Source organism: Amblyomma mixtum, chromosome 2 (genome assembly GCF_055824585.1).
Source record: "Amblyomma mixtum isolate Tamu chromosome 2, ASM5582458v1, whole genome shotgun sequence".
NCBI lineage: Eukaryota > Metazoa > Arthropoda > Arachnida > Ixodida > Ixodidae > Amblyomma > Amblyomma mixtum.
The window spans coordinates 145,347,183-145,486,179 of NC_143013.1; the positions used below are offsets into that span (position 1 = coordinate 145,347,183).

The 138,997-nt window shown below is 47.0% G+C and overlaps 2 protein-coding genes across 2 annotated transcripts; one reads left to right on the top strand and one right to left on the bottom strand.

The window, feature by feature from the left end:
* Nucleotides 1-12,401: 12,401 nt before the first annotated feature.
* Nucleotides 12,402-112,050, top strand: LOC149361157 (acetylcholinesterase-like). Its single transcript, XM_089572596.1, has 15 exons — nucleotides 12,402-12,512; nucleotides 21,341-21,481; nucleotides 26,724-26,846; nucleotides 29,807-29,932; nucleotides 45,376-45,438; nucleotides 45,907-46,043; nucleotides 49,954-50,199; nucleotides 57,513-57,609; nucleotides 64,995-65,229; nucleotides 76,572-76,833; nucleotides 91,309-91,558; nucleotides 92,690-92,804; nucleotides 103,732-104,023; nucleotides 106,096-106,183; nucleotides 111,771-112,050. The coding sequence occupies exons 1-15, from the start codon at nucleotides 12,402-12,404 to the stop codon at nucleotides 111,942-111,944; spliced, it is 2,460 nt and encodes an 819-aa protein (XP_089428722.1). The 3' UTR covers nucleotides 111,945-112,050.
* Nucleotides 38,426-41,137, bottom strand: LOC149361158 (uncharacterized). The gene has a single exon (XM_089569458.1). It carries the CDS (start codon nucleotides 41,078-41,080, stop codon nucleotides 38,426-38,428), a length of 2,655 nt encoding a protein of 884 aa, XP_089425584.1. The 5' UTR covers nucleotides 41,081-41,137.
* Nucleotides 112,051-138,997: the final 26,947 nt, after the last annotated feature.

A 138,997-nucleotide genomic window follows, 5' to 3' on the forward strand; every position in this document is an offset into this window, starting at 1 on the left:
TACGTCCTGCTGGAGATTTTACCCAAAAGAAAGGACGATAATACTCTATTTGTTCTTAATGTATACTCTTCTCCAAAAGATAAGGGGGTGGGCTTGCCAGACCTTCTGATAAAGACGCAACGGGTAGCGGCTAGGTCTCAACTCATCGTGGTGGGAGATTTCAATGCGCCTCATCCGGAGTGGGGCTACATCCGAGCCAGCCCGAAGGGAAATAAGCTTTGGCAGGTTGCCCAGGACCTGCGATGGACGATCTTGAACAACCCGCTAGATCATACCAGGATATATAAGCAACAGCGTGAGCATAGACACCTCTCCAGACCTCACATTTGTGAATGGTATCAGGGATGCAAAGTGGGTAAACACGGGACAGCCACTGGGAAGTTGGTTGGTTGGTTTATGGGGTTTAACATCCCAAAGCGACTAAGGCTATGAGAGACGCCGTAGTGGAGGGCTCCGGAAATTTCGACCACCTGGGGTTCTTTAACGTGCACTGACATCGCACAGTACACGGGCCTCTAGAATTTCTCCTCCAAAGAAATTCCAGCCGCCGCGGCCGGGATCGAACCCGCGTCTTTTGGGTCAGCAGCCGAGCACCATAACCACTCAGCCACCGCGGCAGCGCCACTGGGAAGTGATCACTATATCCTTTCCACGATAGTTAGTGCTGCTAAGCACAAAGACACGGTGAAAGGGACTCGAGTGACGGACTGGGACCGATTTCGGAAATACAGGAATGACACAGTGAACGGGGAAATCGAGGACTTAGGAGCCTGGATTGACACACTCAAGCAGGCCGTGAAGAGTACCACAGAAGAGGTTCCGACGGAGGAGGAGGGCTTTACGGCTGAGTCTAGATTGTTGCACATGCGGGAAGCACATGCGAGTCTCCTTCGGAGGTGGAGGAAACAAAGGCATAATGGCGTCCTCCGTAGGAAGATGGCCAAGCTAGAACGAGAAACCGAAACCTACACATTGGAGTTGCAGTGCAAACAGTGGGGGCAGATTTGTGACCGGATGAATGGGCAATTCGGATGCAAAAAAACATGGCAGTTGTTGAGGCACCTTTTAGACCCAGCGGCAACCAAATCTGCGCAGAAGGGGCAAATGGCTAGGTTAGTGCATCGGTATCAAGGCACGATTGGGGAATTTATACATGAACTCCGAAGTCGTTACATAAACAGAGAGGCGGGCGGTTGCTTGCCGGATTTCTCGGGAGAGGAAAACCTTGAATTAGATACAGACTTTACGGTGGCGGAGGTGGAGTTTGCAATGGGCCAGCTTCGTACCACGTCAGCAGTGGGTCCAGACGGGGTTACTAATAAAATGCTGAGGAACCTGGATTTCAAGTCAGTGGGGGCACTCACGAATTTGATGAATAAATATTGGGCGGCCGGGGAGATTCCGCCAAAGTGGAAGCATGCTAGGATTACACTTATTCCTAAAGCAGGGAAGAAGCTCTGCATTGAGAATCTGCGTCCCATCTCGCTAACGTCGTGCTTGGCTAAATTGATGGAGCATGTAGTCCTGAACAGGCTTCAGGGTTATGTAGAGGGCAGTGAGTTGATACCTGAAACAGTGATTGGCTTCAGGGCTAATTTATCAACGCAGGACATCATGTTACAGCTCAAAAAAGACGTGGTTGATCCTGGGTACGGCACGGGCACCAAGGCTATCTTGGGGCTCGACCTCACTAAGGCCTTTGACAATGTTACCCATGAGGCAATACTGAGGAACCTATCGGACATAGGACCGGGGGGTAGAACCTTCCGGTACATCAGATCGTTTCTGGAGGGTAGGACTGCGGAGATTGTAGTCGGAGAAATGAAATCGGATCCCTTCCCATTGGGGGGCAGGGGGACACCGCAAGGGTCGGTATTATCGCCCTTCCTATTTATTCTCGCCTTGATCAAGGTACCACCCAGGCTGCAAGGGATATCGGTGCTTAAACATACATTTTATGCGGATGGCATTACTCTATGGGTAACAAGAGGCAGTGACGCACAATTGGGAGAAACTCTACAACAGGCGGTGGAGATTGTGGAGGAGCTAGCAGTGGTAGCAGGACTCTCGTGCTCTCAGCCCAAGTCCGAGCTTTTTGTGCTGAGGGATAAACCAAGAGGGATACATGCGAGGCACTATATGCCGCCACCACCTTTAGAGGTGAAAGTGGGGGGAGTACCGGTCGCTGAGGTCCAAACGATCAGGATCCTGGGTATGTATCTGCAGACTAACAGGAAGAATAGCGAGTCCTTGCAAAGGCTTAAAAATACGGTCAATGCTACCGTGCGGCTAATCAGGAGAATCGGCAATCGTAAGAGAGGTGTTAAGGAAAAAGACGTGTAAGCTAGTGCAGGCGTTTGTGCTGAGTAGAATAGTGTATGCGATGCCTTATTTGAAGTTGGACGCGGCGGAAAAAGGAAAGGTGGAGGCTATGATTAGGCAGGCGTATAAAGCGGCCCTTGGGTTGCCTCACAATGCGTCTACCGAAAGGCTGCTGGGATTAGGGGTGCACAACACTCTAGAAGAACTACGGGAGGCGCACTTGGTGATGCAGCTCGGTAGGCTTTCAAAAACAAAAGCAGGAAGGGACATATTGGAAAGGATCGGCATTGGAGTTGACGTTCCAGCCGGTGACACGAAAATTCAGATGAGGCGGGAAATGCACAAGGGCTTGTACATAAAACCTTTGCCCAAGAACATGCATCCAATACATCACGAGGACCGCAGGAAGGCAAGAGCCAAAGCTTTACATGCTAAGTACGGGAAGTACAACGGGGCAGTCTATGTAGACGTCGCCGAGTATAAGGACAAGGATGCATTTGCAATTGCGGTGGTGGACGGGCGGGGACGCTTGATCGCCTCTGGGTCAGTCAAAACCCGCTCCCCAGAAACGGCAGAGGAAGCGGCGATAGCACTAGCTATAACTAGTAGTAATGCTGACATGATCTTCAGCGATTCAAAAACAGCCATCCGAAATTTGGCGAGGGACAGAATATCTGTCACAGCGGCGCGATTGCTGAATCGGGCCACGAAGCGAGGGATTGCGGAGGCGGAAATTGTCTTGGTACCTGCACACTCTGGGAACCCTGGGAACGAGACGGCTCACATGAATGCTCGAGGTTTCGTCAGCCGAGGTGAGCCGGACGTCCCGGAAAGGTCCACGAGAGATGGGCTGGTATCCTTTCATGACATTACTAATCAGTTCAGACTTGAGCGGAGGATTTACCCACCCCCGGACAAGCAATTGGGGAAGGCGCAGGAATGCGTCTGGCGACGATTGCAGACTAGATGTTTCTTCAACCCATACGTGTTGAGCAAAATCTACCCGGACATTCAGCCGGAGTGCAAATGGTGTCACGAATTGGCAACATATGACCACATATTATGGAGCTGTAGCATAGCACCGCCACCGGCGGACATTATGCGTGATCCTACCCTCGAGCGGTGGGAGGCCGTGTTGGCCACCTCAGACCCGGTCGTCCAGACCAGGGCCGTGTAGTGGGCCACCCAGGTCGCCGTCAGCCATGGGTTGATGGCCATCTAACACGGAATCGTCCACACATGCTTTCTGACGAAAATAAAGTTTTTCCATCCATTCATTGACTAAGTTTTTGACAGTTCCGTAATACGGCCCCTGCAGGCATTGACAAGGTTGTGCCAGAAACGCGGCGCTCAAGCCATAGGCCATCGGCGTTCATTGTGCTCATTGGCGTTGGCATTGTCAACGTTTTACACATCAAATGTTTTAAGGAAAGGAAGGCGAGCGCGCGCGGCGACGCACGCCAGCTGTGCGTAGTGACGTCACTTGCTCCTCGAGCATGCGCAGTATGTTCGTGCAAGAGCATGCGAAACGGCGAGAATGTGAGCAATATAGCTCACGCAACAATATATGGCTACGCGCAGCTGTTGCTTTCGCAATCCTCCAGGTTTAACCAGAGCTAAACCACAGCCAATTTTTTATATCCGCGGGCCTAATTGGCGGCTATTTAGTCTGCGACTGAAACCATTTATTCATGGAAACCTAAAAACAAAAACAAAATAAAAGCGAAACGAAGCCGCCACGCATTGCCTGACTCCTCTTTTCGAGGTTGAGTTCGAAAAAAAACGCGTTAGCCGGGACGTTTAATTCGGTTACAGAGGTAAATTGGCCAAACAGGAAAATAAAGCGAACTTTCTAGGAACGCGTGGAGAATGTAGATGGAGTTTGCGCAGTGTAAAAAATATGCTTTAAGATTTGTTTTCAGTGCATATTTAAACACAAGAAGTAAACTACTGCTTGATATTAAAGGACACGCACGATAGGAGAGCTTGACCTGCCTCTCTTATGGCCATAGAGAGATATAAGGTAGTGGACGCTACCGCCCGCGCGCTTAACCACCGGGCATCGCCTCTCTCGCCGCCTGACCCGGCAACTGATTTTAATCCGGCTATTACTTTCCGGGAGATCTCTCTCCTGTATCAAAACGCTCACGGCCGATACCCACCCTCCTGTAAAGGCCTCAAGAAGGCAGAGGAGCGTTGGCTTCTTCGCCTCTACACCAACACGATACTGTGCCCGGCAGTGCTCAAACATTTCAATTCGGCTCTTTCGGGCGAGTGTCCACACTGTGGGGAAGTGTTTGCGGACACGTATCACATGGTGTGGGCATGCCCTGCCAATCCTGCTTTCCCACCCCACCCCCTCCCCACCTGAGAGGACTGGGAGGCTGCCCTGCTCGGCTGCTCAACTCTCCAGGACCAACGAGCCCTGGTGACAAGAGCCCGGGCCGCCGTGGAGGCCACAGGGGTCCCGGACTAGGGATCCCTCCTAGTGATTGTGAGGGCCGGGCCCTTCAGGCACGGTCCAAGCAATACCTCTCTTGTACATAGTATAAATAAATGTTTTACACCACCACCACCATATGGCCAAAGCGTACTCCTCACTGCTCCTTTTGCGCTCTCGACAGGACTGTATAGTGCTGCACCACACAAGTGGAAACAACCTATTAATAGCTATTAGTCTTTTAAAACAGAAAGGCAAGCTGCGATTTTAAATATAATCCTCTGCAACGGGAGAACAGACGCTCAAGGTGGCTGAAATTAACAAAAGATCAAGCTAACAGTGGTTGAGGGGGAACCTTAGTCCGTTAGTCAACGTTTCGAATTAGAGAGAAGTTCACTTTGTTTTCTGTTATCAAAGAACACCATCTTCCTGCTACCTCTTTACCGTGCATTTGTTCGTGTAATTTAACGAAAAAACTGCTGGAACACAGGCGAAACGTTGGCTGCAAAGGCGACATCTATATTTTTATTTACCATAAGACTCAGAACTGGACATTCATTGCATATGGAGGAATGTAACGAAGAAAGCAGCAACACTATAACAAAATGGTAGAGATACAGCACGCAGATATTAACAGTTAAACGCAAGAAGAATGAAAAAATTTTGCAAACAAAACAGGTCAGTGCAAAATGAAAGCTCCGGAATGGTTGACCACAGTATAAGCAACAGAATATAAACAAAGGTAACAGGAACCAGTAACGGCATTTCATCACTCACATAGGGAGCAAGTGCTATGGCAGACTTTCTGTTTTTAAAAATTTTGTAAGGATATTTGAAAAGAGGATAATTTAGAATGGCTGACGATTCCTGGTGGTAATATGCTCAGTTCATTTATTCTTAACACCAGGGGGTAGGTATTTTATAGCGCCAGGGAATACCTTGCCGACTTTATGCGCATTTTGCAAATTTTCAAATTTAACATGGAATTACCATATTAGCCATATTCTTGCAGCTGCTAACCGCTCTCTCGGTCTTCTAAAACGTAACCTTAAACAAGCGCCTTTTCACCTAAAAAAACTAGCATACGTTACCTTAATATGGCCTAAAATCGAATAAGCGTCGGCCATCTGGGACCCGGATCAAGCATACCTTATAGATGACTTGGAATCTTTGCAAAACCATGCCGTTAGATTCATCTTTTCTGATTATTCTCGTCATACTAGCGTCACCGCACTAAAGGCTCGCGCCGAACTTGATACGTTATCACATCGCCGCAAACTATCACGCTTGACCCTTTTCCATAAACTTTACCATCATGTTCTGCTCCATAACGATTTTTTCAATCACCTGAATCTTTTTTTCCACGTCGCGACCACCGGCTGAAGGTTAAACGCATATCATGCCACACTTCTTCTTTTGCTGACTCTTTCGTACCACGTACTATAGTCGACTGGAATAATCTACCATCACACATCGCTTCTGAAAGGGATCTTAACAAGCTTCACGACCTTCTAACCCAAATGTCTGTTTAGCTTTAATAATTGATTGTACCACTTGCTGCATTGAGCTGTTTTATTATTTTGTTTTGTTCCTGCGATTGTTATTGCCTCTAAAACGCTATCTGTTCTTTTTTCGTGTAAATTACAATGTATACTACAGGTTTTTGTTTGTTTCTTGTTTTGTTTTCTACATGTGCTTTTTGTATTTATGTTTTGCACCTTGGTGCTTGCTCATTCTTATTTTGCGTTGTGTGTCATTGCTCCCCCCTATGTAATACCCTCGATTGAGGGCCTTTAGGGGTTTATTGAATAAATAAATAAATAAATAATCAAGGCGAGCTGAGCTACTAGGCGCATGGACAATAACGTTCTTGCAGGATGTGTGAGCGCTATGGAAGTTATGGTATGACGTTTGAGAGAATGAAAACCGGGGAAATCTTCTAACTGTTACAAGAGGTGTCATATTTATTGTGTTTCAGTGGTGACACGTTTTCATCACATAAGGTGAGAGTATGAATCTCGCTTCTTTATTTTGGACTGTCTGGAAAGCATTTATGAGAGCTGCGTGCGAAGGGTGCCAAATAATAGAGGCGTATTCAACACATATGCTTTGTTTCTCATGACTTCTCTGTAAGCACGCCAGATAGTATTGCGCGACACAGATTCAGTGTTGTTATTATTTATTCCGTTCTATTTCGCGACGTTTCTGCTACAAGGGAATATCACGCATGTTTAGTTTTTCTTGCGTTAATTTTGATTGGCCCTGCTAAACACCACTCCGTTAAATTTGATAAGTCGGACTGAAGCGCTAAGGCATCCGTAAGGGTAATTATGTGCTTTTAAATTATGCATTCAGGTGCGAAAAAATGTCATGAGGAGTGATGTTATAGGTTATTTACAGATGCGTAAAAAATTAAGTGCTTTAGCAAACAACCCTGCAGGACACCGGACACTACGTTAGTGGGCTTTAAAATGTAGTTGTCATTTTAACTGAGTGGAAATGGTCTATTATAAAGTTTTCGATCCTTGTAGTTCTTATATCGTCCAGCCCAAGAGTACGGGTTCTTATATTGATTTTCTATGAGCAACACGATCAAAAGCTTTTGAAAAGTCCATAGAATTGGCATCTGTGTAGAGCGATATTTGCAGACAATGATGGTCTGTTATTAGTTCGAAACGTTTCACCTAGCATTGCCAATTATGTTTGAATCCATAATGGTTCTCGAGAAGTAAGCTAAAGAGGTCTAAATGGTCCATCTTATCGGAAACAAGACATAGTGTAGGAGTTTGCAACATGTTGAAGTAAGCAAAATGCACGTCTAGTTTTTTGGATCAGTACAGGAATAAGGTGTGCTACTTTCCAGACGCCCGGAATCAATATCAAATCCAGTAATTGCTGCAATACCAATGTGAACAAAACCGACGATTCGGGACTTCCTAATTTCAAAAGCTTGGTTTCAGTCTCTTCAGCAGCTGGGGCTTTCCTTAACGCTAACGCTACAGTCGCATTCAGCTTGGTCGCGGCGACGTGAGCGAAAAATCGCCAGAGAGGAACCTAGATGGGCCACCTAGTTTGCCCACTAAGGAGGGAGATGGGCCACCTGAGTCACGTGCCCTTGTGACGTAGTCATAACCTAGCCATCGTGGAAGATGACAGTTAAATAAACGACTGGTCGCGAAAGTGGGTTCGGGTAGAGCTACCTAGGTGCCACAAACCAATCCTGTGGCTGTCTTTTTAAGGGACACAGGCCGAGGCAGCGGCGCATAGCTTAAGAACTGCATAACTGCGCTAGGAGTGGTGTGAGGACACCTCGTGTTTTATGAATGTAAAGTACAGAATGACGATTCCGCACGTACGCGCATCATTAATCCATTAGCATTATCACGTCATACCCTTGGGGCAAAATATAAGTGTCTCCTCCAGTTTTTAATTCGAGCCGCCGCAGTGGCTCAGTGGTTATGGTGCTCGGCTGCTGACCCGAAAGATGCTGCTTCGATCCCGGCTGTGGCCGTCGAATTTCTATGGAGGCGAAATTCTAGAGGCCCGTGTACTGTGCGATGTCAGTGCACGTTAAAGAACCCCACGTGGTCGAAATTTCCGGAGCCATTCACTACGCCGTCTCTCATAGCCTGAGTCGCATTGGGACGTTGTTGTTGTTGTTCCCTTGGTGGCATGGGACATACCCACGACGGGGGATTGGCCAGGGTTCAGTGAGGAGAGCCCGAAGAAGTTAAATTGGTGCCAAGCTAATGGATTAACTTTGGTTGCCAACTAATGATTTAACTTTGGGAAAGAATTCAGAGGAATTAAAGATGGAAGTATAGATTAAAAAATGAAAAAAATGAATTGGAAAAATAAATGGGCGTAAAGATTACAGAACTGAATACAAGAAAATTTAACGAATGATTTTGTAATGCGGACATTTTGGATACCGTTAGCAAGGGAACCTACCGGTAGCAATTATGTAATTGTGGAGGAAAGTGCATAATTGATGCAATGCAAAACCTCTGCCGCCAGCACCGAAGGAGAGAAGAAGGGGAACCGACAAAGTCAGGCCCATTCGAGTTCGAGGAATTTCTAAATACGTCCTTCTCTGATGTGCAAGCCTCCGGCAGTAGAGTATAAAACGCTCCAATGTTTCCACCACTCCGCAAGTCGCACAAAGGTTGGAGGGACTGAAACCGCATCTGCATAAATAAAGATTTAAGCGGGGGATTCTGCATCGCATGAGTGTCATCGCTACCTCACACTGCCGAGATTTACATGCACGAACCTTTCATGGGTACGTGAGATGTTGGTAGTCCATGGTAGAGAGCAAGGGATCGTTGCACAGAGTGGTAAGATACTGAAAGCGCCGAAAGCGAGACATTCCGAAAATGATGAGATTAGGGGCGCTACAGGCGACCGGTGCATTGAAAGCTGATTTTGCAAAGAAGTCTGCTGCATCGTTTTGAAAAATACCGCAGTGACCTGGGATCCAAACAAAGCGCACTTCTTTCACCCATCCAGGAATGAAATACATTAATGAGCGGCTCAAGAGAACGTCCCGTTTGGACTCCAGCGCCAACAAAACAGAGAGGCAATCTGAGAGCAATATCACCTGGGCGCCATTGGGGGGAATGTTTAAAGCAGCCAGCCCAAGAGCCATAAACTCCGCTAGAAATATGGGAGTTTAATCCGGGACTCGAAGCGAGTAACTCCAAGAGAGATCCTCAGAAAAAATGCCAACGGCTGCCTTCTGGCCAGCCCCGGACGCATCTGTAGCAATCACACTGTGGTGGGGGAAAGTGTCAAAGTGTTCTGAGAGGAGACTCATTAGTGCCCTGGACGGCAGATGCTTTGCATTTGGTGGGAAAATATAATCAAAAGCAATATCCACAAGAGACGTTGCAAACCTACTCTGCGCACAAAACTGAGATCTAATCCAATGATCGATAAAAGGTTTTGAGTAAAAGCGACCTGAGGGAAGCGGAACCTTGGCCAATGATGACTAAAAAAGAGAGCCGGGTGGGAAACAAAAATGGGTGTAGCCACACCAGAAGCGGACTCAAATGCCCGAAAAAAAGTCCTGACAGTTAATAGCTGAAAACGACAGTTAACGTCGGGAATACGAGCCTCCAGCTACAGAACTGCGGTAGAAACTGACTGAGGGAGACCAAGGCAGAGGCGCAGTGCGCGCCTTTCTAACAGCATCAACGCACGAAGCTTGTATTTGGCGGACCCAGAAAAGAATATGCAGCCACATTCCAAAATGGGTGTGACATAGGCTTTGTAAAGGAGTAGGAGCGTGTCCCGGCGCATACCAATTTTTCTATTGCTTATTCAAAGTAGCCGACCGAGTGCACGCTCTCCTTTCTCAGCGTTATTCTTGATGTGGGGCCGCCAGTCCATAAACCAAAACCAAACTTCGTCTTTCTTTCCTTCATCGTGATATTCTTCCAAGCTCGTCTGGATGCCAACAAGTAAGGAACCGTGATTCTTCCCTTGGTGATAACTCGCAAGCGCGTTCCCTGCCGCTTAGAGTAGGCACTCAGATTTTATTGGAAAGAATAAAGCCAGCGGAAAGGACACAGACTTAGTAGAAGCAAACAGGACGACGCTCGTCCAGTGTATCTCCGTCGTCTTGTGTAGCTCTCCTGAGTCCGCGTCCTTTCCGCGGGTTTTATTTTTCCACTTATATATCAACTTGCCCTGCTCTACACTCTACTGAATCAAAAATATCTAGCTGTGCTTGTAAACGTAGCCTTTACTAAAGATCAATCTACATGTGAAATATACTTTCACTCAGTACCTAACTTCTAATTGAATTATTTTTTCTTGCAGTTTCGCTGTCGGTACTACTACTCGAAACACGGTTGGGGCGTCACAAAGCAGCAGCTCGCATGAGGCATACAAAAACTAAAGTATAACGGCTGTTTGTTCACTTGTCGCCATTCACCGCTTCTAGTTAGTAGTTAGGACACATAACAGGTCAGCAGGTATACAATAAATTACAAAAAAAATCATGAACAGCCGCTTCGGGGCTTTCGGTGCCAGTTATGCTAGTAATTGACAAGGGCAAATTTTCATTCGGTTCTAGCCTAATCCTCCGTCGGCTCAGGCCGATTACTTTATTTCATTTTGCTCGGACTTCAGCTTATCGCAAATTGTTAGCCTCCAAACACATAGAGCACAACGTACTTCACCGCTCCTCGACCTTATTCTAAAGCTACCACCCGATAGCCTGTCTACGGTGACGCAAGAGCCCCGGCTGAACGACCGTGATTTATCATATTTCGCGCTCACATTTACTAAACCAAAATACTCTTACGTTTGGATTTTGCGGATTTTATCGCGTTTAACGTCCCAAAGCGACTCAGGCTATGAAGGACGCTGTACTGGAGGGTTCTGGGACTTTCTTCCGCCTCGGGTTCGTTAACGTGCACTGACATCGCACAGTACACGGGCTTCTAGCGTTCTGCCGCCTTCGAAATGCGACTGCCTTGGCCTGGATCGAACCCGCGTATTTGGGTCAGCAGCTGAGCACCATAACCACTGAGACACCACATTTCCCAGAGAATAAAAAGAAGGTAACTACCACGCTGTGCTGTATAATTGTTTATCTGTACAATTCCTCTGTGGTGCTTGCTACAGCTGTATTGAACAGGAATCCGAAGCCTATTTCTCTTCTCTCCTCTAATCAACGACAGCAAAGTACGTGCTGCCCCCCCCCCCCCTTTTACCACAGTGTACACCTCATCTGTTTTCGTACCCCCATAAAATCCTTTTTAATACCCGAATGTTACTCCAACAGCTACCACTGCCAATCGAACTTGAGTATAGTAAGATGTGGCGTTAAACGTTACCAGGTTCAGCCTCGAATGGCGGCCTATCCAGAACCGGAGATTTTTAATACCCTTTTCAGCGTCACAGGCTTGACTACCACCTTAGTACGTCGCTACGCGGCCACTGGGGACTGAGGGTCTGGGGTTAATGATGCATTGATATCGGAGGAGGTTGCCAAATACTACACCAACGTGCCGAAACGCTGCTGTGGTGATAAGCATCATTCTGGATATTATAGATGTCAGTGACTCACCCAACTAACAGCCGCTGCATAAAATTTCTTTGCTGTAGTTGGATACAGGTAGCATTTTTTTCTGGGGGCTATCTGAGCGGAAAGTGTAAAATAGGAGAAGGTTTAGCACTGCTAAACGCGGAATATCGCCATTAGGGTCCTTACGTGCAAAACGCATTTGACCTTAATATTTATAGAGGTCAAATAAAGGTCGCCCACAACCCGATGGTCAGGTGGGCCGCCTGCCACAGAGTAGGCTTCAGGGACGTAAGCATTCCAGAAATAGGAAAACGCACCTAGTAGTGTTTTCCATAGTAAAAAAAAAATTATTGAACTGCTTCAAAATGTTGCCAAATCCAAATATGGCATCTACCAGAGAGGAAACAAAGAAGAAGCTCCGTTCGGCGAGAGGGACGACGAAGACGATCGCGATACCGAGCCCCGCCTTACTGACGGCAGCCTTCATTCACTCTCCGTATCAGCAAGGAAAAAACCAGCCATTGCGAAGCGAACTGCAGGTCGAATTGTCTGCCTGTTTTGCTCCCGCGGAGATCCAGGAGAGATCTCGTCTCTGGTTGAACCATGGAGCGCCCTGATCCCGATCCATACGGTTCTTATTCGAGCCACGCTTCGAGCAAGCCCAAGAAGAAGAAGTCCAAAAATCGGCGCCACAGTCAATCTTCCAATTCCGAGGTAAGCAGTAACAAAGATAAATCTCGCTTGCTTTCGTACAGCACGCCACCGGCACACACCGAATTTTGTGATGAACATGAGCCACGAATGAAAGTAGGGCAGAGTGTCTGAAGTCCGAGCATGATTTACGCTGTCTTATTCGACTTCTTGTAGGGATACCTTTTCACTACTTGGTGAAGAATGCGCATTCTGTTTAAATGTAAAGTCATTATTCACATTTAAACAGCAATGGCTGCAGTAGCAGACCAAATGATCGCTTTCGTTCCGTTTATGTAGTCTTAATGTTCGAAAGCGGCTCAGGCTATGTGGGACGTCGTAGTGAAAGGCACCGGAAATTTCGATCCCTTGGGGTTCTTTAAAGTGCACAGAGGTCGCACAGAACACAGGCATTTAGGATTTCGCCTCCATCGAAATGTGACCACCGCGACCAGGAACGGCCCGCGTCTTTCGGGTAAGCAGCTGAGCGCCGGAACCACTGAGCCACCGCGGTGGATTCCTCAGGAAATAGAAAAAATGAGCTAAAATAAATCTTGAAATAGGGCACTTCAGACCTGGCTGTTCATTTCCAGTGCCATAGCACTTCCATGAAAGTCAGAACACTTCGACTTCTTCGATGTCTGTTTCTAATAATGAGTGTTTATTTTTCCGTAGTTGCTGATAATCGATATAAGATAACTTCAATAGCGTACGGTAGTCCTTAAAAGCGGTATCGGAAATCTCAGGGAACAACTTTACTGATAAGTACGCTAAACGAAACTTTCTAAAACGCTAGCTCTAGGAGTGGTCTTTCAGTATTCAAGTGTGCCAGAAATAAAGGAGGTCTGATTAGCATTCAGCGCAAAAAGACGTGCTAGTAAAGGCTGAGTCAAAGTGAGCTCAATCGGGATTCCGGCTCACTACCTCTACACTATGCAGTGTGAAGAGCGTACGAACTGCGTGAAAGCGTCATGCACGATTTCTCGCACTTTTTGTGCGTGCCTTTCCCAACTTTTTCATATGAATTACTCTCCCTTATTTCCCCAAGTTTACTCCTCCATGGGGATCTTCTACAACGAGTTGTAGCCAGCGCTGTCGCATAAACTCACGTGTCCGAAAACAATACTTGAAACAGAGGCAAGGGATCACCCGCCATGCATTCTGCTAATATCCATACCTTGGCAGCCTAGCAGCCATCCACACTCATCCAACGGCTTCCAATACGGCAGGCCACATTGCGCCTGCCTGCGCTTTGGTAGGAAAAAATGGCTGCGGCTTAGCTCAGTTAACCCTGGTTACGCAAGCAAAAGTCACGTTTGCATAACCAGCGTGAATTCACGCTGCGGCCTATTGCTGCAATGCCGCATGTCCGCCACTACGTTGTCAGCGCTAACGCACGCTGCCCACATCTCTCTCTCACCACCGCCACGTACCTCGAAGCGCGATTGAGGCATCCACTGACCCAGGTAGCTAGTTATGCGCCCTTCCTTTCCTCTAAATCACGGAGTCTAGAAAGTGAACGCCGACGGCCTACAGCTTCAGTGCCGCATTTCTGCCGCAACGTTGTCAGTGCCAACGCATGCAGAGCTCATCTGTCACTAACGCCACCTAGCTTAATGCGCGGCCGATGTGTCCACTGTGCCAGGGGGCCAGTTATGCGCTATCCCTTTCCTTTCGAAGCTCCCGCTATTCATCGGTTTCGGCTGCCCGTTTAGCGCGTTTACACCCCCTATCGATTGCTAAATCCCTCGCATGGTTGGCAATGGCGACCGGATGATCAGCCTCCGCCTGTCAGTCGTCGGGCGGAGGCTGATCATCCGCGCCGGCTGATCAGCCGCGCAGGTACGCCACGTCATTACTTACGCATCTGCGCTCCTCTTGTTCACGGTGATTGGTGCAGACACGGTGAAATTGGCGCCGCTAGGCTTCTAAAGCTTTCACTTTAAAATATTCTTTGAGCTAAGATTACCGTATTAATCAGTGAAAGCTCTTATAGATTTCGTTTAGCCATTTAGCCCTGCGTTTGGCCGTGGCATCTACATCGTCGGCCGTCAGAAAACGCCTAGCCGTGCCCATGCGAGTCAGCGAAATCTGACCTGGCCAGCCGTCGCCCTTCTCAGTCTTCCCTCTCGCACTTGCCTTCTCCCTTCTCTGCCCTAAATGCACACGAGGGATTTCTCTCTTTCCAGAAGGCAAGCCTCGCAGCTGACCGCTATCTGCCACGGTTGGGAGGCGGCAGTTGAATTGAACATCACTAAATTCAATAAAAACCTAGATTCAATTCCAGCAATCAAATATACATAATTCACTAATAAAGGTCGTGCGGACAACGCTGTGCATTCCATGGTATAATAGAGGGCTGTATCCCTAACCCGAAGCTATGATAGTTTGCGCTGTAAAATAATTACATGAACAATCATGAAATCTGACGACAGAAAGCTGCACTTAAGAGAGAGAGAGAGAGACAGAACTATTATTGTTCCACTGCTGCGCTCGATGTCTATGACACTGCAGCACATCCGGGGCCCGCGTGGTAACGGTACTTGGCCGGTGAGGGTCCTTCGCGCACAGTGAGGCCTCCCATTCCTCCCAGGTGGAGAGCTCGAAGCCCGGCGGGGGAGGACCAGCCGTACACTCCATGAGCATGTGCGTTAGGGTAGCGCTGGGGTAGGAGCACAAGCGACAGGAAGAGCTGAAAGCACCTGGGTGGATGCGGGACAGTAGGTAGGGGGTGGGGAGTGTTCGGGTCTGCAGTTAACGCCACGGGATCTGGTGGTGGTTGGTAAGAGATGGTAGGAATTGGCGGTAGAGCTGGCGTTCGGCCCGAGAGGCCTGCGTCAGCTCGCTAACGCTAGGCATGCGCTCTCTCGAGTCGTCCATGCTCGAGTCCGCTGACACTCTGTTTATTAGTCCTCGGGCGTGGACACTGGCTGCATCGTTAACAGCGTTTCCCGAGTACGCAGGAACCAAGATCAGCTCCTCCTGTATTTGATATTACCTCTGATGACTACTGTAATGAATGATTTTACTGTAAGACGAGGCTTCAGACACGCGGCATAATTTTTCAAGGTGTTAAAGGTGGGCGGAGGTGGATGGCGTTTCTGGAAGGTGAAATGGGGTGGGGAGGCAAGTCGAGGGTTGTGGCATCTTTGGCTCCCATGATAAAGCGCCAGGGAGGTGCCTCGTGAGTGTCATATTTGGAGACAGCTGACTTTCCCATTGCGGCTTAGCAGTCGGTTTCCGCGTCGGTTGTTCCGCTGCTTCTTAAGCTTGTGGGAGAAATCCTTGTGAAGGGTTTAGTAGATGGGTTTTAGGTGGGTGGTGCTTCAGCGAGTACAGTTTGGTGATGAGAGGTGGATGGCTCTTTCGGCGGGAAAAGTTTGCTGGAGTGTTGATGGTTCTAGGGCTGCGGCGGGTCGGTGGACGAACAACCGCTAGCTTGCGGAGTGCGGTGGGGCACTGCCTGGTGGATGATGCATGTGGAGGCCTCACTCCCAGATGTACCACGTGGTCAAGGCAGATGTTTTCCCGAAATGCCACTTGTACTGCCGTCGCAGTAAAGGTTGAATATATTACAGTGACTTTGTAAGCTTACGCTTCTCCCTTCTTTTGCTCTGACAGTGGTTTAAAACGGAAATTTTGGGCATATCTTCATTAGTAATAAAAATGTTAGAGGGCACTGCAGAAACTGCATTGGAGTAATGCGAGAGCATTTTCGCCTTCACGCCGCTTCTAATTGATCCTCTTTGCCTCCAGTTGCTCCTCTTTGCCCCTATGTCAAATGTGGCGTCGCGTCTGACAATCAAATCACATAATTCACCTTAAAGCAGCGTTAACGCACGCTACTCTATAATTAATTCCCATTCAATTCCTAATTAATTCATTTAATTCAGACCTAATTCACTCAATTCAATATTTTGACACAATCATTCCACAATTAATTCATCTTAATCATCTAATAGAAAAGCGATTAATTTAATTCGCACATTATAACAAATGATTCGCAAGTGATTTACTCTAATTCAGCTTTAATTCATTCCTATCTATTTTTATGCATTATTAAGTCGCATTATACCCACGTTGATTCACCTTAATCTATAATTCACGTTAATTCACCGTAATGCTCCTTAATTCATCTTCATTTAGTACTGGCGTTTCGATAATTTGTTATTCTTGACTAGATTTCACCAGCCAGCACACGCTGCGCAAACGCAAACTGCTTTGGGAAAGCTCGAAGGCAGAAAGGGATAATAAACAAAAGGTGTATCTTGTTTACGATAAGTTGAAGATTGTCGGTAACCTGTTCGTTTGGGACGAAGTTAATAACACACGCGTCGCGCTTCCTTCTCGGAACGCCGTAGAGACATGACGGAATGCATCCACTGCGCCCAAAGAGTTACGGGTAGTGAACTTGAATGCACAGAGAACTCAAGCTGGTCAACTTTATTGGCCAGCTTGAGTTCCTCATTTTGGCCCATGATCCCCACATAATGATAATAACAGAAACTTGGTTGCATGACGGCATCACTGACAGTGTTATTGTCCCTGCGTCACATAAAACGTTCCGAAGAGACCGACCTACCCGTGGTGGGGGCGTAGCCGTCATAATAAAAAACTGTTTGAATGGCACTGTTCTTAACCAGATAGATGACCATGAGAGTTTATTTGTTAGGGCAAACTGCTGGGGTAGTTTATTCACAGTCTGCGCAGTGTACAGACCACCTCCCCCGATTTCTCCCCCGATTTCTTGGTTGAGCTGTATGATCATATGTCTTTGTTCAAAGATGACCGCCTTATTCTCGCTGGTGATTTCAACCTTCCTTTACTTGATTGGGCTAACCCTGATTATGTTTTTAATGATTCAACCAACCCTCTTTTGAATATTATGCTGATGTGTGATTTGGTGCAGACTGTCTCTGATTTCTCTAGAGAAGTGGGTAACGCTCGTTCAATTCTGGATTTGGTATTTGTCAGCGCTAGTTTATCTGAATACGGTGTGCATGTTGACACGGCTATCTCTGATCACAAAAGCGTTCATTTGCCTTTGCTGCTTGATGCCCAGAAAAGCCATTAGATAGCGAACAATAACACTGTAAAAAATTTTTCACGTGCCGATGATCTTGCGATCCCAGACAAACTCTGGGATTTATGTGATAACCTGCCTAGCGACGTCACAGCAATATGGACTACACTTAAGGACACTATTCACTTTTGCATTGAAAATTTTGTTCCCAACCAGCGTGTACGTAAAAATAAGCCTAATCCGTGGATTACTAGAGAAATCATTCATTTGCATCGCAAAATTAAACGCGCTAAACGAAGCGGTCATAAAACTACCTGTTTTCGCACGCTGAAAACTCAGCTAGCTTCTAAGCTTTCCGAAGCAAAAAAAAAAATACTTTTCGCAGGCACTGCCCAACTTCTTGAGAGAGCCCTGAGAAGTTTTGGCGTTACCTACGTGATTCTAAAGATGAGGTAAATCAGCTATCTATTGACGGCATGGTCTCTGAGATTCCTGGGGATATTGCAAATCATTTCAATAGTTTCTTTCATTCTGTCTTTGCCTCAAGTGATCCAGATTTGGAACTTCAGGTATCCGGATCTGATATATCAGGTGACTTTATAAGCTATGAAGGCGTACTAAACATGCTGCTAAACTTAAAAACGAAATCGGCAGTGGGGCCTTATGATATCCCTAATTAGTTTCTGCGTCGTTATTCCGAACCATTAGCCCACATTTTAACTCGCCTCTTCGAACTTTCATTAAAAGATTCCGTTGTCCCTGATGACTGGCGCTTAGCTCGCGTTGTTCCAATTTTTAAGAAAGGTGATCGTTTGAACGTTAACAATTATCGTCCCATATCGCTAACTTCAGGTACCTGCAAGCTTATGGAGCATGTTATATCTAAATATCTTATGTCATTTCTGGAAAAAAATAACATCCTGTCTCCCTTTCAACATGGTTTTAGAAGAGTTTATCTACGGTTACTCAGCTCGTCACAACAGTTAATGAATTCGCTTCATCGATTGACAATGCTGGACAGGTTGACGTCATTTTTTTAGATTTCAGCAAGGCGTTTGATCGCGTCATGCACAATAAGCTCATCTTTAAACTTCAGCATCTTGGTCTTCCAACAACATTTGTCGAATGGATTAAAACCTATCTTTCCAACAGAAAACAGTTCGTCGATGTTAAAAAATCTCATTCAGGTATTTTACCCGTTACCTCTGGTGTACCTCAAGGCAGCGTACTTGGGCCTCTTTTATTCCTTATATATATCAATGATTTGGTTAACTCCGTAAATACGTCCGAAGTCAGTATTAGACTATTCGCAGATGACTGCATTCTGTTTAAGAAAATTAGCAGCAGTACCGACCAAGAATGCCTGCAGTCAAATCTTAATAATGTCCTAGAGTGGTGCACCCTTTGGTCCATGAAAATAAATAGCGACAAATCGGTTCTTCTTCAGGTTACTAACAAGAAAGCGCCATACAGTTTTAATTACGCAATAAACAATCTTCCACTGCTACAGGTGAGCGAATACAAATATCTTGGAGTCACCATTACAAATCGCCTTTCATGGTCCAGCCACATTAATAACATTTGCTCGTCTGCTTCAAGGAACCTCGGCCTTCTAAGACACAAATTAAAACACGCTCCCTCTGAACTTAAACAACCTGCCTTCAACACACTAATTCGTCCGAAACTTGAGTATGCTTCCGTCGTATAGGATCCGCACTTAAAAAAGGATATAAAGAAACTTGAAATGATCCAAAGAAAAGCCGTCCGTTTCATATTTAACGCTTACCATAGCTCTATCTCGCCATCCGTTCTGATGTCTACGAAGAACATATCCACTCTAGAAAGAAGGAGAGCACTTGCAAGGCTTAAATTTCTGTACTCATTTTACTCTAGTCAATTTAATATTAATGCTGCTCCCTATATATCCCCCGTTCTACACGACAGACACGCAATAGCCACAACCATAACCTTACCCCGTACTTTGCACGCACAAATACGTTCAAAAACTCATTTTTTCCCCGAACAATCACAACATGGAACTCACTGCCAGCAAATGTCTTTTCGGCTCAGGATGCCGCTGCTTTTGAAAAGAGTGTCTTATTGTATGTGTAAACTTAACAATATCATTGCCCTCTGTTTGGTTTTCTTCTTTTATTGTTGCCGGAACGCTGGATTTGCGTAGTGTTTGTAATTATTTTTGCTTTTTGAATGTTGCCCCCCTGCTTGGTCTCTATGACTGCAGTATGTGTAAATAAATAAATAAAATAACTCGAAAGCCCCAATCGTTGCACCTCGGTATTCATTTAGGACATTCAAACTTCGCGACGCGATTTTGCTCCGCCCACTTTTCCGGTCATGTGGGCCAATCACGTGGTACATCGCATGGTGTGTCACGTGTCTCCGCACTTCCGGCGAATCGAATTTTGCTCCATTCCCGGCCCGACCGCGGCCACTTTTCGGTCATGTTTTTTGGCTCTAATTAATTAACTAACGATCCGATCGGCACCAAAATTTCTACACCGCCTGTCACAGAATCTTCCTCCAATTATAAGCACTTTTGAGACTATATCCCTTTATAGTTTCCCGCAATCGCTGCGCACACTGTTTTGATGAGAGAAAGCCGCCAAGATAGCCTAGCAATGCTTTCGCATTAATAAAAATTTGGCCGGCATTTATTACATTATGCTCCACTTTTTCTACTTGTCTTGGTTCTGCTCGCCACATGCGCTGAGTCCGTACCAACCGACCGCTGATACTTCAACGTCAGCGGAATGCTTCCGCGGTCGCTCTCTTCGCTCCCTGCGATTTTGTCCCATGGTAGACACACTCGGCTTTGATTCAGGCTCCATTCCAACCCGATGCGTGGAGCTGTCTTAGCGCGTCTGTACACAACCAAGCGTCCCAGCCAACTGACTCCGAGCCCGCCACCGCGCTTGGCCAATGTCACGTGACCGTCGCACTTTTCAACTCAGCAATGTCACGCAGTCTCATGACCTCACACCTCTGCTCAACCAATCAGCGAATTTTATGGCAGACGATGCCGAACGTCGACGGAGTTTTCTCTGATGAGGCTTGTAAAAATTTGGAATTATTTATAGCAGTAAAAAACGTATTTAAAAGTCGAGTTCAGGGCAGAAAATTCGAATACGTCGCCTGGCCAGGCTACACGCAGAACCCAGTGGTAGAACTGTGTAGACTGTGGTGGACCTTGGAGCTAGCAGTGCCGCGTACCGTCTTAGTAGAATGTCCGTCATTAGAATAGGCTCGAAAAGATTGTCCAGATGACGATAGGTGCAACTTCTTGTGAAATAATGAATTACTTAGGTAATCTTGGAAGGGCATCTCATTTTGCCCCGTGCACTGTCTCATTTCGCATGTGGGGCGGGAGCCTATGCGACATTTCAAAATCCTAAATTTGCTTACAATTTGCTGTGCTTCTATTAAGATGCACTTTCATATTTGGTGAGCATGATGCCAGCACTGTATGGAATTATTGGGCGATTGTTTTTTGTTTTAACTTTTGTTAAATAATTAAGACGATTTGCAAATTTGTGTCGCGTTTTGTCCCATTCTTCCTCTCTGATCCTAATAATTTTCGGTTTCTCTTACAGTTTTCTTTTCATAACTGGCGTTCTGTACTAAGTTTTCTAATAGCTTGAACGCAAGGCAACGTAAAATTGCAGCTGTTAAATGCGTAGAATTTACATTTACTTCATTACGCCTCTTCTTTCAGTTTATATAAGGATTCAACAAAGCAGCTTCTTTACCTATGACAGCAATTGTTTGCTGAAAACATGTGGAATTAAACGGTCAACTATACGTTTCTCAGGGGACTGGTCCAGAAGCAGCCGAGCGCTCACAGGAGGGCAGCCGGCCCGTGAAGGACCCTACGGCGGGCACTGCCGGCTCCCGCGAAGGCGGAGCCCACAAGCGGAAGCGAAGGAGGTCCTCCGCATCTCAGCGATCCGTGGTGCGGTGATTTCTATGTAGAGTGCACAGCAGCTGCATGCTTGTCAGTCAGCACTATCGACCACCACGCGCCATAAAGCCTAAATGTAATCAGGCTGTGTTCGCACAATATTCAATCTTTTTACCCTGCTCACGTAACTTTACAGGAGCTCGCTCGTACTAAAGAAAACTATACACTATTAGTGCGGCCCCACAAGTGTCGAGTTTAACCTTTGTCGGAATAAAAAAGTAATCGCGAACTGCTAACGAACTTACAAAACACTGACATGACCTTAGGCTTACAAAGAATTTGTGCGCTATTTAATCTCTCTCACTTTGCACGTAAGGAGATCCATGCATTAATTAGATGCACGAAAAAGACAAGCTCAGTTGCGGTTGCGATGGAACCGTTTTCGGCCAAGATGCCCAAAAAGAAAGGAGCCAATCATCTTCAGCTGACTAAATTTGGCAGTCATTACGGAGTACGCAAAAAAAAATAGGCGGTAGGATGGTTCGACAGCAAACCGGCAAGCTCTGTTAGGAAACGAAAGATTTCATTAAGAAACGCCAAAGCATGAAAAAATCACAACCCACCGACAGAATAGAAGTTGCATAGCTGTCAAACAAGATAGAAATTTGGGCGAGTTGGTAAGTATTCATCATTTTGCTCACAGTGCTACAAGAACGGGACACGAGACGAAAGAAAGCGCTTGTTTGTGTTAGAATTTTGTCTCGTGTCGCATTCTTGTTGCGCTAGGACCAACATGATGAAGAGCTGTCAAAGTTAATCAATAAGAGCTAGGCAACTGACGTCAGGAAGTTTACTAAACATAGTATCGAGCATGCTCTAAAGAACAGACGTAGCTTAAAAGTGGTGAATAGGAAACAAGGCATAGGTAAAAATCAGATGTATGCGTTGAGAGATAGAGGGCAATGTCATGAGGGACATGGATAAGATAGTTGAAGTAGCCGAAGAGCTCTACACAAATCTAATCAATAACCAATGCAATCAGGACATAAATGAGATAGCTACTGTCACATAGCAAGGGGACATCCCGCCTGTAACGAAAGAGGAAGTAAAGAAAGCCTTAGAAGCAATGCAAACTGCAAAAGCAGCTGGCGAGGATCATATAAAGGTAGATTGTGCTAGAAAAACTAGCCACCCTGTGTACGCAATGCCTTACGACCTCGGACGTACCAGAAACTTCTAGGAATGCTAACATAATCATAATTCATAAGAGACGTTAAGTACATGAAAAATTAGACCGATCAGCTTACTGCCCCTTGCCTATAACGTATTTGGACTTCAATCAGTCAAATGACCAGGCAGGCTTTCGTAAAGAATACCATGGCAGTCGACCATGTTCACACCAGCAATCAGGTGATGCAGAATATAACCAACCCTTATATTTAGCCTTCATAGATTACGAGAGAACATCTGACTCAGTTGAAATCTCAGTATTCATGCAGGCATAGCGGAAACAGGCTGTAGAAGAGCCTCATGTAAAAATACTAGAAGATATATAATGTTTCAATAAGGAAGGGTATCAGGCAGGGAGACGCAATCTCGGCAATGCTATTCAACGCCTCTTTACCGGAGGTATTGAGATACCTCGACGACGAACAGTTGGGGATAAGAGTTAATCGAAACTACCTAAGTAATCTGCGATTCGCTGATGACATTGCTTTGCTAAGTCACTCAGGAGATGAACTGCAAAACATGATCAATGAGATATTCAACACAGCAGAACGGTGGGTCTACAAATTCATATGCATAAAAATAGTTATGGAAGGAACACCAGTTTAAATTAGCTAACGAGGTGCTGAAAGTGGTAAGGGATTACACCTGCTTAGGGCAGGTAGTTACCACAGACCCGAATCCCGAGACCAAAATGACTAGAAGAACATAGGGGTGGAGCTCAATTGACCGGCTATCTTATATCATGAATAGGAGCTTACCAGTACTCCTCAAGAGAGAAGAGAGATACTATACAACAATTTCTGGAGCCCTTCACTACGGCGTCTCTCACAGCCTGAGTTGCTTTGGGACGTTAAACCCAAAATAAACTGAACTAAACTGAACTTTGTCTTACCGGTACTACTATATGCGGCAGAAACGTGACGGATAACGAAAACAGTTCAGCTTAAGTTAAGGACAACGCAGTGAGGTATGGAACGAAACATTATACGTATAGCGTCAAAACACAGGAAAAGGACACAGTGGGTATGAGAACAAACGTGCGTTAATGACATCCTTTGCGGAATCAAGAGAAAGAAATTTTTTTGGGAAGGATATGAAATGAGAACGCAAGATAACGATGGTCATTAAGGGTCCCGGACTGAATTCCAAGAGAACGCAAGCATAGCAAGGGGCGGAAGAAGGTTAGGTGAGAAGAAGAGGTTAAGAAGAAGGGTTGAAATGCGGGCCAGTTGGTACATTGTAAACTGAGAAAAAACTTCAGTTGTTAGTCCAGTCGTTGTGGTGTGTACTCTCTTCTTGTCCGTCGTCTTGTGTGACTGGTTTTTTCTGAGGTTAAGAAGTTTCCTGGGATGGGTGGCAGTAGCTGGCAATCGAAAGGGTGGTGGGGCAAATTTGTTAGAGGCCTTTGCCCTGCATTGCTCACAGCCGGGCTGATGAGGATGAAATTTAATAGCCATTTTGACTACGAAGTGAAGTGAACTGAAAACTGCGTTCAAATACGCACTGTGTTCAAATACGCACAAACGTGGATTCTCAAGGAGGATGGTCCTAGGTTTTGCCTACTCAAAGGAAGTCACTGGTGACACAAGAGCCGCTGCATCTCCGTGATGTCAGAGCCTGACAGTTGTCTATAGAGGGCATTCTATGATGGCACATCTTAGTCGGCGCAGTAGGTATTACCTCATCTTGAAGCGTCTATATGCAAAAAACCTTTATTTCAGGGAGTTAGTTTAATCAACCTTGCATAATTCCGTTATTAAGACGGTACAGACCAACAGGTGCCGGTTCAGCAGGGCCACCCAGCATCAAGTAGGAAAAATAAAAGCGCGCCGTCCTATTGAGTTATTGCTAACATTTAAGTGGCTATCATCAGCAGCATTAATACGCCCTATGCAGGCCAAAGGACTCCTATTCACCCTCTTCTCTGCCAGTTGCCGCCATCTTATCTGGCAATGTAGCCACTAGCGTACTAGAGTACTGCGAATGCAGTAGTAGTGTGGTAGCCATGTTCAAGATTCATCTCGTGGAGACATTTCAACATTTCTCACACGAAGGTCAGTTTGGAATACTACAGCACGTATCCAGGGCCGAAAAACAATAAAAATAAAAAAGAACGCGCTTACCGGAGCCGCACCACAGGTAACCCAATACGCAGAGCCGTCGACCTTAAAAATTGTTATTGCGTTCACTTTCGATGCATTGCTTCAAATCGTTCTGCGCACTTTCACATTGCAGCATTTTATTACGGTTCCCACATACCTGAGCATCATTTATTTTCAGTATTCAGAACTTGTGTTCAAACCTACACGCAGCGCATGATCGTGGTCGGCAAGGAAAACGTTCGTCAGGCAGTAAATGCGGTCAAGAATTTTCATAAGATTATAAGAATTGCTGTCGATTCGCAAACATGTTTGTAATTGTTGCTTTGGAACTGCAAAGCGAAGTTACTGGTATTTAAGAAGGTAAATTCTATTGTAGACTCCAGCAAAGTATATCGGAATACCGCCAAGAAAATACACAGATGAGGACCCATACTGTCGACACCAGGCGGAGGAGTTGCGTAACAAGGCAGATAAATGTAGACAAAACAAATGTCATTGTTAACTTCCACAACAACATGGAATTTTTTCTGTGTTGGCAAAGTGTGGTCTCTGAGGTTTTGAAATGATCAAGGATGAACACACAAAAGCTACTTGATCTCTTTGCAGTTTTATATGAGCGTCTTATGCGAAAACTGCACGGACAATATTTTTGCGCTGCTTACGGCCTGGTGGACTTTTTTTTGCCGCAATTATTGACGCTTGAAGTTGTTAACTCTTTTATTTTCCTGAGCAATTGGAAGGATCCTTATCTACGTAGTATTGGCATGCTGTGCTTCGCGAGACGTTTCCAAATGTTTGATGGAGCAATAGTTTCTCACGTGACTGGTAGAACGCGCGGTTATTTTCTGGAAACTGTCTGTGCAAATCTTTCTGATGTACGAGATTGTGAACAAAATATATAACCAGTGTCGCCAGAAAAGGGCACCACGAAGATTTTTCACGTACCCTTGACTATTGTTTTTTGTCGATTATTACACGCACTGTTTTAAATTTAACAAAATGCATTGAAACTTATTAAACGAATGCCTCTGCTACGTGCAGCAAAGACCTTTTTTTTAATTGAATATTGCGGTTCTGCCCGTAAACACATCCACGTTGAAAAAGGTCATTTTGTGCCCTGGGGTGTGAATACTCTTCGAATCAGCAAGTCAGAGGCTATGGAACCTACATATTAGGTCCCTGTCAGTGGTTCTCGTTTGGAACATTTTGCAGGGAATCAAAAAAAAAAGTTTTAAGTTTGCAGTCAGCGCCGCTTGGGGGGGTGGATGCGGAACAACGTGCTGTGTAAGTTGCCGGACGGCGTCTTTTGTCGTATGAAAGCGCGATATTTTGGAACTGCTTTCTTCAATGCAATGGCTCAAGTTCCTCTTTTGCGTTTGTGGCTCTTAAAAAAATGGAAACACAATTAACACATTGGTTAATGTGAACTGTGAGCGCAACTCTTCACGTATTTTCACGCCACTTGCCACAGCTGGCAGGTGCCGTGTTACGCTGCTAGCCGCCCTCCGGGATCTTCTCGTGGCAGCCACCTTTTGGTTGTCTATTCCTTCGCTGTCACCGTGGCAGGTGGCGTTTCACTCTGGTAATAGTTGACACGAATACACAAAGGTGGCATATTACGCCTACGGCAACGAGGCGGAATCCACCCAGGAAAGGGCGCATAAGAGCTGCTCTCTAAAATAGCAGCCAGCGGCAGAATTCAAATAAATATAAGAATATTTAACACCACTACTAATAAGTAACAAACACCTTGGGTGAGGTAGCTTGTGCCCCGGCAGTAGTAGCTAACACTAGGATGCCAGAATACGCTATCAAATTCCCATATCCCCTTTGTCTCAACCCGCAGAAGCGGAGCTGCGGTGACTCTCTACGCAGCAGCACACATCAGTGTATGTCCTGCGTCATAGTTCCTTTCCATATCTACATTTTCATTCCCTGGCCCATTTCTACACGGGGCCCAGGCATCGGATGAAGCGAGGTCATCGGCAGCGGCACTTGATGGTAACACGCAGCAGGGCACGGCTCAGCCATTGGACGCCCCTGGGCCGTCTACAACTGCGAAAGACTTGCCTGGGGACTCCAAGGTATGAACAATTTCGTTACGAGCTCGCAAATTGGGCAACTGGCATTCATACTTACGCGCTTCAACTTGTCGCTCATATCTCAGTAAGGTATGTTGACGGGCTAGTTGGTTTTGCATCTTGAAACTTGGGGGAAAAAAAACCCACCTAGGCGCAAATGATTTCACAAAAACACAAAAAGGCGCCTGTCCGTTGTCTCCTCGCGTTGTTTTTTTGTGTCCTTGTGAAATCATTTGCGCCTAGGTGGGTTCTTTCCCAAGTTTCAAGATGTCGCGCATATGCCTCACGCCAACAAAACTAGACTGGAAGCCGCCGCACCCTGAGTATTTGTATCTGTCACGCACACCACGGAGGAAGTTAAGTCTAGAGTAATTTTAGCCTCGAGAGCCCCGTGTCGGAGAAAATTTGGCGTCATCGTATTCGTTGGTGTCGACGTCGTTGCTCGTGAGCAAAAAATTAACGATAAATCCGTAGAGGAGCAACCCAGGGGGCAAGTGGGCCGCCTTTGTCACGTGACCTTGTGACATCATTACAACCTGCCCATCGGACTGTGAGTAAGCTACCCAACGCGGCAGGTGGCTGTTAAATTAATGTTTGGGCGTGAGACGTTCTCGGCAAGAGCAACCTGGATCTCACAAGCCCCACTGATGGTAACACCTATCACTGAAGGGCAGTGGCGCATCGTTTAACTGGTGCGCACCACTGCGCCAGGTGTGGCATGACGACTCCCATCGATCTATCAGTTTATCATAGAAAATGATTAATGTTTCATATATTGGCATTAAGCCAGTAACCCCCCATCCTACGCATGAGGCGCAGCTTAAGTGCTCACTAGTTTTTTTACGAAGGTTGAAGCCCTCCTCCGCGGTGTTATTTCCATCACGTGAATATGTGGTATCGCCTAGGCGCTAGGTGTTAAATGCATACTGAAGATGCTTGAAGCTTTCTTTTGAATGTTAGCAATACTCTTAATTTTACCATGTGATTTTGCAGCAAATGAAACCTCTTGTGTGGTCGTCATTTTCACAGCCCCGTCCATTGGCCCTGTTCTTACCACACATAAGTTTCTAATACGCGATGTTGTACACCGTACTGCCGCTCATAACGCATAGGACAGCTGCATATCTGGGTAAAAGGGCCTGAACAAAGGGTCGTTCAAAAGTCCCCACACTGTGTGCTTTCACGCATTATAGTCAGCCTTTTACGACACCCCCGAAGCCCAAAATCTTTATATAGAGTATAGGACAACTATCATTCCTACCTGTGATAACTTTGAGACCTTTATTGCTCTCATGAATGGGAGGATAAGCCGCTGAAAAGGAAACCCTGTGGCCTGGGAACTTCTGCCATCCCTGTACATGCCTTACAAAGTGTTTCAGAGATTTACATGCGAACTAAGGGAGGCTCCTCATCTGGGCTAGTTAGTGCCTTCCTGCCATCTGGTGTCCAACGAACTATGCTTGAAAATGGTTAGGTGGGGATGTGTGCAGAACATGAGCGGTTAGCCAGCAAATTCACTGTACACGCGTGGCTTTGGCAGCAGGCACAGTTGCATAAGTGCAAAACCATAGACACGGCTGGCGTAGCATTCCAAGAGAATTGCTTATTATGGAAGCAAATTTCTGCACGCAGGCAGAACAACTCGGCTGGGACTTTAGAAGCAACTTTACTAACTTCTCATGAGAAAATGAGGAAAGCTTTTGAAATAAGGCGCTTAAAACACGAGTAGTTTCAGACATTCTACACACTACCGTGCGTGCTCCCACTCGCGTTACTAAATGGTAAGACCGCGTGCCAGCAGTGGTGTACATATAGCGCGGCAAGTTTTGCAGCACATTCTATTACCCAAAATCTTCGTTCAATTTGATGCGTTCAAAGTGTTTTCTCGGATTAATTCCACTTCAAACGATACATACCAGAATACCTTCCAATACCTTTTCTCGTTCTCGAGCATATCCTGGCGTCCTACAAAGGAGTATGAGAATAATTGTCAGCACCACTCTGATCACCAGCAGAAAGCATGCTACCCTTTGACAACCAGATAATATATACTTTGTAATTAGGGCAGAGAAATGAGTAGTATAGAGAGAGCATTCTTGCTGCAACACCACGACTGTGTTCCGCGGTCTCAGTTGTTAAGTTGCAACTGACCCCAGTCAACCCCTATGTGCTTTATTTGTCTCTTCCATCGAATGTACTTTGAAGCGAAAGCCTCACTACGGTACGTAGAGCAGGATTCGCCGTACGACCAGTTTTCACCTTCAAATGACCTTGAACTTTTAAAGCAAAAGCAAAGGCGAATAACTGACCCCCTAAGACAGTGGACACCTTAGTCGCGCTTTAAGCTACGAAGCCGATGAAGAGCGGCATCTTCGCAAGCAAGGGAAAGGCGCATAACTGGCCCCCGGGGACAGTGGACACCTCAGTCGTGCTTTAAGCTACGTGGCAGTATTGACAGATGTGACATGGTGACAGATGTGCCCAGCGTAATTTGGCATTGACAACGTTGTGGCAGAAGCGCGGCATTGAAGCCATAGGCGTTCATTGTTATAGGCGTTGACGTTTTAGACTGCGGTGATTTTAACGAAAGGAAGTGCGCATAATTGGGCCTCTGGGTCAGTGGACGCCTGAATCACGCTTTTAGGTGTGTAGGGTGTTGAGAGAGAGATGTGGCCAGCTTGGGTTAGCGCTGAAAACGTTGTGGCAGACAGCGGCACTGCAGGAATAGGCCGCACCGTTCTTTGAGTGAGAAAACTCTCGCGATCAACCATTGACTGCCACCTGCCAGGGTGGCAGGGTGGGTGCGCTGCCTATACAGTGTCCGGAACGCACTCAGCGTTACAGACGGCAAGCTGCTTATAGTTGCCCGACACGCCATAGGTTTCGCTCTCCAACCAGGTTCAAGTTTCAGCAGTAGTTGAACCACAGCTATTTTTTTTTCTGTCTTCTGACCACGTTTGAAGCAGCCGGCGCAAGAGGTGGTGCCATGGACAGGGAAACACGGCACTGCCGCGAAGCCAGCTGCGGGCATGGGTACCGGTGCCGCTGGGGCCCCCTCAGCCATGAAAGACCCGCACGCAGACTCCAAGGTGAGCACTTTCTCTGTGCAACTTCGTAAAGGTGAGGAATGGTATTCACAATTCCAAATGCGAGAGCAACTATCACTTTGGAAAATGTGCTGGTCTTACTGAAAAGACCTTCAAATCGAAGTATGAGGCCACAAAGAAAGCGTGGCAGTGCCCATCATGCAGAAGTGCAGGAAGTAGCAATACATGTAGTAAAGAGAGTAGTGGCTCTGAAACAGATATCAAACTTGCGCTCTTCTCAATTAACCAAAAGTTAGAGCGGCTGATGCCCCTGGCAGAAAAAATTGAAAGCATGGAGGAGTCTCTTAGCTTCATATCTTCGAAGTTTGATGAATTTGAGCAAAAGGTCGGCCATCAAGGGGCTGATATCATGGACCTAAAGAAGAGGATATCGGAGCTTGAGAAAAAGGATGACTTAAATCAGGCAGCACAAGCTCAGTTTGAAAAGGAGATACACGATCTTGAATTCCGAAGCAGGCAGCTGAACTTGGAACTGCATGGCATACAAGAAGTGCAGGATGAGGATCTAACAGTCATATTGAATAACGTGGCTGATAAACTTCGAGTGCCTCGCTTGATGGAATCGGAGATAGCAACTGTTCATCGACTTCCCGCTAAACGTGATAAGACGCCAGGCATCATTGTGCGTTTTGCGAAGCAAGCTACAAGAGAAAACTGGTTGAAGAATAAGAAGAACTTAAAAGATAGCGACCCGCCCATTTTCATGCAAGAAAATTTAACACGCCGAAATAGAGAACTGCTTCAGGCAACTAAAGTCTGTGCCAAAGAAAAAGGCTATAAGTTCACTTGGTATGTCAATGGAAAGGTTTTCGTTAGGCGAAGTGAGGGAATGAGTGCCATTCATGTGAAGGGAAAGAGCAATTTGGATCGGCTATAGCACTCAGCATGGTATCTTTCGAGTTTCTTCTTGAAACATAATCGAAATGCAGCAGATGTATTATCTGCCGAGTGACTTGAACCGCACTGCTTCGTGTGTTGCGCTGACAACGCTTAACGCTATTCACCTGAACGCACGCTCTGTAAAAAACAAGATATTGTGCTTAGAGGAGTTCTTTGGCGAATTTTCATTTCCTTTTTCTTTGATCATGCTCAGTGAGACTTGGAGCACAGATGATTCCGACGTTTTCAGGATGAGCAATTACAAAACTTATTACTTGAACCGCTCCGGCCTCCGGGGGGGTGGAGTGGCTTTACTGGTGTCAGATGACATTGAATGCGACAAGTTGGACTCGTACAGTCTTATTACTGAAGATTTTGAAGTGCTATCAGCCTGTACTGGCAGGTTCGTGTTTTCGGTTTGCTATCGTCCACCGAAGGGAAATATGGTTAGGTTTCTGGAATTTTACGACTGTTTTCTTTCATTTATAACAGATAACAAATACACTCTAATAGCTGGAGGTGATTTTAATATCGATATGTTGAAGGATAACTCCTCTACTAGAGACTTTAACGCAGTCTTGGCCTCGAACGGATTTATTAATCTTATTAACGATCCAACAAGGGTAACACAAGAAAGTGAGTCACTTCTTGATCTGCTGATTACGAACTTTTCCCAACCGATAGCTGAGTCGGGCGTAATATCATGTGCGATCAGTGACCACCTTCCAGTGTTTGCATGCATAAATAAGACTAGACTGGTAAAGTACCGACAGGAGAAAGCGAAGTACCAAAGTATAACCAATGCTACCCTCAATTCATTTCACAGTTCACTAGAACAAGTTGAGTGGGATAGTATTGACGTTACCAGTGACGCAAATGAGGCTTACGATGAGTTCCTCCTAGTATTTAAACAGCTCTACCATTCCTCTTTCCCGCTAAAAGTGCGTGCAATAAAGCGTAAAACTCGCAAACCTTGGATATCTTCTGAGTTGCGCCAAGAAATTAAAACGAAAGACAAACTGTACAAAATCTTTTTAAACACACGTTCAACAGATGACCTAAGCATTTTTAAGAAATACAGAAATAGATTAACAAAAAAGCTACGTCTCGCTCGTGCGGAATACTTCGCGACATTTCTTGAAATTAAAAATGGTCGCCACGATCTGTTGTGGTCAAGGTTGAATTTCTTACTGAGGCGTGAGCAACCACAGGCTGCCCCGCGGGCTTTAAAGCTTGATAACAAAGATGTATCCGGCAGAGAGTTGGCAGATGCCTTCAACAACTTTTTTACCACCCTTGCCCATAACACCCCGTCAAGTGATTTCAACACCTATTTTAGCTCTTACAATAGGGACACAATATTTCTGAACCCAGTTACGACAGAGGAGGTTATATCAGTCGTACAAAGCCTAAATAACAGCCATAGCTGTGACATTGACGGTATTCAAGTGAGGCCTGTCAAGCATGTTATAAGAGTTATTGCCCCTGTTCTTGCAGATATATTTAACTTATGCTTTACTACGGGCACATTTCCTAAAAAAATGCAAATAGCCAAAGTAACGGTTTTGTATAAGAAAGGAGACCGCAATGATTTAGGAAATTATAGACCAGTATCGATACTCCCAATATTCTCGAAAGCTTTTGAAAAAGTTCTCTATACACGGTTGTCTGATTTTATTGATAAACATGACCTTTTGTCACCTAATCAATTTGGGTTTTGTAAAAATAATCTGCCGAGTTAGCACTACTCGAACAAAAGGAATATATACTAACACAGTTTGAAAATAAGGCCTTTGTTATTGGTGTCTTCGTGGACTTCTCGAAAGCATTCGATTAGTAAACCACAGTGTACTCCTGAAACACTTGGAGCGTTGTGGTATTCGTGGACTGGAAGCATAGACAATGTGACATCTGAACTAAAACTTGTTACTTCTGGCGTTCCCCAGGGTAGTATATTGGGACCATTACTTTTTAATATGTACCTAAATGATATCTCCAACATTAACTCCGCCGCAAAATTTATTATCTACGCTGACGACACTAGCATCTTTTTTACTGGAAATGATCTTGATCTCCTTGTTCGGGAATGCAATGACACCTTGAGTGAATTACAAAAGTGGTCCGAATCCAGATACATGCGTATAAATGAGAAGAAAACAAAAGCTGTCATATTTCATCCTAAAAACAAAGTACTTCCTTCCCCCATCGAGATTAAACTAAACTCGCGACGTATAGACATAGTTGAACAATTTAAATGCCTTGGAGTAGTTTTTTCTTCCAGCATGTCTTGGGAACACCACACGGACCATATTGTCACGAAACTGGCTCAAATAACCGGAGTCATAAGTCGGCTCAGATACGTCATTCCAAGAACAGTAAAGTTACTCCTCTACAATTCACTTTTCTACTCCTATTTAAACTACTGCCATCTAGTGTGGGGCACAGCTACGGTTAGCTGTCTTCAGCGTATCTACATTTTTCAGAAAAAGTTTCTTCGTCATGTTTACAATGTCCCCTGGGACTCGCCAAGCAAAGATCTCTTTCTACAAAGTGGTGTGCTAAAAATACACAACTTGTATAAATATCGCTTGAGTGTCCGGTTTAAACTCGAAACACGTAGAAATGTAAACCACATACGTAAACTTGCTGAACTACATACCCGAGATGCAAGCTACACAACAAGGCATGCGGAGACATGGATAGTCCCGACCCCACGGTTAAACTCGGGTAGAGAACGCCTGCAGTTCACTCTTCCGTCCCTGCTAAACGCGTATATATATAATAATTTTGACCTTTTCAGTTCGTCAAACAGATCTTTGCGTGCTTTGTATGCTAGCATGTAGGATTTTTGTTTTGTGTTTTTTTTTCTTCTTTCTCTTTTTTTTTTTTTCCTTTGCTGCCATTACCTGTGTCTACCCAATGTGAATATTGTGTCAATATTGTATAATGTTCTTTCGTTTTCTCTTGTATTGTATACTTGTTATCACGCTTTGCAACTGCCTTTTGTATTAAAAGCCTTGCTGTCAAGCTGCTGCCAAGCGAAAGGGGGCTGCGGCTTAGTCAAGCTGTTTCTCAGCTTTTTCTGCGCCTCCGCTGTCTGTATGTTTACAAGGCAGAAATAAAGAATTTGAATTCTCCAAGTGCGCTAGACGTCCAGGAAAGTTGAACCAATGAGTGGCGTACGCAATCTGAAATAATACAATTACAAGGTGCACCTACATCGTTGTCGAATGTTTTGTGTCACTTCTACTCATCTTCACTGAGCAGACCACCGATGGGGCGCCTGCATTGTCACCGGGAGCGTGTATGATGCAGCCATCTACGCAGGGTGAACAGGAGCCACCTTTCGCATGGTCAATCTACGCACATCAGAAGGCTCAGCGGCTTTCTATTTGAATATAATTCCTTTCTTAGTGGAGCGCTGGTTGTAAACTTTTCTTACCTGTGGAGAAAAGGGCGTTGTTCGATATAAGGTGTATAGTAAAGAAACGCAATCTCGGTTTATCTTGATTGTTGAAGTGGAAACGCACCGGAGATGCCAACGCATTTCTGCATTTTTTTCGCTATTGACTTCTATGGAGACAAAGGAAGGATGGAGAACGTAACATAAAAGCGCCCGGATGCAACCAGACTGATTGGTGTTGTCGGGCCAGAAGGCGACTGCATATTCTGAGGCGCGATGTGTGTAGGGTGATAAAAATTTAGCTTTACAGGTTTCTGAAAAACAGGCACTGAAAGGTACATTAGCCAGAGTTGATTAACAGGCAACTTAGTTCTTACCTTTTGAAGCCATAAGGAATTTCACTACAAACACGACACAACGAGCGACATACATACAGGACGAGTGCATACTAGCTAACGATTTATTCACAGGCTCTTACCGCCAAATAATAGAATAGTTGGCTCATGTGAATAATAATATTTCGCAACAGTTATGTACAGAGGATGTTTGGTACATTCGAATCGAGGCGAAAGCGCGGATTTCCGCTACGTAGAAGATGACGGTGCGCAGGCAGTCCCTGTCCTTGCTGGTTGCTGCTGTTCTTTGCTTGTCCTAGAGGTTCCGGCTTGTTCATCATTGTGTGCGTTGTGCGTTGTCCGTTGTGCGTTGGGGGGTATTGACCAAGGTCTACGTTAAGACGTAGTTCATGTGGACCTGAAGGTGCGCTTCGCTGAGATGTGTCGTTGACCTCCCCAGGTGGAGGGTTGGCAGCTTGGTTTGCCAGCTTGCCAGCCCAAAGCCTGGCATTTGAGTCCTTGCAAAAAATTGAATTGTGGAAATTGCCGTGGCTCTCAACCCAATCGGCGGGGGTGCGATCAAAATGAAAATCCCCATAACTAATTCAACAGGAGTTAAGATCTTTGGCAGCCCGCTATATGCATATCTCTGAAATTGAGGCATTGTCTGCAAGCCCTCAGACATCGCTTGTGTACCAGACTTGCTTCAGCGCAAAATTTTCAGCTCACTGCCATCGAAAGCATTCACTGGCCGAGTTAAACGGCTCGCATGTTGTTGCTGAGTCTGTAACAACAACTTTTACTGGCTTTTTCGGCCCTGATGAACTAAAAATTTGGTGAGTTGTATACCGTGTGGACCCTCTGCAACCGCGTCCTCTTCAATGCACCAACTTCTGTTGGTTCGGGCATAGCGACAAAACATGCAAATCGGAACCCGCTGCCATTTCTGTGGAGGTCATTCTGCTGATAACTGCACCTCAAACCAGCCTCACTGTTGCTTCTCCAGCAACAACCACTCAGCAGATGATGTCGATTGCGCGAAATGCAGTGAAGAGCGTAGCTTCTTAGAGATCATCAGAGAAGTGGTGCTCAAGAGCCGATGCTTACGCTCCTCTTAACAGGAAAAAAGATTCGTATGCTAGTCGCGTGCGCGCTTCTGTTGAGAAAATTGAGTCCAATTTGACTGCCTCAATTGGGAACACTGTAGAAAAAGACCTTAAAATGTGGCCGAACGAATGTTAAACACTTTTTCTGAGTGGTTTGCTCAGCTCGTTGCAATTTAGTCTATGTCACCATCAACATCCCTTCTGGCAGCAACGCCTGCATCCGTTCCAGCTTGTGCAGCTAGTGCTAGCCGCACAACATCACCTCCTGATGCTTCCCAGGTACCACCTAACGTCTCCGTTCCTAGCAGTGCATGTCGCGTCGCACCGACATCCGCACAAAAAATGTCGAAATGTCGTGCCGTACGGGTAAGCGCCATGATTCCTCGTCACCGTCTAAATCTCGTTCTCTCCAGATTAAAGCTAAAAAAGGACCGCCCAAACTTCTTCCCCAGGTTGATATACTAAGAGGTGGTTTCTGCCTCTTCAATTGGTCCATAATCATGGAAGGCATCAAAGTGTTACAATGAAATAGTTGCTCCGTACTGTCTGCTCTTGCAGATCTAGAACTACGTATCCACAAACATAACCCTAATGTCGTGCTTTTGGAAGGAACATGTTTATTACTGTATAATTGATTTTCAATGAGAAACTTCACTTTTCAGATCAGATAGAAGTGTTGGCAGGGGAGGTGGATTGCCAACTATGTTATCTAAGCATATATGTCATCAGGCATCTGTCTCTAAGAAAAGTCTTCTCCCTGACTGTCAGCATTTAGCGATCAAAATTTCATTTCCGCATTGTGCCGATATTACAAATCCTAATGTCTATTTTCCTTTAGGTGTACACAGGACAGACTGTTTAGACAGCTTGGTGGCTCGTGCAAGCAGTGTAGTCATTGCTGGAGATTTTAATTCCCACCATAGTAACTGGGGAAGTCGTAGTGATTCTTGCCGCCAGCTTCTCTGGTCGTGGCTATCTGCAAATGCTCTACGTTGCTGCAATTCCAGAGGAATAACCTTTATGCGAGGGGTGGCTCACTCATCCATTGACTTAACATTATCAGCAGATAGGCTAGAGGTGCCTGATTGGTCGACAGAGGATTCCGGTACATCTAGTGAACACTTTTATAATTTTTGTTATCTGGTTATCTTCGTTTAAAAATAGTTGTGTAATGCATAGATTTGTCAACCACAATATTTATAAAAATTTGATCTCTGCCTCATCTGCCTCTATAGCGAGTACAAGCCGGTATGACAAAGCTCAGCAGACGGTTTCATTTTGCAAAATGCAGTAGACCATTCAACATTCACTGTGCCCCCCGCAGCCTCTAATAAACAGCCATCTCTTTGGTTGGCAGAAGATTGTGAAAAGGCCTTTTGTCTCAGAAAACCGACCTGTAAGAGGCTATGCTACAACCAGAGTCCTCCTAATTGGTTAAATTACGAATTTTTCCAGGCATCTTTCAAAACAACAATGGCAAAAGCGACGGAGGAGTATAACCAAAATTTGAACTTATATCTTTCCAATACTCGAAATCGGAAGGCCCTGAGGAGATTTACAGAACGTAAGAAGAGTTCTCCGGTCCTTCACCTCACTTCTTAAACAGTGTTATCACCAAATCATCCTCAGGAAACCATGGAGCATGTTGCTCAGGGATTTACGTTACGTTTCCAGACGCAGAGAAACGTCCCTTAGTGCAATATCTCAACCTAGTCAGATTATACCGAGGTTTAAGCATCAGTGCTCCTCTCAGTGCTGGCAATGTTGAATCCTACAGCTCCAGGACAAGATGGTGTCGCTGTTGGTACGATTAAAATTTTAGACCAGAATTTTACAAGCTACCTCTTAGATATTGTCAATGCTTCGTTGAAAAATGCATGGATTCCAAGCATTTGAAAGATAGTGAAAATTATTTTATTGGTGAAAGACGCAGGGAAAGGATACGTCTTGATAATATTCGGCCAACTGCGCCAACTTCAGGTTTAATCAGATTAATAGAAAGAATAGTGCATAGTCGCCTCACAAGACCTGTTCAAGATGTTAACGGTCTCAGCTCAGCACAAATTGGTTTTAGTGGCGGAGGCTCCATATGGTCCGCGCATATGGATCTAGAGAGCATAATCCGGCTCTCGATAAGCAGAAGAGAAGTTTCAGCTTTGGTGACTCGATGTAGCAAAGATCTACGATAGTGTAGAACATACTACATTACTTAACAGTCTTGCTCAGTTACCTCCTCGCACCTACATTTATGCGTGGATATCTGAATTTCTGAAGGACAGATACTTTTACTGAACAGAGGAAACGCTATGTTCTAATACTTACTATCAGTCAAGTTTTGTGCCGCAAAGAACAGCACTATCACCGCTGGCATTCCTCTTCTACATCTCAAAAATCCTTCCACTTCTTCATTTTTCCCCAAAATTCAATTTGTTTTTTTTTTTACTTTAAATATCCTTATGTCGTTTTTCATCGACAAATTTTTTTCAAAATTCACACTTGTCGCTAATATTTTGTCATGATCGCCTATAGAAATTTCCTTTTTTAAGCCACTACACTTTGGCCAAACCCCCCATGTGGGTGTATGACATGTCTTAAGAGGAAGAAGTATTGCCGCGGGACAGAGCAGATGGAAGTTGATGAAGACGGTGGTGGTGGTAAAAACGTTTATTTCCTCTGAAAAGAGGGAGTTACATGGAGGTTGCTCTGGAGTCAGGCTTAGTGCCCTTCCCCTCACAAACACTCGGTGGAGTCCCTAGTACGGGACCCCAGTGGCTTCCGCTGCCGCCATAGCTCGTTCGACCATTGCCTTTTGGGCTTTCAGGTCGCAACAGGCGAGTAGGGTCGCCTCCCAGTCCTCCCGGGTGGGGTTTGGGTTTGGAGTAAAAGCAGGGTTGGAGGGGCACGCCCACACCATGTGGTAGAGGTCCGAGGACCTCTCCCCACAGTGCGGGCACTCCCCGGAGAAGGCAGGGTCAAAGTGCTTTAGCGAGGCCGGGCACATCATAGTGTTCGTGACAAGGCGGAGGAACAGGCGTTCTTCCGCTCTCGTTAATCCTTTACACGGGTGGGGGTACAGTTTATGTCTATCTTGGTATAACTGCGTTATTTCCCTGTAAGTGTAGGTGGGCGTGGCTTCCGCTAATTCTTCAGAGGAGGCGGGGGACGAGGTTGCCCGGTTAGAGAGCGCGCGGGCGGCTGCATCTGCTGCCTCGTTTCCTCCTAGCCCCGAGTGGGCCGGAGCCCAGACTATGAAGCGGTGGGATGGACCTCCTACGTACGAGCTGTTTTGCAGTAGCCGGTAGGCCAGGTACGGGACCCAGCCCTGTTGGACGTTCCGACACGCCCCTCGCGAGTCGGTTATGATTGTCTTGGAATCGGAGTGTGTTGCCGCTAATGCGATGGCGACTTCCTCTGCTTGAGTTACGTTTCGGGCTTTCAAGGTGAGCCCGTTAACCGTTTTGGACTCGTGGATCACCGCCGCCGTGTACCACCCGCCTTGGTGCGGGCCGGATGCGTCCACGTAGTATACCCCGGGTTTCCTTCCGTAGTGGTGAGCTAAGGCCTCTGCCCTGGCCCTGCGTCTACCCTCGTGGTCGTCCCTGGACATCTTAATTGGGAGTGGTCTTACGTGCAGGGCGTAACGCCACTCCTGAGGGAGTCTTACTCTCTCCTCGGTTAGAGTCGTGTGTTCTATGTGCAGACGGGCTAAAAGGCGGCGTCCCGACGGCGTCTGCGATAATCGCGTGTATTGACCTGTGAGGTGGGGTTTTCTAAGTTCATCGAAGGAGTTCGTCATACCCAGACCTTGGAGTCTCAGGTTAGATGTGGTTATCCGGAGGTCGAGGGCCTTCTTCGCCATTTTGCTTATTATCACCTCGATGATGTTCTGGTCGTGTTTGTTGAGGCGGAGATAGGGGGTCGAGTACAGGATTCTGCTTGTTACAAAGGCATTGGCCAGCCGCAAGGCGTCTTTGCTTCGCAATCCCCCTTTCTTGTTCGAGACTCTGCGGACCATTCGGCCCACCTGATCTCCCACCTTCTTTAGTTTGTCGAGCGTGGTCGTCGCCAGCCTACGCTGGTGGATAAAAAGACCTAGGACTCTAATTTCTTTTCTTTCAAGTATCGGTTTCGATCCAAGTCTCAATTCTATCTTGTTTGTGCATTTTTTGTTGGGGCGAATGTGCACGAATTCGGATTTTTGAGGGGAGCAATGAAGGCCACATCTTCTCGCGTACTCGTTCACCGCGGTGGCCGCCTCCTGCAGGCTGGCCTCCATTTCTCTGAGAGAGCCCTGCGTGGTCCAAATGGAGATGTCGTCCGCGTACAGCGCGTGCTGCACACCCGGGACTTTCTCCAGGTGGACCGGCAGGTTCTTCATTGCCAAGTTGAAAAGCAGGGGGGATAGCACCGCTCCCTGTGGCGTCCCTCTCGTGCCTAAAAGAAAGGGGCCGTGTTCCGCGTTCTGGATCCTCACGTAGGCCTGTCTGTCCGTGAGGAAGCGTTTTATGCACTCGAAAGCATTCTTGCCGCTTCCCGTCTCTGATAGGTGTGTGAGGATCGCCTTGTGTGTCACATTATCGAAGGCTCCCTTCAGATCTAGGGCCAGCACTATCTTATCCCCGTTCGGATGTTGGATCGGGTTTAGTACCTCCCTGCTGAGCTGCAGCAGGATGTCCTGAGCCGATTTATTTGGTCTGAAGCCGTACATCGAGTCGGCGAAGACTCGCTTGTTTTCTAGGTACTCAGATAGTCTATCTCTGACCATAGCTTCCATCAGTTTGCCCACGCACGAGGTGAAAGAAATAGGTCTGAGGTTATCCGTATCTATGGCCTTGCCCGCCTTTGGGATGAAAGTTATCAGCGCCGTCTTCCACTCCGTGGGAAGTGGAGCTGCGCCCATCCAAACCGAATTAAAGTGTTCTAGGAGGGATTCGTATGCGCGGTCCGGCAGATTGGCTAGGAGTTTTACCGAGATCCCGTCCCTTCCTGGCGCGGTCCCGCGTTTCATCCTCGCTAGAGCGGCCTTGAGTTCGTATATTTTGAAAGGTTCGTCCAGCTCAGCATTTTGGGCTCCACTGTATCTGTAAGCTTCTCCCCTTGGATCTTGGGTCGTGCTCAGGTACTGGTCCCGAAGCTTCAGTGCGAGCTGGGCCGTATTTCCTTGAAATGCATGTACCGCTCTCTGCAGGTGCTTCTGCGTCTCGGTGCGCGTCTGGTTTGGATCTATGAGCGCCCGGAAGAGGCGCCACGTGTTTTTGCTAGACATCTGCCTAGCGGCCGCGTTGCACCTATCTACCCAGTTCGCGTCCGCGAGTTGCGCCGCGTACTCCGCCGCTTCTTTAGTGATTGCAGCGATCCGAGCTCTTAGCTTTCGGTTATGCTTCTGTCTACGCCATCTTTTGACCATGCTGCGTCTGGCTGCCCAGAGGTGGAGGAGGTGGGTGTCCACGTCCGTCACCGCCTCTGAGAGCTTTACTTGCGGCTCCGTCGAACGCAGGTTGATCAGCAGCTGTTTTGTCCAGGCTTGATATCCCTGCTCCTGGATGGAGCTTACCTCGTATTCCTTTCTAAATTTCGTCCAGTCCGGCAACATAGTGTGCCCCGTAGGCCTGGTAAGGGGTTTCGTACGGATCGTTATGGTGATCAGGCAGTGGTCACTACCGAGAGTTTCCTCCGTATTCGTCCACTCCACTCGCCTCGCGTTTTTCGTGAAGGTTAAGTCGGGACACGTGTCCCTCTGCACCGAGTTCCCTATCCGCGTGGGGCACGCCGGGTCAGTGTGTAGGGTTAAACCTAACGCGGACGCCGCCTCCGCTAGCTTCCGTCCTCGTATGTCTTCTCGATGATAGCCCCATGAGGGACTCTGCGCGTTGAAATCTCCCATTACTAGTAGCGGGTCTCGTCCCGCTTCCCTGATAGCTCTGCTCAGGAGTGTGGAGAAGGTTACGTTTTTTGCTTTAGGTGGGCAGTACACGTTCAGGATGTGTAGCGGTGAATCCTCCTTCTTCAGTGGCAGAAGAGTCACCATCACGTGCGAAAAGCTGGTTTGTAATTCCAGATCTACCAAATTTGCAGTGAAATTTTTGTGCACAAAGATGCACGTTAGGGGGTCGAGTTGAAACGTTTTGTAGTTAGTGAGGCTCACGTTCCCGCCAGGTTCCTGTACGGCCACTACTGCCGGAATATGCTCGTACGTAGACAGGTGCATCCTAAGATCCGCTCTCTTAGTCCTCGATTTCAAGCCTCGACTATTCCACTGGGTTAAAGTTATGGGACTCTCTTTAGTTTGTCTCGCCATGTTGTATCTGGAGATTGTTATTCTGGAGGGGAAATTGCTCCTGGTGGTCTTCCTCCTCGTCCTCGCTCAGCACCCTACGCATCCTGTAGGCTCGGGGATTCTGGAGTCTCCTCGTGTTAGCGTATTTGCGAACCGTCATCGCTTTCGCTATCTGTTGTGAGACTATGGTAGGAATGGATTCCTGGACCCTTCTCATAATAGCTTCTAGTTTATTTTCAAGACTAGGTTCCGCGTCGCTTTCCATCGCCTCCTCTTGCTGAGGTGGCTGGGGTTTAGCTAGCGCACTTTCTAGTTTGCTCGTTAGCACCTCGATCTGCGCTTTTAGGGCTGCTATCTGGTTTCGTAACTCGGTTTCTACTGGGTTGGGTGTGGGTAGAGAGGAAGGTTTGGGAGGAGGAGGAGGAGAGGCGGTCCCACTCACCTGCTGCTTCCCGTTCTGGACTATGCTGGCCCAGGTCCTCTTTTGCTTGGGTTGATCGACTTCTATTCCCGCTTCCTCCCTTTTTCTTGTTTTTTTCCTCTTTTTCCTCTTTTTCTCCTGATTGCTGGGTTGTTGCTGCGCGTTCGTGCGGAATTTCGCCGTGCAGTCTCTTGACTTCCTGGCGTGTTCGCCGCTACACACCGCACATTTTGGTTTGCACACGTTAGGGGACCGCACCCCCTCCACAAACGGGGCCTGCGTTCCGCAGAGTCCGCAGTTTTCTTGTCTCGGTGTCGGGCAGGTATCTGGCCTATGTCCCACCGTGCCGCACAGGTTACACGCTGGTATGGTGCGGCGGTACGTTGCTACCGGTATCACTTGCGTGTTTTACGGTACAGCTCTGGGCCTGTACTTGCCTTCGAAGGTTATTCTGGCTTTGTTCGAAGTTCCGAACTTTCGGATCTCCAGGATGGTGCTCTTTCCGTGAAAGCTTTTCACCTTCCCTCGGAGGGTCTCGGTGGTTTCCAGATTGGCCACTGTGATGACTCCGTGAACCACGTTGTCTTCGCTCTGTTTTACGTGCCCGTGCAAACGGAGGTCTGCTCCTTCTTGCAGTTGTATCGCAAAGTCCCCGACCAGTTTGTCTGCCGCGTGGATGCTCGAGGTGCCCACGATGATCAGGTTTTGATCCGGGGATATTGTGAAGTAAAAGTTGTCCGCTTCGGCCTCCCCGACTCGCTGTCGTAGGGCTAGGCCTAGCTCACCGTGTTGTAAGTTCTTCAAGCTTGTCGCCGTTAATGGCTTGATGATTAGCACCAAATCGTCTGGCCTAAACCTGCAGATAAACTTGGGTTTCCATGCAGCTTTGACTTGCCTTGGGCCTCCGGCTGCGCGCTCATCGGATGCCTTGTCGGGTTGCGCATGGTGGCCTCCGTGGGCTGACGTGGCCTTCCCTTGCGCGCAGGCTTGGAGTTTCTGGGCTCTTTTTTCGAAAGCCCGGATCACATTAGCGTTGCAGGCTTGGTCCCGACTGGTCTGCGGCACAGTTGACCATGCCATGCCTTCCGGGTCGTAGTCGCGTTGCTGGTTTGCGCTTGCCATGTTGGCTTGGAGCGGCCTCCCCGCCGCCGCACGCCGGCGTTCAGCCGTGAACCTGCGTCGCGGCGCTATGGTGGATGGGAGGAAAAACGCCCAAAAAAAAAGTCAACAAATCGGCCCACCGGGTTGGGAGTGGTCTCCCTGCGTGCCGGCTGACTTGCTGGTCCTGTCAAGTCCAATATTGTCAGGATCCAACGCGTTGGTCCGCCGCCACGGTCGAAAATCGCCGGATGAAGACGGCGCTGTCCAATGCACAGCGCGAGAGTGTGGTGCAGTTTAGCACGAGGCGTGTTTGCTGCGGCGATAGCCTAGTCAGATCAAAATTCAAACAAATTGCACAGCGGCTCGTCTCGAGAGCCATTCCGGAGGCTCTAGATTCATGCTGGCTCACCACGACAGTGCCGTGTGTATGTACATAGTTTTGTTGATTATCTGTTTTGTTGAATGTTGTGTCAATGTCAGGCAATAAAGATAAAAAAAGCGGTGATAGCCTCGCTGAGTGACCGTTAAAGGAGATCTGTTTACGCAGACGCGAGTTCGACTCCCAGTCCTAGATATTAAATAAATTTCTTTCTCTTTTTCATGGTCTGACCTCTAACTTAGCTGAAGGCGGCGGTTGAATTTCTTTGGAGGAGAAATTCTAGAGGCCCGTGTACTGCGCGATGTCAGTGCACGTTAAAGAACCCCAGGTGGTCGAAATTTCCGGAGCCCTCCACTACGGCGTCCCTCATAGCCTTAGTCGCTTTGGGACGTTAAACCCCGTAGACCATAACTTAGCTCAAGGTCAAATTCACACCATTTTCGGCCATTTCACGTAATATGCCACTCGCTACGGGGTGCCCTCTACCTTTCTCATTTACACTGCATGTGCGTGGTAGGCACGAAGGATATCCATTGGAAGAGAGCGCAGCCGAAAGGGGCTTGATCTGCGAAAACCGGCTTGTCTGCTGGTATTGAAATTGAGGAGCCGCTGTCTTAAAAATGCGCATCACTGGCACCGTCTGAATAACAACTTCATTGCCCAGCATCTATACGCGGGATTCCGAGACATGTAACAACATGTCGGTTGCGCCGTGAATAAGCGAAGAGCAACATACAAAGAGTTCGGCGAATTCCTCAGGCTGTCGCCTGACGCAAAGGCTTCTGTACGGCTTACATGGAAGTAATAAAGAGCATATGGAATCAACGATGACAATACGGACAACGCATGCGTTGAGGTGCGAATGCGTTGGAGGTGATACGGATCCTAAACGACGTCTTGTCCGTCATGCGCGAGCAATACGCAAAGCAAATGGAGTCCATGCAGAAACAAGCGGAAAGCATATGGACTTCTGTATACTTAATGTATTACAGAGTCCGTCTTCTAATAATTTTGCATGTGTGGCTCACACAGAAGCCTTTCAGTAGAGATTGCTAGTGTTTCGAGGCAAGCTTTTCATCTAACCGTTACCAACCTGCCTAAATCGAGAGTCGGTGAGGTTTGAGAAGTGGAAGTCGCTGTGACGGAAAAGAGCTTTGAAACCTCGTTTTATAGTGTCGAAATCACTAGAATTTCCTGCGGCACAAATATGGAATTACGTTCATTCGGCTTTAAAAAATGACACAATTAGTGAATTGTGCGACTTCAAACATATAGTTCATACTAATTCTTAAAATGGCCCTTAGGCGCTGTGCGGCCAAATATGAAGTTAGCATTGGCTTTACATTGCTTGCCTTGAGCATCCTCGTCCTCGGGGTTCTATGTGTGCACTTTAACGAGTTATGTTCACAACGAACTTCCAATCAGGAGCATTGGGCACACTCAAGTAGGACTGCCGGTATACAACTGACAGAAGCGCCCAACAGTACTGAAGCTTATGCTTTGCGCTCTAATGCGTTCTTGCAGGTCTCCGATAAGAAAGTTACCGCTGGGCAGCCTCCACACGACATGAGTGCCAGGAAGGAGCAGGTAACAAAGACAGCATCTCGTGCTTCTTACTTTCGTCCTCACCGATTCTAAGGCCCCGGTATAAGACACCATCAGACTGCTGTCTGCAGAATAGGGCAATAAACCAGCCGAATAGTATTTCGGCACAGGAAACCGTTGGCGTTGCGGCTAAGACAATTCTGATTTGTATTGACTGGCAAAATTAGTTAACAAATCATATCCTACACTAATTAGATTACTTACTTGCAGCGGTATTACCATGGTACGTAAAACACACTGGCTGACCTTTGATCCTATGTTCTTTCGATTTCTTACTGTATCCAAAATTTCTTCTCTAGACAATATAAACGCAACCTTCAGCTACATTTTAAACTATCAGCATGTTGTTTAAATACAACCCGTTGTTAATGCTTCGCGGAAACCACCCACACAGTGGTGTACATGTATGCAATGCCTTCGAACAAATTCCGTCGTCTTTTTCTTCGGTAGGGCCCCGACGGCGGGGCCCCAGTAGCTCCCGACAAGATGACGCAACCTGGCGCTCTTCAGATCAGTAACGTCATGAAAGAAGTCGCCAAGGCAGCGCCGCTGCGGGCTGGCGCACCTGTCGCTGATGCGGATGTCGGGTGAGCATCGTTTTGCCGCAAAAGACACTCCTCCTGGTGGTGGTCCCCAGAAGAGACCTTTCCGGTGTCTTATAGCAGTCTGTTCTACCAAGCTGCTTCTCTTTATGTGCTCTTTAATGAGGCTTCAATCGGGAACACGTAATGCTGTCAGCGCTGCAAGGGAAAAGTGCTATGTGCTGTCCTCCACTATCAAAATCGATCACAGTGCTGTTGTGTTCAGTCTTGCAATGTTCCCTGTAGTACGTGGCAACTTTTCAGCGAAAATGCGGGTGTTACGAGGGTAACAACACCTACACTAGCGGTATTCCTTACGGAAATATGCATTCCAAACCTCACCATGAAAGTTAAGTTTGCTAAAATTTACCTAAATATCAGATCTGTGTAGCTATCAACGCTTGACCGAGTAGCGAAAGACAAAAGGGTAAGGAATACTAAATCTGAATGTTAATTTCCATAAAATCTCCAGCGTTAGAGCGCAGCTAACAGGGAAAAAGAAAACGACGCGGCGTATGCCCACGAAAATGACTCACCTAGCAAAAGTGTCCGCCCTATCGAGTTTTCAGCCGATGACTGCCTTTCCCGCTACCTGAGCACCGCGTAACCCAGTGCGAGACGGCGCGGGGCTACTATTCTACACAAGAGATTATATGCCCTACGTAAAGTATCTTTTCGGTTTTCCTAACATTAAAAGCACTGCAAACAACCGGCCGCCCATGTGCTGATATGTCTACGCTACTGGCGCTATCAGCATGTTGGCGGAAATTCCTACAGGCTTGGAAATCTAAGACGCCCGCAAAGTTCTGGCTGCCCGTATCACTCGACCAATTAAGACTTTTTCTTTAGTGCGTGTGTTGTGCGCTGACTGCATTGTGCACTGACATCCTTCAAGTAAGCTGTTCAAAGTAAAAGTCTCATAGGCTACCAGGATTCCGCGGGACATATTAAACAGCAGCGGGTAGCTTGGCAACATTCGCGCTCAAGAGAGATTGCCTCGCAGGTCTACTGCAATGCAACACAAAGCGTTCCTCGCCTCCCTACCCCCTTTCCCTGTGATTTCGGGCCCCCCGGCTCTATTGTTTCTGTCGTGCTTAGCGTTCGCTGATAGGGCATGCCGCTGAGCTCGGAAATGTAAAAGAACAAACTTGCCACGACAGCAACGTTGTCGACTTAGTGATGACAAATCCCGGGGGTGCTTGTTTTCAAATGACCGCGTGGAAGCTTGGCACAAAATGGATGGCTTAGCAGTCCGCTGAGTTTTCAGTGGCCACGCAAAGCTAACAGAGCATCGCAGCCAGTCAAAACGGTTAGGAACTGCCGCCCGCGTCGCCTTAACGCGAATTATTTCTGTGCTATCGCATTCAGACTGGACGGAAGAGAGTACGTTTGAGGAGGGTAAATTGAACGCGTATTCCACGTAGTTTGCTGGCGTACCTTCCCTTTAGGTATCAGCTGCTCACAAAATAAGACAAGATTCGCGTGCAAGACCGCACGCTATGTACATCCCCGCCAGGAGCAGTGTACACAGAAGAGGGCACGACCTAAGACCAAATACATTCCAGTATACAAGGCGAACTTACTCATTTGAGCCACGCGCCCTGCCCATTTAGAACCTGCCTGTCACACTATGTGGTTGCAGCCTGCATCTCTCGCAGTTACAATGAAAGGTGTTTGGAAAAAATGTAAATGTACGCACTCGCAAGTTTAATGTAAACACGAATAATTGCCTTTACTTTCGCAACGCTCTCTCTTATGTTGGTTTATGTTGAAATAACTCTTAAGTTTTGACTGTCATAGACAAAAGACGGCTGCAGTGGGCTTTTTGAGATTCGCGTCCACAAGGGTAGACATAGCGCATTAATTCTCAAAGGCTCCAAATGCCGTTTTCTTCACCCGATATGCTATTTTGGTGAGCAAGTACTCTACTACATGTCGTTAATAGCTCCAGATATCAAAAGTCATTCATCTGAAAGCAGGAATTTGGATGATTTTTAAGATCTGAAGAGTTGTTTTGTGTAGACAGCCAGGGGAGATTTTTTTGACGGTGACTTTTGCAGTAATAAAAGAGAGGGGACTTCAAGCGAGGGACATTATGAGCACTAAGATAGAAAAAGAGCGCAACATAGGAGGAGGATGAAGCTCTTACGCGAGGATTTCTGAAAGTGGACATCTGGTTCTTGTCTGTTTGGAAAGCTTTCTTAACTTCGCTACACCCGTCGTGAGCACAGGTGAAGTTGACACAGTTGAAAGGGGGAGTGGTGCGCTAAAAATCTCACGCCGGCTCTGGAAGTCTTAAAGTTACCTTCCAATGCCAAGTATGAGGGGCGTCGACACGCTAAGCATTTTATTCTTCTTATATTTTATCCGCATCGGCTGACTTCGGTTTTCATTAATTTGCGCTCTACAATAATTGGTTGCCATATCTCTTAATGAACAATCACTACTGCTGAAAAAAAAATTCTTTACATTTGCTCGCCTTTCAAATTGATATTATTGGTAGAGTAGTCGCTTGCAATAAAGCACCCCTAAAGAAGCGCTGCCGGTCAACCAGTGAAATCCCTCAGACGGTTTCAAAGAGGCCTCAGAGATGTCTTGTAGCCGACAAGCCAGTGCGCTATGGTGGGTTCACTCAGTCGCCCCACTGAAGTCTCCGAGCCAGAAAGAGTGCGAACGTGAAGGCTGCCCGTCAAACGGCGTTATTCAGTACAGGAAATGGGAAATCATTTTCTCTCTATTCTCGAAAAAGGAACAGTTATCTATTTCACAATTAGTGTTATAAAGAATGATTCTCTGCGCCGCATTCTGTTGTGAACAAACAGTGCATAACAATGAGTTGTAGAACAGAAATAAACGTTGCGCTGATTTTGTAAAAGCGGCAGCTTTGGGGCGTGATGTCCCCTATGTGGCCGCAACGAAAATGCGGGAAAACATAAATAACTTTCCATTAACAGACAATATCCAGTAATGGTAACTGAACAAAACATGACACCAAGGAGGTTACTTGCATAGTTTGACAGAACACAATGTAGCCCTCTGTTTTTTTTTTTCTGTAGAAATACAATGTGCTAAAGGTCTCAGAAGGAAACTCTAAAGAAAAGCGGCCGTGATGATTGTTTTGAAATGTGTATCAAATTATACCGTTTTTCGCTATATTTGAAACCCAGCATATTTTTACACACAACTAAAGCATGCCAAACTAGAAGCACGAAATTTCTCTCACGGTATTAGAACGAAACGATAAAAAGCGAGCAACTGTTCAGCCTCAAATTCTGAGTCCTTCTTCTCCCGTTACTGCTTTGAAATGCGCCCTGTATGGAACGCATGAGCTTTGAACATGATTGCAATTTTTTTCTGCAATATGCCGAGAGCCAAAACAGTTCTTTCCACTGACTGGCACAGAATAGTTTGCAGGAAAGAATTAAAAAATATATATTACGAGGGTTTCTGCGCTCATCCTAAGTTGCAATTTCGCTGAGTCGTAAAAAATATGCTTTCATACCGCTCGTGATATCCGATATTTTGCAAAAATTTCAGCGTTTCTCTCAAAACTGAGGTTAATTGCTTTCTGTAGACACACTTGGGCATCACTTATGACAATTTCATCGAAACCAAAAAATGTAATGGGATCCCGATGACAGCCGTTATATGCACGCACTCAGCTAATAAGATGAGAACGTTTCCTTCCTGGTGACTCCTGTGGGAAGAGCTGGCAACTCTGGCGATTTATCACACCTGCACAAAGTACAGTTACAGCAGTCGTAGCCACAGACAGGGCGTTTTCAGTGCAGCGCACTTATCTGCTTTCTACGCAATTAATTTCGTCCACACTGGTAAGGAGAATAGGCTGCCACCACAAGAAAACTACGATCTTCCCTGCCACTGTAATTCGTTACCCCTTGAAAAAAACATGCAGTGCAGCGGACGAGGAGAGCCGGCAGCGTCTGTTCGGCGCGGCAGCCCTCTCCGTGCTCGCGCTGAGCGCGATGGGCGCCGTGCTCGTGCTCATGTTCCTGCTGCAAGCGTGGGACAAGGAGGTGCGCCTGCACGTTCCCAGCCTGGGCGTCTTCCTGGGCACGCGTGGCTTCGTCGAGAACTCGCCCGTGTACATCTTCCGTGCCATCCCTTTCGCCCGCGGAACCAGCGGACACCAGCGCTTCTCGTGAGTGCACGCATGCGCCAGGAGGCACTAGAGGGAACCAGTACGAAGATGACACATGTGCAGTGTGTGGTAGATCTGTGAAAGCAATTGAGCACCTCATACTCAAATGTGATGGCATCCATCCGGATGTCGATGCAGGCACAGTCACTCTTCCTGAGGCCCTAGGGTTTAAAGATAACAATGGTCACGTAAATAAATCTGCAGTGTAAGTTAGCAAAAAGCGATTGGAGGATTGGTGGCTGAAAAGCAGAGACGTGACATAAGGTCAGAAGTGTAGGAAACCGTAGTGAAGGAAGATGGCGAATCTTAATGAGAGTTAACAGCACAGTTGGATAAAAATAATGTAAGAAAAGGGGAACATGGTGGCAATTGCCACCACCCCGTTTCAAAGGGGGCGCTCCTATCCATCTATCCATCCATCCATGCCCCGTCGGTGTTCCGTCTTTGCGTAGCGTAAAACGTAGAGAAAGTAGCAGCTGAACGCAAAGTAAATGTTCTGTTGTAGCCACAACAGCACCTTGCAGAGAAGAACGCCTGCCTATAAGGTAAAGCGACGTTGTACCCCAAACGAAAGCTGCAGGGAGCGTCTCACCTTTCGGATCATCTCGACCCTAAACACGCCCCCTCGCTAAATGTGGAACTTCCTTCCCCGAGTTTACCTGTCCCTAAGTGCAGTTCGAGCGCGATCTGCTCCTCTCGCGTGCCACTATGCTGAAAATTATTTTGAACTTCGTGTGCATCATATTAGATGAAGCAATACAATTTTGAATCTTTGATTCATCCGCCATAGGCGATACCTTTTCAGCTAAATTCTTTGTTTATCAGCAAAGAGAGCACGGCCTCATATTCGGGATAACCGTGTTTTGAATGAAAAAAAAATGGGAAACTACATCGGAAGCGGCAATCCATAGGTGTATGAAATCTGTTATGCAATGCATACACAGAAACGCCAGACGCAGGTCTTCTGCCAAACTTAATTTTAATGCTTTTAACTTTCGAAAGTTTTCAGAGAAATTACAGCTTTTTATTCGATGTTCCACAAAATTAAACAATTATCTTTATAATCTATCAGGCAATTAAGAAACTAAAGGCATATATAGAGCATATTTAAAAGCCGCCGCGGTGGCTCCGTGGTTATGATGCTCGGCTGCTGACCCAAAAGACGCGGGTTCGATCCCGGCCGCGGCGGCAGAATTTCTGTGGAGGAGAAATTCTAGAGGCCCCCGTGTACTGTGCGATGTCAGTGCACGTTAAAGAACCCCAGGTGGTCGAAATTTCCGCCCTCCACTACGGCGTCTCTCATAGCCTTAGTCGCTTTGGGACGTTAAACCCCATAAACCAAACCAAACCAAACCAGAGAATATTAAATACAACGCAATATATTATAACAAGCACTTTCTCTTGTTGTGCAACCAGAAGACAAGACAAAATGCAGATAAGCTGATGAAAAGTGATCTTCTTCTGCTTGATAAAGCGATCATCAATTTAAATGGTTCCGAACGCTATAAGTTTGCTGAAATTAGTGCTCATTCACAAAGAAGCCATTGACGCACTTGATGGCATTAAACAACGACACGTGTTTGCTGAAAGGCAGTCAGAAAAGACACTATTGATTTTCTAGCAAACTGGGTAATTGTGCCAAGAAGGTATGCAATACTACAGTGCACTCTGTTGGCTCAGAACTCATGTTCAGATCTGTACAAGGCAACTACGTCAAAAATTCGTCCTCTTTGGGAAAAGACAGCAATCCACCGCCTTACCTGTCCAGTACTTCCTGCAATAACGGCATAGACACGAATTAGATGTACGAACTAGCAGACATTCAGAGCAACGCCACTGCCAGTTATTGAAATAAAGTTAAGGCGCCGAGGACCTAATATAGATTTATACAGTTGAAGGAATAAGGACGCTAATGATGGAGGCAGCGGCGCAGTGGAAATGGATATCCCACCTACAAAGAAAGCGCAAAGAAATCCTTAGAAACAGAGCTAAGGGGATGGCAGCAGTAAGGGTGAGACAATGAACATCTATTTAAGAACGGTAGACAGATTGTGCTATAGAAACTTACCACCCTCTACGAGCAATCCCTCTTGAGCCCCGTGTACCGGAATTATCAAAAAACGCTTATATTATCTTCATTCATCAGAAAGGGGACGTGACTGACTTGAATAAGTACGGACCGATCAGGTAACTTCTCATCACCTACACGGTATTCACTACGATAATGGCTAATACAATCAGGTCAGTATTAGATTTCAATCGATTAAAGGACCAAGTTAGATTTTGGAAACGATACTCGACAATAAAACTTATTCACACTACCAATCATATGTTAAACAAATGCGCAGACTATAACCAGCTCTAAATATAGCCTTCAGATATTAACGAAAATGCCTTTGGTTCAGTCGTAATTCTAACAATCATGATGGCCTTACAATAAAAGGGTATGCAAGAGCCATATGTCAAATTACTGGAAGACGTCTTTAACTCGGAGCAGCCACCGTATTCCACGATAAAAAAACAATAAATCCCAATAAGAAAGGGTGTCAAGCAGGCAGGCACTATATCTCCAACACTATTCGTTGCCTGTTTACTAAAGGCATCTAGAGTTCAGGATTAGGAAGAGTTTGGGTAAGAGTTGATGAATATACCTGACTAATACGCGATTCGCTGGGGACATTCCCTTGCTTAAATAACTCGTCGAATGAGTTGGGAAAACAGTTAATGGGCAATACCTGATTAATGCGGGAGTCGCTGGTGACATTCCCTTGCTAAATTACTCGCGGAATGAATTGCAACGAAAGATAAGTGACCTAGATTGGTAAAGCAAAACGATGGGCCTAAAATGCATATGCAGAAAGCTAATAAATATTCTAGTCTTGGAAGGGAACAGCAGTTTGCGACAAATATCGAAGCGTTGGAAGTGGTATGTCTACTTAGGTAAAGTAGGTAGAACATATCCTCGTCATTATAATGGAATCGCAAGGAGTATAAGAATGCGATAAAATGCTTTTGGCAGGATCTCAGAGATCACGAATGGCAGTTTACGTAGTGTCCCTAGGGGAACTCATACATGCGACACAGTCTTCTATACTAACGAAAAGGGTTGAATCTTAACTGAGTACCGCACAGTGAGCTATTAAAAGCAAAATGACAGATATAACCTTAAGCGGGGTTCAGTCGCTGAGGTACTATAGTAGAGTTTATTTTCATAACCTTGTCGTTTGTTGCGCAATGTAAGAAACATGATCAGGAAGTTTTTGCCATCTTATTCTCTTTGTTTCCTTAAACCAAAGCGTAAAGCTTCGAAGGTAAATATCTGGCTGATGCGAGGGTATAGTCCGAAATTTATTATTTTCTGCAATTAGAGTCCATTGAAATACAATGAAATGTTAATAACCTCGTTTCGGCAAACAGTGACAAGAGGCTTTTGACAAAGCCATCCAAATGTTCAGTTCCTTTCCTAAGTGATATATGGTTGGGCCATCTGTACTGACTCAGATCTTTGAACTACCTTCGATTATGTTTGAGCAAGCAGGACTTATTTAATTGGGGCATCAAGCTGCGTTCTCCATTGCCTACATCGGGATACGCTGGGGCTTATGACGGTGTTTTGCGGACTAGAATATTCAAAATTCATGGTCACTTTGACGATCTAAAGTGCGCGAGGCGAAAGCCTTTCCAAGCAACTTTGGCCGCACGGCCGTAGGCACACACGAGGCGGCTATGGGGCGACTTGGATTGGCCAGTCATAACCAATAAGTCATGACTAGGCATGACTAACTAGTCATTATTGGTTAATGACTAACTATTCATGACTAGTTAGTCGTTAACCAATCATGAATAGTTAGTCATAAACCAATTAGTCATGACTAGAGACCGGATTTTAGGCAAATGCCTATTTTTTTCAACGCTTCGTAGGCGCACCATTTTTACATATGAGCACGAAATAGGTGTTGACAATATGTTTAATACTCTTTTTATAGTGCCTATAAATGCCTGTTTTGGGTGTCAGTGCCTATAAGTGCCTATTTCCCACGTCGGTGCCAAAAATGCCCTATTTTACAGAAAAGGGGCCTGAAATACGCTGAAATACGCGACGCATAAATTTGAGGCAATCAACCTGGAGATGGTCCTTGCCTGCTACTGCTTCCATTGCTTTAACAATGATTTCTAGATGGATGATGTTTATTTTACCATTGATCCTCGTGGATGTACGTAGGCCCGTGCAGAACTATGATTCTTTTCGGCATATTCCGCATCAAGCAGCACTGTGTGTAACATTTTCTAGCATCTCGTATTTATGGTTTCCAGACCCTTCTAATGGCAAGCCCCATTTGATAGTCGCGTGGCTCCAGGCACGTGAAGCTAAAACTATGAAACACTGCTTACACAAATGACAACAGATTTGTTAATGTTTAAGCATCGTCATGCCTGCAATAAATAAGTTCAATTCCTGTGTAAGCGAAGACTGAACTCATTTGTCAGATGCTTTGAATCGGCAATTTTTCTATCAATTTCTAAACACATCGCCTCCTGTTAAGGTGTTCATTGTTTCTACTTTTGTACGCGACAAGCGAATTGCTTGTTTCGAGGTATACCAAAGTGTTTTAAAGGGTTGGTGACCGTCCCTTTTGCTCTGCTGAAGTATGTGTATTGTACGAAAAGTTGCGCGACAGTCTTAAACAGAATGGCTTCTAATGTTCGCACCTTGCTTAAGGTCCCAAATTATTCCTGCTGTGCTTTTGTTTATCTTACGGCAGATATTGCGCGCTGAAGTTCGGAACTGTGTGCACTTTTGATAAAGTTTATAGAGCCTATTTTTCTCCGTTAGGTGCCTAAAACGCAATTTTAGCCGCCTATTTATGGCGCCAAAAATGTGCTTTTTAGTGCCTAAAAATCCGGCCTCTAGTCATGACTAAGTAGTCATATACCTGTCATCAACTACACTGTGTTTAAAAAATAAACACAGAAAAAAGGTGTGTTTATTTTTTAAAGACAGCCCACATCTTATGCCCAGCAGAGCAGTTTGAGCAGACCTTCTCGACTGCAGTGTGTAGCACTGGTTACGAAGGGTGATTTTTTTTACATTTAGAGGCGATTGTTATAAACCTGTCAGAGATATGTTGTTGCGATCGGTGAAGGTGAATCTTACAGCAAGGCGGATATTATCTGCTGATATGTATAAACCTTTCATTTTTATTTTATGGCGCTAGGTTATTTGCTAAACTAAAGGTCGTCAACCTTAAAGGAGGGTGAGGGGGGGTAGCTATTCCTAAATAATCTTAATCGTCAATGCGGTTCCAATATCGAATGCTAAGAACACACGTTTCAAAGCTCATTGGTTCGGCCTTCCCGCATTGCATATTAAAAAAAAACAAAAGGCGCGTCACAGAAATGCAATTCATTTCTTCTGCATTATAAACTACTCTAGCAGCGTCCGTATTTCATGCGTAAAAAATACGAGCACTGCAATTTTATAAATATGCAATGCAAAAATCGCAGTCTCAACGTGCTTTCAAACGGTTAATTTTATGCACGATATTTCGAACCATGTTGCCAAATTTAAAAAAAAAATGGAAAGGGGCCTCAATATCAATGTTAGCGGCTTTCAAATTCGCAGTATAATCTTGCCTGCCAAAATTTAAAATGCACAAGTTGATTACCTAATTTAAGTCAACAATAGTCCAATTATTGATCTATAGCAAGTACACAAGTCCGCTTTCTTAATCCAACGTCACAGACCGCACCGTTTATCTCTCACAGGTTCTAAATTTTTAAAATTTGGAGATTAGAAGATAAACTCTAGATAGTATTTTTTCAGGGCACAAAGTGGTCTTATTGGCCTAAAGAAAACTCTGTGCAGCCGTCGTTGATAGACAGGCGCTGAAATAGCAAAATTCTCTTTCCTCTGTTTCTTTTCCGGTCTAAACTCCGAATAGCACCAGTGCATATAAAGGAATGCGAAAAATCTGCTAGGGCAAGCATTAAGTTCGCTAACAACACTACGGCTACGTTCATTCGCCAGTCCGGACTGATATTTTATCAGTCCGGACTGGCGAATGAACGTAGCCGTAGTGTTGTTAGCGAATACAGTAAAGTCTTCTGCATATCACTGCGTCTGTACTAGAACTCGTGCCGGGAATTTTCATGCCCCATATATTTAAAACGATGACTGTGTTCTGAGAAGCTATTACCATATGGCAATGAGCTGGTGTAACGGTGAGATACGATTTTATTGGTTTCCACGTACCTACCTCCAAGAATAGAGAGGCGCATTTATAGGCGTGAGGTTACTTGCATTTATACAATTTACCCTGCTATTCTAAACTCATAAAGAAGATTTCGTAATGAATTCGTTAGTTCGCTAGTTTCGTTTTGTTCATTTCGTTAGTTTCTAATTGATCTATGGCGCGAGTATGGCCAGTGACGTTTTATGTACTGATGAATGCATCGGGTTAAGTTTTTAATTCTCTAAAAACACTGACTGGCATGTTCTTTTCAGAACAGCGAAAGCAAGAACTTTTCTGCAATAAATGCTTGGGCAATTGGTCCTTGACCCCACCTTGAGGAAACGACAATACCTTGTGACATGGGGTTCTATAGCCACAGATGCCCTTGCGCCGTAAATATTCATTACCATCATCATGCAACTGTGAAATTTGCCTCTGTCCAATGTCATTTAGAGTGTGCAGGTTTAATCATGACCCGTTTTCTCTATACGTGCAGCAAGTACAGAGAACTGTTTTATGGTGTATCCGAAGTTTAGCAGTTATAAATCAAAATGAAGGCATTTCACTTCCGTCCTTAGTTCTGCATGCCCAGTCTGTAGATTTAAATTGCGTGAAACTGAAACGAAGTAGCAAAGACGGCAATATTCAATAAATTCTTAAAAAACACCTTATAGTCAAGCTGATTAAAAAATTAGTCAAGGGTTCAGAATTTTCGCAACTGTGTACTGGGATAGTTTTTACCTCAGGAGTAGTGCGGTAATAGATATATGTATGGGTATAGTCATATGTCATTTCCCTATTTCCATGCACCTTGCTTTGGCGCTGGTTGTAGAAAGCGTGCAATTTCTTGAACGTTATGGGCATGCTACAATAAACAGGAGCGAAATAAGTGCTCTAATCGAAAATACGTAAAAGCGATTTATAGCTACAAGGTCACATTTACTATCTGGATTCTTATTTAACATTTTTGGTGTGCTTGAATAAATCTGCGAGCCAACTCTCCCCCAGATGTTTCACTCAAACTTACGATGTAATTTTTATTGATGCGCTCTCTTCCCCTCTTTTCCGCATGTATTGCAGAATAGCCACGGCGGCCACCAAGAATGGCGATGCCGAAACCGATGCGCGGATGTCCCAACCTGGCTGTATCCAGATGCCCTATGTGGCCAAAGGAAAGGTAAAATATATTGCGATGATTTCTGCAAACGGCAATTACTGTGCGAATAGACATTCTCCAATGCATAACTGGCTCGAGCAAAGAGAAATTAAAACTGCCACTGTCATCCCACACTATGGCGCCTAATAAACGCACATTAGATCCATTCAACCACGCGTGCCCAAGACAATGCGCGGTATGCATTTCCACTTCTTGCTGTTCCTTATTCAGACTCCTTCGCTATTCAAGCCCTGTTCCCCACTGAAGTCTTCTTCATCATTCTAGTCCTCTTAAAATTTCGCTGACTGCGTGGTTCAGCTGTCGACTTAGAGTGAGGCATTTTTCGCGCATTTTCTTCATTTTGTAAAAGGCATTAACCAAGCACTTCTTCACAGTTTTCTAATATGTGTCATCATAGACTGTGATCCCTTCAATGGAATAAGAGACGCCATTTTCTACTGGAGCACTACGAGCTTCCGCACTAGTTTGACAACCACTGGATGGAATTTGGCTGCTTTTGCTGGACATCAAAAAAAAAACTGGGCATATTAACAGCACTCTTAACGATATTACACTCTTAGGAAAAAGAGGCTGACGGGGGGCGAGAGGTTAGTCTTTTTGAGGACTAACTGACCTGCCAATGGCATTCGTTCTTTTCGGGATTAACTGCAAAGGGTGTAACTGTTGGTCCATTTGGAAAGGGGTGCAACAGTTAGTCCCCAGGAGCAGACGTTTAATGAAAAAATGCAAACGACGCGTGATTTCGACAGTAATTTATTTATTTATTTATTTAAACATACTGCAGTCATTGAAGACCAAGCAGGAGAGCAATACAGGTCATAAGTAAACGCAATTCAGCGCCACCATTAGCAAGCAATCACAAAAAAGCAACAAAAGCTATCATAAGCAATCAAAGGGTATGAAACACGCTGCATGCAGTGCAAACACAGAAAAAGAAGAAAAAAAGAAATGAATCAGCAACAGCGAAGAGTACCATCAACCCAGAGCTTTTCGGACACGTTCTTCGAAAACTTTTACATAATGCGCGGAAAAAATTTCTATTGGGAGTGCATTCCATTGGGAGACAGCGCGTGGAAAAAATGAGTTCTTAAACCTGTTAGTACGCGCAAAGGTTGGTTGCAGGTTGTAAAGATGGGAGTGCCGAGTCTGACGACCCTCACGTGGATGAATGAACAATCGCACGTTGATACCAAGTTGGTGATTGCAAAGCCGATACAGAAACCGCAGCCTGGAAATCTTTCTTCTGCTTTCTAAGGTCAAAATGTTGTTAGCACTCATTAGAGACAATGGTGAATCTAATCTGCGGTATGAATTGAATATGAAACGAACTGCCTTTCTCTGCACCATTTCTAGTTTATTTACGTCTTTTTTCAAGTGAGGGTCCCATACTGTACAGCCATACTCCAGCTGAGGTCGGATAAGGGTATTGTATGCAAGCAGCTTAACATTGGAAGGGGCCGACCTTAATGTGAAACGAAGAAACCCTAGTTTTCTAAGGACTGATGTACAGATTTTATTAATATGGCTGGTCCAGCTCAAGTTGTTAGTTATCGTAACACCTAAGTATTTACACTCGTTGACCTCAACTATTGGATATTCGCTGATTTTGTACAAAAACTGAGCCGGAGATTTCTTGTTTGTTACCTGAAGAAGGACAGATTTTTCTCTGTTTAATTCCATAGACCAAAGATTACACCACTGGTGCACGCTGCAATTTACAGCGGCATAGTTTCCGACATAACACGACATACATAACACGATAAAGGAAACAGAAATAAACAAACATGGAAACGCCAGTATTCGAACTGAGAACCTTTGGATTATGAGCCGAGCGCGGATATGACAAGACCACCCCAGCAGACGGTACAAGGCAGAAAATAAAAGCCTTATATGCGAAACACACACATTGTCGGTCTTTACCGCTCAAATTGTCATCAAACGTATTGCTGTTTAGGGCACAGTATAATGGTTTTGGGGTCATATGCTTTTGCAACAAGCTGCGGTAAGCTTTAATGCGCACTCACAATGGTCTAAATCGCGTTTTGGCCAAAAAAGAAGTGCTGAACCGTGCCCACTCCACAACTGTGGCTTAATGTGTGGCTGAATTACGGCCAGTACTCCACAACCACAGCAGTTGTTTTCTTTTCGCTCATTTTTTTTGCTTCCTTATAAGGTGCTCTTATTTCTTGCATTTGTCAGCTGCACATTGCAGCCTGTTAAAAACAACTATAGAAAGGGATGATTCACTCCGATTTTTGTTACTGGCGGGTAGCGGTGACAGGGAATTGACTGCTTGCCACTCACTGATTCGCGAAGTGTCGCCGATACTTACACAGCATCACATAAACTCCTAAACAAGCGGAAACGATATGAAACCACGTGTACTTGCTCAATCCTAACCTTTGCAACTCACGTTCGACACGTATTGAAGCTCGTAGTATTTGTTTATGCACTTGCACAGCTGCCAGCCGTTTCGGTGGCACGAAGCCTTTTTCTCACGCCAGAGGGTGTCCGCTTCGTCACAGGCGGCGGCGGTGCTCTCACTGGCTTTAGACGATGCCCTGCGCTTCAAAAATCAAGTACTATTGCAGTCGGGGTTTTCTTCGCGTGCTATTATGCGCGATTCGCCCCCCGTTAGTCTCTTTCTCAGCCGTTAGTCCGTTGAGTTTGCGCACGGCGCGCTTTTGTGGCAAGAAGAGTGTCGTGTGCAAATTTAGGGACTAACGAGCCGGTTTGAGGACTAAACCTGTCCTTACTCCCCCCTGGGCGGGTTTTTTTCGTAGAGTGTAGGGCGCTGGCAAAGTAAGGGATTTTAAATTTACTGAGTTCCTGCACATCAGTGAAGGGAACATAAGCGGAAACTGTACAGCAGGCTTTAATTCCTTGTTTCTACGAAACCTCACCTGGCGAAAAAAAGTCGCAAATGGAATGTAAAAAAACTGCAGCGGACACTTTACCTCCGCCTAATAGTGTTAATGGCGTAATGCCCGTATAAGCGGCATTGGTGAATCTCTTTTTAATTCATTAATTGCTGCGAGTCGTCATATCACTCTTGGCGACCTGATGCAGCGGTTAAGCGAGGCGCCACTACCCTGCGATGACAGGTGCTGGGCTTGTGATACCCAGGTTGCTCTTCCCGAGCAACTTCTCTTGACCGATCATTAGTTTATTTGCCCGTACCGCACTGGCCAATTTTCTCAGTCTTCTGGGCAGGCGTGATCTCGTTGGGCCACGTGTAGATTTTTCGCTGAGGGCCAGCGGCATGAACAACGATGACTGCACCTGCTAGAGGGGACCCTTAACGCTATGGCGTTAAAATAAGCAATTGCCAAATAGAAGCGTTTATTGGAGTGTATTTGTTTTACCCACGCCGTCATAAGTACGCGTTGCAGATATAAATTGTGAAAAAGTAGTCGAGAGTTCCACGGAAGTCGTCTGGTTAGGCCTTCCCAGTAAAAAAATACCACAGAACCGGTCCCAAATACAACAGAAATTTTTGTCGTTCCATCGTTACGGCAGAGTTTTCTGTAGTATTGCGAAGTTGTCTGCAGTTGCGACAGAACTGGCTCTGTCGTTACTTCAGACCATTCAATAATACAGGAAATCCTGTTACTACAGGAGTTTCTGTTTTCATGCCCCATAATACTGCAAGAAAATGTGTTATGAGAACACAAAATTCTCTGCTGTGTTTTTCAGTAGGGTGGTGGTCCGAAGAAAGGAAGCATTCACTGACCGTGTGACCTCGTGAAGTCTCCCTTCGTTTCGCAGCATTCGCCACCTAAAGCACGTTCATGATATTGTTTAGTTCACACCCGCTTAATATACATTCTGAGGAATGGAATTAAGGACTGTTAACCAATATTTCAGTGACCCTCTTGACCCGATGGGCATTACAGAAGCTAGTAGGGCTTGACAAAAAAAAATGGGGAGCGGAGGCGAAGAACTGGGGCACATGACATTGTAAGTTATGAAGACAAAGGAGGTGCACAATACAGGAATCGCAAAATGAATAATAACAATTGCAAGCAAAACAGATTACACGCCTGAGTAGCAAATTATTAGATGCCAGAAGCACAGAGCAAGGAGGAATCGGAAAACTAGTCAAAAAGCACTGACGCTAAATATATAGCATACCAGAAGTAACGCGCAATATTTTTGGCTTAATGAAGCCAAAAAGGAATCAGATATGAATTCGCAGACAACGCACAACATGACTGCTGGAAGACAAAAGTACACGACTTGACCTGCAAGAGAATGTGGCTAAAAGAAATTATTAGAATCAACCGGCATTGCAGTGTGCACGCAGGTTTATTTTGCATTCCTCGTCCTTATCGGTAAACACCAGTGTCCTCTGCAGGAACTTCCACTCCGATGATGTTTTAGGTTTGAAGGAATTTTATTAAGAAGGAATTAGTAAAAGGACACTTCTTACTTTACAACGACCCTGCCGCGGTGGCTCGGTGGTTACGGCGCACGGTTGCTGGCCCGAAAGACGCGGGTTCGATGCCGGCCGCGGCGGCCGAATTTCGATGAAGGCGAAATTCTAGAGGCCCATGTACTGTGCGATATCAATGCACGTTAAAGAACCCCAGGTGGTCAAAATTTCCGGAGCCCTTCTCTATGGCGTCCCTCACAGCCTGAGTTGCTTTGGGACGTTAAAACCCCAATAAACTATATTGACTTCACAACGGTTATCGGCATACCATAAGACATGCCGCTGGCATGATAAGTGCGTGTGATATGTTTTAAAAAAAAGACATAAGCGGGAGATTCTTCTGCGTAGCGAGAAAGATGCTAGTGATAGTGTGTTTCATGATTGTTACGCTCGATAAACAGCCATGGTCACAAACTGTGAAACCTGCGGCTCATTTCTGAACTTATTATAGAGCATTGCGCAGTAAATTTGTTGGAGGGTCCGCTACTGACGAGGCATATTCAGTTTAGAGCGGACTAGTGATTTATAAAGAAGTAGTATCGAAGATGCTAGTGCCAGAGAAAAATGACGCTTAATATAGCCTACCATGCGGTTAGCATTTGCGATAACGGAAATATGCGCAATCCAAGATGACGGAAGCGAACCGTCGCTGCCGCTAAAGAGCTAACTGATTTTTTAGACAATTTGTGGTCTTCACGAATTGGCGATGAATAGGGTAATTATTTTTTAAATGATTGATTACACCCCACAGGGAAAAACCACATTGCACCGAATTTTGCGTCCGGTGCTCTATCAACTGAGCTACGGCGACAGCTCTCCAATATTCTGCTTTCGGGGGTATATATGTGTATTGCGACAGAACCTTGGGAGTGCTCACCAGAGCCACCTTTGCCCATAGCGGCCGGCGCAATACGTCCTGGGTTACCGCGAATGCCACGTCGGAAGGTGATCGAAAAGTGAGGGCGGAAGCTCTGCGAGAACCCCCTCATGCTACCTATGACATAACATAGGTTTGATGCGATAGTAACGACAAGGTGCTTATATAAATATGGCTATATGAAACAGGACAAAAAAATCCGCGATGAGAAGAGCGCGTTTCTTACATTTCGTCGTATTGTGTGATATTAAATACAAAGCACCAGTGGAAAGAGCATCAAGGTGAGATTGAAGCACAACGACATCGTTAGTAGTTTCTATTGACCGATATACGACACAGTAAACTGCAAAACACCTGATTGATGATTTCAGGTTCTTAGGCAGGTTGTTGATGTAGATGAGAAAATAAATGGGGACCAAGCCCAGATCCCTGTGGGACAGGTGAAGCTACATGAACTGATGAGGACAGGTGGCCATTGGCGCGAACGAATTGGGGGTGATTGTTTAAAAAGCATTCAGTCTATTTAAGCGCGTTTTGGTCAATAATAAACTTTCTCAGCTTGCCAGGAAGGAGCCTGTGAGACGCTTGATCGAAAGCACCATGAAAATCTAAATATATGCAATCAATTTCGAACCCACTGTCAAGTGAAGAATGGATATCATTTGCGAGTGACACTGAATGTTTTTCGCATGAAATTTGTTTCCTGCAACTATTTTGAAAAGGTCAGAAAAATCACATTGGTCCTAAAAAGCTTCCTAGGTAGGAAAAAATGACATGTTTCCTAATACTGCAGAGAAATAGACAGAGAAATAGACAGGGACGAGCGCTCGTCCCTGTCTATTTCTCTGTCCGTGTCTTTTATTGCGCCCCTGTGTCCTCCTGAAAACTTCATTGCTTAGTTTGGTTTATGTGGGCTTAACGTTCCAAAGCGACTCAGGCTATGAGAGACGCCATAGTGAAGGGCTCCGGAAATTTCGACCACCTGTGGTTCTTTAACGTGCACTGACATCACACAGTAGATAGGCTTCTAGAACTTCGCCTCCATAGGAAATTCGACCGCTGCGTCCGGAATCGAACCCCCGTCTCTCGGGTCAGCGGCCGAGCGCCGTAACCGCTAGGCCACCGCGGCGGAGATAATTTCACTGCAGTAGTCGTCGCATGTAGGCTTCTTTGTGTTATACAGCCTTCATTCAAAACCACATACGAACTCAAAGATAATGCACGTCATTCAAGGTGCTCAAAACCTAAGGAACAGAGTGCTAAAGTAGCGACAACTTTTCAAATATGCCGCCTTCCAATTCCTGCTTATTTTTGTACCAAGCCGCTTGCACCCCCCCTCATTTCTGTTGCAATTGCACGAAATGTCGCCATCTAAGTTATCAAGAGCGGCTAGGATGAACTGCTAATGGTACTAAACCAATTGACATGCGGAGTATTCGCTTACAAACATTACGCACTGCAGAAAACCATACCTGCGTTTTTTTAAAGCGAAATCATTGTTTTTATTTCATTTCCTTTCTATCTTTATTGTGTTTTTTCTTCATTTTTTTCCTTCTTTTGCAATGACACACCTACTCATTAGCACACAGTCCCCGTGCTTAAGAGAACCTCGTTTGTATACACTTCATTCCTAGATAGCAGGGAAGGCATCTTGATTTTGCATTCACCTAGCGTACCAGCACTAAGGCGGCAGTCCATCTTCCAACGTTCCAACAAACACCCTTCTAACTGTGTAGTTGGAACATGGTAAAGTAGGAAATAGGTAAAGCATGCATAGACGAGTCATTTTAAGAAATAAAGGCACAACGTGAAGATTTGCGACACATGATCGCGTAAGATTTAAAATACAAGCCTTTTCATACAGAGCGAAGGTTTAGCTCATAACTCGTGAAACCATTATGTTGATCTTTAACATGCGGTTCTTTCTCGTTCCTTTGTATTTTAGACCTTCCACAATATACATGCTAAACAGTAAACTAAAGAACCATCAAACGCTCTGACACTAATAGGGGCACGGTAGGCCTCCAGACATGTAGCGACGTGCAATTGCTGACACCCGAAAGCTTGGTGCAGGTGCTTCGCCACAATGAGGACACGACCGAGGAGTGCCTCCACCTAAACATATGGACGCCGTGCACCGAGGATACGCAGGCTGGCTGCCGAAAGACGGTCCTCGTGTTCTTCCACTCCATCGAGTTCCAGACGGGCGACAACAACTACTACGACGGCCAGTGGCTCTCCGGTCTCGGACAGATCGTCGTGGTGTCGCCAAACTTCCGGCTGGGCGCATTCGGATTTCTGAAATTCGGTACGCCGCATTTTACTCGCGGGTTCTGTACGAAGAGCATAGATACACTGACCGGAAGGTATGCGTCGTTAAGGAGATGGAGAGTGTTGCAAATTAGGAACAACCAGATGGTTTTGCTTTTGGGCATCTTGGGCACCTCTACCATGCGATCAAACGTAGTACCGTTAGTGAGGTTTCTGCGCAGGACAATGCTCACTTTAGTAATTTGAGCTGCGTTCTACTTTGTTCTCTCAAGAATATTTCATAACCTTTTTTTGTGAGTAGGTGCCGAAGCCACGTCTGCGTGTCCAAATGTGCATACAAAGACAGCGAAAGAAGCCTGAGCACTTCACACAAGGAGTATCCATTCTGCAAGACCTACAATGCACTGGCGTCCCTTTTATTGTAAACTCTCAAGAAATGAAATAAATAATGTGAGACAGGAGACAGAGCGCAGGATGGAGCGAGCTTTAATGGCACCCGCAAGTATGGCGACCAACCCTTCGAAGAAGAAGATGATCGATGATGATGGATATGTACAGATGAAGACGAAGGTCGCATGTTGTGCTTCGAGCGATGATGATGGATATGTACAGATGAAGACGAAGGTCGCATGTTGTGCTTACACTTTCTCCCCTCGCGTACGAAAGCGACCGGCCCGGGCGCAGATTAGAGCCCAGTAGGGCGACGGGCAAAGGGTTTGAGGCGGGAAACATGAACAATCTCGGCACCTCGGCAACGACGATCATTAACAGGATGAACAGGGGCAACGCGATAGTTCACCGGGGACGTTTGTTCGAGTACAGTATACGGACCAATATAACGGCTCAAAAATTTTTCACACAATCCCGGGGTACGCACTGGTGTCCACAGCAGTACCTCATCACCAGGGTGAAAAAATATGGCACGGTGGGAGAGATCATAGGTGTTTTTCCGGGAGGCTTGGGAGGCATCGGTATTCAGGCGGGCAATGGCACGGCAGTAGGTAAGACGAGAAGTAAACTGTTCGTGAGAGAGTCTGGAAGAGGTTGAGGGGGCGGAGAAGAAAGACGCTTCGAGGGTGAAGGTAGGTTGACGTCCATACACAAGGAAGAATGGGGAGAAGTTGGTGGTTCTTTGCACGGCACTATTGTATGCAAAGGTAACGAAGGGAAGCATGGTGTCCCAGTTGGTGTGGTCGGGCTGGATGTAGGTGGCTAGCATATCGGACAGCGTGCGATGAAAGCGCTCTGTGAGCCCATTGGTCTGAGGGTGATAAGCTGAAGAGGTTTTGTGCACGGTTCTGGAGGCGTGAAGAACTTCGGCAAGGATGCTGGAGAGGAAGGACTTGCCGCGGTCACTAATAAGGACACGAGGAGCTCCATGGCGCAGAAGGATGGCGTTCAGGAAGAAGTGGGCGATCTCTGAAGCAGAGCCGGAAGGAACAGGGGCCGTTTCAGCGTATCTAGTTAAGTGGTCGATGGCAGTGACGATCCAACGGTTGCCCGTTGGTGTTAATGGTAAGGGACCGTAGAGGTCAATCCCAACGACTTCAAAAGGGGAGAAAGGACAGGGGAGAGGCTGTAGAAGGCCCGCAGGGGCAGACGTGCTCCGTTTACGACGTTGGCAAGAGATGCAAGACGCAATATATTTTCCAACAGCGGTTGAGAGGCCAGGCCAAAAGAAACGGCGCTTGATGCGGTCATAAGTTTTCTGAAAGCCTAAGTGGCCAGCCGGGGGGTCATCATGAAAGGCCTGCAAAACTTCTCGGCGAAGAGAACGGGGTACGACAGGCACCCATGAGTCACCGAAGGGGCTGTAATTGTGCCAAAGAAGGATGTTGTCGACTAGCTTGAAAGAGTTAAGTTGGCGACGTAGGCGGGCATTCGGTGGCCGCGTAGCACCGCTCAGACGGTCGATAAGAGTCCGGCAGTAAGGGTCGGCCCGCTGCGCTGAGGCGAGATCGCCAAGACTGGGAGCTGGCATCAAGTCAATGGGTGCGGCGGTCAAGGTTGAAATAGCCGTCGAAGGGGTAGTTTGGCAGTTTGAGGATGCGGAGGACACGGGTTGCGGATGCGGAGGTTGGGTTTGGGCGAGGGGACAACGAGATAGCGCATCGGCGTCCTGGTGTTTCTTGCCCGATTTATAGGTGACGGTAAAGTCATATTCCTGGAGACGGAGAATCCAGCGGCCGAGGCGGCCGGACAAGTTTTTCTGCGAGGACAACCAGCACAGGGCATGATGGTCCGTGACAACTGTGAACTGGCGGCCGTACAAATAAGGGCGAAATTTCTGAATGGCCCAGACAACAGCGAGGCACTCTTGCTCAGTTATCGTGTAGTTCTGCTCCGCTGCAGTCAGTGTACGACTGGCGTAGGCGATGACTTGCTCGCACGAAGAGTGCTGCCGCTGCAGAAGAACTGCACCAATACCGTGTCCACTGGCGTCCGTGTGTAAAATCGTTGGAGCATTGTCGTCGAAATGTGCCAGTATCGGATCAGATGTGAGAGCCTTCTTTAAGGTAGTAAAAGCGACCTCACAGGCCTCAGACCAAACAAACGGCTGGTCAGCGCAGAGGAGCTTATGCAAAGGGGCCGCAATAGAGGCAAAGTTGCGTATGAAGCGCCGGAAGTATGACGCTAGCCCCAGAAAACTGCGCAGGTCTTTGACGCGCGATGGGCGAGGAAAATGCAAAACTGCAGCCACTTTGTCGGGATCAGGCTTTACACCCTTCTGGCTAACGACGTGATCGAGTACCTTGATAGAAGTGGAAGCAAAGCAACATTTCTTGGTGTTTAACTGTAGGCCGGCCTCAGAAAGTGCGCTTAATACTTCATCGAGACGAACAAGGTGTTCAGAAAAAGTCGAAGAAAAAATGACTATGTCGTCGAGGTAGCATAGGCACGTTTTCCACTTCAGGCCTCGGAGAACGGTGTCGATCATGCGCTCGAACGTGGCCGGAGCATTGCATAGGCCGAACGGCATAACGTTGAATTCGTATAATCCGTCGGGAGTGGCGAAAGCAGTTTTTTCCTTGTCGGCCTCATGCATTGGTATTTGCCAGTATCCGGATCTTAGGTCGAGACTAGAGAAAAATTGTGCACCTTGAAGACAGTCGAGGGCGTCATCAATCCGAGGAAGCGGATAAACATCTTTTCTAGTGATCTTGTTAAGGGCGCGATAGTCAACACAAAAGCGTACTGAGCCATCCTTCTTTTGAACGAGCACAACAGGCGAAGACCAAGGACTCGAAGAAGGGCGTATGATGTGGCGCTTGAGCATGTCGGCTACGTTATCTTGAATAACCTTGCGCTCACTAGAAGACACACGATACGGGCGACGTCGAATGATGCCCGAACCATCTGTGTAGATGCGATGCTTAGCTGCGGTGGTTTGGCTCAAGGTTGTTGCCTGGGTATCGAAGGAAGCGGCATGCTTGGTCAAGACGGCAAGCAATTCATCTTTTTGAGTCGGGGTGAGACCGGGGCTGATAGCAGCTGAGATAGATGCAGAGGCAGAGGCAGGGGTCGAAAGAGCGAAGCTTGATGGGGCAGAGGAAAGAACGGCCACAGGTTGAGTGGTATCCACAGAAGCGATGGCTGTGCCTTGACGCAGAAGAATGGGTTCCGGCGTAGTGTTGAAGGCAGTCAGTAGTGAAGACCCATTGGTGAAGCGGAGCAGGGACGCGACGAGAAAGATGCCCCTTGAGAGAACACGGGGGCTTGGTGTGACGAAAACGTCCCCAGCGTTGACGTGGGCAGAAGCAACAGAGAGGACATCTTCGCAGCCGGGGTAAAGTACATGATCAGCGGTGGTAACCAGATGATGAGAAGGCAGAACAGAAACGGCTGAAAGGTCGGATCCAGAAGCCTGTAGAGTGGGGGGACAGCAGGTAATTACAGCTTGCGCAGAGTGGAGGAAGTCCCAGCCGAGGATGAGGGGATAAGCACAGGAGGGAAGCACAGCAAATACTATGTAGTGCAGGATGCCGTCGATAGTGACTCGTGCCGTACACAATCCGGAAGGACGCATTGATTCATCATTGGCAGCACGGAGAGAAGGACCACTGTAAGGGGTGCGCACCTTGCGAAGACGAGAACATAAATCAGAACTAATTACAGAAATGGCGGCGCCCGTATCGATCAATGCTTCTACTACAGTGCCTTCAATGTCAACGGTTAACATGTTCGATGGCTGTGCAGGAGGAATTGAGAGGGCGGCGTGCGGTGCAGTTTTACCTCCGGAAACTGCACAATTTAGTTTTCCGTGTGGCCAGTTGTCTGGGAGGATGGTGGACGTAGAGGCGACGACGAGCGGCGGAAAGGCGATGGGGAGCGGCGGCGCGACGGCCTGTCGGTCGAGGAGCGGTCCGAAGAGGTAGAGGAATAGGAGGGACGATAATTGGTAGGGTCAGCAAACGGTGGGCGGTAAGCGTACGACGAGTGCGGAGCGTCTTGGGAGAAGTCCCCGTACGATGGGCGACGAGGAGGACTGGAGGCAAACGCCGGACGGTAAGCAGGTGACGAGTACGTAGCTCCGTTGCGAAAGTCTGGGTACCACTCGCGCTCGTCGCGTTGACGCCGACGGCACACACGGGCAACGTGCCCGCGAATTCCGCAGTAGTGACATACCGGCCGACGTGCAGGCGGACTCCAAACAGGACACATAGCGGGGCTCGGGGACACAGAGACCGGAGTTTGCTGGACGGGCTGTGGATGCGACGGGTAAACAGCAGCAGGAGGCATCGCAGCAACCTGGGCATAGGTAGGCACAAAACGCGGTACAGGTGGTTCCGCAGCCAAGGGGCGAGTGACCGAAGCGAGCTCGTCTTTGATGAGATCACGCAAAGGCGAGGACGACGGGGCTGGAGGCGGGTGGGAATCAACTGGCGGTAAGGTGGAGCCGTGCAGTTCCTCCCGGATAATGGAGCGAATGAGGGAGCGTAAGTCCACGTCAGGTGAAAGTGGGGTGTCCCAGGTGTCTTTTAATCGAAGTGACTGAAGCTCGTCAAGACGATGGCAAGTTGTTCGGATGTCTTGGACTGACGTTGGATTCTGAGCAGCAAGCGTGTTGAAGGCAAATGACCCAAGCCCTTTCAGAAGATGACGTACCCGATCGTTCTCTGACATAGCGCTGTTGACACGTCGACACAGGGCAAGCACGTCTTCAATGTAGGATGTGTAGGACTCACCGGGTAGCTGAACGCGCGTATCTAGTTTTTTTTTGTAGACAGCGGGGCTTGCACCAGATGTGCCAAAGATTTGTCGTATCTGTGCCGAGAAGTGAGCCCAGTCCGGGATGGCATCTTTGTGGTTGACGAACCAAGTCTTGGCCACGGCAGTGAGGTAGAACGACACGTTTACAAGTTTCATCGCTGAGTCCCAACGATTATAGGCACTGGCCTGGTTATATTGGTCGAGCCAGTCCTCGACATCGTCCCCACGAAGACCAGCAAAAATGGGAGGCTCGCGCTGGAGTGTGGTGATGGTCCAAGTGGGGTGTCCAGAAGATTGGGAAGAACCGGGTTGGCTCATCATCGCTGGCTCCAGACGGTTCGAATCGAGAGGAAGAAGAACGGGGGGCCCACCGGGAGTACGAGTGGTGTTGTCGCTGGCGGTATCCATCGGTGCGGATGGTACGAGCAGGTGGCGACCGGAACGTAGCTGCAGTCTGGCGGCGTAGAGGACGCAGGGATCGAGAGCACACTCCACCACTTGTGAGACAGGAGACAGAGCGCAGGATGGAGCGAGCTTTAATGGCACCCGCAAGTATGGCGACCAACCCTTCGAAGAAGAAGATGATCGATGATGATGGATATGTACAGATGAAGACGAAGGTCGCATGTTGTGCTTCGAGCGATGATGATGGATATGTACAGATGAAGACGAAGGTCGCATGTTGTGCTTACAATAAACAAAAATTGGAGAGGAAGCCCGCACCCAACCAGAGGTTATCGCAGGCGATCCAATTAAACATAAAAGAAAAGGGGCCAACGCCCAAGAGAAAATTTAAGAAAAACCAATTACAAGAGAGGAAAAAAAAGAGGCACAAATTATGGGCTGGGAAAAGTGATTTTTAAGGCAAGACGCTCCTTAAGGATTAAAAAAGGACGAAATGACCATGAAACAGGGATGAATCCAGCGTGCCCATATTCTTCAGACAGGCTCGCAGGCGGCCAGGAGGAGGGAAGGTGCGGGGATCTGTAACAAAAAAGAAGAGACAGCAAAAGAAAGCGGGGAGAAAAAAAAAACGAACAAACAGGAGATACTGGGCTTAAGAAAGCAGAAGGGGTACATAAAAAAGGGGAAATAGAAAAGAGGATCAAGTAAATGACAAAAAGGCATGTAAAAAAGCAAAGAAATAGAACGAGCGAAAAGTAAAAAAAATGAAACAAACAATTAAAACATGAAGAATATAACAGCTTGAGAAAAGAAAAAGGAATGGCGTCCCTGATTGTCATGTTAATAGAATTGCTGCCTACCAATTTTTCTGTTCCCAGTACGTGAGTCTAAAGTCAACAGTTCTGTTAGTGGTGGCATTTAAAAATAGAACCTACCGGCCGCAGGGGCTCAGTGATTATGGCGCTCGGCTGCTGACCCGAAAGACTCGAGTGTGATCCCGACTTCAGGGGTCGAATTTCGACGGAGGCGAAATTTTGGAGGCTCGTGTACTGTGCGATGTCAGTGCGCCTTACAGAATCTTAGGTGACTGAAATATCCGGAGCTTTTCACTACGGCGGCCGTCATAGTCTCCCATAAACCAAGCCAAACCTTCAGAATGAAACCATGCCATACACTTACGCATGTGGCTTAGCGTCCCAAATTTAGCGGTGACTCTGTGTCGTGTGGCGGCATTGTTTTTTTTTGTTTGCCGTTGGGGTTTATAGCTAGTTTTCAATCATTAAATATTTATTCATCAGAGTGCATCCCCTCTTCTGCATTCCAGCTTTATTGCGCTCCCCGAGTGCTGGCTTTTTCACTGCTGACTTTCACGCAAACCATCTCGCGCACCTCTCACGAGCCGAGTGCGCAAGGATCTCTGTGAGCGTCGCGCTTTCCCTTTCACTTTGAGCATTCTCTCCCACTTATGCAGAGCGAAGGCGCTCGTGTCTCAAGCTGTGTTTTGAATCAAATATGACGCGTCACCGGCTATATCTGAGTTTTTAAATAAGGCAGCATGGTATAAAACTTGGCAAATATGTTACATGTTTTTCTAGTGTTTATCAGTTTAATCGTTCAATAGAGATGGAAGGCCAGATTGAAGGCGCCGAAAAAAACACACGCTGTATGTGGTCATGGAAAGAGCGTGCAAGCATGAACTGCTCTGCAGAAAAAGCGTAGCCCATTCTGACTGTGCTAGCCGAGCTCTGGAATACGTCTTCGCAATTGGTCTCTTGAAAACTGGACATTCCTCCACATTCGCCGGCTTCTCCTTGATATCCGAAGCGCGTCTGATCCTCCTCGTTGCTTTCACGCGTTGAGAAGGCCCCGTCATCAGCCGGTTATTTTCTTCTAGTCAAACACCGCTTGGCGTCATCTCCGCTTTCAGGGCCGTCATGTTAGGTAACCTTTTTTTCGCGTTTGCAGCGCACTGAGCCCTGTTAACCTCTTCCGTTGCTTGACTTGCTTCGAAGTTTCCCTGCTCTCCTCCAGCTTTAGCAACGCCTTCGGCTGCATTGGCTTCCTTCTCACCTCTGTGTGGTGGCATATAAACCAGCCGTTACCCACACAGTGGAGTCTCCCTACGCCTCGTTTCATCCAGTTTGACTGTACAGCTCCTAAATTACTTCTGCCGAGCATTTAGAACCTATAAAAAACTTGGACATTGTAAACGAGCTACCCCAGTCAAAAAAACAAAACAGAACATTTTGTCCTCAGAACAGATTTGTGTAACCTTTGTGATCAAGAGCATGCAGCAACAACACAAATTTGTATAGTAAAACATATTTTGTTCTTACTGCAGAAAACTCTGGAGACACTTTGGCGACTAAAGTGGTGTAAGGCAAAAGCCTGAGTACAGCATTCTGCCACGAATGTGGTTGTGAATGATGATTTAAGTGCTGCCAGCGAATGACGCGTCCATTGGTTGTCTGCTTGTGTAACTGATGTGTGGTTAAGATGTTAAGCCTCGCCTGTAAGAGTGGAACGCGACAGCGTCTTGCAACGCTGCCAGGGAGTCCACAGAACGCCATCGCCCATTCGGCTCTACGCATTGCTGGACGGTGAATTTATTTTTGAGGAAAGGAAATGTATCTCTCTCGCATATCTGGGTGGACACCTGAACCTCGCCGTAAGAGAAGGGGGAAGATGGGAGTGAACGAAGACGCCGTATTAGTTAGACGCGCCTTTGTTCATTCCAAACCATTCAGCTGGCATGGCGGAGTCAATAAAGAAAAAAAAAAGCTGGCATGGCGGAGTGGCTAGCGTGCTCGTCTCGCACTCCGGAGGTCCTGGTTCGATTCCCCAACTCTACCAATTTCGTACTCGGTTTTATTGATTTATGCGGTCTGACTAGAAAGGTTAATTAGGCTATTTGATATTTACATTATTATAATTATATCCATCGCGTTCTGTCATTCACCTGTCAAGTGTTGGAACTGTCTAGGATGTTCAACAGAATGTATATGAAACGAGAAACGTCGGTACGAGCAACGTCGAACTGGGTGGGGAAGTGGGTGGTGGTGGAGCTTCGGCCGCTTATCTGTTTTTTCAGCAGCGTCTGTTTCCGCGGACGCGGTTGTTGCTGCGACGCGCGTCTTTTTCTTTTCCTCTTCTGACTTCTAGATTCTCCTCTATCTTAATTAGGCTAATTAATTAATTAATAAATTAACTAAACTCAGTCCCACTTAGTTGGAGCATCACTATACCATCCCTTTAATGGGTTGCATTGTTGCTAGCCAAAGTACAATTGGCCTCATTTGAAATTCGCGCACTGTGACCTCACGAGCATTTTGACCAATTGAAAAGCGTGACATTTCTGTCGACAACTCCTGCTTAAACGATGAGGCATTAAAGGCTTCCGCCTTCAAAGTACTCCAGAACTACAGACTACAGAAAAGTACTTAGAAAGAACTCCAATACCACAGAAAAATCCTGGAAAACAAAAGTTCTGTGATAACAGATATACTAAATATTTTCTGCATTTTAACATGGTTCTGTCGTGTTTTTTTTACGACTGGGGTGGACTTCCATTTTTTGACATTGTGGATGGACTTCCATTTTTTGACACTGTGCTTTCAGACAGGGACTACAAGTGAACTAGAAGTGGCACAATTTACCACAAAAAGGCAGATTTAATCTCGTGCTTATACATCATTTGCAATCTGGTCGTCACGTTCGGCGTATACATCGCTGACATTTCGGTACACTTTGGGTTTTCTTTTGCAGAAGATGACAGCTAACGAGATTTAATGCATATTAAAGCTACTGTCTCCTGGGTGAAGTGCTCCCACTGTGCCTAGTATCATTTTGCCGAGATGCTGTGATTTTTCTACCTAAATGACGATCAGCCGCCGCGGTGGCTGAGCGGTTATGGTGCTCGGCTGCTGGCCCAAAAGACGCGGGTTCGATCCCGGCCGCGGCGGCTAGAATTTCTTTGGAGGAGAAATTCTAGAGGCCCGTGTACTGTGCGATGTCAGTGCACGTTAAAGAACCCCAGGTGGTCGAAATTTCCGGAGCCCTCCACTACGGCGTCTCTCATAGCCTTAGTCGCTTTGGGACGTTAAACCCCATAAATCAAATAAAATCAAATGACGATCACATGATTCATTTGGAAGCCACCAGTTGAAGCGTCGGAATTTGGCCGCAGGCTTCGTCTACTCTTCTTTCGCAGTCTTAAGGGGCAAGACAAAGCAGTTTGCCCGTGGCTGTCAACACCAGGCTTTTGGCTGCGTACACTTCCCAGCCTGCAGTGCTATGAAAGGGACTTTTCGCCCTACTCGCAATGCATTTTCACTGGCAATTAGCCCTTAGATGAAACTTAAGTGCACTTGAAGAAATACAGAACAATTATCAGTAAAAAGCTTCGTACATAGGCCTAGAAGTAGGACCAACATAAAAATAAGTTTGTTGTCTCGCATCCTATTGAGTGATGTCTTCATAACAGCAGCCTGAGAGCATGCTTTTTCGCGCTGTTTTTACATAAGGAGGGAATAGGACGCGCTTAGTTATATAATGTTATATAGCGTTAGCATTCAGCTATGAGTGGTCATAAACACCATTTAAAATTGATCAGAGCCCATTTTAACCCGAACTATATCGCGTATTGCTTCATTTTTTTTTTCAATTTCATGGAACTAGGAGTGAAAGTGCACTTCAGCGCACGCGTAGCTCCTGGTTCCTAATTAGAATGCCATTTCCTGTCTAATGGGAAGGCCAACTTAAAATACAATACAATCTTTACTGTGCATAATGGAGAAAGAAATGCAGATTTCAGGCCTGCCAAAGCCTCGGAGGGCTTGACTGGCAGTGCCTGGCGGTTAGGTCGCAGAAAAATGCACTAAAATACTGCCAAAACGTTGAAATAGAAACTTGCACAAAATGTCATTCGAACTTCTGAAGCTCTGAGAAGTTTTTAATAGCATGTCCTGAGTGTGCCTCCAGAATAGGAGCTGATATATTATTAAATACGGCTGGAATATAATATGAACGCGTTCTTCTTTCATATTTAGTTACAGTATTATGGATCGTATAAGTTTCTTCGGGTATTATGCAGTGGTTCGGGGTATACCATAATTTATATTCGTTAATCCAGAGGTATCCAATTACAAAAGTTTCCACAATCAGGGAATTATTGAACACCTTAAGGACATCTGTGTCTTTTTCTAGATATCAATCGTATCCTGTTGTGTACAATAGTGAACCTGAAATTGAAATAGTTCTTGCAGTCCATGTGAAAGTACAGTGGCCGTGAACAGACAACCTGTATCTTAGGAGGCTGTAAACTAAAGCTTGGACAATAATTAATCGCACAGATATTGGTATGGTGGTGGTGGTGTGACACTTTTATTGGAACATCCTATCTATTAGACGTTCAGTACGTCCTGGGCGAAGGCGACTAGGGCGCGCTGCCGCCTCAGATCCAGGAAGGCGAGCCAGATGGGCCACGGTGTGTGTGTGTGGGGCCACATGTCTGCATATGTGCATGGACAGTTTGAGCACTGAGGTGTGGTATGAGGTCTCGAAAATTGTGCAATATAAAGGATCCGCAAGGAACCTGTTAAGAGGTGGTTCAAATGAGAGTTCCATAAAAGGTCATTGTCAAAATGTAATACAAAATCCTTAGCTGAAAATGCGAAGACCTTTCTACCCGAAATGTCGTAAACTGTCGTCGCAGATTGCTTGTGTAGGCTCTTTCTGCTGCAATTAAATTCGGTCACTGTGCAGGTTGTCCCCGCACCGACATTCCTTGCGCGCCCGGCGACGTGTCGCTCTACGACCAACGGCTGGCCTTGGAATGGGTGGTGGCGCACATTGCCAGCTTCGGCGGCAACGCCAGCGACGTGGTGCTGATGGGCAGCGCGTCCGGCGCCTGGTCGGTTGGAACGCACCTGCTCACGGCCGCAGGCGACAGCTCAGCGGGCGACGACTTCTGGAACCACGAACGCTTTTCCAAAGTCATCCTCATGAGCGAGTCGCCGCTCAGAAGGTACGCGTGGAGGCCGTTTGAAGGGCACGAAGGAGCATCCTGGAAAACTAGAAAAGCGTTAAAGCGAGTTATCGGGCTTCCATACGGTGGTATAACTGCCTGACGAACGCACTGAACGACTAGCGATGAATGCTCAGGGTTGTTGTCTCTCGCAGTGGAAAGTTCCGCTGTCTCCACCAAGTTTATGTTACTTTGTAAAGAGTTAACGTCGAAAAACTTTCCAGCGGTGGATAACGTCGAGTTGCGCATAAACGCCAAATTAACTACCAACTTGTCCCTCTTCTTTAAGTTTTATTCGATGCCAACTTGGGCGTTAGCGAAAGCGCCGTACCCAAAGTCATCAAAATCTGAAAAGCTACTTGTTTTCGCCATCTTTATCATCCCATGCTCATGCAGCGTTAAGTATGAAACGTAGAGTCATCGTACTAGATGGTCTGAGGGGGGTTCAAATAAAGCGAGCTGCGGTTGAAAATTGCGGTGTTAGTTTTCGGACAGGAACGTTCTTGGAAATCTGCCTATCATACATGCTTCAGTAGATTTCTTTTTAATACGCTCACGGCGTGTGCATCATCGGGACGGTTTGAGGAATTGCTCTTTTGATGGGCGGCACATGTCGCACGACTGCCCGAAGCTATGACGCGCGAGCCGGGGCTGTTGCGGGCGGAGCGATGAGGGCGAGTGCCAGAATTGTGGTGCGTTGAGGCATAAAGTACGCGGCTCGATTTACCAAGGCCTGGATTTACGTGCCTGGCTTTTACAGCATGCTAAATTGCAACGTGGAAGCTGAGCCCACCACAGGCCATCAAAAACGCGCTTCCCGTTGCTTACTGTGTAGCGGCTGGGGTGCTGTTGAATGCCTAAGGTGCGTTCATACCCCGACGCAGCCTGTGCGCGCGACACACCGAGGTCACGTTGGCCAAAGCCGGACGCAATACACTCGCAACAGCGCTTCACCGCCGATTTCTTTGTCGGCTATAAGGTTGCTATGAACTCATCGGCGCCGACTTGGACGATGTTTCTAACCCGCGCCGGGCCCGCTAAGCCTGTTCATGGGGCCGCATTCTGCAAAGTTCTGTTACTTTTCCATTTCACTTGGCCATGACCTCAATGTGACGAAAGCAACAACAGGTAGAAAAGTGAACGGCAAATCACAGACACAGCAGTTCCGATCACGGCGCCGCCGTATCCAAGCAGGCTGGGTCACACGGACTACGCGTCACGAATTCGTCACACAAACGACGCCGTTTCTTTGTTAGGACAGAATTACCGGCAATGAAGTTCGCCAGAAGTGTCAAACCTGTCGTTTTCCGTCACTCTTGAGCGTCGGATTCAGTCGGGTAGTACGACATGGGCTCGACGCGCGTTTATTCAAACAGGTGTCATTGTGGGCATGTTTCTGTCGCAGTCAGAGTGACGTCTGCTCTATAATGCCCTGCCGCTGTGGAAACAAGGACAAATGACAAAATGGACTTCAAAAGAAATGAATCGTTTCGGAATACAGCCTGCACTCTCTCAGCCGGCTCGCTGTTTCGTGAATGCCCGACAGATTCCGTGGTGGACGTCCTGAGTAATCGGCCCATTCCCTTCTTCGGCTATAGCCACCTTTACTTCAGAAGTGCGAATTTTTCGCCCGAATCCGAGAGGCTTGGATACACTTCTCTTCGCTTTAAAATGGTGCAAACTCTTTCTCTGAGTACTGGCGTGGCGAATTTGAATCGCTATTTTTGAATGCAATTTTCTCGGTGATAACTGAGTATTTTGCACTCGATAAAACACAAGTACTCGCAAAAAAGAGTCATAGAATTCGCCTTCGCTGAAAGTAACGTGTGCGTGGAGTTGGCCTCAGTTTTTCTTTAATAGACAGAAAGAGAGAGGTTGCGTTAAGGAATATGCGCGAATGAATAACAGGTGAAACGTAAAAAACAAAATGAGCGGAATCATGGCATGTAAAGCGAAGAGAAGAGAACCGGTGATATATTAGGGTAACGAATTTGCTTTCAATACAATGGAAACGAAAAAAGGGACAGCAGATAATCAAGTGGCTAAATGATCCTAGAATGTTCGGGGGTGTAAGGCGGCCGCAGTAGGGGCAGACGACCGCCGTTAATTCAACATGAAATTCATGGTTTGACATCTCGTATGGCCTCATAAGAGATTCATATCCATACGCCCAAGTTTGGTCACCGTTCCCTTTCTTTTCGAAGTAATTCTGGATGAGTGCGTGAGGTCACTGACCTACGATGGATTTGCCTGAGCTAACGATGATGACGATAAGAACTGCAGATGATGTGCAACTGTTGTATCTGAATTCGTATTGGTATGCAATGCGGCCGGTTCTGCTGTGAGGGCGCATAAATGAAAAGACTGTAGTTGAAAACTGCACTCATCAGCTTTAGTTGGTAATCTAGTAAAACACGGTAGCGCAGCAGGAGGTGAAAACACAAAGAACCGAAACGAACACTCGGGTGTTCGGGGCACTCGGGACACCGCTTCTCAGTTCTTGGAGCACTTCAAGCGACATGCGCGGGCAAGTTCTGGTCCCACGGAAGGCGCGGTTGCCTTTTATGCTACTTGCTGTCAACTTATGCTCTCTATACACGATAACGCAGCCAATTTCCCTCCGAAACGAACACTACCACAAAAAATCGCTGCAAATTAGCTCAGCTAACCGCTGTTATGCAAGCGAAAGTAACGCTTGCAAAATCAGCATGAAGTCTCGCTGCGGCCCATTCTGCAGAGCCTTGTGTCTGCCACAACGTTCTCAGCGCTGACGCATTCATCCCACATCTCTCGCTCTCACCCTAGCCTCGAACCACAAAGCGCGACTGAGGCAACCGCGGACCCAGGGAACCAGTCATGAGCCTTTTCCTCCTTGAGCATCATCGGAGTCTAGAATGTTGTCAACGTCAACGCTAATTAACATAAGGAACGCCGACGGCCTAGAGCTTCAGTGCCGCGTTTCTGCCACAACATTGTAAATGCCAGCGCATGCAGCGCACCTCTCTCACTACGGCCACGTAGCTTAAAGCACGACTGAGGTGTCCACTGTCCCAGGGGGCTAGTTATGCGCCTTTCTTTTCCTTTCGAAGCTCCCGCTCTTCATCGGTTTGGGCTGCCCGCTTAGAGCGCTTATGCTCCCTATGGATTGTTAAATCCCTCGCACGGTTGACAATGTCAGCCGGATGATCAGACTCGGCCTGCCGCCTGCTCCAATCGACTCGCTTCGTCCATAGCGAGAAACTGGCAGGCGCGCACGCGACAGCGGCGCCTTCGCCTTTTCAAGCGAAAGAAGTCATCTGGCTAGTCACTTCACCATAGCTGGCAAGACGGCGGTCTGCGCAACAGCGCCGGCGAGAGCGCGGCTGCAGCTGCGCACGCACGAATACTACATCCGTGCTGTGCGAGGCGCAATCTCGGACTAGTGGTTAGTGGATACGCCGATTATGTCGCAAGGCACGCTCTTCGTTTTGGCCTTTGTTTTCATCGCGACAGTAACTTAATTTTGCATCACAGTCACCAGATGCATCAAACACTTTAGCGGTGCACGCCGTGTCATTATTTATTGCTTGTGCTTTAGAAGCTTACTCGACTACGCAAGCAAAATATGTCAAGAGACATGAACCAGGGATAACTGGCATGCACGAACCTTGCTCAGTCCAGAAAGTTATGCTGACGGAGGCGAGGTACTGTTCAAGGTCCACAAAGACCTCCGAGATGGTCCATAGCCTATCTAAATATTTCCTGGGTTCTTTAAATCCAACATATGTCAAGAAATCATTAATCCGAAAACATTACTAGGCTATCTCGGCGGCTTTCTGTCATCAAAACCTGTCCGCAGCGATTGTGGGAAACTACAACGGTATATCGTCTCAAAAGTAGTTATAATCGAAGGACGATCATGTGGGGATGCGGCGCACAAATTTTGGTGCCGATCGAATCATTAATTAATTGGAGCCAAAAAGCGACCGAAAGAGGGCGTGGTGCGGTAGGGAGTGGCGCGAAATTGCAATCGCCGGAGGTGCAGTGCCACGTGACCCACCATGTGATGTACCAAGCGATTGGCCCACGCGGTGCCAACGCGCGGTGCGAAATTTCAGTGCCCGAAATGGATACCGAGGTAGAACAATGGGGGCTTTAGAATTAATCGAAATCTAATGAGTAATAAGAAATTATAGAAACGGCAGTAGTAAAAACTAAGATGAATTAGGGTGAATTATTATAAATTAAGGACCATTAACGCGGGTATAGTGTAACTTAATAACACATTCGATTTTACTAAAGGCGAATTAGGGTAAATCTGCTGTGAATGAGTTATAAATAAATGGATAAATTTCGAATTGAATGAAAAAATTGTGAATTAAATAGAATATATGTAATTTGTTAAAATTGTGAATTTAGTGATTTAAGTGTGAATAATGAAATAATTGCGAAACAAATGCGAATTAATTATAGAGCAAGGTGCAATAGCGGTGGTTTAAGGTGAATTAAGTTATTAGTTTTTCAGACGTGACGTCATAATCGAAATTGAGGCAAAGAGGAGCAATTAGAGGTGGTGTGGAGGCGTCAGTGCTTTCGCATTACTCCAATGTGGTTTCCCCAGTGCCCTCTGGCGTTTTTCTTGAGATGCCGTTATCACAACGCCTGTAATATGGCGAGGTGCAGTGCTGGCCATATTCGAAGCTTGAAACACTTTAGCCGCACCGCTAGGGAAATTTGGCTTGAATTCTTGGACTTGGAACCAGGCCACGGCGCCGTGGGAAGCAGTCGACTCCTCTATCGAAGCCTTCTGTTTTGAGGTTGCTCAAGTAGAACGCTACAGTACCTGAACTTGCAGGTGGTAGTGGTGGCGCAAAACATTTATCATCCAATAAATTCTTGCAGGGAGGTGATTGGGGCTAGGGCCCTATTGGCCCTTTCCCCTCACAATACAAGGTGGAGCCCCTATTCCGGTGCCCCATTGGCAAGCAACGCCACCCGCGTCAGTTGAACTTAGGCATTTTGGGGCTTGAGGTCTTGACAGCCGAGCAGGGCCGCCTCCCAGTTCTCTCTGGCGGGGTTGGAGCAGAGATGGAATTGATTGGCACTCCCAAACCATGTGTAAAGTGTCAGCCACCTCCCCACAGAACTGGCACGCGCCATCAAAGGATGCGTTGAAATGTTTAAGCACCGCCGGGCACAGTAAAGTATTAGTGAGAATTTTCATGAGGAGGCGCTCGTCAGCGCGATCCAGTACCTTACAAGGGGCCGGGTAGCGCCGGTGCTCCTCCTTGTAGTGATCGGTGATGTGTTTGAATGTAAGGGCCAGATCGTCTCACTGGGCCGCGACGCCGTAAGAAGCAGACGACCCGTGCTTCCGCCGCCATAGCAACGCAGCGCATGCGCAGAGAGCAGTATTTCTGAGATCAAGCGCAAAAAGTGTCTCCCTCCGCTTGAAGGTCAAACGTGGCCTCTCGGTGACCTGGGCTCCTGCTAGCCATGTAAAGCTTTCGGTTTAAAAACCAGCCACTTCCACTATGCTTCTTTTGTATCGGGGATTGAGGGCTTCAATTCCTATGCTTTTCCTAACAAGCCCCTGAATCTGCTCGATCTTCTCTACTCTGGAGATAGAAGCAACAAAAAGACATGGATTTTTCAACTGTAGTCGCATCAGATCCACCCGCGTGGCTTTCAGAAATTATTCACCCTTCGAACTTCGCACAATAGTATCATCATCAACAGCTTCACTGCGCCGCTGCGGGCCAAGAAAAGACCTCTTCCATCAGAACTCTTCGGGCACTCAATCTTATCCATATTGCTTATCCATATGCGTTAAGAGACAATGCCCTCTTTGTCTCTTAACGCATACGTCTGATCTGTGCCCGTTATTTCCTCTTCATTGTTTTTACGCTGCCGCTGTTCTGAACAGCATGCTCGATTCCCTCCACATTAAACTTCCTTACGTCGGCTGCCTTGCGGTTGCTGCCGCGATGGCTCAGTGGTTGCCGTGCTCAGCTGCTGACCGACAGAACCGGGTTCGATTCCTGTCAGGGCGATCGCATTTCGATGGAGGCGAAATTTTAAACGTTTTCACAAAGTCGTGCCTGCCTTGTACGTATTTTACTTTTGCAGCAGAGGTTGGCAAGGCGCCTCTGTTTTTCAGAAACATGTCGCAGTGTGGCGGCGATGATTTTGACCCCCCCTCCCGCGTGGACAGCTGACCACTCGCGATGCTGCAGGGTAAAGGCTACTCCGCCCCTTCCTAGGATTATCGCCGTATAGCAAGCGCTTACAGTTTGTGGGAACGGGGAGCTGTAGGTTGAATGCCCCGGCACCCTTCCCGGCCTTCGCAAGTTAGCATCGCTCCTCGTTAGGGACCGTGGCTTTCTCTCGGCTTCCTTCTGTGCTTCATCGTGTTTCTTTTGCTCCCATTTCAACATCTGGAAATCGTTGGCGCGCTGTGCCTTGAGCTTTTTAAGTTAACCGCGAGCCGGCGAGTTCGCTCGGAGATTTCGTTGTATGCGGACGTGTGTGAGGTCAGCCAGGGAAGTGGTCGGCAAGCGAGTCTAGGCGGGTGTCTGGCGCGTAGAGCGCGGCGACGGCGGCCCCGAAGACGCGTGGCCCAGGTTCGCCCGTATTCGCAGCACCTTATCAGCCCCACGCGGATACGCAGCCCTACGCTCCCTGCGACCGGACCTTGCCACTACGCAGCTAAGCCACCGTTTCTCCCAACTCGCTTGACTCTTTTCTTTGTCCTGTCGCTGTTTCTCGTCCTATTCTTTTGTACATTATTGCTTTAATCTTGTAACGTTGCTGTATAGTAACCGCGCTGATATTTCATTCTATGTGTTGATTGTAGTGTTCGCGACTTCATTTTGTGTTTGTAATTTGCGTCGCGCCTGTGTACGCAGGCTACCTCGTTGGGCACTGTTTTGTACATTTCGTGCTGTTCTTTGCCCAACTAAAGGGGTTTGTTAAGAAACTTGTGTATGCCTCATGCCTCCGGTCAACGGCTTATCAGTCGTGGCCCCTACCACCGGTCAGCAGTCGAACCTCATCTTTTGCGCTCGGGGTGGAAAAGTTTGTCGCTCTTCCCCCTCCGAACTTACGGAGAGTGCAATGGTGGGCAGGTTGGCCTGAATAATTATAACTTCGGCGCCGACCAACCAGTAAGCCACCCACAATATCATGACGACGGCTCGTGTACTGTATGATGTCAGTGCACAATAAAAAACCCCAGGCGGTCGAAATTATCCGGAGCCTCCTGCTACGGCGTCCCTAAAGCCGGAGTCACTTTGGGACATTAAACCCTTAAAACCTTACCTTGCGCTTATTTATTAATATTGATAGCTCTGCCAGTTCTGCTCTGTCTGTTGAATTAGATGCTTTCATACTTTGGCGCTTCCTAATCACTTCTACTGCGCACTCGTTAAAAAAAAGTAGTGAGATACTTGTTTATTGCGGAACATTAATGTAGTCGTGCTCAGTTAAACTCGAATATATGTTCTGCAGCAATATTCTGAGTTCCTGTGCCTTCCCTCTTAACACGAATTTGTTAATGGGCCTCTGCTTCAGTACTTTCTTCCGTGTCCACTTCAAGTCTAAGCTAATTCGAGACCTTACCATCCTGTGGTCGCTAAAACGCACCCTTCCGACGACCTCCACCTCCCTGCGAAATATACAGTTGCACAAAATAATTTCGACTGCATGTCGCAATGTATACGAACAATACAGCACCGTTTCTGTACCGCCTTCCTCTAAACTGCAGTACAGTACTAGGACATGATTCTACGGTGCATTTAATCGAGACCTTGGTCTATCTAAACAGGCTTTTGATGTCTGGCTAGCTACCGTCGGCTGCGTGACTTTTTTGGACCATGTTTTGGCGGTCGTACACTTCTCACTTATTGCCCAGCGAAAATGAACGAGTGTTTCATATTTGTACACTTGCACATAAACGCAGCAAACTATATTTATATTAAGCAAGCCCTAGGGAACAGTTGAAGCTCCGAAGCGTAGTCCGTATTATTTAGTGCGCGACACTATATTGTCACGGACGCCGGTAGAACGTTCTATCACTGGCGAGCACACTGAGCGGAGCGCAGCCGGCCGACCCTAGCACCGAGCAGAAGAGGACGAAGTCCGGCGCGCGACAAAGGTCGAAGACAGACCGCACGGGGGCGCCGGTAGAGTGTGGCATTGCCCCTCCCCTCTGGAAAGGCATCGACTCGATAGCTGAAAGTCAGGGGGAGCCACGTGTGTGCATGAGCAGGGTCCCAGGCACTGAACGTGGTGAGAGTTGTTCTAGCGGGCATGGTATGGCTTGAGTCTTGCGACGTGCACAACTTCGGATGTCGGCGGGCGTCTTGAAGAACGAACACTCCCTTGCGGGCGCACTTCATACGTAACATCGCTGAGTTTGCGGAGTACCTCGTAGGGGCCGAAGTAACGGCGCAAAAGCTTCTCGGAGCGACCGCGCAGACGAATGGGGCTCCAAACCCACACTTGATCGCCAGGCTGGAAAATGACTTCGCGATGACGAAGGTTATAGCGGTGAGCATCGACTTCTTGCCGACTTCCTGAGTAAGCGTGGACGTGAACGCTGTGCCTCGGTCAGTTAAAACAACAGAAGGGGCGCCATGGCGGAGGACTATGCTGATGATGAAAAAGTCAGCAATTTCAGCAGCAGTACCGCGGGGAAGGGCTTCAGTCTCACAATACCGGGTGAGGTAGTCGGTGGCAACCACAATATACCGGTTACCCAATGATGACGTGGGAAATCGGCCCAGTAAGTCCATGCCGACTTGGTGGAAAGGAATTCTCGGCGGAGCAATGGGTTGGAGCAAGCCAGCCGGCTTGAAAGGTGGTTTCTTCCGACGTTGACACTCGCGGCAAGTGCGCACATAACGCTTGACAGCCGCAGAAAGCCTGGGCCAGTAATAACGGTGACGAACTCGTGCCATCGTTCGAGAAAATCCGAGGTGGCCGGAAGGAAGCTCGTCGTGGCACGCCTGCAAAACGTCAGTGCGAAGCGGCGTTGGAACCACGAGCAGGTAACCAGAGTCCGTCGGGCCGTAATTTCGTTTGTAGAGGACGCCATCCCGCAAGCAAAACGACGACAAGCCACGCGCGAATAGACGAGGTGGTAACCAGGCGGTTCCCTCGAGATAATCGATGAGTGGGCGCAATTCCGTGTCGTCCCTCTGTTGTTGAACGAGGGCGGACTTGGTCAGAGCACCAATAAATAGAGGGTCATCTTCGAGGTCATCAGAGCTGGACGGAATAGGAGCACGGGACAAGCAGTCTGCGTCGCTGTGTTTGTTGCCCGACTTGTAGACAACTGTAACGTCAAATTCTTGCAAGCGAAGGCTCCAACGAGCTAGCCGGCCCGAGGGGTCTTTAAGATTCGCGAGCCAACACAGTGAGTGGTGGTCACTCACGACCCGAAACGGGCGACCATACAAGTAGGGCCGGAACTTCGTTATCGCCCACACAACAGTAAGGCACTCCTTTTCAGTGGTTGAGTAATTTGCCTCGGACCGTGACAGCGTGCGGCTGCCGTAAGCAATCACGCGCTCAACACCATCTTGCCACTGGGCGAGGACTGCACCGAGGCTAATGTTGCTGGCATCGGTGTGAAGTTCCGTGTCCGCCTCCTCATCAAAATGGGCAAGAATGGGCGTTGTTTGTAGGCGTTCGCGGAGCTTTTCGAAGGCGTCCTGCTGTTCCTGTGCCCAGACGAAAGGCTGATCGTCTTTTGTCAGCCGTGTGAGAGGCTCAGCCAGCCTGGAGAAGTCTTGCACGAAGCGTCTGTAGTATGCGCAGAGGCCAAGAAACCGGCGCACAGCTCGCTTATCAGTGGGAGTCGGGAACGCAGCTACAGCGGCCGTCTTGTCGGGGTCGGGGCTGACGCCCTCAGGTGTCACAACATGTCCCAAAAACTTCAGCCGTTGGTACGCGAAGTGCCATTTTTCGGGTTTTAGAGACAGACCGGCTGATCGGATTGCCGTCAATACTGCACTCAAGCGTTTGAGATGTTCTTCGTAGATCGCAGCGAAAATAACCACATCATCAAGATAGACGAGACACGACTGCCATTTGAGGCCAACCAGGACAGTGTCCATCATTCTTTGAAAGGAGGCAGGAGCGGTACACAAGCCAAAGGGGAGCACCTTGAACTCATACAAACCGTCGGGGGTTATGAACGCTGTCTTTTCACGGTCATGTTCATCGATTTCGATCTGCCAGTACCCACTGCATAGGTCAAGAGTGGAAAAGTACCGGGCATGACGCAGGCGATCGAATGAGTCATCAATTCGGGGCAACGGATAAACGTCCTTTTTAGTAATCTTGTTGAGGCGACGATAGTCGACGCAGAATCGGAGAGTGCCATACTTCTTGGCGACCAGCACAACGGGCGAAGCCCACGGGCTTGTTGACGGCTGGATAACCTCGTCGCGGAGCATTTCCTCAACCTGCCTCCGAATCACCTCCCGTTCTTTCGCAGACACTCGATAGGGGTGGTGTTGTATAGGCCTCTCGCCTTCATCAACTACAATGCGGTGTTTAGCGACCGATGTTTGCCGAACTTTAGAAGTGGTCGCAAAGCAGTCACGAAAAGAGTCGAGGATCATGTGGAGGCGGTTTTTCTGATCGGCGGTTAGGTCGGGGTTCACGTCAGTCATAACGGGGGCGTCAGACGTCGATTCATGGGTATCGTTGAGGGACAAGGCGCAGTGGGAGACTGAGTCACTAATTTCGTCGAAATAGGCTATGGCTGTTGCTTGCGGCAAGTGGCGGTATTCGGCGCTAAAGTTGGTAACAAAAAGCTGCGTTCGCATTCCGCGGAGGGAAGTAACACCCCGCGCAACGCAGACTTGTTGACTCAGCAGTAACGACAGGTTACCTTCCGCAATCCCGTGAGGCGTGCGTGGGTTGGAGTATTCCACCGTAATAAACAAACTGGAGCGTGGTGGTAGCGTGACATTGTCATCACACACGCGAAAAACAGGCCGGTCGGGCTCGCTGCTGTCGGCTATGGCACACTGAGGTGAGAACGTCACGACAAGTTCGCGGAGGTTGATTATCGCACCATGTTCTCGAAGAAGATCAAACCCGAGGATGAGGTCCTTCGAGCAATGAGCCAACACAGCGAAGCAGGCAGTGAAGGTTACACCGCGAATCTCCATTCTAGCGGTGCAGACGCCAAGCGGTGTCACCAGATGGCCTCCAGCTGTCCGGATGTGCGTTCCAGGCCAAGGTGTCAGGACTTTCCTCAGGACAGTCGCCAGACCACGACTCATGACGAAGAAGTCGGCGCCGGTATCTACGAGAGCAGTCACGCGGCGGCCATCAACGATGATCGGGATTTCAGCCGAAGCTTGGTCACCTTCGGAAAAACGCTGTGTGGGGGAGGTCGGACTTGGGGATCGTTCTCGCGGTCGAGTTGGGGCGTCAAGCGGAGACCTCTCTGTTCGTCGGAAAGACGTCGGACGTAAGGGTCGTTCACATTGTCCAATTGAAGCGTCAAGCGAAGGCGTCTCTGGGCGTCGAAAGGTCGTAGCGGCGTGGGGTCGGAGGTCAGGTCGCATGCTAACGTCGGTGAGCGGAGGATGTTCGTCATTATGTCCAGTGACGGCTGCCCTACCTCCGGGGGTCGCCGTCCTCAGTTTTCCCGGCGCGGGCTGGAGGACTGCCGGACGTAGGACTGGCGGGCAGGTGAAGACAACCGTCGAGGCGACGGTCACCTGGACTGACGTTGGGCAGTAGGTGCAGGTGGGACGTTGGCCGCTAGGTACTGATCGATCTCGCGGGGTCGTACACCATAGCGTGGCAGGGGTGCGTCTGGCGAAAAGCCGCGCAGGCCAATCCGGCGGTACGGGCAGTGACGACGGATGTGGCCTGCTTCGCCGCAGTGGAAGCACAGGGACCTGTTGTTCGGCGTGCGCCACATGTTTGCCTTCGTGACGGGTGGGCGGTCGTCTGGCAGCGCTGCCGTATACGGGAATTGGCGGGACGGCGCGGTAGGGGCAGGAGAGTAGAACGCCGGCGGTGGTGGCGCAGGACTTCGCAATGCCTCGCTGTATGTCATCACATAGGGCGCTGGCGGTTGGGGAGGTTGAATGGGCAGCACCGTGCGGCGTATCTCGTCACGGACAGCATCCGAGATGGCGGTCACACTAGGAGACTGCTCCACAGAGCGAAGCTTCTGCAGCTCTTCGCGAACGATGCTCCTGATGAGCTCTCGGAGGGAGGTGTTCTCATCCCCGGGCTTCGGCATGTGGCACTCCACAGCAGTGATGTTTGATGGACGGCCGTAGTGCGCAAACCGCTGTTGCAGGGCGCGCTCCATGCCTGCCGCTTCCTTTGCAAAATCGGCGACTGTAGTCGGTGGATCGCGCACGAGCCCAACGAACAATTACTCCTTCACTCCCCGCATCAAATGGCGCACCTTCTTGGCTTCCGTCATCGGAGGATCGGCGCGGTTGAAAAGCCGGGTCATGTCCTCCACGAACATCGCCACGCTCTCGTTTGGCTGCTGCGCTCTCGATTGCAGGGCCAATTCAGCACGCTCCCTCCGTTCGTTGCTGCTGAAGGCATCCAGCAACTGCCGCCGGAAGTCTTGCCAGGTGTGGATGGCGGACTCGTGGTTTTCGAACCACGTCTTGGCGGCGTCCTGGAGGGCAAAGTAGACGTTCCGAAGCTTGCGGTCCTCGTCCCACAGATTAAATTCAGCGACCCTGTCATACCCGTCCAACCAGTCCTCCACATCCTCAAACTTGTCACCATGAAACGACGCAGGCGTACGAGGCGTATGAAGAAGTAGCGGTGATGAACTCACAGATGGCTGGAAGGTCTGGCAGGCCACCGTAGAGGTCATCGTGCGGGATGGCGCGGTGAGGGGATTATACTCGGGGGCTAAGCCTTTCAAGCGGCGGCTTGACTTGTGGACAGGTGTCGTGTCCAGGGATTGTGGCGTAGCGCTGGAGGTTCCTGGGACCTCTTCGTACATGGATCGTACCCAGCACTTCCACCAAAATGTCACGGACGCCGGTAGAACGTTCTATCACTGGCGAGCACACTGGGCGGAGCGCAGCCGGCCGACCCTAGCACCGAGCAGAAGAGGACGAAGTCCGGCGCGCGACAAAGGTCGTAGACAGACCGCACGGGGGCGCCGGTAGAGTGTGGCAATATATTCGCAGCTTTTTTTTATTCCAGTGATAAGAAATTAAAAATCTTGTTCAGAAAATTAATGTACCGAACTGAATACTAGCTACAATAACATTATTTTTGTTGACGTAAAAGAATACACGGTGGGAATTAAAACGAAATAAGCTCATAAACCCTATGGATAAAAGATGCCGAAAAGCCAGTTCTAAACACGCTTTCAATTACATGCAAATTATTTGGCCTAATCAGCGTTCTGAAGCAGTAATTTTCATGCACTAATCAACCGTTAAGGGTGATGGCTGGTCGATTATCCGTGTGCTCTGGGGTCATTTCGAAGCTGCCGAACTCCGATTGCCATTAGCGTTGGCTTAGGAGTACACGACTTCTTCAGGTGGTTTTTCTCCCTATTCACTCGCCATACAGCGAGCACATGTCAAAGTGAAATGGCGGCTCATGAAAGGAGCCTACCAATAACGACGGAACATCAGAAATGTTGTAGACGATGCAGGTTAAATGAATGTTTTCTTGCGTCTCACTAGCAGCTTGCTGCTTACCGCTTTTCGTTGTAGCGAACCAAGCGTGTAGTTGGGGGGACCACTGTCACCCAAGTCAACCAATCTCTTCTACTCGGGCCCCTCAATGGTAGTGCCCCCTGCTTTCTCCGTTTATCAAGACAAGTATTTATTTATTTATTTATCTATTTACAGTACCTACAGCGCCCAACGTGCATTATTGTTGGGAGAGTACAGAAAAAAGGGAAACAAAAATAATCCTTACATACATACGTTCATTCATACACCGCGCTTACCGACAGGTCAACAACACTTCCTTTAAAACATCTAAGAAAACAAGAGTACGATTCTGTTGTATACATTTAATACGCAGGCTCTGCAGGACATAATAATATACACCAGAACTAAAGCGAAAGAAAACGCCAAACAGCACCAGACGCTTTGGTGAAAAAAACCTAAAAAACATTTTGAAAAATAATCTGAAGTTACACATGGAACACAACAATTGAGTTGAGAAGGGTGAAGGAGGAGCAGTAACAATATGTTCAGGTAAATTATTCCAGTCATGGATTGTTTTCGGAAAGAAAGTGTATTTCAAAATATTGACCCTACACCTGTATTCCCGGATTTTCATCGAGTGATCAAATCCATGAGATACGTAAGTTGGTGGTTTCATGTATATGTTCCTGTCAATGCCTGTTCTGCGTTAAACTTAACCCCCAGTGAAATGAACAATTCATCGTGGTGCACTCTAGGTATGACCACACGTTTCGGGGCTCCGTCGATTCAGTGCACGCACGGGGACCGCGCCGTGCAGGTACTACAGCTTCGCTGCCGGAGATCTGGCCACGGCCCTGGGCTGCCCTCGCGAGGACGCCGGAGAGCAACTCCTCTGCCTCCGCAACGCCCGCGCCAGGGACATTGTGCTGGCGGCCAGCGAGCGCACGCGCTTCTTCGGCCCCACGCAGGAGCCCAGCGTGCACTTGGCTGCCGCAGTGGCTGGCAGGCGCTTCTTGCTGGGGACCGTCCCGGGCGAAGGTTCGCACAATCTGGACATTGTCGCACGGGTGAGCACTTGCCTCCTGTGCGAGTACTCGATTCGCGTGACGAAACTGTAGGCGGCACGCTAGGAGCAACCAAGGTAATTTTTTTTTTCCAATGTCAATTCTCAATCTCCTCTATTTCTAGGCAAGTCTTCGCAGCGTATGGAGCCTTGCCCATGTGAACTGCTTAGCCGGCTGCATCTATTTTTTAAAAAATCACGACTTTCCTTCAGCCTTGTTTCCTCATGCAATGGTTCTCTTCAAGATCCGTGCCAGCACTGGCGACACTGACAGTTCCTTTCCATGGTACCTCATAGCGTACCGTATGCACAGTCAACTGCTCCAATTGTCGACGCCAGCGGACACATGTTGAAGAACATCAAAATTCGACCATCAGGCCGATACTGACCGGCGAAGGAAACTTCGAATGCACAAATGCAGCCATATAAACAGACTCACAGAAAAGCACATAATTATTAAACTTGCGCGAAATGGACGACTGCAGCCTCCTTTGACATCGTAAAGAAAACGAAGGATAATTCGTTTAGGCACGAAGATGAAGAACCACATAAAACGACGACTGTCACAAGTACCTTTGTGGCAGTGCTAGCGGCAGAGGTGTTTCTTCCCCTTTGTCGCTAAAAAAGAAATTAATCTTTCAGCGCTATTCTCATTGATCATCAATCAAAAGGCCAGCAGAAAAATTTAGCACACACAATTAGCATTTAGTATGCACAGACCACGTTATATTGTAGCGCACAGATAGTAGTTGAGATATGTTTTTTTAAAACATTGCAAGCGAACTTGCTGCACCGGCGCAACCACCAACGTCCGGCTGAGACTGCGAAATTTCATAACGCTCTGACAGGTAGGCTGCGCAAATAATCCCCTCTTGATGAATTGCATTTTTGATCCGACGGGAGCTTCTAATGCTTCAGTAGCTGTAAAACTCACCTTTAGCATTACCATTTCAATTTTTTCTTAAAAATCTTTCGTCAAAATTTTGCGAAGGCGACAATTTATACGGACGAGCCAACACGGAATCTTTTGGTTCAAATCGACGTATGCGCAGGGCAACTTATTTCATGGTGTGAAATAGCAACGCTCATTTTTCCAGATTAGCTGTGCGTATTCTTTTCGATTTTCTCTGTACAGAAGCCGGGCAATCTGCAGCAAAATCTGATCGCATTCCTGCAGACCGTGCACCACATCAATCACAGCACTGAGCTCGCCGAGGTGTATCGCAATGCTGTTTTTCTCCAGGACAAAGGTACGTTTCTGTCACCAAAACGAAGCAAGATTCGAAGTACTAGCTAATTATTCATTAACTAGTATTCGAGTTGTATTTATGCCACAACACGTTCCTTGGGACATGTGAAGGCATAATCGTTGTTTTCACGCCATAATCCTGACCGGTCATGGTCGTGCTTGTACTGCACTGTAAGCTATCTTCCTGTACAAAATCTCCGTTCTCAAAAAGACTAGCATCTTTCTCATTCATTCCATATTTCGATTCGTTTTACGTTTGCCCAATATAGGACTTAGCCCTTTAAAGCTACAATTCCTATCGAGCACCATCTGCCAACAGCGCCAAAGGTTCGACAGCTTCTTTAGGCAACTTTGCATTTTGTACGAACCTTAAATGCCAGCAAACAGCTTGTGCAACATGGTCAATGCTTAGAAAACTAGCGGATTAAGCTTGCGGCTCGCTAACTTATTAAGGTTGTGTGCCATCTTGCGCAGGTAAGGGTTCACCTCCGTTTGTTCTTCCCGCCGCCGCATTCGCTTAGAGGTTATGGCTCTTGGCTGCTGACCCGAAAGACGCGCGTTCGATCCCGGCTTCGGCAGTCGAATCTAGATTGAGGTGAAAATCTAGAGGCCCGTGTACTGTGCGATGTTAGTGGACAATTAAAGAAGCCTAGGTGGTCAACATTCCCGGGGCCCTTCACTACGACGTCCCACATAACCTGAGTCGCTTTGGGACGTTAAAACTCCCATCAACCATAAACCAAACCATTTATTCTTCGCCCAGCTGAGTATCGGTCATTGGTCTTAGCCAGCCATACTTGACTTTTTGGAGCGACAGTTACGTCAACTGACAAAAAAAAACCTACCGAAGGAACACTGGGTATAGAAATATGACGAAAAAATGTTTAAAGCCTCTCGCATTTGTGAGGCCAGTATCATCTGATCGTGGACTCTGGCCACTTTATCGCTATTCCTCGCTTCGCCATTTTTGAATGGGCTAAATGAAAAGAAGCTAGCTTCTTATCCCGAAAGCTGCAAGCCCAGCGTTTCGTCATCATCATCATCAGCCTGAATACGCCCACGCAGGGCAAAGGCCTCTCCCATGTCTCTCCAATTAACCTTGACCTTTGCCAGTTGCGGCCACCGTAAACATACAAACCTCTTAATCTCATCCGTCCACCTAATTTTCTGCCTCCCCTGCTACGCTTGCCTTCTCTTGGAATACACTCTGTTACCTTTAAGGACCAGTGGTTATCTTGCCTTCGCATTACATGCCCTGCCCAAGCCTGTTTCTTCCTCTTGATTTCGGCTAAGATGTCATTAACGCTCGTTGGTTCTCTCACCCACTCCGCCCGCTTCCGATCTCTTAACGTTACACCTATCATTTTTCTTTCCATAGCTCGCTGCGTTGTCCTTAACTTACGCTGAACCCTGTCTGTTAGACTCAACGTTTCTACCCCATAGGTGAACACCGATAAGATACAGCAGTTGTATGCTTTTCTCCTGAGGGATATTGGTAAACTGCCATTCATGATCTGAGAGAACCTGCCATATGCGCTCCACTCCATCCTTATTCTTCTAGTTATTTCTCTCTCAGGTCCCCGCAGGGGGGCGTCTGCAGCATGCAGACGTTGGTGAGTGGCGACACCACGGGGTTAACCCGAGCATCCGCAGGGACATCCCCGCAGGGGGATGATGGTGAGCAATGTGTCACCATGGACCCGAGCATCCGCGCTTAGCCGTGTGTGGCATCGCCGTGTCCGTGGAAAAGGGGATCCTGGTGGTTGAGCCGTTGCCGAGCGTTTGGACCCTTAAGGCCCCTCGGCAGAGGCAACACACCACTTTGGCCCCAGCTTCCTGTAGACGGCACCTCCGGCCTGACCCAACCGGAGGAAATCGGCAGTCGCCTTTTCCTGTCCGCCCTTCTATCTTTCACTTTCCTATTTCCTTTCTTACAACTTTCCTGTATCCTCCTCTCTTCTTCGTTCTTCCTCTTTTTCCTGGCGGCGAGGGTTAACCGTGTGTGACCAACTACCCTGAGTTGAGTCATATTAGGTTATAGTTAAGGTGTACAGCTCACGTGGGCAGGGCTTGTTTTCAAAGTTCCTGTCGCGTACCCTTGTTGGACTCCATGGTGGGTGGCTGGCACCATGACAGAAAAACCTCAATTTTTTATGGCTCCCCCCCTTTCAAAACCTGATCGCTCTCTGAAAAGAAAGCGGACCGAAGCAGCACACTTTTTCATGAAAAAGAAACCAACTTTCACTAAGTTTCATGTTATACGCAGTAACTGTGAAGAAAAGCAAGCCCGAATCATATCCCCATTTCTTGTTACCAAATGCCTAACAGATACCTTAGGGCCTGGCTACAAGGTATCCAAAATGTCCAGCGGCGACCTACTCCTCGAACTACGCGAGAGCATCCAGTGCTCGAAACTTGCAAACATTGCTTCTATAGGGGACATCTCTGTCTCCGTGACTCCCCACCGATCCCTCAACTCAGTCAAAGGCGTCATCTCAGAGGCTGACTTTATCCGCCTAACAGAAACTGAAATGCTTCAAGGACTATCCGAACAAAATGTAATTGACGTCCACAGTATCGAAATCCGCAAGGATAACAAGGAAAGAGACACCAAACACATGGTCCTTACATTTAACACCAGCAGCTTGCCCGAATCAATCGAAGTAGGATACCTGAAAGTGAACGTAAGGCATACATACCAAATCCCCGCCACTGTTTCAATTGCCAGAAGTTTGGCCATGGCTCACAGAGCTGCCGCGGCCGCAAAACCTGCGCGAAATGCGCATCAAAGGACCACCAGTCTGAGAAATGCGACGCACCACTACGCTGCGCAAACTCCGAAGGCGACCACGCTGCGTACTCCAGGGCGTGTCCGTCCTGGAAAAAGGAGAAAGAAATCATCACCATTAAGACCAAAGAAAACATTTCATTCAAAGAAGCCAGAAGGCGTTTTGCACTTAACAACACATTCTCCTTCACAGCGAAACCAAACTTCGCTGATGTGGTGCGCGGGGGCGTAGCACCACACAGCACTCCAGCACCTGCCGCGGCCACTTCCACCGCGTCTGTGGCAGTGCCATCCACGCCCCAGGCAGAGACAGCGAAGGCTGCTCTGCCAACGCCAAGCCAGGGAGTGCCGGCCCACGGGTCAGCTTCCCGCAGGACTTCCCCCCGTCGGGGTAGGCCTGACACCCACACACCCGCGGAATCTCCGCGGTCGTCCAGCACCTCTTGCGAGGTGATGGACCAAACTCCCAGCCCGCCTGCTTTACAGCGGCGGAACAGCTCTCTTGTGCGGAAAAAAGGCAGGGCTACCATAACGGCCCCAGAAAATAAGTAAACTCTCAATCGTTCCTATCCCAAACATAAATATGGCTTTCCTAGTTCAGTGGAACTGTAGAGGAATGTTGAGGAACTACAGTGACATAAAAGATATTCTAGGGTCAATCTCGCCCGTAGCTTTATGTCTTCAGGAGACCAATCTTGGTCCTCAACATGCAAATATCCTGAAACATTATAAAACTTTTAGACACGATCGTGAGCAGGCAAATAGACTCTCTGGAGGCGTCGCGATTATCGTACAAAGCGGCGTTCCTTCTCGAGAAATAAAACTCAAAACAAAACTTGAAGCCGTTGCGGTCAGTGTCGTCAGCCATAAAACAATCTCTCTCTGTTCTGTATATATACCTCCACATTCTACATTAACAGTCCACGATTTACAAGAACTTATCAATGAACTTCCAGAACCGTATCTAGTAGTTGGGGACTTTAACACTCACTCCCCTTTTTGCGGAAGCGAGCACTGTGACTCTAGGGGTCAAATAATCGAAGATTTTATCCTCACAAACAATGTACAGGGTCTGTTCTGAAAGTAGTAGGACTGGTTTTTTCCTGGGCGAACGGGCGGACGAGAGGTGGTCTGCGCGTGCAGGATCGTTGAAGGGGGATATTGGGAATGCTGGGGAAAATGGGCAGTCGGCTCTCGGCCGTTGAAGAGAGGAGGTCGCTTGTACTGTGAACCCCTGTCGAAACGTCTCGTCACGCAGAATCGTCGAGCGTTTACTGGATTAGCGATGCGCGATCAAATTTTGAATAAATCTTGGTAAAACAGGCAAAGAAACTCACAACATGATTAAGGAGGCCTACGGTGACGCTTCCATGGGTAGATCAGGTGTTTTTTGAGTGGCACAAGCTGTTCCGAGAAGGTGAGGAATGAGTGGAGGAAGGCGACCGCTCCAGAGGCCCTTCGACCAGAAAGACCAACGAAAATGTGTAGCGAGTGAAACATTTACTTAACAGTGATCGTAGAATAAGTATCAGAATGATTGCTGATGACTTGAGAATTCCTCAAACCCAAGTTTTTGAGATCGTGACAGAAAACTTATCCATGAGGAAAGCGTGCGCGAAGTTGGTGCCGGGAGTGTTGTCAGAGGAGGAAAAGGCCATCCGGTAGGCTCTTCTTCATCATGTGAATGAGGACCCCGATTTTTTGCCCAGCACATGGCGGCAACGCTGACTCAGGCCCCCTACAGCCTCGACTTGGCCCCGCCAGACTATTTTCTATTCCTGAGAATAAAATCGACGCTCAAGGGGGAACATCACGGATCGGTAGAGGTGATTAAACAGGCCGTGACGAGGGAGCTAAACAGCATTCCGGTCCAGGCGTTCCTGGAGGCATACGAAAACTGTAAAACTCATTGGCAGCAGCGTGTAGGTGCGGAAGGGTGCTACCTTGAAAAATTGTAATCGTTTGTACTATTCTCTTGAATAAATTTTGTTTAAAAAAATGAGTCCTACTACTTTCAGAACAGACCATGTATGTCTTTTAAATACAGGAAAAGCCACCTACTGCTCCCTGCCTCGGGGAAAATGACCTTTTTAGATTTGTCATTTAGCTCACCTTCTGTTTTAAATGATTTTAAATGGGATGTCATTGACACCCCATATGGCGGTGACCACCTCCCTATACTAATCACTTTAACTTCCTCACCAAAAATAATCCCAACAAAACCGCGGCTCTGGAAACTTCACCTCGCCGACTGGTCACTTTTTAAAGGAAAGGCAACTTTAGACGATATAGTTTTAGAAAATCTCACCATCGACCAGATAAACGAAGAGTTCACTAACTGTATCATAACTGCCGCACTCACAGCTATTCCTCAGTCGTCGGGAGCGGTGCGACAAAACCATAAAGTATGGTGGACAAAAGACTGCAAGGAAGCAAAAAAACAACAAAATAGAGCTTGGGGTAAATTTCGGTGGTATCCGACACATGAAAATCTCGTTAATTTTAAGAAGGCAAGAGCCAAAGCTCGGTACGTCCGTCGGGGTGCCAAGAAAGCATCATGGCAGAGTTATGTTTCATCCATTAACAGTCAGATGACATCTAAAAAAATGTGAGAGCAGGTTCGCAAATTAAATGGAAACTTTTCACCCTTCACAATTTCTTTTTTAACAACACCTGGTACACAAACAAGCATAAGAGAACAGGCAGACATACTGGGGGAACATTTCGCTGCAGTTTCAAGTTCATCACACTATACACAGTCTTTTTAGAACACAAAAACACAGCCGAAAAACAAAGACTTTCAACTAGTGGTGGTGCAAACCAAAAATATAACAGTGTGATTACCCTCCAAGAAATAAATACAGTACTGTCTGCTGGTAAAAAAACTACTCCAGGACCCGACCAAATCCACTACGAAATGCTGGCCCATCTATCTCAACCTGCCGTAGAGGCACTTTTAAGGTTCTTCAACCTAGTTTGGATATCAGGCAAAATATCTGAGGCCTGGAAAAAAGCTATTAATGTACTGTTTCTTAAACCTAGTAAACCCCCAACCTCTCCTAGTAGTTATAGACCCATAGCCCTGACCAGTTGCGTAGCCAAATCCTTCGAAAGTGTCCTAAATAGAAGACTAACCTTTGTTCTTCAATCCTGTGAACTTCTTGATATCCACCAGTGTGATTTTAAAAAGGAATGCTCCACTACAGATCACCTAGTCCGTCTCGAAAATGCAGCCAGACAAGCTTTTATACACAAACAACACTGTCTTGCAGTCTTTTTTAATTTAGAAAAAGCATATGATACTACCTGGAGGTTCGGGATTCTTCAGGACTTAGCTGAACTTGGCATCCATGGCAGAATTCTGAACTCCATTAAAGACTTTTTATCTAACCGCTCATTTAATGTCCGTCTAGGCTCAACCCTTTCGAGGGATTTATTCAGGAAAATGGAGTGCCTCAAGGGTGTATTTTAAGCACAACTCTATTTATTGTAAAAATGAATTCTCTTAACCAAATAATACCAAGGTCTGTTATGTATTCACTTTATGTAGACGACCTCCAGATAGATTACACATCCTCCAACATATCAACATGTGAAAGACAAATACAGCTAACAATAAATAAACTGACAACATGGGCAGACAGAAATGGTTTCCGATTTTCCCCACAGAAAACAGTGGCCATTCTGTTTTCACTCAAACGAGGCTTACAGGCAGACCCCACCCTACACCTTAACGAAATAGATTTACCAGTAGAAAATGAACATAAATTTCTAGGCATAACATTTGACAAAAAACTCACTTTCCTGCCTCATATTAACACATTAAAAAAGAAAACTTCCCGATCACTGAACATACTCAAAGTCCTTTCACATAAACACTGAGGTTCTGACAGGGCAGGGCTTCTAAAAATTTATCACTCTGTGGTACGATCCTCACTAGACTATGGTAGTATAGTATATGGTTCAGCAAGGCCATCGTAGTTGAAACGACTGGACCCAGTGCACAATTTAGGTTTACGTCTTGCAACTGGCGCTTACAGGACGTCACCCATTAATAGTCTCTACGTTGAAACAAATGAACCATCTCTTACAGATAGAAGAAGCATACTTACAGGCTCATACGTCCTAAAAATCCGTTCCCTACCAAAACATATTTGTTACGAAATAGTTACAAAGTGTCCATCCAGAACAATTTTTTGTAATAAACCACAAACTGCCAGACCACTCCTCTTGCGTTTTGAAGAGATGTGCCAGAGTCTCGGTGTACTGAACACATTACCTAACATTTCGCTCAGACGAGAGCCACTACCTCCATGGTACAACTTCCCTGCAATATGCGATTTCACTCACACAGTTTCACAAAAAGCAAACCCCGCAACAACATATAGTACAAGAATTTCTTGCACTGGAGGAAAAATACAATGGTTTTGCGGATTTTTATATGGACGGTTCAAAAACAGCCACCTACGTAGGAAGTGCGGTAGTACGAGGGCATGAGAATGAAATAATGAGACTTCTACAGTGTGCATCAATTTTCACAGCCGAATGTTACGCTGTATGCTTGGCCGTAAAAAAAATAGTAAATGAAAACCTCAGAAACAGTATTATTTACACGGACTCCCTTAGTTTACTTACAGCTCTTCTCTCTAGGAATGCAATTACCCCGATGCTCGGTGACATAATACACAACATAACAAAAGCCATAGCTCAAGGAAAAAAACATAAAACGTTGCTGGGTGCCGAGTTACGTCGGAATTAAAGGCAACGAGAGAGCAGACCTCTGCGCTGCGCAGGCTCGTAGCAAACAAAGAAAGTAGTCATTCCCTTTAAAGATTGCATGAACTCGGTACATTGTGAAATAAGGAAAAAATGGCAGGCCGCTTGGGACAATGAATAAAACAACAAACTACACTTTGTAAAATCAGTTTTAGGCGAATGGAAATCTTGCACCCACCAAGAACGCTTCAAAGAAGTCATTATTTGTCGTCTTCGTATAGGACACACGCATCTGAGACACAATTTCCTACTGTCAAAAAAAGAGCAACCTTTTTGCAAAGAATGCGGAGTTGAAGTTATAATTAACCATATTTTATTCACTTGTATGAAATTGGAAAAACTAAGGAAAAAGTACTTTGCTCAATTTTATAACGAATACATCCCCTTTTCATCCCGCACTGCTTTTAGGAGATGATGCAATTGTTGATATATCATGTGTTTTCAGCTTTCTTAAAGAAACTGGATTTTTTAAGTGTCTAAATTTTTTACCCACAGGTCTGCTTTAATTCTAATACACCTCAGCCACTTACTCACCCCTGAGAAGAAGGCTGAGGTTTTTAATTTTGTTTGGTTGGGAGTCTCAGTGTCCTTGTCCAGCCAAGGATAGCTACTGAGGTTTCCCAGCCCCGTTTAAAGCTTTTACTAGTAGCCATTTTTAAAATTTGTGTACATGTTCAAAAGGTAATATTAATGTCTGAAGGCCTTTACACCAAGGATTACTTTTTACATGTCTCTAATATTCAACAATAAACTTTTACAATACCTTGTGTTTGGCGCATGATGGCCTCAGTTGCCTATGTGCCATAAAACCCAACCCAACGCAACACACAACACAACACATTTCTCTCTCATGATCCGGATCAGCGGTCACTACCTGCCCTAAATTGGCATATTCTCTTAATACTTCCAGCACCTCGCTACCCATTGCGAATTGCTGTTCACTTGCTAGACTGCTGAACATTACTTTTGTTTTCTGCATGTTAATTTTTAGCCTCACCGTTCGGCTCTGCCTTTCTAACTCATTCATCATGTTTTGCAGTTCATGTCCTGAGTGACTTAGCAAGTCAATTACATCAGCGAATCACAGATTACTTAGGTTTTCTCCATTAATTCTTATCCCCAACTGTTAACACTTCAGTCACCGGAATACCTCCTGTAACCAGGCGGTGAAGAGCATTGGAGAGATCGTGTCTCCCTGCCTGACACCTTTCCTTGATTGAATTTTATTGCTGACTTTATGGAGGGCTGTGGTAGCTGTGCAATCGTTATAAATATCTTCCGATATTTTCGCATAACGCTCTTCTACACCCTGATCCCGCAATGCCTGAATGACAGCTGAGGTTTACATTGAGTCAAATTCTTCCTCGTAATCAGTGAAGGCTTGGCTATATTCTGCACATTTATCTATTCCCTGATTGATAGCGTGTATATGGTATATTGTCGAGTACCCTTTACGAAAGCCTGGCTGATCATTTGGTTTATTGAAGTCTAAGGTTGTCCTGACCCTATTTACGGTCACCTTAGTAAATACATTGTAGGCAACGGACAGTAAGCTGATCATTCTGTAATTTTTAAAGTCCTTGACGTCTCCTTTCTTATGAATTAAGGTAATGTTAGCGTTCTTCCAAGGTGTTGGTACGCCCTAGGTCAGCGTTTGCATTGCTTTAAAATTTCGTCCGTGAGGGCAGAAAATGAAGTTTTGCTTGCTTTGCAAACTGATGTGTTAAAAGTAACCCTTACCGCGGAGCTGAAAATACCTAAAGTGTTTTTCGGGAGGCGCGGGAGGTGGTTGCTTCGAAACCCACCGCCGGACACCCACCGGTAAAAATGGGTACAAGCCACCCCCGGCCCGGCGCCCGGCTTCTTCAGGGGTGTGCGCTTGGAGGAAAGCTCCGGAAACCCCGCTGCGCCCTTTCGGGGGCAACCTAGTTTCGAGCACTCAGCCTGCAAAGGTGGTTCGTGTTTCACTGCAAAGTGAAGAGTTCCGACTCAAAACTCGTACGCTCTAACCAGCGTGTCTCAAGACAAACACTGTAAGCGATCCTTCGTTCCGAAGAGAAAACTTCAGAGTATCACAGCTGACTAGACATTCCGGTTTTTCCGGCTGTCCCACCGGTAAAAATGGGTACAAGCCACCCCCGGCCCGGCGACCGGCTCTTCAGGGGTGTGCGCTTGGAGGAACCTCCGCAAACCCCGCTGCGCCCCTTCGGGGGCAACCTAGTTTCGAGCACTCAGCCTGCAAAGGTGGTTCGTGTTTCACTGCAAAGTGAACAGTTCCGACTCAAAACTCGTACGCTCTAACCAGCGTGTCTCAAGACAAACACTGTAAGCGATCCTTCGTTGCGAAGAGAAAACTTCAGAGTATCACAGCTGACTAGACATTCCGGTTTTTCCGGCTGTCTGACTTGCGAGAAAAAAAAAGGGCCACAAATTGGGCTTATGCCGCACGAGGTGGACTTATGGTTGCTTGGCGGGGGAACTTATCACTCATCCGTCAAGGCAACTGTTTGGTCTAAGACCCCTTTCCCAAGCATCGCACCCTAGAAGAGCCGAGCACCAAGCCAGGGGAAATCTTGTACCCATTAAAGAAACCGGTGGGTACCCGGCGGCCCTGGGGATCGAACCCAGCACCTCCCGAATGCGATGCGGATGCTCTACCACAAAGCCACGCTTCGGTTTTCGCATGGGCTCTAAAATTACTCCCCTGACTACGAGCGCTTACAGCTCTATTATTCTTAAAAGACATTGATCGGTTACGACTGACCCCAAGTGAAAGTGCTTTAGAGCTTACACCTTCAATTTAGCCTTTAAGGTGCTTATAACGATCCATCCAGTTTGTAGACTAGGACGGCCAAAAATAAAAAGAATATTTTGTGCTAACAGTATTGTGCAAGCCAAAGGTATTGCGACGTTATTTGATAAATTTAACTCGCCAGTACAACCCTTAATATATGTCACTAAAGAACGCTTAAATATAAAGAAGGCTTAAATCACTACAACGATTCAACAGCACATTCTTCTGAAGCAATGTGTCGAGTACAACCGGTACCTTTTGCTTCGTTAGCAGTGTTACAAACTTCCATTCTTTCACATGTTGCTTTTTTATTAAAGACTACAGTGGCGTCATTTCTGGTACCCCAAACTTATTGTTTTTTCAATAGGTAATGTGATTATTCATGCAGAGGCATAATTCATGATCGTAGTTGGTTACTGGTTCGTTGAAGTTAGTAAAGGGCAGTTGTTATCGCCAATAAAATTAGTAACTTTTCTATGAGCACTCCTCGCCTGTGGATAGAATTCTAAGTAGCGAGCCAGTGCAGCCCATGCAAAGGCTTGCTATTGAGACGAAAAGCGATTTGCTCAGGTGACAGCGACAATCGCTGGGCGAAGGAGCTGCTCGGCGACGTGGCGTACACGTGCCCCCTGCTGCGCCTTGGCCGGGCACTGGCTGCCGAGGGACGTAACCAGGTGTACGGCTACGTCTTCGACCACAGGCCCAGCTTTACCCTCTTCAACGAATCAGCTAGCGCCTCGCGCTTTGCTGAGCTGGACTTCGTGTTCGGAAGGCCGCTGGACTTGTCGCGCCGGGGCACGCCTCAAGAACGCGATCTCAGCCGCCGGGTTATCAACATCTGGGCGTCCTTCGCTCGCTCGGGGTACGGTCGACCGGAGGAAGCCCGGTCGTGGCCACGAACTAGCTTAGCTTCGAAGTGCCAGCGATCGGAAAGAATGCCTTAAATATTACTGCTAGAGAACCAAGCTCAACGCTGGTCGCTGCGGTCAACAAGAAGTCCAGTCAAAAACTATCCTGTCATAATTCAGCGTCACAATCTACTGAAACGAGCCATTGCAAAAGTTGGCTGTCTGGTGCTTGCTGTCTACAGTTATATTTTGACCCTTGTTGTACATGCACTCACCCATTCACTAAATGGAGACACAGAGTAATCCATTCATTGCCATGTCGGCAGCCATGTTCATCCTTTTCTGCACCTATCGTTAGTTTCCTCGCGGAAAACACCAAAAAGTGATTTTTGGCAATTCAAAAATTCAGTGGTGTCACCATGGCTAGGAACTGTCAGACTGAAGCGCCGAGATTGCTCCAATAAACACCCTAGGGATCGTGCAAATACAACCTATTCGAAAGATCGCTACCCCGCTATAAAATAACATTAGGGACAAAATATGTCTGCATATAAACGGCAGAGTACGAGCTTCCAAGCTCAATGTTTTGAAAATTATGTGCTGCATTCTCTAGTTCAACCGGAAAGCACCCTACATGCAATATAAAAGATAATAAATTCGTCTGAAACAAAGGCGGCAATGACAGATGTAGCCCACTAATAAAAAAAGTTCCTCATTTGCTAGCTTATAATTCATATAGCGCTTCAAAGGGTTATCGTCACCTTTTAAATACCTTTTTTTTACCTTACGTCACCTTTTTTCTGTTACCTTCGGCTGCGGGAGGTGGTTTGTTCGAAACCCACCGCGGGACACCCACCGATAGAAACGGGTGAAAGCCACCCTCGGCCCGGAGACCGGCTTCCGCAGGGGTGTGCGCTTGGAGGAGGCTCCACAAACCCCGCGGTGACCTTTCGGGGGCAAACCCAGATACGAGCAATCAGCCTGCAAAGGTGGCTTGTGTTTCACTACAAAGTGAAGAGTTGAACTCAAAGCTAGTACGCTCTAACCAGCGTGTCTCAAGACGTGCCGGTTCAAACACTACTGCAAGCTATCCTTCGTTCCGAAGAGGAAACTTCAGAGTATCACAGCGGTCTCAGACAGTCCGGTTTTTCCGCTGACCTTCTAGTCGCTTTTAAATAGGTCCTTCTACTATGTAACAGAACAAACAGCATGCAGAAAGGGATGAGTTTTTTCGGTTAATTCTATTCTAGGATTTAAAATGGCCCTTGAATTTTTACGCCACGAGTATAAGCAAGCAAAGTGTGCTTGTCACACATCATGATTTATTTAATGCTGAACCTTTGTTCAATATAATGTTAGAAGGACCTGTACAACAGATAGCCAAAGCGCCATTGTTTTAGTAAACTCTTCATATCGCAATTTTGCCACAAGGCATCCCGTATTAAGGTTGTTATAAACGGCCTAACTGAGTCAGTTTTATTTCTGAGAACCATTTTCTACGAAAACCACAAAAAAAACCACAGAGCGTAGTCAAAAGACTTTCAACATCCCTTTGGATTAACAAAGTGGGTTCTTGGTCTAGTTGGTTTTGCATTATGCAAAACAGCACTGTAAGACAGAAGGATGACACGCACGCGCACACACTGTGCTGAACTGACAACTGAATTTTATTCATGAAGCATTTCTCTCTCTCTCTCTCTCTCTATATATATATATATATATATATATATATATATATATATGTAGAAATTTCCGGAGCCCTTCACTACGGCGTCTCTCATGCCTGAGTCGCTTTGGGACGTTAAACCCCATAAACCAAACCAACCATATGTATATATATATATATATATATATATATATATATATATATATATATAATCACATGACACATGTGACTTGTTCGTTCGTTACCCTCGTCTTCCCCCATCTAAAAATGTCTTAGCTCGCAGCGCAAGGAACGTGGTGCTCACTCATGTGAAAGATAGGGACGTGCTGCGGACGTCCTGCAGGGGCAGCGCGTCCCTACAGAGTGACTTTTCCTACTCTCACTCCTATCAATGATCGCATCTTCCGATTTCTCTTTCAGGGTGTTACCCACCATCGGCGACAAGCCGTGGCCGATGTACAGCGTGGAAAAGATCGTGCATGTCCGAATTGGCACCACGCAACTAGAAGTAAGTAACACTAATGGAAACAATGAATGCTCTCATGCAAAGACTGTTTCACACGACACAGTCCTATGTTTGCGAAAAGTGTATTCCATAACATTAGATATTTTGTAACCACAATGACAACAGTGACAATATTTCACAAGGCCAATGATTGTTTGTAAGGAAGTTTCTTTGCAGCAAATGGGATGCTATTAACAACAAATTGACACATTCAATTGTCTCGAGTTTTCCATGACACGCGGCTGACACCAAGGTGAACTCAACGGAAGTGCTGCTTCCTACGTGGCTCCTTGTGCATGCATTTAAAAGGTTAAAGGTGAAGCTTAGCCGGCAATCTTGCCTTTTAAGGGGTAATTTTGGAACTGCTTGAGAAAACCCATTGAAATCCCCGTAGCTATATTTCGTAGATTGGTGTCTATGCAAAAGAGCAGTTTAAATTATACCCTATAATTGTTATATTAAGTTCATTTTCACTTACGAAGGTGCAGCTAAGGACTAGCAAGCGCTTGCCAAAAGAGGTGGTGGTTGAGAACCAAGGCGTGCGATTTTGTTTTCTACTTCAAGTCAAGCTGGGATGCTAATAACCAGCGCCGCTGTCAGGAAGAAAACACTGCTCTCAACGGCGGCATGTTGGGTCCCACACTCACGTTCGGCTGCATTCAGCACCTAATGCGGCTTGGGCCTTTTCGATAAGAAAACTGCCGCTACGACCAGGAATTCCGCAAACTTCGTGTCTGCCAAGGCAGGGTGGTAGCAGAGACTTTTGAACAGTGAATCAGAATTAGTTACGCTAAACTATTACATTTCACTGCTCATCTGCCGAGCAGCACATCGCCTTGTGAACATCCGTTACATTCTCAAAGCGGAATTGCCATTTTCTGGTGCAATCTGCTGATCCGGATACTTTACGTTTCAGTTACTTTTCCAGCAATCAGCATTACACACGTCGAGCTGCAGCTGCATATTCACCAGACTGTCATTCACAGAGCTTCTCGTTCGCCATGAAATCAATTGCGAGGCGTCGTCTTCAGTAACTTCAGTAATTATGAGGATGCAACGTGAAAGTTGTGTATTGTGTATTATACCACCGACCCCCCAAAAAACTATTCTGGAATGCAAGCGTTTCGCGCGTTGTTCTTCGCATGTTTTGGCGTTGTCTGTCAACTTCCAGCCGTATCATGTGACCTGCGATTCCCCTTTTTTCTGCGCCTCTTGTCCCGAGCAAAGCGAAATGGCCATTGTTAATTTATAATGTTGGCAGAACACCTGGAGACACATCAACCACTCATAGCTTGATCCCTGATTGCTGCATTACTCGTACATCAAGACCTCACTTTCCACCAGCCGGATCGGTGGTGCCACGACCAGAACAAGGTCCCATCCGCTGACTCTTTAGTAGACTTCTCCCCGCTGTAAACGTGCCGTCGGAGGGTCGGGGTCTCATGGAAAATATTGCCCACTTTCGCCTAGATTTTTCACTTTCGAGCGGTACCCGCCGCCTTTCTTCTCCCGATTGCAACGACCTTGGAAGACATACGACCTTCTGGACCACGCTCTTAGAAGTCGTATGTTTTGTCCGCCACACCAAAAGCACCTGCGCCGTTGACGTAGGCCGGGAGAGCTATGGTCGTCCCGCAGCTGCACAAATACAAAAGCTGCGATGTTTAAGCATTCAGCATGTGGTCGGCACTGCGGCATTTTGAGCCTTCATCTGAAATGGTGGCGCCAAGGGCAGGCGAGGGTTAACACCTGCCAGACCACATCAAAATTTGCCTACAGCTATCTTCACAACCTGTATAAGCGGATATGTGGCGCTCTCCTCGCGCCATTTGGTTCCATTTATTTATTTTCATGCCACGAAGACATTCTGCACCCTTCTATTTCTTCTATTTCTTCGCGAGCTCACAACGAATATACTGGCGCCTTACCTATTTTCAGTTCGTCTCTAACAAAAAAAATCGTGGCTGTGCGACGCCAGTGGAAGGAGCCTTATTTAATGAGAAAGCATTTCTTCTCTCATTACACAAGTGTGACATTCGAGTCTGCAGTCGAGCACCATTACCAGCCACATCTGCGCCTAAATAAACGTTTTAGAGAAATTTGTCGATGAATAACGCTAGTCAGCAACTACGTATAAGCAAGGCGTCATTGCATCACTTCATCAGTGTGCGTGTAGTCAGCATTATCTAGAGGCAAACGCAACCGACTGCATGATTTTGTTGCGGAATTTGGTTTCAGGCGTGCCCTTAGCTGTCCACCACAGCAGTGCGGTAACGAACCGTTTGGAAGGCAAATATGCCATTACTGCGTGGAATTCTGCACACATCGTGCAGTAATAAGGCAAAGGGGTTCTGAGAATGTTGTAAAAGCGGGGGTTAACTACGCAAAAATTCTTATATTTGGCAGCTAATCGTCCGCCCTGCTGTCATATCCGAGAAACTTGGGGCCTTGTGAACAGTCTTAACGATCCAACAACAAATGCAGCATAATTCTACATAATTCGGCAACCCTCATGCTCTAAATTACCACTACGAAGGAATATTAAAAAGCCGCTGTCCTTTCACACTACAGGAAATGCGTGAGTACGTAGCAGTCCGCCATAATGTTTTTATTTCCATGGAGCGACTTTGCCATGCTTAAAACATACAAAACTGTGGGAACGTTACTGCCACGAGCAAAACAAATATTAGCGCCTATTTCCAGTTCAGTTGCATCGCTTTCAGTCGCCATGCAACCAAACTACGCCACACGCATAGCGCGCGGTACTCGACCGGCGTGTGGGACCCAACACGGTGGTGATGGTAGCGGTTTATTTTTTTTAAGAAAAAAGTGAAGGAAAAAATGTTGCCGACCGCATGAATTGCTGTCTAATATTTTAAGCACCAGATTTGCAGCTAACGGAGGTGAAAGGGAAAGGGACAGGATAGCGAAGACAAGACAGAGGGGAGTGATAGCAAGAAAGGACAGGGCAGAGCTTTGTACGCGATTTTTTTTATTGTTTCACGGATTCTCTCCGTGTAGGGGGCAGAGGTAAAGGCAAAACGCCTGACAGAGCCTCTGCGCCCCCACAGTTCAAGGCAGCATGACGTGTCATTTACACACATATTTGCTAAACATATTTTTAGCACACAACAGAAAGCAAAAAAAAAAATCAATTATTCAGATCACATGTCTTCAAAGCATTAGTTTTTCTTGAACATGATAGATTTTGAAGAGGCAGAAGAGACATGTATACAATATACAAAAGTAACAAAGTTCTCCGCGAGGGAGAAACGGCGGCGCGCGGTGGTACAAAGGGCAAAACGCTTGTCTAGAACATGTTCTGGGACGGTTTCCAGCTGAACACGCGATATCTAGCGATAGAATTTTGTTACAAAGGATCAGGATGTAAGCACATGCTGTTAAACTCAAAGGATTTCGCCGTCATTTCTTGCCTCCCTGGTCGCAGCAGCTTTGGGAGCTGCAGAACACACAGTTCAGTCGTTCTAGGCATGTGTTTTGCCCTCTGTACAAAGGGTGTACAAATCCTGAAAGCGGAGGCAAGCGGTCATCTGGGCTCACTGGTCAAGCTTTAATTGTGCGCCCTCGATATCTGCAAAAGGGGTTCCATAAAGTGGCAACCCATTACAAAAACCAAAAATTGAGTGCTACGCATTCGCCTTTATTTCTGCACCGATTCTTCAGACCATTGGCAATTTCGCAGATTGCTTTGCATGTGCTCCAGCTCTTGATATCCTCGGTTGCTTTCCTGACATAGGTGTTTGTCTTGCTTCTATAGCAGTTTATCCTCGGGAACACTTTACGTTCAAAGGTGCTTTTGTAGATTCTAACCAGAAAGAAATCTCTTGAGGGGATGTCTGAAGAAAAGGCTGAGTGGGCGCCAAGTACAAGACCTGTCCCATTTTTTTCATGTGCTTTCTTTGTCCCTGTCTTGCGCCGTCCTGCGAATCGACTTAAGCTATAAACCAACTAGCCCGAACTAAAGTACTAATATCACATTTCCCCATAGCATCTTGTGCACCATGGGAAGTGTGATGTCTGGCTGCATTATGAGGCAGAAAAATAGTTGGGCTAAACAATTCTACTGCCACTTTATTACGGAACTGAACCAGAACTTGTGCCTGTCAACCGGGCTCTTATAGCTGCAGGCGTAGGTGTTTGCTCCGCCCAAAACAATTTTCTTCCTTGTAAAATGTCGCCTGGACCTCGTCTGCAGAGGGCGCCTTGAACACTGTCATGGCCAGGTGGCGAGAGCCACCGCCTGTATTTAATGGCTCAGCCTTACCCATCCATCTACAGGTAACTCTCAGTCCTGTTGGAAGGGGCCCGTTCATCGCAGGAATACAATTACTTAGTAAAAAAAACAATGCGTACAAGACGGACTTAGGACAAAGAAAGAAACGTATACACGGACGTGGCGCTTTCTGTCTTTCTTTGTCCTAATTACGTCTCATGCGCTTTGTTTACAGCTAGTCATGAAACCACCCGCCCACCTGCCTCTGCACTATTTCACTTCACAGGAAAAGGCAAATCGTCTCGTCAAAAGAAGCATCAGCTGAATAAGGTATCCCTAACTCCTCCCGATTTTTTCTTTAGCTGTTGCTGCATTGGTGGTATTTTTCACTACATTCCTGAGGATTTGAGAATTTTGTGGCCTGAATTCGCCTTGTAACTTGTTTTGAAGCCGGCTGTTTTTCGCTGCGTGTATATACCAGGTGTCCGCAATGAATGTATTGCCCTACTCGAGTGAGGCCAACTGAATGCTGTTCACTGTGGTGTGCCCTGGTTGACAGCATTTTCGTCGTCCAGAAACGTTGCTTAGTAAGTGGAGACAATAGGCTCTGTTTTAAAATACCGACATTTAGGATAAGTGTTAAATAAACAAGTATATCATCTTGAAAAACAGCAAACTGAAATATTTACAACAAGGCACTAACCAGGTATTTTTCTATATCCGTTTAAAAAGGTTAAAATTAAAATTAGGTGGCGCATATTTTACGGCCACTGTAAGCACAAATTCGCGTCGGGAAGAGCATTCCAGAGATCAATTTCTATTTTAGCTGAGCGTGTCTGGGGGCGCTTAAGTAATACCGCAATCAGCAGTTTTTCTAGCCTACAGGCTATGTTTTAGTTCGATAAAACGTCTATTTAAAGGACTAAGTGTTATAAATATTTCGTGCTACTGCTGTTCAACACAATCTGCCACGCAGAATTTACAGCTTTTTGCCTGATGCCATAATTGTAAAAGCCAGCTAATTATTCCTTACTATTAACAAATTGGTCTTCTTCTATCGAACACTACACACTACACAACAAAGCAATTCAGGCCACCCACTAAAGCATTAACGTAATTTAGATACATTGCAAGGCCACAAAAATTCTGTAAATTATGCTACACAGCTCTCAACAGCACTGTTTCACTCGCCTAGCGCACTTCGTTGTTCTTAAAATTTGGTTACATTTTTCTTATACAGTCGGTATGAAGCAATAATGCACTGACTAGCAATGTTCTCTATGCCATCAGTTCCTACCTTCCTTATTTCCAAATACACTCGAGTTGAAATTTGTTATGCATTCTTCTATGCTTCAGGAGCAGCAGGACTTCAAAAAGAAGGACTGCTCCATTGTGGCAGCTTTCGATCCCGACGGAGGCGACTCCTCTGCTGACGCCTCACCGTCCGCGGCGGAATCCAACAGCAGCTCTACGCCCGAGCCCAGAAGATCGGCCAACGCTTTCTTCAATAGACAGCGCATTCATTTTTAGAATTACGCGCAGTTAAAATTCCACTGCGCTATCGGGATATTATCTTCGTAGCTGTAAATATGCTGGTGCGAGTCACTGGCGCATCTAGGACTCTCCGTGCATTCCCACCTATAACTACTTTAATTTTTTTTTTATCTCACGCTCATCAACCCGCTACGCCACGCTAATCTGCAGTTCATGCCCTCGAACCTCGGACACAAATGGGCGTGTGCTGCATGGAAAGTCTCGACTAATCATGCGCTTGTGTTGTTTTGTATGTATTTGGCTGCCACAAGTGAACGCAGCACTATTACTACTTCAGTGACTAATCAGCGTAATAGTTGGTTGTGCTCATATGCTCGTTTTTGCTTTTTGTTTCTGCTGGTACTGTTTGTTGGGCATGGTAATTACGAACTGATTTTGGCGCTTCATCTGTTTCTGCGTAACAGGGCGGCTTAACTACAAGCCCGACAATCATGACAGGGCCGTTAGACCAAAAGCCGATGCAGTAAACAGAGCTTAGGCTAAGCCTTGTCGTTTAGCCAGTAATAGCAACTTGAAATATACATTAATCCTTTATATGTGTGAACCCTTCTGAGAGTTTATTAAGAAAATTCTTAAAGAGTGCCATTTTTTGTGGTTTGCTATTGAATAGCAAACAATATTGTAATTTACACAAAGGCCGGAAACACCTTAATACTTGCATCACGTAAATTAGTGAAGATGTTTTCATTACTATTTTATGATTATGCAGCTTTGTTTAAGTTTTGTTGTCTCGAAATAAACGCGGCTGTTAATAAATGACAGTTTTGGAATGTATCATGTGCACCTGCTCCTTTCCAGCGTTGTTTGATATCTTTATTTTACCGGGGCATTCCGGCAGGCATTGCTATCACACTTCCCTCAATGAAACAATGAATTTTGTTCTTCAAAACACCTGGAGCGTAGTGGATCAGAAGAATGTACACAGAAGCCGCCAGCTAGAAAGAACAATCATTATATCCTTGTTCTGTGAGTACAGTACAAGTAGATTTAAGATTAATTTCTGCATACTTCTCTTGCGTCAGCCGCAATCATACCGCCAAAGTGCATAACATTACCACGCTTGAGCATCCGTCCCTAAAAATAACTTTTGAATTTGGACGGCATCATCTCTGCCCGGTTTCGTAGTCGGAATAGCTATCCAGACTATGCATGTAAAATCATATTCAGAAACTGTCAGGAAGCAGTGCATCCACCGCAGGACAGATTTCTATTCATGGTAGTAATACAAGTAGAATAATGCAAACCTCTCCGATTTGAGGAGACTTCGTCGTTCCTGGGTATATATACACATAAATTGGTTCTTGAAATTCTTTCCTTTTTTGGTGATATCGTTATTCATCATCAGCCTGACTACGCCCTATGCAGGGCAAAGGCATGTCCTTTGTCTCTCCAATTAACCCTGTCCATTGCCAGCTGCGGCCACTGTATGCCCACAAACTTCTTAACCTGTTCCGCCTACCTAACTCTCTGCCACCCTCTGCTACGTTTACCTTCTCTTGGAACCCACTCCGTCACCCTTAAGGACCAGCAGTAATCTTGCCTTCACGCCCAAGCCCATTTCTTCATCTCGATATCGACTAGGATGTCATTAACACGCGTTTGTTCTCTCAACCACTCCGCCCTCTTCCGATCTCTTAATGTTACACCTACCATTTTTCTTTCCATAGCTCCCTGCGTTGTCCTTAAGCTGAACCCTTTTCGCTAGCCTCCACGTTTCTGCCCCGTTGGTAGTACCGGTAAGATACTGCTGTTGTATTCTCTTCTCTTGAGGGGTATTGGTAAGCTGCCATTCATGATCTGAGAGAACCTGCCATATGCGCTCCACCCCATTCTTATTCATAATTTTTGCAACAGCGTTACACAACGAGGACAATGAGCAAAGAGTGACACAAAGACGGCGCTGAACTTACAACTCTGATTTATTGGAAAAAACACGCATCTTTTTATACAATCCAGGAATCTACGAACATACGCAACTTCAGTAAAAGCGTCACACCCAAACGTGCCTATCACATATAAAATCAACACAAATCAAGGTGCATTCCCCGAGGCGTTATCCACTATGCAGCAGGCTCATTTCCTTACCTGTTATAGTTACAGATGAAATTACAGATGAAGGTAAGGAAATGAGCCTGCTACATAATGGATAATGCCTCGGGGAACGCACCTTGATTTGTGTTGATTTTATATGTGATAGGCACGTTTGGGTGTGACGCTTTTACTGATGTTGCGTATGTTCGTAATTCCTGGATTGCATAAAAAGATGGTTGAAATATATTGTATAAAATAATTGTATAATAGATAGATTGTATAAAAGATTGTGTTTTTTTCTAATAAATCAGAGTTGAAATTTCAGCGCCGTCTTTGTGTTATTCTTTGTTCGTTGTCCTCGTTGTGTAGCGCTGTTGCAAAAATTATGAATCAGTACCAACTCGCCCAGACTTCCATTCTTCCATTCTTATTCTTCTAGTTATTTCCCTCTCATGATCCGGAGCAGCGGTCACTACCTGCACTAAGTAGAGATATTTTCTTACTACTTCCAGCACCTGGCTACCAGTTGCGAACTGCTGTTTCATTGCTAGGCTGTTGAACATTATTTTGGTTTTCTGCATGCTAATTTTTAGCCCCACCGTTCTGCTCTGCCTGTCTAAATCATTGATCATGCTTTGCAGTTCATGTCCTGAGTCACTTAGCGAGGAAATGTCATCAGCGAATCGCAAATTACTTCAGTATTCTCTATTAACACTAATCCCCATACGTTCCCAATCCAGGCCTTGGAACACCTGTAAAACAGCGGTGAATAGCATTGGCGCGATCGCGTCTCCCTGCCTGGCACCCTTCCTTATTGGAATTTAATTGCTGGCTTTATGAAGTGCTATGGTAGCTGCGCAGTCGTTTTAGATATCTTCCAGTATTTTCACATAGAACTTTCTTACACCTGTTGTGATCGCGGGCCCAGCCAGCGGAGAACGGCGAGCCGGGCTGGCGCCGTCGGGCTACGCTGATCAAAGGCGCTGTTTTTAAGAGAGAACGCAAGGAAACGCTGGCCTGGGGGCGGCTTCTGGCGACGGCGTCGGCGTGAACAAAGGCTCTAATCCCCTTTGCCGGCGATGCTGAATGCGGCTCTGGTGCCGAACTGCGCTCCTGGGGACTAGCAGAGGAGACAGCGAGAGGCGGCGGCGGCGGCGCCAACCCATTGCCCGCGTGCGCCCTGAGCAGCCGACAAAGTGTTGGTGGTCACGGCTGATTTGTCCCTTCCACCCACCTGAAGAGGTCACCGGTGTGAACCGTCAACACTCGCGTCTCCCACGATCAGGATCGCCGCAGAGCAGCGAACGACCATTTGGGCCTGGTCAGCCCGCGGCAAACCAAAAAGTTCGCGACAGCCAGGCGCCGAGTTCCTCCTTGCCAGTGTGTGTGTCTGTGCGGTTTGCGCGGTCACGTGGAGAGGGCGGAGCCTAAGAGGAAGCTCAGGGCCCATTGGACACTCGCCCAGAGTTCGGATTCCCTAGCTGGGGGCCTGGGGTGAACTGTATTTAAGCAGCAATCTGTGCTGCGTCACAGAGCTTCTTCCCTTTTGTGACTTTTGGCCTCCTTGCTATTTTGTAAATAATGTAAATAAACCCTTCAAGTTACTGCGACTCCTGAAGACTTCCCTCCATCGTCTGTCTACCTCATCCTCATGCGGTGAAGACCACGGTCCCGATCCCCGCCCACATCACACCCTAATTACGGAATGCCTGCGTGACTGCTGAGGTTTCCACTTAGTCAAATGCTTTCTCGTAATCAATGAACGCTATATATAGGGCTCGTTATATTCTGCACATATCTGCTTCACCTGATAGTGTTAATATGGTCTATTGCCCAGTATTATTTGCGACAGCCTGCCTGGTCATTTGTTTGATTTAAGTCTAAGGTTGTCCTGACTCTACTAGCGATTACCTTAGTAAATACCTTATTGGCAACGGACAGTGAGCTGATCACTCTAATTTTTTGAGTCCTTAACATCTACTTTCGCATGAATTACTATTATTTTAGCGTTCTTGCAAGCTTCTGGTACGCTCGAGGTCATAAGGAAGTGCGTGTACAGGGTGGCTACTCTTTCTAGCACATTCTCCTATCCGTGCTTCAAGAGATCTCCTCTTACCTGATCCTCCCCAGCTGCTTTCACCATTTGCAATGCTCCCAAGTCTTTTTTTTAGCTTCGTCTTTCGTTACTGGCGGGATGTCCCATTGCTATGCGCTACTGCCTCTCTCATTAACGTTCTGATTGCATTGGGTAGTGCATAGATTTCTGTTGAACTCCTCAGCTACTTTAGCTATCTTGTCCATATATCTAATGGCATTGCACTTATTTCTCTTAGCACATGCATCTAGTGTTTACCTGTGCCTAGTTTTCTCTTCACTGCTTTTAGGCTACCTCCATTCTTTAGAGCATGCTCAATTCTGTTCTGCAGCGGTATACTGAATGCGTCTACTTTTCCTCTACTTTCCCTTTTATTTTATTTATTTATTTACAAAATACTGCGGACACTGAGTCCAAGCAGGGTGGGCGAACAAAGTCAATCAAGAGACAAAAAAAAAGCAACATTTCAAAAAAGAACAACACAATATAGAAAAAATAATTGGTTAAAACTCTTGGGATAATGGTTTAACTAGCTCATTCCAATCTGTTATTGTGCGTGGAAAAAACGAAAACTTGTGTCTGTTCTAGCGAATATAGGGGTTAGAGAACTGGGATGGTGTTGACGAGTTTGTCTGGTTGGTGCCGGCGTTAAGTATGATGAGGGATCCAAACCAAGTTTGTTATGTAATAAGAGAGAAATAAATTCTAACCTAAGCTTTCTTCGCCGATGTTCAAGTAGTTCAATTTTATTAATCTCCATTAAAGTGGTGGGGGAGTCAGACCTTGCATATTTATTAAAGATAAACCTGACAGCTCTTCTCTGTATTCTCTCCCGATTTTTTACGTTAGATTTAGTATACGGGTCCCACACTATGCATGCATATTCGAGTTTAGGTCTAATTATTGAAGAATAACAAAGTAGCTTAATTTTAGAAGGAGCATTTTTTAGTTTATGTCTTAAGCAGCACAATTTCCTAAATGCCGCAGAGCAGATATTGTTTATGTGCAAGTTCCACGATAGATTGCTACTTATTGTTACTCCTAGGTATTTGTAGTTGGATACTTGTTGAAGAGGGAGAGAGCCTAATTTATATGTGTAGCTATGAAGTATGGTTTTTCGGGTTATCGGCATATATACACTTTTGTCAGCATTCAGAACCATGCCCCATCGGTCGCACCATTCAAAAACGTTGTTCAAGGCACTGTCCAGGTCACTTTGATCCTCCTTATTTGTAACTTCTCGGTATAGAATGCAATCGTCAGCAAACAATCGAATATGCACTGGTGGGTTAACAACTTGAACAATATCATTGACATACAAAAGGAAAAGCAGAGGACCCAAAACACTTCCTTGGGGAACACCGGATGAAACTGGAAGAGAGCCCGAACGTTGTCCACCCACTTCAACAAACTGTTTGCGGTCTTTTAAGTATGCAGTAATCCATGTCACTAAAATATCAGGAATGCCAATTTCTTTCATTTTAAAAATTAGTTTATCATGAGGAACTTTATCAAATGCCTTGCTAAAATCCAAAAATATTGCATCGATTTGGCCTTTATTATCTATACAAGAAGCAAATGAATTTATTACTGTAATTAGCTGTGTTACCGTCGAGAATCCTTTTCTGAACCCGTGCTGGAAGCTAGTTAGCACGCGATTTTTTTCTAAAAATTCGTTCATACAATGTGCAACTATATGCTCCAATAGTTTACAGCACGGGGACGTCAATGATATGGGGCGGTAGTTCTGCAAGAGAAGACGGTCTCCTTTTTTATAAACGGGAACAATTCGGGCTGTCCTCCAGTCATCAGGTATTTTACCTATTGAGATTGAAGCGCGAAAAATTATTACAAGGAATTTAGCCAGAGTTTCGGCATAGCGTCGCAGAAATGCGTTTGGAATGTTGTCAGGGCCACATGACGTTTTGGTTTTCAGGTTTAATAGCATAGAAAGGACACCAGGGTAAGTAATAAAATTCACTTCGGCGGGATAATACACTCGGCTATTGTCGGTACATGAGCTCGGGGCAGAAAATACACTTTGAAAATAACTATTAAAATGCTGAGCAATAGCCTTTGGATCACATACCGCAGTGTTGTTCACCAAAATTTGTGTAACTGCTTTCTTTTTTTCACTAATATAATTCCAAAACTTACTTGGCTCGGTTTTTATAAAGTTTTGAAGGGATGTGTTGAAGAAATAGTCCTTTGAATCACGTAAGGCACGTGCTAGATTGTCCAGTAATTCCCTCAGCACATCAGGATCTGCGCGTTTTTTCTTGAGCCGTTTTACCCTTCGCCTCATTTGAATTATATTGCGTGTCATCCATGGGGTTTCCTTTCTTTCTTTTTTGGGCCTGTTTGGTACAAAAGTATCGATACAATACAAACACATTTTTTTAAAACTGTCCCAGAGTGCGCAGACATCGGCGTAATCGAAATCAACAAGGCAAGTTTCAAGATGTTCAATGACAGACGCGTCGTTGGCACGCGAATAATCTTTAAAGTAACGTGAAGATGAGTGTTTCTGTTTTGTTTGCCGTACTAGAGGAAATGAAGCACTAACCAAGTGGTGGTCAGACAGACCTTGTTCTACAGAAACAGTAAAATTCACAATGTCGCGAGGGACGAACAGCAAATCTAATATCGAATTCGTGGAACCGACATTACGGGTTGGTTCCTGAACTATTTGCGTCAGGTTGTGGGTAAGCATTATTTTAAACAATATGTTGGCTTGCTTTGTGCAAGCACCGAGACACTCAAGAAGTTCCCAATCCACACCTGGTAAGTTGAAGTCACCCATCAATAAAATTTTACTGTTTTGGTACTGTAAGAGATGATTTTCTAGTTTAGTTAAGTAGTCGGTTCCAGAACTAGGGGGTCTATAAAGAGCATATAAAACAAAGTTTTGTCCCCAACAGGAGAGTTTCACACATAGGCATTCGATATCATGTACGTCATCTTGTAAAACAGCTTCAATTTGTTTCTTAATTAGGACAGCCACTCCACCACCCCTAGATTCCCTGTCTTTTCGAAATACAGTGTAAGAAGGAGGGAAAACGTCCTCATCATTCACATCACTGTGAAGCCATGTCTCAGTAATCACTGCAACGTGCGGATCATGGTGTAACAGCGCTATTTCGAGCAAGTCTGCCTTATTAACTAAACTACGCGCGTTAATGTTTATTATGCGCAAATGTTTGCTCTGATATTGCAAATCACGTCATTCCTTGTCCTGCTGATCTACTCTCTTATCCTGGTAGACTATCTTTACGCGTTTATTTTGTGATTTATCCCAGAAAAACATATCTTTATCCACTTTTAGCTTGTCATGAATAAGGGTGACCTTCTTTTTTTGATCCCTCTCTTCTTTCGCGCTATCCCAAAGTAGTTTTCGTGTCAGCAGCGTAGATTGCGAATAATCATTCTGAATTGATATTCCTGAGCCTTTTAGCTTTGTAACATTTTCCATTATTGTCTTTTTTTTCTGCAAAATTCTGAAGATAGAGAATAACAGGGCGTTTGTCGTTCCGACGCCCCAACCTATGAATGCGCCCGATAGATTGGCAACTGACTTGAAGCTTGTCCTCGAAAACTTCTTTGATTATTTTATCTTTCAGCGTAGCTTCTGTTTCGTCAGGTTCCTCATTAATACCGTGAATGATGAGGTTGGACCGTCTGCTTCGATCTTCGAGATCGGTTAGTTTTTTGGCTTGAAAACCCATTACATTCTCTATTGATTTCAAAGTTGTGTGTATTTCCTGAGGCTGCTCGGTGAAGGTTGTTGTTTCATTCAGCTTTTTCTCCATTTTTTGTATCAGGCTCTGCAGATCACTTACCATATTTACAGTCTTAACTAGCTCTGCTTTCATTTCACTGATTTCAGCTTGAAGAGACAACTGGCCATCTAAAATTTGTTCTATAACTTCCTTTTGAGTGGGGCCAGGATTAGTTTCGATGTCGCCACAAAGGATCAACTTGCAAGCAATAAAACATTCATAAGCCAAGGCAAAACAACGCCGGGGGCACGGCAAGACCACGATACCTCGGCAATCGCTGCGAATGGTGCTCGAATAGCTACCAACCTGCAGAACGTAGAAGAGCGTCCTCGTAAGTGTCATGTTCGGCCCAGGTCCGCCGTGCCCACTGAAGGTGAATTCTTGTGTCGCTGCTTTTATACTCGTGAGCTCTGATGACGTCACAGTTCGATGGATGAATGCAGTCGCTGGAAGAACAGTGTCATCAAATGACGACACCGAGTCTGATGCGTTGTCGATGTGAAGTTGATTTCCATCGCAGCCACAGATGTCATCGAGCCACACGTGTCCAGTTCGTAACGCGGCGGAACCCAGGATAACCTGCAGAACGTAGAAGAGCGTCCTCGTAAGTGTCATGTTCGGCCCAGGTCCGCCGTGCCCACTGAAGGTGAATTCTTGTGTCGCTGCTTTTATACTCGTGAGCTCTGATGACGTCACAGTTCGATGGATGAATGCAGTCGCTGGAAGAACAGTGTCATCAAATGACGACACCGAGTCTGATGCGTTGTCGATGTGAAGTTGATTTCCATCGCAGCCACAGATGTCATCGAGCCACACGTGTCCAGTTCGTAACGCGGTATGTTCGTAACGCGCTATGTATATATATATATATATATATATATATATATATATATATATATATATATATATATATATATATATATATATACTGTGAAGATGATGGGAGGCCACTAGCCTAGCCACATTTCCATCGCTCAGAGCGAGAGCCTGCTAGCCCTAACAGACCAGGGACTGTGTTTCGCCGCCGTGGTTTCTATATACATATAGAACGATAGTAACTGAAAAGGGTTCGTGGCAGAAGCAGATTAGTCTTTACCTGTTGAAGCATTTGACTAAACTTGATGCAGGAGATTCGCTTTTAACGAAAAGATCCGACGAAGTTCGTGAATTCTTGAAAACTGAGGTTGATGTTGAGCTTGCCTTTTCCGTGGATGTTGTTGACCTGTTTTATTCTGTGCCTCATGATGCCTTACTTACTGCTGTCAGGGAATGCATTGTCAGGGAAATGGTCCCATTTCCTTTAAGAACACTGCCGGTATTTCTGTTGATGATTTTTTAACCATTTTAAAGTTGTACCTGGAGTCCACTTTTATAACATTTGACCAGCGGTTTTTTCTGCAGAAAGCGGGCATTTGCATTGGTTCGTGCGTCGCTCCGGTTTTATATAACATTTTTTCTTTCACAAATGGACGAAGTCCTTCATCTGGTTTTACCAGCTAACATTGTTTTTAAAGTTTTTAGATACGTGGACGATTTTTTTATTGTTTTAACAAACGACGGAAGCTTAAACTTTGCTGAAGCTGCACATAGTGTTTTATCATTTCAGACAGCATGGAAAAGGTTTAGATTTCATGTATGAACTGCCGGTGGACAATCTTTTACAGTTTTTAAATATCAAAATTGAGTTCTGTACGGATCATGTGTGTTTGGCTTACGCTACGCGAGCAAAAAAAGAGCTTCTCCCATACGACCCTTCGCACACCAAATTAGTAAAAATAGGTATTGCTTCACTATACCTTGAGTCCACGCTTAGGAAGTCATGCGTTCACAAGATACGCCGAGTTTTGACAACCAATTGGCTAGGCTGGATTCAGCCGGATTCCCTGGTTCGCTCGTGACAGGTGTCGCCGAAAGCCTCTTACAGAAGTTGAAGATGAGGGCAGTGAGCGCTGGGGCAGAGGTCCCTCGTGAAGAGGTGAGACCAGTGGTGGTGCCGTACGTGCACAAGTTGGCCCACAACCTAAAGAAGGTTGCGAGCAGGCATAGTGTCCCGCTCGTCTTTTCAGCCCCCCTGAAGCTCGGAAGCATTTGCCCTCGAATCGAGAAAAGAAAAGAAAACGAACAAGAAAGTGGCTGTGGTACTAAGCATGGGCGACCTTTCATGAAATTTGCCGAAGGGGTTGTTTACGAAATTCCCCTGTCGTGCGGTTGTTCTTATATAGGACTAACAGGGCGCTGCGTCAATGAGCGAATTAGGGAACATGAACGAAACGTAGAACAAAATAAAGATGGCCCAAATTTGCCGAAACATATCAGTTCATGCCCTTCACGCTCTTGTCAGCCATGCTTCTCATCAGTGCGGATTCTTGCCAGAAGCAGCAATATCAAAGCCAGAGAACTGATTGGAGCGTTCTATATCAATAAAAAAGGCAGTTAGTGTGTCAGTGAAACATCTGTTGCTCTGTATCAGGCAGAAAAAAGTTTTTAGAGCGTTCGTTATCTCATTGATACGTAATTTTGTTCCTTGCGACGCGCTGCCTAAGTGTATATATGTATCTGCGTTCTGCAAAATAAAGTAGTTGTAAGTGGCGCACTGGGCCGTTCTCTTGTCTTGTGTGTGTGTGTGGTTTTTGGCGCCTTTACTTTTACGGCATCTTTTTAGGCCGTGTTTGTTCGGTTGGCTTTCATCCCATGACTATCAATTCTTCTCCGATTTCAACCACCCTTTCACTTCATTCCCTTTATGTGCGTCTTCACACCGTCTTCTCACATTTTAATGTCTTTCGCGTGGTTGCCTTTGGCATCTTATCGTTTTTATCTTTTTATCTCTCTCATCACGAAGCTGCACAGGACTCCCGGCGCGTGTAATCTCCCTTTTTCACCAAGTGTTGTTATTCTATCTTTCCTCCTGCCCTCTTCACTGCCGATCTTTGCTGTTTGTGTCCTCAGGGGTGTACCTGGCACCTGGCCGACCAGAATGACTGAATCCTTCTTGGGTTTTTTTTTTGCTTGTGTACTGTGTGGGTCAATACGCGCCTGCGCGCTTACCCTGTTCTCTTTGGTTTTATTGTTAGTTGTCTTGACTTGCGCATGCGCCTTACAATCACGGGTTTTGGATGCGGTATAAAACGTGCGGGTCGCCCTCCTTCGAGATTAACGTCGTTAGTTCAGCGCCCTGTGTGTGTTGTCTCTCCTTCGTCCCTCGTCTGCCAACAATGCATGTTCAGGGTGTCTCACTGGCAACGCTGAGCTTCTACGGTATGCATTCCTGGCGGAGCCCTTGCTCCTACAATGTGCGGTCGGGTCACTTCGGCGGGCTAGCTCCTGCTTCAGCGGCAGGCACCACTTGATACCTGATGCCGACTGCATTTATGTTCTCCTCGGCCGCCGCGCTTAGCAGCCGCGGCAGCACTTACCGTCTGCGTTGCTCGCTGTGCGAAAAGAACTGCCTGGGACTATTAAGGCGAGAGCCTTTAATGCCTCATACTGTTGTTGGCAGCCGTTTCGGCAGATTTGTCCGCGTTTCGGTGTCACTTAAAAAAAAATGGCTGCGGCTTAGCTAAGGTTAAGCCTAGTCAGATGCGAAGCATATTGATGGCTAGGCTTGGTAATACATGGCTTTCCTTGGTTGACGTTCATCCCGCTCTTCATCGGTCTCTGTGGCACGCTGAAGCTTTCGCATCTCGTTCAAATCAGCCCTGCTTCTAGGCGGCATCCCAACACCTGGCCGCCTCGTAAGTGCCCGGAGAGCGAGGCAAGCTCAGCTTTATACCGCTGCTGTAGCGTCACGTGGTCAGCTGCAGCGCCTCTGATGTGGAGCCTCCACCGCCGCGGCCGACCGCGCGAGCCGGCAGCCCATCATCATCATCATCAAAAAGTTTATTTCCACCGAAATGAGACTCCTTTTTGGACCCCCCGGCACGCAGGCCTAAGGGAGCCCTACTTAGGAGCCTCGCAAACTAAGGTCTGGTGAAGACACATTGTCGCTTCACGGCCTCAGCCGCCAGGCGGATGGCTTGTTGCTGCTTAGCGGGGTCCTCGCTCCGCAGCAAGGTCTCCCAGGCTTCTCTATCTTCTATCTTTTGCTCGGCGCCCGGGCTTCCAGCACATTCCCATATGACATGGTCGAGAGTGCCCCTCTCCCCGCACGTTATACAATATTGGTCTTTCTCCTCTTTGGAGATTGTTATCTATACCCAGAAGGGGCTTATATGATTCTCCCCTTGCTATCTTCTCCACGCAATTGCCTCCTCTTTTGCGAGGGAACGGTCGGACGGCGGATAGACCCTCCTGCTCAGCTTATAATGTTCCGTGATCTCGTGGTATGAAATTAGGCTATCTTTCATGTCTATGCGGGAGGGCTGCTCTGCGGCCGCCCGGTGATAGAGAGCTCGGGCAAGCTCGTGTGCAGCCTCATTTCCTGCAATAGACTCATGCGCTGGGATCCATATTATCTCTATGTTACGTTCTATCGGCCTCGCCTCGAGGACGTGTTTGGCCTCTTCCGAGATTCTCCCTTTCGCGAAGTTTCTTACTGCAGTTTTGCTGTCACTTAAAATCGTCGTGGCCTTGGTACCGACGCAAGCGAGCGCTATCGCCAACTCTTCCGCCGCATTGGCATCTCTCGTGCGGCTCGAAGCCGCTACCGTTGGTACTCCTGCCCCGTCGACCACAGCGGATACAGCCGCCCCGTGCTGTCCGCACGCCGCGTCTACGTACGCCACCTGGTCTGCCGGTCGCTCCTTCATCTTCCTCTCGTAGGCCTTAGCCCTATGTTCTCGCCTTTCCTTGTTATACACGGGGTGCATGTTCCGCGGCATAGGTGGGACGCATATCTTGGCCCTGATTCCTGCCGGGATGTTTACCATCTTGTGCGTGCTACTTTCTGGCCGGATTCCTACCCATTCGAGGATTGTCCTGCCCGTTTCAGACTGGCCGAGCCGTTCTAATTGGGATATTCTCACCCCCTCTGCCAGCTCAACCCATCTGTTGTGTACCCCCATTTTTTCAAGCCGCTCCGTCGACGTAGATACCGGAAGTCCCAGAGCTCGCTTGGCGCATTTCCTCAATATTCTGTCTACCTTCTCTATTTCTGCCTTGTTCATGTTTAGGTACGGCGTCGCGTAGCAGATCCGACTTATTACGTACGCCTGCGACATTCTCAGGAGATTCCTTTCTTTTAGTCCTCGCCCTTTTACCGCTACCCTCCTGAATATGCCTACCACTTGGTCTGCATATGTGGCTAATTTCTTTATGGTATTGGTGTTGTTGCCTTTCTTGTTGATAAACATGCCTAGGATCCTCATTTCCTCGACCCTGGGCACCTCCAGGCCTCCCACCACCACTTTAATTTCTACGTCTCTCTTGTTCCTGCTGTCGCTATTGTACACGAAGAGCTCCGACTACTGCGGTGAGCACGCCAGGCCTCTTTCGGCCGCGTACTTCACCACTACGTCTGCTGCTCTTTGAAGACTCCACTCAATTCCCGCGTCGCTTCCGTTATTCATCCACATGTTTATGTCGTCCGCGTACATGCTGAATTTTAGATCAGGGATCTTGTTCAGCATGGCCGGGAGACCTCTCATCGCTATGTTGAATAAGAAGGGGGACAGTACGGCGCTTTGCGGGGTACCTCTGCTGCCCAGCCTTATGCCGGGGGACTCTGCTTCGTGGAATTTAATCACCGCCTTCCTCCCTTGGAGAAAGTCCTTGATGTACTCGTATGTTCTCTTGCCCACGTTTACCTCCTCCAGACCTCTGAGCACCGCCTCGTGTCGGACGTTGTCGAAGGCCTTCGTGAGGTCAAGACCTTGGATCATCTTGGCATCTAATCCTTTCTTGTCTACAATGTCATGTTTGAGTCTGAGCATTACATCCTGCGTGCTGAGCTTAGGTCTAAAGCCCACCATCTCGTGCGGCCATATGTTTCCATCTTCCATGTATCTCGTTAACCTCGTTTGCACTACGTGCTCCATGAGTTTCCCCACGCAAGACGTCAGCGAGATCGGTCTTAGGTTTTCCAATTTTGGTTCTTTTCCCGGCTTGGGGATGAGAACTACCTCTGCCTGCTTCCATTCCTCTGGCAATTTACCTTCCGTCCATACTTTGTTCATGTACCGCGCAATTGCATCTATCGAGTCGTTGTCTAGATTCCTGAGCATGACATTGGATATTTTATCCGGGCCAGGGGCCGAGCGAGTTTTTAGCTCAGCGATAGCTGCTCTGATCTCCGCTACCGTAATGTCCGCGTCTAGATCTTCATTTTCCGCTCCTCCATATTCTGCCTGTCGTACTTCTGTCGCGTCCCCTATGTAAATGTCCCTCAGCCTGTCCATCAGCTGTTTGTCCGTCCCCTGGAAAGCGTGTCTCGCTTTCACTTGGTTAGCGCTCGCTGCCTGTTTAGATTTTCCCGGGTCGAGGAGATGCCGCAATATATTCCACGTCTTTGCTAGGCTCATGCCCCTTTCCATTTCGTCGCACCTGCCGTACCAATTTTGCTCGTTTAGTTTAATAGCATACGTTTCCATTTCCTTGGTGCGTCTGGCTAACGAATGCCTTAAATTTCTGTTCCATTTTTGAGACTTAAGTCTCTTCTCGAGCCTTTCCTTCTCCTTCCACATGCTCATTAGCTTGCTATCCATTATCTCCGGTGCATCTTCCCCTTCAGCTACTGCTTCCGCGTCCCTGGCATCTTCCCTCAGCTGTTTTGCCCAGTCTCCTATGTCTCCAATTTCCTTAGCTTTGTGGCTTCTGCGAATCTCCCGAAATTTGTCCCACTCCACTATTCTCGCCTGTTTGAGTTTCCGTAGCTTGATTCCTTGTCCCAGCTTCGTAGCTACGATGAAATGGTCACTGCCCAGATTTTCTCTGGTGTTTGCCCATTCTCCTCTTCTATGACGTCATGTTGTCACGTGGTGTCACGTGGTCACGCTAAAGGTCAATGGTAGCTCCACCGCCGCGCTCGACGGGCTGTAGTGTAGCTCTAGTAATATGCTTCGCATAAAAAAAACTGTGTCGTCGCTGGGTATCGAACCAGGGCCTATGGCATTTCAAGCGGAGACGCTACCACTCCTCCACGAAGGCTCATTAATAGAATAAAAAAATAAAAAATAACAAAAGAGACCAAAATGGAAATAAGGAAAGAAACAAAATAAAAAATTAAAAAATTGACAGAGGCTTAGCTCTGGTTAAGCCTGGATATACAAGCGAAAAGCTGCAGTTATGCTTTTTTTTTTGACGCCATGGCTGTCGCAGTTGCCTACACGATAACGGTGTAAGCAAGCGCGTTATACAGGGTGTCCCAGCTAACTTGGATCAAGATTTTAAGAAAACCTGAGCATTCTTCAAAACTGAAATTGCGTGGATGTTGTTAACTCACAGCACCATATTTTTGCTCGACCTACTTGAATTAATTTATCTCGACTAATTAGTCGAGATAAATTAATTAACTTTCTAAATATAGCTTGAAACGTTCAGGCGCCACTAGGGAAGTTGTGGAGCTTCTCAAATATTGTCCAACCCAGGCGCTTCCAACTACATAGACTTAGCGTGGTCGTTTTTATTCAGGAAAAACGAAAGCCCGCGGAATTTTTAAAATACCACGTGACAGCGCACTTCGTGCGTCCGAATGCGCCGCAATACAGCGCCCTCATCCCTGCTTTGCAAAAACATCGCAACTTTCCTATTGACACCTGAACATTTCAAGCTATATTTAAAAAGTTAATTAATTTATTACGACTAATTATTCAAGTAGGTCTAGCAAAAAAATGGTGCTGTAACTTAAGATAAGCCCTAACAACATCCACCCAATTTGAGTTCTAAAGAACGCTTAGGTTTTTTTTTTACTTGGTTCAAATTAGCTGGAACACCCTGTATAGCCCTCCTTCCGCATGCGTAGTAAATGCGTATTAACACGCGGCTTCAAGTAGCGTCATACGAGGAAGCCGAGCACGCGCTGATGCACACTCGGTAAACACGCGCACAGCGCGCAAACGACGGCGAAGGTCGACCACCTGCGCCTCTCCAGTGACGTAACGCAGCGAACTCGCGCATGCGCAGCTGTGGCTAATTCTGGTCACGGAGCATACGCCAGACCCTGTGTTGACTAGCCTAGTGAAGCTTTTCGCTTCAAAAAACAGTGCACCTGGAAACGCTTTCGCCGTGCAACTCTTTAGAGAGCCTAAGTGCCACCTGAATTTTTTTATTTTTGTTATGAAGGCTTCCGCTGGAGCCATCGCGCAGAGCACGAGAGAATATACCTTGCGCATGCACCGACATGTAGCCGTACGTCGTTCGCTCTTCCGCTTACAATGACGCCACCATCACCCCTCAACCCATGTAACGGGCGCTTGCGCCGCACTGCTTTTCAGCTCGTCGCTTCAAGCGCCGCAGTCGGAACGTGCCCCATTACTTTGCTCTCGTCATACACGCCTTCTTCCATGGTAGCCCCTTCATTTCTCCATGGCAATCAACCTCCAGGTGAACCAACTGCTTTGCCGAGTTCATCAACTACTAAGGAGCCTACGTTCAAATGTGAACAATAGTTGACTTTAAAAATGAAAAAACAATAAAAATCGTTCACGGTAGTGGGCGATGTGGCGTCCGCAGTGTCTGAATGTCCTAAGTGTGAGGCGGAGTAGGTAAGGTAACATTTCAGTTTGCTTTCTCATTTTTTTTTTACTATTTCGGCTTTTTGGCGACGTCGCAAAAAGAACATATTGTCACGTTGTAGTGACGGCAGTCCAGCGGTCAGGAATACAGCAACAAGGCTTGCAAATAAAGCTCTTTATTTGGGCTGACTTGCGCCCGCAAAGGCACTGAATCACTCGGCGGCGGCGTATGCAACAAACGTGCTCGTCGGTCGTCGAACTACGAATGCCCGCTGCTCGTGGCATCGTTCAATTTAAAGCCGGCTAGGAAACTTCGAGATAACAGGTCGAGATCATCTAGAGTAATCTAGAAACACGTAGGCGAAGCTGTTCATGGCTGTGAACAATCGAGATTAGTCCGGTCGCTTCTTGCGTCAGGAACAAAAATGATAACAGCCCTTTCCTGCAGCCTTGAGCGTGAACGAACAAACACTACAATGATACGTGGCATTACCCCCCTTCCAAAGAAGCATCGTCTCGATGCTTTAAAATGAAAATAAACACGGAAAATGAAACTTTGAGTCCTTTACCGTTCATAATATGGCTTCAGGCGTACGACATGTACGACTTCCGGGCGTGGGCGGCGTCGCTGAGATGCTGTCGTGGCGTCGGGGATGACTTCATAGTCGAGGTCACCGATCCGACGGAGAACCCTGTACGGGCCAAAGTAGCGTCGCAGCAACTTTTCGCTCAATCCACGGCGGCGAACTGGCGTCCATATCCAAACCCGATCACCTGGCTTGTAATGCGTGTCTCGTCGGCGCAGATTGTAGCGTCGGGCGTCGGTGTGCTGCTGGTCTTGAATGCGAAGCCGCGCAAGTCTTCGGGCTTCCTCGGCGCGATGAAGGTAGACGGCGACGTCGAGGTTGTCTTCGTCGGAAACGTGCGGGAGCATTGCGTCGAGTGTTGTCGTGGGCTTCCTGCCGTATACCAGCTGGAATGGGGTAAACCTGGTTGTCTCCTGGACGGCAGTATTATAAGCGAAGATCACGTAGGGCAGAATGGAGTCCCACGTCTTGTGTTCGGCGTCGATGTACATGGAGAGCATGTCTGCGATGGTCTTGTTCAGACGCTCTGTGAGTCCGTCGGTTTGTGGATGATAGGCAGTGGTCCTCCGATGGCTTGTCTGGCTGTAGTTTAAAATGGCTTGCGTCAGCTCCGCTGTAAACGCCGTTCCTCTGTCTGTGATGAGCACTTCCGGGGCGCCGTGTCGCAGGAGAATTTGTTCGACAAAAAATTTTGCGACTTCTGTTGCGGTACCACTAGGCAACGCTTTTGCTTCGGCGTAGCGGGTCATGTAGTCGGTGGCCACGATGATCCACTTGTTTCCTGATGAAGAGGTCGGAAAGGGGCCGAGGAGGTCCATCCCTATTTGCTGAAAGGGCTTAATTGGCGGTGGTATGGGGTTCAGGAGTCCGGCTGGTCTAGTCGGAGGCGTCTTGCGTCGCTGACACTCACGGCACGTTTTCACGTAATGGGAAACGTCGGTAGCTAGCCGTGGCCAATAGTACTTCTCCTGGATGCGGTGCAACGTGCGAGCAATCCCGAGATGTCCTGCAGTCGGCTCATCATGACATGCCTGCATAATTTCTTGCCTGAGATTTTTGGGCACGACAAGAAGATGCACTGTCCTGTTCGGCGCGAAGTTCTTCTTCAGGAGGACATTATTGTGAAGGACGAAGGACGACAGTTGCCGCTTGAACCCTCGGGGAGGCGATGCGGTCTTGCCTTTCAGATAATCAACTAGGCTTTGCAAGTCAGGATCCGAGTGCTGCTGCTGCGCGAAACTGCTGGCGCTTACCGGTCCTAAGAAAGCGTCGTCGTCTTCCTCTTCGGGTGCTGCGTCGACAGGAGCTCGTGACAAGCAGTCTGCATCGGAATGCTTGCGGCCAGATTTGTAGACTACAGTTATGTCGAATTCTTGAAGACGCAGGCTCCAACGAGCAAGGCGGCCGGAGGGATCTTTCAAATTGGCCAGCCAGCACAGAGCATGGTGATCGCTCACAACCTTGAATGGTCGTCCGTATAGGTAGGGGCGAAATTTGGATGTGGCCCAAATAATGGCGAGACATTCTTTCCCTGTCGTCGAATAGTTGGCTTCGGCTCTCGACAGTGAACGGCTAGCGTACGCGATAACTTTCTCCTGTCTGCCATTTTTCTGAACGAGGACCGCTCCTAAGCCCACACTTCTTGCATCGGTATGAACTTCGGTTTCGGCGTTTTCATCAAAGTGCCCGAGCACAGGAGGGGACTGTAAGCGGCGCTTCAGCTCGTTGAAAGCTTCCTCTTGCGGCCTTTCCCATTTAAAAGGCACGTCAGCCTTGGTAAGTTGGGTTAAAGGTTCAGCGATGCGCGAAAAGTTCTTGACGAATCGCCGGTAATAAGCGCACAATCCAAGGAATCTGCGTATAGCTTTCTTGTCATTAGGCTGTGGAAACTCTGCGATCGCAGCCGTCTTCTGGGGGTCTGAGCGAACTCCATCCTTGCTTACGACGTGACCAAGGAACAGCAGCTCCTCGTAGGCGAAGTGGCACTTCTCTGGTTTCAGTGTCAGGCCTGAAGACTTGATCGTTTCCAGCACTATCCGAAGCCTTCTGAGGTGGTCTTCAAAGTTTGAGGAGAAGACAACAACGTCATCTAAGTAGACGAGGCAAATCTGCCACTTCAAGCCTGCGAGCACCGTATCCATTACTCGCTGGAACGTCGCTGGTGCAGAGCAGAGGCCGAATGGCATCACCTTGAACTCGAAGAGTCCGTCTGGCGTGATGAACGCAGTCTTCTCGCGATCTCTTTCGTCGACTTCAATTTGCCAGTAGCCGCTCTTCAGGTCCATCGACGAGAAGTACTTAGCGTTGCATAGCCGATCCAGTCTGTCGTCGATGCGGGGGAGGGGGTAGACATCCTTCTTCGTAATGCTGTTCAGGCGGCGGTAATCGACGCAGAAGCGAAGGGTGCCGTCTTTCTTTTTCACTAGGACAACTGGTGCTGCCCAGGGGCTCCTTGATGGCTGGATGACGTCGTCACGTAGCATTTCCTCAACTTGCTTGCGAATAGCTTGGCGTTCTAGCGGCGATACGCGGTAGGGGCTCTGTCGCAGTGGTCGGGCGTGTTCGTCTGTGACAATGCGGTGCTTGGCAAGCTGGGTTCGTCGCACATTCGATGCTGATGAGAAGCAATCGCTGTACTTTTGAAGAAGACTGCGTATTTCTTCTTGTCTGCTCCGTGGTAATGCCGGGTTGATATCAAACGTTGGTTGATGGCCTTGGTTAGATGGTTCTAGGGGTTGGTCGGGTAGGGCACATATGTCTCTGATGTCTGCCAGCTCGTCGAGGAAAGCGATCGTCGTACCTTTGTTTAGATGCCGGTATTCTTCGGTGAAGTTGGTTAGCAGCACCTGGGCTTGGCCATTTCGGATTTGGGCGACTCCCCTTGCGACGCCCAGTCCTCGATCAAGGAGTAACTGGGTGTTCCCCTCGACGACGCCTTCGGCAGTTTCGACGTCTCCAGTACCTATGCAGGCGAAGACACTTGATCGGGGCGGCACGCTCAGTACTTCGTCAAGGACGTTTAAGGCAACGCGATGAGTCGCTGTCGTCGCTGCAGATATGGCTTTGTCCGTGGAAAGCTTGATCGACTTGGATCGAAGGTCGATGATCGCCCGATGTTCATTCAGGAAGTCCATTCCTAAAATCACGTCTCGCGAGCATTGCTGTAGGATCAGGAAGGTTGTCGCGTAGGTTCTCGCATTTACAGTAACTCTCGCGGTGCAGCGTCCTGACGGCGTAATCAGGTTACCACCTGCGGTGCGGATCAGCGGGCCATCCCAAGTTGTTGTTACCTTCCTGAGTCGGACAGCGAGTGGCCCGCTCATGACGGAGTAGTCAGCTCCGGTGTCCACCAAGGCAGTAACCGCGTGATCGTCGATCATAACTTCAAGGTCACTTGTTCGCGTTTTCGCATTGCACGTTGTCTTCGGTGTACGATCTCGGCTTCGTCGAGTAGTGAGGCTGCGGTGGGCGTACTGCGACGTTACATCACTGGGCAACGGTAAAAGCTTCAAGTCTGGCCGCGTCGTCGTCGTCGTCGTCGGTGTCGTCGTCGTCCGAGCTGTCGTCGTCGGAGCTGTCGTCGTCGGAGCTGTCGTCGTCGGAGCTGTCGTCGTCGGAGCTGTCGTCGTCGGTGTTGTCGTCGTCGGTGTGGTCGTCGTCGGTGTTGTCGTCGTCGGTGTTGTCGTCATCGGTGTCGTCATCGGTGTTGTCGTCGTAGTTGAGGCATGGTCTTGAGTACTCGTCGATGGAGGATCTTTATCATTGCGCTTAGAAGCAACCTCACCTCCAGAGGCTGCTTTATTTAGTTTAACCTTCGGGGGCTGGGGGAGCGTCCACGCATGGCGTAACCTCGGCTAGGAGATACAAAGCGCGGGGACGATGGCGACGGGGAACGTGATAGGCGGCTCGGCGATGAGTATTCTTCCCGACGCAAAAACTCATCAATTTCGGCTGGTCGCTGGCCGGGTCGGGGTCGTGGAGCGTCGTAAGAGAACCCTCGGATGCCCAGTCTTCTGTATGGGCAGTGCCGGAGGACGTGACCAGCTTCGCCACAGTGGAAGCATAGTGGACGGCGCTGGTCGGGAGTTCTCCACTCGTCGCATTTCCTCGGCTGCGCGCGTCGCTCGTAGGACGGGCGGGTTGGGGCGAGTGGGCGGCGCTCCAACGCAGCTGGCTGAGGGCGATAGGGGCTTGGGTCCCGTCGTCGAGGGGCAGGACGGCGCACAGCTGCGGCGTAAGTCATGGCTGGGGGCTGCAGAGGCTGCGTGGGTGTCGGCGTCACACCAAAGGCCTGTTGAACCTCGTCCCGGATGACGTCAGTGAGCGATGAAAGTTGCGGCTGCGTTCCCGTTGGCAGCAATCGTCGGAGCTCCTCTCGCACAACTTCACGTATAACCTCCCGCAGGTTATCGTTGTTAGCGGTGTCCATGCAAATTGCTGACAAAAAGCGCTGCTGGCGGTCATACTGGCGGGCTCGGGCGTCAAGAGTTTTCTCCATTGTGGATGCCTCTTCTACGAATTCAGCGACGGTTTTCGGTGGGTTGCGAACGAGGCCGGCAAATAGTTGCTCTTTACCTCCTCGCATAAGCAACTTCACCTTCTCTTCTTCCTTCATGCTCGCGTCGGCACGCCGGAAGAGACGCTTCATTTCCTCAGTGTACACAGCAACGGTCTCGTTTGGGTGTTGTATGCGAGACTGTAGCAGCTGCTGGGCTCTCTCCTTTCGCACGACGTTCGTGAAGATCTTTAGAAGCTGCTCCTTGAAGGTTTCCCAGTTCGTGAGGTTAGCTTCCTCATTCTCAAACCAGACTTTTGCTGGTCCCTCCAAGGCGAAGAAGACGTACCTAAGTTTCGTGGCATCGTCCCAGTTGTTGAAGCTAGCCACACGGTCGAACTGCTCCAGCCATTCTTCGGGGTCGGCGCCAGGCGAAGCGTCGAAGGTTGGTGGCACCCGGGGCTGCTGAAGAATGATTGGAGTCATTGTCTGAGGCAAGCTCATGGTAGACGTCGCTGCTGGCTTCCGCTTCCGGGTAGGGTCCGGCAGAATCCCGAACTCTGGTTCGTCCCCTTGCAGGCGTCGGCTTGCGCGGTGGACTGGACTCAGGTCCTGTGGTAGATGACTGAGAGGGCTGGCGTCACGACTTGTAGGGGGTGTCCGGTACATGGAAGGCTACCCCGCACCTCCACCAGATGTCACGTTGTAGTGACGGCAGTCCAGCGGTCAGGAATACAGCAACAAGGCTTGCAAACAAAGCTCTTTATTTGGGCTGACTTGCGCCCGCAAAGGCACTGAATCACTCGGCGGCGGCGTATGCAACAAACGTGCTCGTCGGTCGTCGAACTACGAATGCCCGCTGCTCGTGGCATCGTTCAATTTAAAGCCGGCTAGGAAACTTCGAGATAACAGGTCGAGATCATCTAGAGTAATCTAGAAACACGTAGGCGAAGCTGTTCATGGCTGTGAACAATCGAGATTAGTCCGGTCGCTTCTCGCGTCAGGAACAAAAATGATAACAGCCCTTTCCTGCAGCCTTGAGCGTGAACGAACAAACACTACAATGATACGTGGCAATATCAAGGGTGAGCACGTAACTGTCGACTTCCACACGTCGGGTCTGCCATGACATAAGGGGGCCGTTGCTGACCGAAAAACTAAGGTTGAGGCTACAGTTTATTGAAACGCAGCATGTGATTTTACAGCGACCGATGTCGAGGGCACGATTCCAGATTATGCGGCGTCGTCTCCGCTGTGAGGCTATGCCACGCTGATTCGTCAGGATGCAATTGCATCACGCCTGACGTCAGTGCAACCCGCCTCGGAAAGCCACTGTGTTAGGTAGTCCAAACACATCCCGTTACAAATTACAGTACAGTGACGTGATGCAGAGCCTACCCATAAGAATACAAATGCTAATGAATGAATACTAATATTGCCCGAATTGTCCTGAACCCTATGCTAATTTGAAACGCCATTTCACCTACCCCGATGCCACTCAGTCCCATCTTTTTCCATACCCTTGAACGCCAACTAAAAGCTTAGCAACTCAAGCTTTTAGCAGGCATTCCTGGCTCTTCTCCCTCAACGTGGCGGGCTTGGCTGACCTCGGACCGGCTCACGAACAAGTTGGCCTTGGTTACCATGGCCCAAGATATCTTTGACGCTTAATACTGAGTTAAAATAAAATATTCTCTCGCCCTAGTTTATAACAATCTCACAGCTAGCACCGCAAGCAACTGTCGCAGAATCTTTTGTTGAGAAATGGCAATTGTCCCATGAGTTTTAAAGATAGATTTACAACTTAGAACATTTACTACCAGTCCTTGCTTCTACTGCCGGCTATGACGGTTATTATTTTGGTTTAGGTCGTTTCGGAGAATTCAAAATAATCAGAAAGGTGTAATAAGTGGCTCTGAATATAAGCGATGCCACTAAACGCCATCGCTGTCCAACAAGAAAAGTCGACCTGCACTCTACACTCTAAGCACTGATACACTAGCCGGTAGAGTATACCGGCTACTGTGCTCTTGCTAGCAGCAGTTTACTCCACCCAAATCGCCTAAGGAGTGAAACGCCTCCTTAAGCAAAAAGTCAAACTGCTAAAGAACTCTCCTACGGCCAGAGGGAGTTGGAGAATTTTTATTTTCTCCGCTTGTGTTAACGGCAACCCTGTCCCGGTCGCCTGCGTGGGTACAGCCGTCGTCAAGATCACCGTCTTCCGACTGCCGCTGTTTGTTGGCGACGCCTCCCTCGCCTCGGCACTCAGCCCCTACGGGAAAGTGCTCGAGGTGAGCCACCGGAGCTATACAATAGTCACCTGTGGGCTGCATTTCTCGCCAGCTAGGTCCGTCTCTGATTTCACTGAACATATAAAAAGACCTCTTCTTTTGAGCGGCAAGAAAGAGGCGAAATATCTGAGCAAGGGTTTTCAGTATGCCAATTCGGTGAAGGCATGTACTTCCGTACATGCGTATCAGAAGAGACTGTACCGTACATGCCTAGAACAGGCTCACTTGTAGCGGCCACAGTTTCTCCGAAACGCAGCTCTATTGCTAAGTGGGAGAGAAAAAAAACTTTATTTCTTCCGTAAAATTTCAGGAGGTTTTAATCTCAAAGGCTAGGAGTCGTTCAAGCTCCCTTAGGTCCTTGCGGCTGCCTGGTCTTTATTGGTAATTGCTTTTTGATTTTTATGCCCCCTGGAGCCGGCTTCAGATTTTGGTGCATCCGTTTCAAAACAGTGGGCTTCCACAGAAAAACGCCTCGCAGAAAACACAACTCTCAGATCTCATAAATCCTCACCATTCGCCGCATGACATCAGTCTAAACGCATCATATTTCAGGGCTACAGGGATATTAATGCTCTAGGAGAGCTCAAGTGAAGTTGTACGTCAATTTTAATGCAAATAATTGTGCAAAGGGGCAGTGCTTATTTCGTCCGCCAAGGGAGAGGCTTACCATGGACCTTGAAATTTGCATGTGTTCTCGCAGCCAGTGTCGGTTTCCTATTGACTACTGGAGCGCGTTTTGTAATTTAACTCCCGCATCTCCATCGAAGTGCTCCTCATCGGTCCAAAGCGCATTATTCAGAAAAATTTCACTCTGGTCACACTGCACCAGGCACCAGCTGATGAAGTCCAGCCTGCGCTGGAAGTCGCTGTCCGTGAGCTCCTGGTGTTGAGATAGATGATGCGGGTGTAACTGACGCTTAGACAGCACTCTCCAAACTGAAGCGACATTGCTTTGGCATGCATCAGCCACTTCTTTCACTCTCGCCTGTGGCTTCCAGTTCTGGAGGATGCACAGCTTCGGTGGTGCGAAAATGGTTGAACACTGTTTTCGGCGAAGGAAGTAAGTGCTAGTACGCGACGACCAGGCTGTCGTACAGTGTACAGATGTGCGGCTTAAGTGAGGTTTCCATCCCCGTTCACGTATGCAACAAACATGGCGACTGTGTCAGCCGTCGAAAAATGGCCATACGCAGCTGCAGCCATGTTGAGTGGCGGAAAGAATAAAACAGCCGGTGCTACTGCGCTCTAAGAAAATTTGGTATTGCGGTTTGCTATCCGACACATTTCTCACTGTTTATTTTTTTGGAAGTCACGTCCGCGCGCTGGGCTTGAGAAATGACAAGTTACATTTCGCGGGCGAGAAGGCTGCACGCAGACCTCGGCCACGGCAAGCCACTTTCCGGTCGAGCCGCAGATAAACCGCGGCGTGCGTGTGACGTGTCCAGCTGTGAGTGACCTCAACACGAGGGCTTGATTTGCGGCGCTCAGCTGCCGCACGGAGCCGTTGCGCGCGTCTGGAGAGCAGAGTCTCTAAACGCTGTAGTTCGGCGCGCTATTTTAATGCGAAATCATTTCTAGGCTATGTCGGCGGGGTCATGTCACCAAAACGTGTCCGCCGAACGTGTTCGCCACACTGTGACATTCTCAGAAGAGGTACCATGAAATGAGCGGCTTTAATCGAAAGAGGATGATGTGAGGATCCTGCGCAAAAACAATTAAGTCGATAGGATGAATAGTTAACTATTTAAAGCCGAAAATGTAAAAAAAAACGCTGAAATAGTGTAGACGTCGATAAAGTTAGCGGACGGGAAAAGAGGCCTGGACGGAAAGATAGTGCTAAAACAGGCAAAGGAGTGAAAATAAAGTTTGCAATGAATTGAAATGTATTTTATGAGTGGTAATCGATCAAGAAAGTTTTATTGACACAAATTAATTGATTAATTATCAGCAAAAACAATTGTATGGTTGAATAGGCTTGACGGGGATATAGAAAGTCGACGGGAAAGCAACCACGGCGCCAAATATTAAAAACCAATGAAAAACCAAATTTCTTTATTCAGATGAAAAAAGGTATAATCAGGTAAATAAATCCATCTTTAATCTAAGTATAAGATAATTAAGATAATTCAGTAGTAAAATCAACAAACAAAAAGAAAATGATAAATAGAGGCAAAGAGGCGACGAGTGCCGGGGAGGCGTCGATGTTTTCGCCTTCTCCGAATGCGGGTCACCGCAGTGATCTTTAATGTTTTTCCTAAATCTAAGCACGGATATCAGCTTGACTGACGTTCCTCTACAATTTCACAATTATGAACAGACACCTGACTGCAATAACTAAAAAATTTATAAACAAATTTTAGTTAATTAATGCCCTAAATAGCGCTTGGAAACCGTTTCAGAGCGCCCCGCACGGCCCCTGACCGCTTGGCGCAAGAAAAACAATTTCGGCTCTGAAAGCCGATTTTTTAAAATGACTCAAGTCTTGCCTGTAATTCACAAAGAAAACGGCGCAAAATAAATGGACAAAAGAGAAACATGCACGGCAGGACCAGCGTATGTATGTTTCTCTTTTGACCCCGTATTTCGTACCGTTTTGTTTGTGAATCACGAGCCTACGAGTCCAAACGAGCTCTCTCTAAGACCGTGTATATGTGCGAGTATAGCGGCCAACGAAGTGGGACCCCCGGAACCACCATTTGCATCAAATTTGGGGAACACCCGTTTGACGCAGAATGCTCTAAGTTGTGTCAAATGACTTGGAAGGTTCCTGAGGACAAAATTACTTATTGAGATGAAGGCGAAAATGAGTGTACACTCTAAAAAAAAAGGTAGTTGAGGTTACTACATTTTGGGGTAGCAACGACTGTCACATATACGACTACCTAGGTAGTAAATGTACGTAGTAACTGCAAGGTAGTAACATTTACTACCTCTGGAGAGAAAACACCTTAAGAAAGAATCTAATGACTTTTGACATTAGGATCTTATGTCTGTAAGATAATAATAGTGCAAACAAAGAGCCAAAATAAAAAAAACGAGCAAAAACAAAAAGAAAACAAAATTGCCTACTTTCACGAGGATTTCAACCGCGGACCTTAGATTCTCTATCCTACGACGCTAACCACATACGCCACGCCACCAT

Excerpts from the sequence above, each read along its gene's own strand:
- LOC149361157 (XM_089572596.1), top strand. The coding sequence starts at position 12,402 with ATGGAGCGCCCTGATCCCGATCCATACGGTTCTTATTCGAGCCACGCT. Across the intron at positions 45,439-45,906 it reads TGAGTGCCAGGAAGGAGCAG|GGCCCCGACGGCGGGGCCCC; the intron begins GTAACAAAGACA and ends TTTCTTCGGTAG. Across the intron at positions 57,610-64,994 it reads CCTATGTGGCCAAAGGAAAG|GTGCTTCGCCACAATGAGGA; the intron begins GTAAAATATATT and ends AGCTTGGTGCAG.
- LOC149361158 (XM_089569458.1), bottom strand. The coding sequence starts at position 41,080 with ATGGTCAAAAGATGGCGTAGACAGAAGCATAACCGAAAGCTAAGAGCT.